The sequence below is a fragment of the Spea bombifrons genome, chromosome 1, assembly GCF_027358695.1.
Source record: "Spea bombifrons isolate aSpeBom1 chromosome 1, aSpeBom1.2.pri, whole genome shotgun sequence".
In the NCBI taxonomy this organism is placed as follows: domain Eukaryota; kingdom Metazoa; phylum Chordata; class Amphibia; order Anura; family Pelobatidae; genus Spea; species Spea bombifrons.
Genome location: NC_071087.1, coordinates 83066031 through 83170152, shown reverse-complemented (window position 1 = coordinate 83170152; position 104122 = coordinate 83066031). Strand labels below are relative to the sequence as shown.

General features: G+C 40.2%; 4 protein-coding genes and 1 long non-coding RNA gene across 7 annotated transcripts; 4 read left to right on the top strand and 1 right to left on the bottom strand.

Annotated features, from left to right (window-relative positions):
* Nucleotides 1-22190: 22190 nt before the first annotated feature.
* Nucleotides 22191-66694, top strand: HOMER3 (homer scaffold protein 3). Of its 3 annotated transcripts, none has more exons than XM_053465732.1 (10): nucleotides 22192-22476; nucleotides 30190-30372; nucleotides 34754-34910; nucleotides 34986-35117; nucleotides 38919-39026; nucleotides 42567-42688; nucleotides 48160-48316; nucleotides 50701-50808; nucleotides 52049-52129; nucleotides 65941-66694. In XM_053465732.1, exons 2-10 carry the CDS (start codon nucleotides 30350-30352, stop codon nucleotides 66127-66129), a joined length of 1077 nt encoding a protein of 358 aa, XP_053321707.1. In that variant the 5' UTR covers nucleotides 22192-22476; nucleotides 30190-30349; the 3' UTR covers nucleotides 66130-66694. The 3 variants fall into 3 exon arrangements, with proteins under 3 accessions (XP_053321709.1, XP_053321707.1, XP_053321708.1); XM_053465733.1 differs by lacking the exon at nucleotides 22192-22476 and adding an exon at nucleotides 24449-24521; XM_053465734.1 differs by lacking the exon at nucleotides 30190-30372 and having other exon boundaries at nucleotides 22191-22476.
* A 710-nt stretch (nucleotides 66695-67404) lies between these two features.
* Nucleotides 67405-68893, top strand: LOC128473990 (uncharacterized). The gene is made up of 2 exons (XR_008346307.1): nucleotides 67405-67814; nucleotides 68098-68893. It is a non-coding gene; the product is annotated as an uncharacterized LOC128473990 (long non-coding RNA).
* Nucleotides 68894-70175: 1282 nt separating this feature from the next.
* On the bottom strand, nucleotides 70176-81536 carry DDX49 (DEAD-box helicase 49). The gene is made up of 13 exons (XM_053456216.1): nucleotides 81386-81536; nucleotides 79936-80059; nucleotides 77916-78001; nucleotides 77677-77798; nucleotides 76978-77165; nucleotides 76611-76751; nucleotides 76323-76398; nucleotides 76049-76125; nucleotides 75538-75635; nucleotides 74686-74760; nucleotides 74330-74418; nucleotides 74139-74210; nucleotides 70176-71079 (listed from the first exon to the last, which is right to left on the bottom strand). Exons 1-13 carry the CDS (start codon nucleotides 81498-81500, stop codon nucleotides 70903-70905), a joined length of 1440 nt encoding a protein of 479 aa, XP_053312191.1. The 5' UTR covers nucleotides 81501-81536; the 3' UTR covers nucleotides 70176-70902.
* Nucleotides 81537-81654: 118 nt separating this feature from the next.
* COPE (COPI coat complex subunit epsilon) lies at nucleotides 81655-86139 on the top strand. Its single transcript, XM_053456205.1, has 10 exons — nucleotides 81655-81799; nucleotides 81922-81984; nucleotides 82102-82202; nucleotides 82621-82773; nucleotides 83390-83443; nucleotides 83760-83841; nucleotides 84322-84477; nucleotides 84627-84695; nucleotides 85357-85431; nucleotides 85778-86139. Exons 1-10 carry the CDS (start codon nucleotides 81701-81703, stop codon nucleotides 85823-85825), a joined length of 900 nt encoding a protein of 299 aa, XP_053312180.1. The 5' UTR covers nucleotides 81655-81700; the 3' UTR covers nucleotides 85826-86139.
* Nucleotides 86140-90872: 4733 nt separating this feature from the next.
* Nucleotides 90873-103671, top strand: CERS1 (ceramide synthase 1). Its single transcript, XM_053456191.1, has 7 exons — nucleotides 90873-91680; nucleotides 98463-98622; nucleotides 100081-100261; nucleotides 100717-100878; nucleotides 101236-101383; nucleotides 103124-103269; nucleotides 103481-103671. The coding sequence occupies exons 1-7, from the start codon at nucleotides 91426-91428 to the stop codon at nucleotides 103524-103526; spliced, it is 1098 nt and encodes a 365-aa protein (XP_053312166.1). The 5' UTR covers nucleotides 90873-91425; the 3' UTR covers nucleotides 103527-103671.
* The last annotated feature ends 451 nt before the right edge of the window (nucleotides 103672-104122 follow it).

Here is a 104122-nt window from a genome sequence, read left to right as displayed (position 1 = left end):
GTCAAAACCTCCATTTGTCTAAATAAGCATAGGGATTTGGGATAGTGCGCAGGTAACTATTTTTTGGTGTTTGGTCTATGTATTTTGGGCTTATGAATACTATAGTCGTTGCTGCTGCCCAAGAGTGATGGGATTTTGAGCGCAGGGCTTTCTTCTGTGTGCTTTGTATTTCAATTTTGTATCTCACAGCCTTGTTACACTTGCTGCTGCCCACCCCATGTGGTCCCTATTAAGGGCTAATAAATGTGTAGGGGTTTGGAGAAGACCCCTTTCTGTCTCATTAGAGATTTTTACCTGCAGCTCACAGCAGTGAGGTGAATTGTTCAGTGTAGGACTCGCCTAAGAGATTTGTCATGACGTGGCAGGCGAGCTTCCACTTTAAATGGCCATTGGAGTGAAACTAAAAACCTTCATTTGTCTAAATAAGCATAGGGATTTGGGATAGTGTGCAGGTAACTATTTTTTGGTGTTCTATGTATTTTGGGCTGATGAATACTATAGCCGTTGCTGCCGCCCAAGAGTGATGGGAGTTTGAGAACAGGGATTTCCTCCAGTTTAATCATAGTCACAACCTGCAGGAAGAAGAAGGGTTAACTTGGATACAAAAGTTGTAAGAGGAAGGGGGTGCAGCCTAACAAACAGAGAGCCATGAGGAGGAGGAAAGCCAGTACAGGTAGGCCAAAACCCTGACACTTCTCCATTCACACATGGTTTCTCCATTTGGGCTTTATTTTTGTTAATTAAGTCATGACACAGTGTAATATGTCATGTGTTGTTGTTCATCTGAGGTTGTATTTACCTATTTTTTAGACCTACTAAGAAGCAGGTCCTGAAATGTAAAACCATAGAATTCAAAGAGTGTACTTCCTTTTTAACACAACTGTAGACTGTAATCTATGTGTGATCTATAAATCTTTAGATATGCTAGCACAGTACTTACAGCTATTTCCATATTGCAGTCTGCAAACACTTACCACCTGTGTTGGTATTTTTAGATTGCTACAATAATTTCACAGGAAATAAAATCTATCATACATCATAGCATGAGTAATTCATTAATGAAATTAATCACACTAAGAGTTTTCAATAATTATCCTGAATTTGAACACATCTATATAACACATCATTCCACCCTTTGCATATTAAAAAACATCTTTGTATTCTTACATTTTAGTTCCTTTAGTATGTTTAATACAATCAAGCTCTCTAGATTTCACTCTGAGGCTCAGAATTAGCAGGTTACCACCTAACATTCAGTATGTTTAATTTTCTGGGCATTGAGTGGCATTTGTCCTCTCCCCTTTTAATATAATTAGCATACCTGGGAACTTCTCCGCTCCGGCTACCCAGAGCCTTCCCTTGCGGGACGCGGGCAGGACCGCACACTGACGTCGGGGGGAAACACCCCCGTTTAAAGGAAAAGATGGGCGGAGAGCAGGGCATGTAAAGGCCCGGAGAGTTCCCAGGTATGATGATTAGGGACTTGCCTCATGTCTGTGTCCAGCAAACCATATCCCTTTATTTACTATGGTGACTAGAAGAGGGACTAGCCCTGGAAAAGTCCTGGATATACTTTATGAAATAGCCAAGTACTGCTGCCATTACCTGTTCAGACAGCCCCAGAAATATAGGCAGATAGGCTGCATGACAAGGTTAAGTAGGGCGAAGCAGGGTTGGAGGTGGTATGTCAAGCAGGAAGAAAGGGCAATTGCTACTTTAAGGGATAGGAGTTCTGTAAAGTTTAAAAGTTGTTAGGAAGGCAGCTGTTCCATGTGGAACCTAATTGATAATTAGGTTTAATGAATTATGAGTATGTACAAGGTAAAATTGCACTGTACATATTTCATTATATATAGGTTTTAATAAATTTGATGCAAGAGGTCTCCCAGAGGGTATTGGAGACCTCTGCTCTCGCAAACAGCAGAAACGAAGGTGTTTGAATGTGGCTTATGTGTATGATAAAGAATAAAATTATGTATATGGTGTAAAGCATACCACCCAAGTACCATGCTTTGAGCAGAACAGTACCAATTGTTTGCACTGCCCTGCTGAGCTGCACCACTGTCCACTTTTTGATCATGGGTCAATTGGGGAGATCAGAGGATCTTTTTTGACCATTCCACTGAGCTGCGAAATCACAACTCCCATGTGACTACTCAGCGACAAATTAAAGCAGATCACCTCAATATGACATCATACATTGTCAAATATTGAAAAGTGGTTTTAGAACCTTAGCTATGAATGGAATGTTCCTGTTGACTAGACCATTCCATTAGTTGTTATGGCGATAATCTGCCCTGTCTTGTCTGTGGAGCTGCTATGCATAATTCTTCACTTTTGCCTGTATATTTCCTTCTGTGTGACAACCAGTTTCTTGTTATTTGGGGTATAGCCACTAGCAGCCACACAAGCTACATAATCCTCATGGGCTTCCATTAATTAAACTTGCAGCAATTAAGACTTTGCCTGGTGCTTTCATTGTTTTGGCCAGCTGAGGGCAGCATTGCTGCAGTTATTCATTGTTTCTACATTCCTTCCAGGTCAGCAGAGGAGCAAACTGTCATTGCTGAATGATTCTATAATAAAGCTTGTCAACATTGAAACTCTCATATATCGTATTTGCTCGATTGTAAGAGGACCCTGATTACAAGATGATCCCCCAAAATTTGAATATTCATTTAGAAAAAAAGAAACAAAGGAAAAAAAGTTTTAGTAAATATTAATACACATGTAAACTATTTTTTCATATTTAATAAAAACTATGATTGAGAAAAATGCATTTGTTTGCCAACCTGCCCCCCTAGTTATGCACATCTGCCCCACGGCTTGCCACTCTGCCCCCAGATATGCCTTATACCCTTATATGCCACTCTGCCCCCAGATATCCCTTTTACCCCCTAAATGCCACTCTGCCTCCCTGATATGCTACTCTACCCCCAGATATGCCTTATACACCCTATTTGCCACTCTGCCCCCCAGATATGCCTTATACCCCCTATTTACCACTGCCCCCCTGATATGCCTTATAACTCCCTATATGCCCCCCCCCCCCGCTACTTACCATTGCGTCCCTAGACTTGTCCCCCATGCTTTAGACTCCCTGGTGTCTAGTGGGGGCAGCTGTCTTATGCCTCGTCTTATATTCAAGCAAATACGGTATTTCTTTTCTGCAATAGGACTTCCATAGGCATTTGTGTTAAAGATCTGTTAAAGGTTGCATGTATTCATTGTGGGATTAAGGAGCTTTGGGCACTGGAGCAGTTATAATCAAGGGTGACTTTAGTTTTCCTGATATGAACTGAAAAAACAAAGTAGCTAGTTGCGCCTGGAGTACAGCTATTCTTAATTCCCTTTCTGGGGTTATCCTTAAAACAAGTAGTTGAGGAGTCAACTCATAAGAAGGACATATTAAGAGGCCAAACATAAGGAGGCCAAACATAAGGAGGCCAAACGTTCAATTTTCTAATAGATTTTTTTTATTTATTAATTTTTTTTGGCTGTCCCTTGTTTTCAATCCCCAATCACTAGATAGACATTTAAACATTTGATGTCAATACCTCACAGAGCGCTTATAACAATGCTGCCGTACAAAAATACCAGACCTGAGAACAACCCAAATTCGCATCTTCCCTCGAGTCTTAAAAATTCTACCATAACTAGTAGGGCTGTACTATTAACTAGGCTTGCCAGTCCTAAACTATGCCTCACTTAGGGGTGAACGCAGCTGGGTGATGGCATGCTGGGTCACCACATTTACGAAGCGAAATGCACTGGGAGCGCATAAACACCGACGCAGCACGGTTTGCAGAAAGACTGGGACACTGAAAAAAAAAAAAAAAAAAAAGTAGTAAAATGCTTACTATTAATATTTTAAAGTGACTGTTTTCATTGTTAAGCATCTGTTCTCCTCTCTCAGCTAGCATTAGTTTCCTATGCGAGTGCATTAGTGAGACTTGCAAAGTTTGTATTTTAGGTATAAATTACAAATGTTTTCCCTTGCTCATCGGAGGATGGACTGTAAGCCTTGGATGAATAGGGATGGATCATAAGAAACAGACTTGAGGGAAATAATATTCCTTACAAAAATGTTTTCTCTTAATGCCTTCAGATTTTCAGTAAGTGCCAAGACTTCCTACACAACAGATGAAATCCTGGGAACACAACACAATCATATAAAACCTGCGCATAGTTTATGACTCTTAAAAAGAAAATTATAAAATACCATGAATTGCAAAAAAAAGCTTACTTTTTATATCAGCACTTTGCTAGAACAGCAGCAACACATGCTAAAATTTCCTTTAGACATCAATAATTCATGTCAAAGTGAAAATGCTGTGCACTGCTTTGCCGCCAACATTGCGTCCTGAGGTCTGATGCATAAATTAACTCCTTTAAGACAAGGACTCTTAAACCACAAGACTAGTTGCGTTTTAAGCATTTTCAATGTTTTTGGTAAAATCCTGTATTGCACACACACAGGTTATATGTTATTTAAGTGACATATAATCTTGAAGGTGGGTGAACCAGCCGGTGTTGCTGCATGAGCTCAGCTGGGGGCCTAGCCAGATCCAAGCTGTTTTCGCCCTCAACACTATGCACACTTCCAAGGGCCAGAACCCTAAATTAGTGAAGGCACGTCAGCTCTGCTCCTCTAGCCTAGTTGTGCTGCTGCAATCTAGCAGTTTTAGTCTAGCTTCATCCAACCGTGATATATGTATAGTTCTAGCTTTGTTTTACTCATTAAATGTATGTATTGTAAAAAGAGCTGCATTGTTGGCGCTATATATATATAAAAAAGTTAAATGTGTGTGTATATATATAATATATATATATATATACACACATACATACCTCATTATTTGGTATAAAATGTAAGTGTATGTAGGATGGTGCAGGTTTTGCTAGTACCTGGAAAAAAAAAAGCCAAAACATGAAAACATTTGATCTGCTATATGATATGCATAGGGTTTCTTGCATCAAGCTGTACATTCTTCATGTTGTTGTAACGGATATATGAACCAACACAAAATATCAAAACACTTAAGCACACAACTTTATTTGGATAAACAGACCGTGGTCTTTTATTTAGCTTACATTGTATCAACCAAACAGAATTACTATAAATATACCAATACTTAATTTTGTTAACATATTACAAAACACAAAATACTTAAAATACTTACAGGCCATCTGCTCACACACCCGCACTCTCGGATCCCAAACTCACACTAACTCACCTCACGCACCCTACACTCACAGATACCATACTAAAACGCCCACACTCATATCTCAAAGAGGAAAGAGCGGATGTTCAAGAGTGAAAGAGTCAGGACACGCAGGGTTACCCAGCCACTACTGGGAGCTGTAGTTAGATGTGTAGTGTGGCTGGTGTGAAACAGTGACTTATATTGTTGCTAATCCATGAATCCCATATTGCCTCAAATTGCTCAAACTTATCCCGTAGCTTGTTTTTCAACTTTTTCAGTTACCAGAACAAGTAAAGCTTCTATACCTCTCATCTATATGACGTACAGCAAATGTGCAGCCTTTTCTACAAATGTTACTTGATTAACCAAAAATAAGAACTTTCAGGGACACAGGCAGTGACTCTCTATCAAACATTTAAGCCGTATTTTTCAAGTAAGTTATTTATTCCTGTAATCAAGTAAGTTATTTATTCCTGTAATGTAAGGAGGAGAAATGTTAGAACAAGCGGTCATAATCCTCTAGATTGTAAACTCGTCTGAGCAGGGCCCTCCTCACCTGTTGTCTCTGTTAGTCAATTTGTTATGTTACATTCTACCTGTTATGTCCTGTCTACCCATTGTACAGCGCTACGGAATTTGATGGCGCTATATAAAACAATAAATAATAATAATCAAAAACTTTAAGGCTTAGATGTAATGTAACACAGTTGTAGTTTACTGAGAGGGTGGTAGATAAGTCAAACAGCCTCTTAGCAGAAGTAGTAGAGCCTAATAAAATGAACCCAGAGAATGGTTGTAGGCAATTTATTGATTCCAGACTTGAGAAGTTTCCTCTTGCAAACGGAAAAAGCAGAACAACAATAACAGTCTAGGTTGTGACCGCTGCTAATACAACCCTCTAACACAAGATAATTTTGACATTCACCAACACATAGAATGTTTTAACATGAAATAAGTAAGATCATGTTCCTGAGAGCTGCAGAGAATAAAAATATATCCATAGTAAAGACCATAAACCATTTGTTTAATAACAAAGTAAGACAAATTTCCAGTTTTAATAACTGTAGTTTTGCCAAAGTGTAGGGAGGATGGATCGTGGCTCATTGTTAACAAGGGTGACACCACCTTCAATTTTGCTTCTCCTGTCACACCTAGATGCGTGCTTTATGGTGAACATGTACAGGATAAAAAGTACAAATTTTTAAAGCCATAAAAAAATAGCTCCACAAAAATATCATAATCTCCAGGGACTTTGCTTCATACTGTAAGGTGAATGTTGATATTATGATCATATGCTGTTCTTTGTAGTAAGCTTGTCACATGTCTGATTAAAAATTTTGGAAGATCTTTTTTTCATACAGATCTATCGATTTTCAAGGTCAGGGTAGATCTTTAGAGATGTTTCTGAATTGTGTACATCAAAATAATCACAAGCAGCATCAAAAGGTTTTCTCTGTAGAGTAGCCATGAGTACAAAGAATTATTACTCTGAAAAGAATTCTCTCAAAGTAAATTTTTTTACCTCCTCATTCCCCTGAGCACAGAGACAGAGCAGTAAGACAGAGGCCCTTGCGCTTGCACCACAGGACTTAAGTGAGAAAGAGAACAGCTAGTAGAGATCAAAGGAAGAAATAGAAAGGGGGATAAGAAAAAGGAGGAGAGATAAACAGAAAGGGGAGAAAAGTGAGAAAGAGAATGTGAGAGAGAAAAAGGAAAAGGGTGGGGATAAACAGAACAAGTAGATAAAGGGTAGAGATAATGAGAAAGATATAGAGGAGAAATTATAAGAAAGGGCAGAGAGAGCGTTTTGCAAGTGTTAGAGCAAGTATGTCTTAGGGCAAGCAAGTGCGCAGATATAAGGGCAAGTATAATACAGGATGTTTAGGTGCAATGGCAAGTGTGAATGTAGTTTTGTATGTATGTGTTTATGGGCAGGGGTGTTTGCATATGGGCGGGTGTTTGTAAGGGTAGAGTATATTTGTGTATTTTAAGTATTTCCATAACTCTTACTGTTTTGGGCCTAAAAGGTATAGCATGAATAAAAGGCGCAAGTGAGCCAGATTGAGAGAAGCCCTAAGAGGAGACATGAGACTCTGAGAGGAGACACTGCTGGTGTAAACTGGGTGCTAAATGATTCCTGTGGCTGCAATCTGGGCACATCATGTGTCTGTGTGCTGGGGAAAATCCTGTGGTGCAATCTGTCTATCTATCTATCTATCTATCTATCTATCTATCTATCTATCTATCTATCTATCTATCTATCTATCCATCTATCTATCATCTATCTATCATCTATCTATCTGCCCTAACATTATGACCAGCAGCCTAATATTGTGTAGTCTCCCCTTTTGCCACCAAAACAGCACATGTTGTGCTGAAGTCCATGCAAAATTCCCTCCAATATGCATTTTTTTTCATGGAAATAGAGCTTGGCTGATCATTTAATATGTAGTTTCAACATTAATACAGCCTTACACACTTCATTATTATGCTAGGTAAGTGTATTATATTGAAATGCTATTGGATAAGACTTGGAGCGCCACATGGTAATAACCTAATGTAGTGCTGTTTTAACCCCTTACATGTACGGGCTCAAAATGCATTGTTTTCAATGGGTTTAGGGACCGGCCATTGTCCTTAAGGAGGTAAACCCTTGGCAGGGGCTGCTTTAAAGCACATCTGCTAAATGTTTTTTTTTTTTTTTTTTTTAAATAAACCAACATAACAATATCTGCATTTTAAAATGTGTAATGTTTCGTATTAGAAACCCACCTAGTGTGTATACCACACCTTACACTGCTTCATTATTACTGCCCATTGACCTACCTCTTCCCTATTGTTAGTTTACTAACTTTTGTTTGTTGGTCCAGGCAAGATTTTAAGGTTTGGTATGGAGGAGATGAAGGAACCCAGGAGAGCATGGTGATTAGACTAATGCTATTTGTCCCACATTCAGACACATGTCTCAGATCCCACAAGATTAACCTTTAACCTTTGACGGCTGGGAGTTGGGACACATTTTCCTAATTTTTGTTGTTTTCTTAGATTTAGGTGGCAAACCTACAAACAGCCTATTAGCTTAATTTTTCATGACAGATTAGGGTATTCCTAAATGCCTGTTTTTTCATAAACCGTGCATCACATGATATAATGGGAATATATACTCCAAACCAAACAGTAAAAAAAGTTTATATTGTTATATTTTTGGAAAACCTCCAACCATGCTTGTGGTTGTGCATACATGCAGGTTGCACAAGAAGCCGGTGTAGTTGAAGGTGTACAACGTATTGCAGGGTGAGCCACTCATGAAATGTGGTCAGACACCTAATTATAAGCAATCGAGAGATAAAATACACATTTAAATTCATACTCTTTCTGCACCTCTTTTGGAGGTATGCCCTCGCTTTTGTGGATTATGGCTCACATAACCCTCATCAAATTTTTTTTTTCGATTACTGTCTTACAAAATTTAGCAAGCGCAGCAACTATATTTTATTACTAGCAAAAAGACCATAAACTTGTCTATTTCTGGTATGTGGAATGTTCACCTAAAATGTTTATTTAATGTGATTATGCATACATAAAATTCTCTATGGGTCTGCTTGATTCATTACTGTGTAATGTGTTTTGCAGGATATTTATAGCAATAAATGACTTGGCCTTCTGGTCTCCCACATGAACAAACAACTAGTCACATTTTATGGCAGACTTTCAGTCCACAGATAGGTAAACAGCAATAGCTTGTGTATCACACCATCAGGGGATATTAGCGCTATTTATCTGGGCAAAGGCTGAACCTGGATCCAAAAAGCATTTCAGCACTAGTGGCGTGTGTATGTGCGTGTGATTCGGGGGGTAGAGGATGGTACAATAATCAAGAACTCCAAATTTTCTTATGTCTGTCATATCATCCATTTTCCAGAACATATATACACTTCACATGATCATACCTGGGAACTTCTGGGCTCCGGCTACCCAGAGCCTTCCCTTGCGGGACGAGGCCAGGACTGCATGCCGATGTCGGCGGGCGTAAAAAAAAGGAAAGCTTGCAGTACTGGCCCAGAATATATTATCTACTTTCTTTAAAAAGGTATAGTGGGGGGGGGGGGATTTTCTGTTCTTGGGAATTCATTATCCCTTCAATGATGGCAAACTGTCCAGGCCCTTAGTTTCATCAGTCCACAAAACATTTTCCCAGTATTGTGGAGTGTCAAGGTGCCCTTTGGAAAACCTCAGATGGACAGCTATATTAAATTGGAGAGCAGCGGCTTCCTCTATGATGTCCTGCTAGAGACTCCATATTTGTGCATTGTTTTGCATATGGTAGTCACATGAACAGAGATGCTATCCAGTCCCAATGACTGCTTTGAGCCTTTAGCTGGTGTTACTCTAGGGTTTTTTTTTTTTACCTCATTGAGCATTCTGCATTGTCTCACCTTGGCTGAGCTGATTACTTTAACTGTCAGGGTCCATCCAGGCTGCGGAGCTGCATATCTCTGCTTTTCCCTGCCTTGCCTCAGTTCCCATGTTTTGCTGTGATCCATTCCTGGATTTCCGTATGCTCTGTTCTGTAGCTCTGATTCCTGGATTCTAGTTCTGCTCTTTGCTTCAGCTCTGTTTCCTTTAAAAGGTGTGTCCCACCCATTTGTTCTGTTTGTCTCAGTCTGCACTCTAAAGGTATGTCCTTCTCAGTTCTGTGTTTGGATGCAGGGCTTAGCATTAGGACCCACCGTCATTGCAGTACTTTGGCGTAGTGGTGGGCTAAACATACTATGGCCATATGATGTGACTGAATCTCCAATTGTTATCACATAGTCCTAGGCTAGTTCCTGTATTCATGGTTGTCTGTCTCTTATGTACCTTTGCCCTTCTTCCCTGAATCATCTGAGGATTTCAGTTCCTCTCTCCTCTCCCCATATCCCACTTAAGCTGTCCTGTCCTTGCTGAAAGGAGAAGCGTCCGAGGATTCCGGCTCCTCACTCCTTCCCCTGTGTTCCTTGCCTCGTTCCCTTTCCTTTGTTGTGCCCTGTATTATGTATATCTTGTCTGGTTATGCTCCTTCCTCTGTCACCCTTGTTTGCTTATGTTTCTGCTATATACTCTGCTTAGCTTCCCTACTCCCATCCTGCAGCATTGTGCACATGATTCCAGTGCTATGTCTCATGCCTGCTCCAGGGTGCCTGCAGGATATCTCCAAGTTCTGCTCTGTTCTGCCATCATCTGCTGCTATGTCAGGGCGCTGGTATGTGGCTGCCCCCTGGGAGAGTGCTGTCGCCCTGCACCAGGCCCTGTCCAACTCCGCTCCTGCGCAATACCTCCTGAACTCCATCTTTGGGCACCCTGGGTCATTAGTCGTCTGTATGGATCCAGTTCGTGACAGTAACACTTTCCAGCTTTGTGTAAATGGACAATTCTTGATTGACTTCTGAGATTTCTTTTTTTATGAGGCATGATTCACATCAGTGGATGCTTCTTGAGAACACACCTCCAATACTGTTTCATTCATTAGACTCCAGGTTTGCTAACTTCTGACTCCAATGAGCTTTTGTTGAAGTGATCAGCCTAGGGGTTTGCATACTTTTTCTTACCCACACTGTGAATGTTTGAATGATGTTATTGGTTAAAACAGATTACATTTGTTCATTATTAAATTATAGAATTATATATGCATCTGCTCAGTGTATGGCTATACAATTGTTTGAGCACTATTGGTTTCAGAAGATAGGTTGAATCATTTATGGAATTAACGGGTTACCCATTAAGGACAATGCATTGTGAGCCCATCTGACTTTGTTGTGAAGGGGTTAATGTCCGTACATAAGATTTGAAGTATGTGAAGAGTTGTGGATATAAATTATGTGGAATAGGTGTGCAGTTTGGGCTCAGGCTCTAAATCTTGTATCACTTTATAAAACCCCTGCCTCTGAAGTAAGATTTTTATCAACCAAACAGGTTGGACAAGCAAAAAGTAATATATGGATTTAGAGCCCCATTGTTAATCCACCACTGCTAGTGCCAATACTTGACTGTTAACAAATCAATCCCAGTTTCCCAGTGTCTTTTGTAAAACCAGAATTAAATGTTTCCTTTCATTGATGTTCATCCCTAAACACTAGGACAAAATACCAATTTGCATGATGGCAGCAATTACATACAGCACATCAAAGAATAACCATTTTTATTTTAATACTTACGTTTACAAAAATAAACATGATTAAAATTGACTACATAGGTATTGGGGATAATCTTGAACGTGAAGTTTTCCTATTTTTGCGTCATTCAGTGGAAACACTGGTATTATGGTATTATTTTTCCAAGCTACAATTACTTGTGGCTCAGAGTCAGTTTTGAAGGTTGGGAGTTGTATACATATTTGCTGATTTAACATTTGCTGAAACACATTCTGTTTCTTGAGAATTTACCGAAATCACATGTTTAAACACTTGATATTTTTGAAATGTCAGAGTCGCAGCTTGTTTTCCAAAGGCTAGCATGACCTGGATTTTTTTCCCATATGTACACCGTGTAATTGGTAGCCCTCTGACATTTGCAAAGTTATCAATTATATTTTTATAGTCTTAAAAGAGCTTACGGGGCAGTACTTTGGGCAATGTTGAAAATCCCAAAACATTTTAGGGTATGACATACCATATGATGAAAAGTATGTGTGAACACCCCTCCTAATTATTGCGTTTAGGTGTTTCACACCCATTGCTAATAGGTGTATAAACGCACGTAGGCATGTCATCTTCATAGACAAACATTGGCAGTAGAATGGGCCATACTGAAGAGCTCCTTGACATTAAACATGGTACTGTCATAGGATGCAACCTCACTTAATTAGATGTCTGCTCTGCTAGATCTGCCCTGTTGTACTGCTATTAATGTGAAGTGGAAGCTTAACAGCTTAGCCACTAAGCAGTAGACCACACACACTCACAAAGCAGCTGACACAGAGTGCTGAAGCGTATAGCAGTTAAAAAACACCTGTCTTCTGTAGCATCACCCACTACAGAGTTCTAAACCGCATCTGGAAGCAACATCAGCACAGGCACTGAAAGCACCTATCCACAAGCCGAAGATGCCAAGTGTCTGCTGAAGTGGTGCACACCACCACTGGAGCATTGGAAATGTGTTGTATGGAATGATGAATCATGCTTCACTATGGTTTCACAGTGAACAGTAATGTTAATTAAACCTCATACAAAGACATTGTAGACATTGAATGCTTCCCATTTTGCGGCACCAGTTTGGGGAAGGCCCTTTCTAGTTCCTGTTGGTGTGGAGGAACTCAAGTGGCCTGCAGAGAGCACTGACCTTAACCCCACTCAGCACCTTTGGGATGAATTGAACTGTTGTTTGCGTGCCAGGCCATCTCATCCAACATCAGAGCCTGACCTCACAAATGCTTTTTTTGACTGAATGGGATCAAGATCTCACAGACAGTATACAAAATCTTGTGGAAAGCCTTCCAAGAAGAGTGAAGGCTGTCAGACACAAAGAGGCTGTCAGACTCTTTATATAGCCTCTACTGTAAGTTGTATTTTTTTTAAAAAAACAGATTCATAGATCTCTTTAGCTACAACCAGGAACATATGTCTGTTAGATGCACCCATAGCAACGCCTCTTGTGGTTATATGGAATCCATGGGAACAATACCCACATGGGATAGAAGTCCTCCTTCGTAATCAGTAGGTGATATCTGCCTCCAGTTGAGACGGGACCACAACAGGTCCGTAAGCAAAAGAGATAAAATAGTATTCCTAGACATTCTGAGCAATAGGATTAAAATGAGTCTAGTTTAATCCTATCCTTTCAACTGCATTTCCCCAACTTAAATCACAGTGACTCAATAAGTCTTGACAATGATGTCAACCACCATTAAACTGTTTTCACAAATTCGATTTCCGTTATTACATTTGTCATTAAAATAACATATGGTTTATTAATCACCCAGCTGTCATACATAATGTTTAGACGTCTACAAACAGATATGATTTTGGTAACCAGAAGATACACCTGAGTGGAAATGGCAAGATCATTCAAAACTGATTTCTTTGTATCCAAACTCTTAACTTCAGAGCATGACTTCCAGAAGGTTGTGGGGAGGGGTCAAAGGAATGACCCCTGGGCTGCTCAAATGTAAAAGGTTTGGGACACTAGAGTAGTCTAGGGTAACAGGGACTTTAGGCTGCATATACATGAGACAGGGTATGTCAAATGATTATTGTTTTGTGTTTTTTGTGTGCAATCCCTTTCCATAAACATTTGGGCAGAGAGGGATAGTGCACACGTTGTGGTTTCCATCTGCTAAATGCTTTTTGAGATGCTTCAATACTGGGCCACTTGACAGAACGTAATATTTCCTGCATTTAACTGCTAATGTGGTAATTTGACTTTGAAGATGACAGACACACCATTTTTTATGCATACTTATCCAGTTTGGTTAGGTATTTATGGCTGGCCCTACCATATTGGTAAAACAATGCACTGAGTTGGTGGAAGGGCACTACCAGCTGATTGTCTCCTGTGTTAGAAAGTAAGGGCATTTGGTAGGGAGTTAGACATTGTGACATGCTTACACAATAATTAGAGAGAAAGCCCTGCGAGGATTATGGTTTATAAGGGCCAAATTGAAGGGAAACCTGAAAATGTCCAGTAGCTTTGGAGGATTTTCATAGATTCTGAGCTCTCACTTCACATAAAAATAATAACACTAACAAATTAATTCATAATTCACAACAATCCACAGCCAAAGCACACATCACTTCACAGCTATGTTTTTGGCTGCTCTGCACTATAACTGGATAGCAAATTCAGCTTGGTAATTGAAAACACATTTCTGGATCTTGTGACAAGGCAAAGGGCCAGATCTCATTCTTATATTTCACTCCTCCACCCCACATGGAACTCCCAGTAGTCGTTGTCAAAGTCTGAGATCCTGAATTACATTATCCCTAGCATGGATACTATATTATATAATATAGGGCTTTGGTTGGTCACCTTAGACATTAGGTTTTATACACTAAAGTGGGTGTTTGCATTAGAATTCAGCCAAATTCCAGTTTTTATTTTCTGTTGTGAAGGAGTGGCCCCAGTGAGCTTCTCCCAAGGACAGATCTGGCCCTGCATAAACAAAGTAGAACCAAGATCCTCCTGCTGGAGAAGCTCAACAGGATTGTCCCTCAACTGTGTTATGTACCACCCGACTATGCATTTAGTGTCAAGGTTGTCAATTTTGTCAATTTAAACTTTGCACCAATGAATTATGTGCGACGCAAAGACAGTTGAAGCACCAACCACTAGGTAGGGTTCTTAAATTAGCTGGATGATCACGCCAACGTTCCGTAAAATGCATATTGGAGTCCAATCAATATGTGGTAAATACACCAAAAGGCAATTTATATGTGTTGGTAAAAAGAGCAAAAGTAGCTAGACTACTAATGATTGGTGAAAATGGGTTTATATACGTATATACCAAAAGCTTTATTTAAGCCCTTCGCTACATGTATTTTTTTTAGCTGATCTCATGAGGACTTTTTGTAAAAAAAACCCCATTTCTTAGAATGTGATATACACAAAAAATGCTTTTTTAAAACAGTTCTTACATAAAGCATATCCCTGCTTGTTTACAGCCTAACAAATGTGAGTCTGTTTGTTCCCTTTCTAACATATTCAGTCAGACCACTGCTTGTTTTGAACATTTTGCGGTGCTTTTGTATAGTGCCAGAACTTTTTTTTCCTCCAGAGAATCACACATCTAAGATTAGAAAATATTGTTAACTACCCTAATTAATTTTAACGAACAAGGGCAGGTGAAACTGTTTCATCATGCAGTGTCTAAAAACAGGGTGACCTAATTGCCCTTACTGGGGATAAGTGTGCTGCATAAGTGTATTAACCCTATTCTACAATGGAAAAGTGGTTTAAATGAGAACAATATTTGTCATTTAAGAATCGATATTGAAATAAAATTTATAGAATGATTTATTAGAAGAGATTAAAAAAATACACACGGAAGCTTCCTAATGTAGAAACCATACATACTTACCAAAATCTGGTTTCTAACACCAAAATATTTGAGAGTGTGTCATATCTAATGTGGTTGTCACCACATCAAAAAGATAGCAGTGTAACGTCACAGGACATTTTATTGAGGGAACTGTCTTTATTATATTTCAGATATTCTGCATCCAGAGCTCTGGATTCAACTAATTGTAATGGAAGGCTAAGCCAATGTGCGTAAACACAAAATTAAGCTTTTACATGATAATTTCATTTATTGAAGGTAAAGCGTTAATCAAAACCTATATCACCCATGTAAAAAAGTAATTGCCTCCCTAAACCCAATAACTGGTTGTGCCACCCTTGGAGGCAACAACTGCAATCAAGTGTTTTCGATAACCGTCAATGCAGTGCAGGAATTTTGGCGCACTTCTGGCAGAATTGTTTTAGTTCAAGATTGCAGGATTTTTGAGCATTAACTACACAGCACCTCAATCGTCAGGACTTTCACTACGGCACTCCAAAACCTTAAGTTTGCTTCTTTAGAGCCATTCAGCAGTGGACTTACTTGTGTGCTTTGGATTATTGTCCTGCTATATAACCCAACTGCGCTTGAGCTTTAGGTCAAAAAGATCCAGGTGGCAGAATTCATGGTTCCATCAACTATGGCAAGTCATCGTACTACCACCACAATGTTCTTATACACAAAGTACTTACCGCATCCTCTGCTTCCCTCTTGTACGTTGCTTGTGGCCTGTAGCACCCTCACTGTGCTGTGTGCACCACTTCTTGGTGCGCAGTATCGGAGGATGATTGCTGTCATTGAAGCCTCTGTGCCCTGGGCTCCCGGGGGCCAGCCACCTCCCTACAGACTATGGACCCTGGCCATAGAAGGTGTTCTGTTTTTGGGGAGGTGGGTACAAGTGGTCCTTTGGGACTACTTATTATCCCTGATACAAAGTACCAGTTTCCCCAATTACCAGAGACTCTCAAGACTGTGAAGCTTGGATACAGATTTGGGGAACCTGCATTTTGGGAGGGGTGGGCCGAGTGCAACTACTGAGCAGTGTGCAAAGGAAGGCCTGATGGAGAACTATGTGTGGTTTGTGTGACTATTGTATGTAAATTACTCCCTTTGTAATGTTTCAATACTGGTATGTTTTCAATAAAATTCAGTCCTGTTTTCACCTCAACATTAGTGCTGTCTGATGCTTGGGGTGGGCTGCTGTAATAACTCACTTTCCTCCTCAGGACAGTACTAGGGTGACCACATGTCCCGGATTGCCCGGGACAGTCCCGCAATGGGACTTTAAGTGTCGGGTCCCGGACAGCCTCAAACGCCGTCCATTTTGACGCAGAGGAGATAGAGGGACGCCAAGCAGTCGCTCAAGAATAAGTTTCCACAACCGTTCGGCGCCCCTCACTCTACTTCGCAAGGCTTCTAGCTGAGTCGCCGCAGCAGAGCAGCAAGACAGAGGCTTCGCGCTCCCACTGCAGGACTTCTGCAAGGTAAGTGAACTTCAAAGGGGGTAGATGGTAGATAGCGAGACGAGAGGGAGGGAGATTGGGTAGATAGTGAGAAGGGAGGGAGAGGGGGTAGATAGTGAGAGGGGGTAGATAGTGAGTAGGGAGGGAGAGGGGGTAGATAGTAAGAAGGGGGTAGATATTGAGAAGGGGCAGAGGGAGTAAATAGTGAGAAGGCGGGGTGGTAAGAATATTGAAATAAAGAGTGAGAATGAGTGAGAATGAATTAATGAATGTGTGGATGAATTGTGTGAATGAGAAAATGAAAGAATGTGTGCATGAATTGTGTGAATGAGTGAGAGAATGAATTAATGTGTGGATAAATTGTCTGAATGAGTGAGAGTATGAATCAATGAATTTGTGAGAATGCATTAATGAATATGTGTAAATGATTTGTGTGAGTGAATAAATGATTGTGTGAATGAATTATGTGAATGAAAGTGTCAATTTGTGAGCGACTGTAAAAGTGTGTGTATCATAGATGTACAGTAAAACTGATTTGTGGAAAGGCAATGTGACAGGCCTCGGGTACCCCGGCTGGGTACACCCGTCAGTTCTTTGTTACTTCCTCCCAGAACCGCAAGGGTTAACCGCTCCCAGCGCTAGACTATACTAGCGAGGAAGGGATCATGAACTGGCTCGGTATCCTCAATGTAATAGCACCGTAGCTCGCCGAGGCGTAGCTGAAAACAGTGCTGTAGTTGTCCTGAAAAGGACAATGAGTGACAGGGAGCCCCTGAAGCATTAGACGAGACTAATGTCCAGGGAAGTAACACACACTTTATTGGGGAAACACACGGGCTTATATACAGGTTAGGTAAGAAAAACACCATAAATCATGTCCATATATTTGGGTGCTGGTCAGGTTCTATGTGGGCAATCTGGATGCCAGGGCTGGCTTTTGGGTGTGCGACCTGTGATCTATGCCTGTAATTTAGCGGTTTTTATCTATACCTTTAATGCTGAGTTTTTATGTGATTTCCACTTGATCTATACCTGCAAAGCTGGGTTTGTGTGTTCTGTTGATCTTTACCTGCGATGCTATGTTTTCATACATCATTATTGTATAAAAATATACAGTACTGTACAAAAGTTTTAGTCAGGTGTGAAAAAATGCTGTAAAGTAAAAATGGCTTAAAAAATAGACATGTTAATAGTTTATTTTTATCATTGAACAAAATGCTGATTGAACAGAAAAAAAAGTTGGGGATTTGGTCAGAATTAATTGTCTTCTCAATTCTAAAAAGTACAGGCAGATACTTATCCATCATACATTCCATCAGGGAGGCATCTGACAACAACTCCAAACATACAGCCAAAGTCATTAAGAGTTATCTGCAGCGCAAAGAAGAACAAGGAGTCCTGGAAGTGATGGTATGGCCCTCAGAGACCCCCGATCTCAACATCATCTGTCTGTTTGAGATTACATGAAAAGAGAGAAGCAACGGAGAACTGTGGTTAGTTCCCCAGGATGTTTGGAACAACCTCCCTGCTGAGCTTCTTAAATAACTATGTGCCAGTGTACCTAGAAAACGTGATGCTATTTTGAAGGCAAAGGAAGGTCACACCAAATACTCATTTGATTTTCTTTTTTACTTCTGTTCACTCATTTTGCATTTTGTTAAATGATAAAAAAAACATCCTCACTCTATCATCCCACATCAATCCATCATACTATCACTCTTACACTGTATCACACCTCACTGTATCCACCCTGCCTCCCTATCCTGGTAACCAATATACACACTAGCACACACTTACTCTCACACTAACACACTCTTTCTAATACACACACATGCACATTCACAAACTTACACTTACGCAAACACATTTACAAATATACACTTAGACATCCATACACAGTCACACTAATGCACACTCTTGAACATACTTTTACATACTCACCCCAAAATATCCTCACTCTATCATCACACCTCTCTCACACACCTCTATCTGTCACACGTATCACTGCCTTATGTTTTCTGGGGTCTGTTCTTTATAGCTGGTTTCACACTGTGCTAGAAGCCACAATATTATTGCAGGCCGCATCACGTTATGTAAACCCATTGCACTCCTGGATTTGCCAGTGGGCCGGTCTTGTTTGAAGAATTTTGGACTTGCCTGGGGGGACAATTGCTGTCTGGGCCAGCCAGTTCATGAGCATGCGTGTGTTGGTTCCCTCCTGGATGGGCTAAGGTGGGCACATGGGGTGATCTACACCCAAGTGTCTAGATACACAAAAGATGCACAACATAGCAAGATTTTGAAAATGTGCAGGTTTATTTTTAAGTCTACAATATCTCAAGAGGATTAGTTACAAATAACTAGAAAAATAAAAACAAATATCCAAAACCTAGCTCAATCTGAGCACTATGTCCTTACCAATCCACAATACTAAACTATCAAAAACTTTGGGATTTTACCCGGGGCCAGTCTTAGCACTAGGCACCAGGACAGTCCCCGTATAAATGTATTTATAAGGTGAAATGGAAATATGTAAAAACATCTAAAATTGGGGGAGGGGTAGTATTATTGTCTAGGATGCCATTTAGTCTGGGACTGGCCCTGATTTTGCACTTTCCCTTGCCAGCTTAAACCCTTTACTAACAGCAGGTATGATAGTATTGTTCCATCTTTCTAGAAGTCTTGGTTTAGAACTTTCTTTTGCATTGTGTTCTGACCTTGTCTCATGTTTCTGCTTATGTTCTTGATACCCTGGCCTTTTGGCTACCCCCAGTCCTTGACTACATCTTGGACCCTCCTTTAGAGTTATTAGACTTATCACTTTGTCCACAGGTTAACAGGGCAAGTGTTGGCTCTCATCCCCGGTAATGAAGAATTGTCTATGTGTGGTCCTGAACAGTTTCCTACTGTTGAGACCCTCATCTTGCCTGATACTGAAAGAGGAAACTATGTATTTGACTGTTAACAGACACAGCCTCTGTGGAGGTTTAAAGATAATGTAGAAGAGCTCCAGCTGCGCATATTATCTATGACATGATTCATAAGCTGAAAAGTGGACCTTAAAGCAACACACCTAGCTCCTACCAATATATCTGTGTCCAATATACAGAGAAAGTTGCTATTCTGGGACTTTTTAATCTGCTTACCCGTATTGTTACTACCCCTATTGTTCATGAAGTACAACGATTGTCCACTTAACTCCATCAACATCTTCATAGTTAGGCTCATTAATACGGTATAGAACAAGTAAAAAACATAATGATGCTTCCCTTAGAGGGAAAAATCTGGCTTTGGCAAGGTCAGTTATAAATTTAGATATCCATCTTTGGGAGTGATTTATTAAACATATGGCTTAGAATTTGTAATGTTTAAAATGAGAAATGATCCGTCCCTCGCATGCTACACCATCTTTACTTTCAATTCACAAGGACTAGCTGTGTAAATGTATATAAAGATGTATGAAACAGATAACAAATTGTTATTTCTTTGGGTGCTAGCCAAAATCTGATGGTATCTTCACCGTCTGCCAGCTTTCATGGCCGGAATCCACACAGTAAGTATGTGCTTATTCTGTGAAGTAATCCCTTTTTATTCAATTAAATAAATTATTTCTAGTGTGGATTTTTTTTCCAAATATTTATATTAAAGGAACAGTCCTTTTTATTTTTTGACATTACTATTCAACTTAAGTAAACGATCAAGTTACCCCATGCCCTGCGCAATGTAGTGCTAAATATGTTTTCCATCTCAGCTGACAGGTTCTTGATTGTTACATGCGTGTTGACGTGTATGTGAACATGGGGAAGGTTTTAAAATGAGCTTCCTATATTCTCTCATATTAAATGATCATAGCCTTTACTTATCCTCCCTTTCTGTTAGGTTTATTCAGCGAAACAATGAAATAAGCAATAATATTCAACTGTGAGTTGCAGTTGAGTTCATCTCATCATCTTCACTATGCTTTAAATTGGGTCTGGCTTGGGGTGTTTCTCCTGCAAGCATGAAGTGTACAAAAGTTGGTGGATCTAAGGCAGGGCCGGTGCCACATATAGGCAAAGTAGGTATCCGTTGGGTCAATTGATGGGAGGCTGACAGGCTGCACTCGCGAGCTGCAGTCATTCAGTAAGTGTGGACGCGGCTCACGGTAACTATGGGGAGGAGTGGGTGTGGTAAAAGGGGAGGGGTTTATGGGGGTGGAGCCTAGGGTGGCAAAAATCCTTGTACCGGCCCTGATCTTAGGGCTAGGTAACAGCATGTTTTATAGTGGGAATTTCAATTATAAATCAAGAGGCACCAAGGAATTGATCAACTACACACTTAAAGAAAAGTCATTGACCTGTGTCCATTACAAGAGATATGTACACATAGCAACAGCATGTGTCTACTTCCAGACGTAAAGGTTTCCCTATGGCTCTTATAGAACATCTATACTGGACATATGCATTTAATGCACTGTTGCCTTACATGGCGCAAAGATGTCTTTGGTCTAGTGGCTCATAGGGCCTCTCAGGCCTCCATTATATAAAACGTATAAGGCACAGGTGTTGAATTTCAGGCCTTGAGGGCCAAAAACCGACCAGGATTTGCTTGGACATAAGCGATATAATCATTTTCATTAAGCTGCCAGTACCCGTGCTGGAATATCCAGAAAACGTGTTTCGGTTATGGCTCCCAATGCCCAGAATTTGACACCCCTGGATAGGTTTTAGGATACGAGAAGTTAGTGAGACCCTCGTGTGCCAATCAACCAGACACCTTTAAGACAACAATTCAATGAGGATGTAACTATAATGGTACACCACAGCTGCAGAATCTAAATAAAAACTGGTAATCCAACATGCTTCTGCTAAGGGTCCAGGGCAACGTATCCATACATTAAATTGTGCAGTGCTTCTAACACACGCCACCCAGATGTGCCTTAAAAAAAAGCCCCTTCCACAAGCCCCCATACCATGTGAATTATTCATTAACCACCTAGCTCACTCGCCAAGACGTGCCGATTTAACGTAAAGTACACTCAGCATGATATATTACTTGCCATTAATTAGTACAGCAAAGAGATATTGTGATTAGCAAGGGATTAAAATTCCCATAACAACTTTTTTTTTTTGATTTAGAGGAAAAAAAAAAAAATGCCATTAACACAATTTCAGCAAAGCTAAAGTAAGGTGTTTTTTTTTTCAAATTTAAAGTCACACATAAGCCATCAGCAGAGGGAGACATCGAGTGCCTGGAAGTAAAGTGAGGGAGAGGAGAAAAAAAGGGAGAAAATGGAATGGGATGGGGCAGCTGGAAAGGAAAAGAAAGAGATCAGCACAGAACAAAGGCAGAAGGGCAACTAGAGTCAGAGTGAAGAGCACAGCAAAGGGCATCCGGGACCCCTTGCTAAGGATTCTGGGAGTTTGGCACACACAGGGTTAGCAGAAGCCTGATTGAAGGACAGAAGAGGATATCTCAATTGCTTGTGTTGTTGTTGTTTTTAGCGCTGATAAGATGCGCTGTGCGAGAAAGTGATTGAAAGTTCCACTTCAGCGGGAGGGTGAAGCCGAACCGGGTGCGCGTGTCTGCTGTGTCGGGAGCGGTGAGCCCTTTGTGTCTGGAAAAGAGATAAAGGGGATTTAAAAGTGGGGGTGGGCTGGGGATATAACGGGACCGGGAAGCGGCACATTCACAGGAAATTTGGAGAGCATCCGGCTCCTGAAAAGAGTGAGGGAAGAAGAGGATAAGTGTCAGAGACGGAAGGAGGGACACAGACAGGCATGGAAACACCGTGTGGGTGAGTGATTGTGTCTCACTGAAGTAATAACGGAAGCAGACCTTCATATACACGTTACTGACACAGTACAGAGGCTGTATACTGAATATATGGTGTATATATCTATATATAATATACTGCTATCTATCTATATATCTATATACACATGTATATATGCATGCACATTGATATTATATAAGGTGTAATATGTATGTTACATTGGTATATGTAGTAACTTTGTAAATGGATGATAATCCCCAATATAGCAGTAATTTCAGAACAGTATTTATTTTGAATTTTATAATATATTATTTCATTATATAATCATATCCATATATTACATTGTAAGCATTTTATAATTATACGTGTCCTAAGCATTTGGTATATATATATATATATATATATATATATATATATATATATGTATACATACATATACACTACATATATACATGTACTATATGTGTGTGTATATATATATAAATATGTATACACATATAGTACATGTATATGTGTGAATTTGTATACGTGTGCGTGTGAATTATTGATATCACTCAGAATAGGTTTCAGAAAAGGGGGTGACTGAAAGTTGGATCTGTTTCTCTGCGTGTGTCTTCCTAATGGTTGTAGAAACGAGTTTTTTAAAGATTCAAACACTGCACGCCAAACGAAAATATATTTGCGCAGAAACGTAACAAGGAAATGCACAGAGTTATAGGCAGAGATAGATAATATACAGATTGTAGCATTTAATGTATTGAGATATCCCTATATGCAAAATAGACGGTATCCTAGTAACATACAACAATCATTTGCCATGTTTTATGTATACCACTGCATATACACAGATTCCTACATTCTGTTATTTAATCATACGTATACAGGGATAATCTGGGCTTTTACATGCGCGATAAATCGATCACGTTCCAGGTACAGCTGCTAGTATGCTCAGCCAGCATTTGGTGATGGAACACACTGGCTGAAGACCACAGGATTTGTAGTTGAACAGTAGTTTAAGAGTTACCTGTTGGCCACACCTGGTGCTGTATCCTGCTACATGTATGTAACAACATGAATATGAGTACACATATAGATGTACATATAAAGGACTTGTGGTTGTGGCACTCCTGTCAAAAGAGGCCTCTTTCTACAGAGAAGCAAAAGAAAGCCAGCATTTGTGATCAAAAGCCGATCTCTAAGATGAGTGCCAAGCCTTTTTGTATTGATTCCATTGTGCAGCACATTGGAGGACCCTCTAACAGCAAACCCACTCTCAAGACACTTGAGACTGATTTGAAAGACATACGCATGCATGGATAGCCGTGGATAATTCCATTTTCTTAGAATTGTGTTGCATGGCTAAGTGTTCCCAGATGCCTTTGCATCATATGCTGTTGCCAAGTAGTTGAGCAAGTGTCTCAGAATCCTTCTAAACCTCCAAGCACAGTAAGAATTTCTTTTTTTGTATATAATTGATACGGCGCCTTGTACGGAAACATATAATTTGGAATGCAGAGTTCTCTCTTCACATCAACATGGGGGTTATTATAATTTTTACTGTTTCCCCGTCTCTGAAAAGCTTCCTTGCAGGCACTTAAGGAGCCACGTGAATCTGTTTTAACATTAAAGCTTTCAGTACAGTGCAAGAGAGAACTGTATGTTAGGGAACAGAACTCTGAAGCTTCAGGCTACGTTACAAAGGGTACTGATTTTCAGCATGCTGCTAACTGTGGCATCATAATTATTAATGCAATTAATTAATCTGCGCATAGCTTTATCTTAAATTGCAAAAAAAGTATGCACAACCAAAAGGAAAATGAGTGAGTGTGTGAAAATGTGTTGCAACCATTTGCATTGATGAGACCTAAATTAGAGCATGTATTGTATTTCATGAGTTTTAGATAATAATGGAAGAAACTTTGGGGCTCTAAGCTGGCATACAGTTGAACTGGACTTTTTTTTTTTTTACCTAGTTGGGTTGAACGCCATGCGCAATGACTTGAACAAGGACTGGTTTATGGTTTAAGTGTTCAGAAATGCCCAAGAGGGAAGTGTCACTGCTTTTGGTAGAACTACAATTTCCTATAGTTTGTGTTTTTGGCTTTCACTCTGTTATTGGTTTGGTTTCAGATTAAGTGTCTATTTTCCTTTAGTGAAGCTGATTGTAGTGGCAAAATGTGGCACAACTAGCGTAATAGTTAATTTCCTTTTCCTAAAGTCCTTGTAGGTCAAATCCTCAGTGATGTGTTAATGTTTTGTATTTCCCTTACTCAAGTTCATGCAACTCCTTTAACTGATCACTTACTTGAGACCTTTTCCACTCCAGCGGTTTATGTGACTTTCCCCATCCAGCCAAGTTGTTAATTTAATTTCCAACCCACCCAATCATTCATGTAATGTTTAATCTTCCGTCTCCAGACCAAAATGAAGCCTGAAATTGCTTAACCCCAGCTATCTATAGTATTTGCTTTCTTCCATCTTCCTGCCTTTCCTTTCTATTCCCCTTTACTCCCATCAATTACCCGCTTCACTCCTTGCCCTATTGAACATATAAAGACAGAGACTCTCCTCTTATGTCCCCTTCACAAAATACAGTGACCTGGCAATGGCATATAGTTTACCTTTAGATGGACATTGCAGCAGGTAGACACAGGTAGATGGTATTGGAGGCAGCATTGGGAGTTTTCATGGAGATTAAGGAGAAGAATGTCCTATCACTCCTGTGAAGGGCTATGATGTGTAACGTGTGATGCTTGAAGAGCGTCTGCCCTTTAAATGGGGGATGATGGAAACAGCAGGAGCCCTGGAAAAATGACTTATGTTGACCTAGCCCTTTGAACCAAGGTCCTTACACTCAACTTTATTTAGCCCGGGTCCTAATAATCTGCTGCAGAGCCAATCTTGACAAAAGAGCAGCTGTAGATTAATATAAGTGGGGGACTCATTAAATTGAAGTTGAGTAATTATCCTAATCCTGAGAAAAGTAAATTAAGATGGCTGCTCCCATTGAACACGCATAAAGTGGATTTGTAATGGATATAAGCTTTTTTTATTTATTGGGAAACTGTATTCTGCAAAATGTTGGGTCTGGAAAAAAGTGAAAGGTCTTCTTCAGTCTTCCTTCTAAATATACCATACAAATGATATTCCTTAATTGTGAAAAAGTAAATCCAAAATCAAAAAAGACTTGCTTGAGGTTCAAAGAGGAGGGGGCTACCACTGCAAATGTCTACCACTTTAAACATGCCTTGAATGTTGTGCACAGAGATCACGTATATGTATTTATAGGTCCTCTCATGTGACCTCATGTCACTTACAACTGCATTCCTTTGGTATCAGAATACCCTTGCCTGACACTTGTAAAATGATGCTGTCAATATCCTTGGCAGGAAGATACCCTAGGAGCCCGCACTGTGCATGACAAGTCAGATTAATAGTGAGCATAACAGCACAGGGTCCCATGTAAATCCTGCCAGCGAAGCTGTGCAACCTACTGTCAATGAGATTAAACCCGGGCTAAAAATATATTCATGAACCAGCAGTACTATACGATTTCACTAGATCCTGAAGAGAGCCTTCATATTTTGTGTACCTTTTTGGGTATTTGATTCACATAGTCTACTCTATCCCATTTAAGTCTAAATTTGTTTACTTTTTTTTTAGTAGAGAGCATGGCCTGGCAAAAGCCAGGATCTATAGGTCAGTGAATAAAGTTTGGTGGAGGATGGGTTATAGTCTGGTCCTGTTTGTCTGGGTTTGGGCTAGGTCTCTTTGTTCCAGTGAAGGATATTGTACAGCATACAATTACATTTTAGACAATTGTTTCCAACTTTGCTTAGGGAAGTTTGAGGAAGGTCCTTTCCTGTTCCCGTGTGACTGTGCCCATGTGCCCAAAGCAAAGTCCATAAAGACATGGTTTAATGAGTTTAGTGTGGAGAAGCTTGAGTGCCCTCCATAGAGCTTATCCCTTTTCAAGATGTCAACCTAAATTTACTGATACAATGCATATACATTTTTACATTTCTTCTTAAATGTTATTTGGTTTTACAAAGGTAATTGTTTTATCAAATTCCAACCTTCGAAATGTGATTGGGGGAGATATATGCTAATAAATTCTACTTTTAAAGCAGTCGATGTCCCCACGGTGAATATGGTCATATAATGGTATTTTTATTATTGCTGATTAGGTTTTCACCAAAAGTGGCTTTACTAGGAGAGCAGTACTGCGGATGTAAATGAACATTCAGATTTGGTAGCGTGATAATCAAAGTACGGTATATTTTAGAAAAATAATGGAGACCGAAGTCAAAAGTTATTGTTTGACAGGACTGTTTGTTTAAATAATGTCATTTTTATGTGTAACCTTGTTGTATAGCACAGCTGTAATAGCATGACTAGAGACACGTAGGTGATATTCAAAAAAATGTGGTGAGATGTGGTACTAAGTAGAAGAAGTCATTGCTAATGACATTCAATGAGAAATGTTATTCATATGTTTAAAGGAAAAGTGAACCAAGCAAAATATTTATTCTGAATCAAACCGGATTAGAAAATAACAAAGGGGTCTATTCAATGTAAGGAGGTTTGAGAGGAGAGTTGAGTTTCCGCTCTTTCTCAGGGGTAGGCAAAGTGTCTGTAGAAGGACACCATTGTCCGTGGCAACGTTTGTGAAGGCCCCCAGAACATCATTAAATTGTCCACCACAGGCCCCAGTAAATGACCACCATGAGCAATGTTGATACCTATAAGCTTCTGCTGCAGGAAAAGCTTGGCTGGCCATGTATAGTTAAATCTGTGCGTCTTCTCCAAAGTTTCCGCACCCATTGAATTATTCATTATACAGGGTCAGCTCAGTACGTCTTGCAGGGGAAACCTGCTGGTTTTGGCCCTTCATAATGAATAATGAAATGAGATCATTAAAACCACAGTTTTGCTTGCAACACTCCCTTTAGTAAAAAGACCACATAGTGAAAGAGGCACAGTAAAAGAAAACAGCGTTTGGTATGACAGCCGCAAGATAAACACCACCTGACTTAAGTGAGAGCTTAGCTATCACGCTTGTGAGTTGAGATGATGTGTGCTAAAGTACATTAATGTACACGCGTATGCTTTATAACTACAATAAAAATCAAAAGCATGCCCTCCAGTGTTCTAGGTTTAAGGTGTGCTAAGTTTAACAACTAAAGCTTTTCTTTAACCTCCCTAATTATCTGTCTCATTTACATTGTGGGAAGCACATAATTGGTAGAGAATAATAGGGACATATGGTAGGATGATGACATTCCTTTCCAGCAGAGATGGTAACAATATATAAAAAGATAATTAAAAAGAATGTTTCTAAAAGGATGAATCCTGAGTTAAAGAAAAAAAAATGTTGAGGACCAAAGTGGCCCACAGGCATATAGATACGTGTATGCTAAGTTTGTAAACTGATTATTATTGTACATGGAAATGTCCTCAGTAAAGGAGCTGAAAAAAATACAGGATGGAGATTCCGCACAAAAAGATTGTACTGCAAAATGTGGTTTCATCTCAAGAGTTTACAAACCTCTCATCTGTGACATGGCACCACTCTCCAGTAGACAGTCAGGCATGAGGGAGTGTGAGTGCAGCAGCCACTCATCTAAAGTGACAGGATACGTGTCAGTAGAAGCAAATCGGTATTCATCTGGCACATTCTCCCACTATTATGTAAATGTTTAGAACCGATACCCTGTGTTTCTTGTGTGTTTTTTAATATATATATACAGAGACAAGTACTGTACAAGGTATCTCTCCAGTGAGAAGAGCCTCTACTGTGTCTGCCTTTTCTAATACATTTCTGAACTGTTACTTTTTAACGGGCCAACATACAAGATCTAATGTCACATACGCTGTCTCAGCTTACGGATGTCATTGCATGTAAAGAAGAGACGTCTGAGGCCCCCGAAAATGTATTTGACTTCATCTTTTTCTATGTTGGTCCCAATAAATGGATTCACTTTTAGCTGAAGACTCTATCTTCTCCTGGACCCATTAGACACATTCTGTAACAACTTGAAAAACGGACCATTACATATACAGTATATCAACACTTTTGCAGTTATTGCTAGATATTGTAGACAATTTCAGATGATGGTCTGTTTTAAATTGATCGCAACTTACCTGTATTCTCAGAGTTCTGTGCAACACAATGATGTGTTTAAAGTTGCTGTTCCACTTAAATTGCATAAAAACAACACAGAATAGTTTAAGAAACCTTTCCAGTTTGTATATGAACAACCTGTCAGTGACTGCTTTTTGTCTCAAATTATGTGTTTCCAACATCAGTACTAGGAATAGTACTTCATCACACAGTGGTATAGATCTTGCTTCTACACATGTTTAGCTGGGATATTGGTCGTATTTTGTGCCCACTGTTCAGGTTTGCTGGGAAATGAAGCCCGGTTGCATCAGCACCTCCTGTGACCCTTGTTGTTCTGTCATGAGGAAGATCTGGTAGGCAAGATAATATGTTAATGTCACTGTGGTCCGAGGAAGTATATATGAAGAAAGTGTAGAGGAATCCTCAGTCCTTTTTTCAGTATTTTATTCAGGAATAAACTGGGAGCTGAATGGGGTCAATTACTTAGCTAGATGTACTTAGAAACAAGGAGGGAGAGACGAGTAGCTCTACATCACAGAGAATTATACCACAGACGAGCAGCCATGCAGAGAGATATGGGGGGGGTTAAGGGAGGGTGGACTGAAGTTGGGAGGGATTGAGCTTCCAAATTTAACATTCAACCCTGCGCTGTCAAATTATCAGGCTCTGACTTGCTTGACAGCGCTTTGCTGGTTTTGATGGATCAGGGATATGACTCCCGGGATAGAATTATCACTTTTTCACTGCCAAAACACAGCAGAGTCTTCAGTGTTAATTCTCGTCTCTGGCTGTGAAGAAGATATCTTTGAATGAACGTGGCAACTCCAGAAGGGTTTAAGAGACTAAGTTAAAGAGAATATTGCCATCTCTGCCTTGGATAATGCTAGTACAGTTTATTGTAGGGAAACACATCCATCTATCTGAGATCAGCAGGAGAACAGCGAAGCGTTAGAGTTAGCAGTCAGCATGGGAATTCCGCTGCATTAATAATGGATGAAGAGATGTTTGGATAAATTCACGCAGGGCTGCAATTATTGCTCACTGCTCCTTAACAGTCCTCTCGTAGTCAACATGTGCATAGGCTCCATGCAATTAGTGAGCACGTCTAGTAATGTCAAAGGCAGCTGAATCCCAATGACTCTGCTGTAAGGTAAAAAAAAAAAAAACTGAAATCTTGCAAGACTATATATAGATAATCCTTTTTCAGCCTTGCACTCTAAAACGATATGTCTTTTATTAGATATTTCTGTCTTTTACTTAAATATGTTGTTTTCCAGAGGTCAGTTCTTTGTGAGTCAAAGTCACGGGTCTTTAGACATTAGAGAAGAAGTCGTGTGTTTTTTCACTTGCCTGCATGCCCAATATAAGCAGGTCTTTCTAAAACCTCACAATGCTCTTGTTCACGTGTGAGGCTATTTGAAGACCTTTCTGTTTTTCTATGCATGCATATTCAGACATTTCCAGACCTTTTTCTTATTGGGATTCACAAACCTCACTGGTTGTTTTCTCATGTATTTAACATTTTCTGAACACCAGATGAATCTTTTGTGTTGTCATTGGGGAATTGTTTTTCTTATATCAGAGGCAAATGTTGTTTCCTATCTCTTCAGGAAATGAAGTATTTGAGCTCAGACCATTACAAACATTGTCTTGTGGAGACCAAAGAAAGACCTTTGTAACATATGATCTGCCCACACCTGGCAAGGAAGCGGTGACAGAAAGCTTTGTTTTCTTCTGTGTCTTTGTTCCTCCACAATCTTTTCTTCACCAATGTCTTCTTCTGCTACTAACAGGTATGATTTCTTTCCTGTAGTTATTTTGAGTAAGTTCCATAATAGCGTAACACTGATTAACACTCCTACTACAGCTGGCCTAGTTTACAAATATGGCATGTTTATACTAACTCTGCATGAACATGAATCCATTTACCATTTTTCCACGACCTGCTTACCACCCTGAGATTTACTGTAGAATGGAACAAGTCTTTGTCGGAGGTTCCACCACAGAAGCCAACCAACTTTTGAAGGCTGATGGCTTTACTTAGAACATAACCAATCCTATATAAGAGTCATGGGTTTTAATAAGTTATTTGAGTGTGTAACATAAAACTCCACATCTTCCATAGCTTCCTCTAGACCCAAAAGTGTCACCTCCTGTTGATCAGGGTGCTCGGTACCCTGTTACTTGAATGTCAGGGGGTAAAAGTATAAAGTTTCAGTCACTTGGTGTTGGGGTGCAGATTTGAACGCTACTGTTTTCTTACTACTTTCTGCTGCCTATTCAGTGTTTTAATATTGTCATTCATGTTACATTTATTGCATGTAAGGAGAAGACCTTATTTCATGTACACTGTATTTCCTTGCTTCCTTTACGCCATGCTGTGACTGTCTCTGTGGATCCTGGTTGAACAGTACATGGCAAAAGAAAAAATGACAGCATTTTTAATATTAAAAAAGAGATGATCCTCCAGCCTTCGTTTGCCCGATATGGTCTTTCTGTGATGAGTAGTGATGAGTAGTCCCTAACCCCAACGTGTTTAGCAAACTGTATAACATCCTAATGACATGAAGGGGATGCTGCTGGATTAATTAATGAACCCAGCAGCAAGGGAGGGAAGCACTTGGAGGTATGTGATTAAGCTGACAGGAAGCAGCAACGTGATACTTAATTAAACAGCATTTCTCACATCTCGAATTACTAGTAGAAAGGGACAGTGAAACACATGGAGGTTGGTTTTCGAAACACAATTGCTGCTGGGCTCAGCAATGGACCATAAGTAGCAATAATCAGCACATTTTGCCACATGGACACAAAACGTCAAATGGTGCAAAAAAAAAGAAGAAATTAAGCTCAGAGGATGTTTATGATTTTTTTTCTGTTTTTATTTATATTTTGCCAGAACTAATAAAGCCTGGATTTTTTATTGCAATGTTTTATGCCAGATTAATGCTACCGTGCTAGAAACTGTGCTCAATGGAAGTCATCTCTGTGTCCACCGTTTCACATAAGATTTCCCAGGTATTTCCAATGAGAGCTGGTTAAGCAGTCACAACTTTTAAGTTCTTTCATTGAACCCTGCTAACACGTTTGTGAATCATGCTGAGGTGCCACCATTCAAGGAGGTGAGGGGCTTAGCAAAGTAATGTAGGCTATTTATATATATATGTAGTCACCTCCCCATTTCAGCCAATGGAATGCCCCTGCTGACAGGACCTTTCTAGAGGTTGCACATTTCAAACTTTGCACCATAATCTAATATAGAATGTGGGTAAATCCCTCAAATCTTGTACTAAATCCATTTGGAGAAAAAAGTATATTGCACAAGTGTTTAGATCTTTTTATAGGATTAGACCCCACAGTCTGTGGAGAAGGAACCTGTTTTATAACGTCTTGTCCAATGTTTTTCAGAGAAATCATTTTCTTTGCTTGTAATCAAAGCTTCCTCCTTTGGCGTTACAAACTGTTTGCACCATAGAATATAATGAGATGAAAAAGATCATCCTCGCATTCCTGATTTACCGTGTTTCCCCGAAAGTAAGACAGTGTCTTACTTTCTTTTTATCCCTAAAAGCCCCACTATGTCTTACTTTCGGGGTATGTCTTATATTGGGAAAAAATTGTCGAATTTTTTGTTTTAACCATAACACACATATACCAATCCACACACATATACACCAATCCACACACACATATACACCAATCCACACACACATATACACCAATCCACACACACATATACACCAATCCACACACACATATACACCAATCCACACACACATATACACCAATCCACACACACATATACACCAATCCACACACACATATACACCAATCCACACACACATACACCAATCCACTCTCACTTAATGCTTTCCTACCTTTCCTTTCTTCTTTCAGCTTCTTTTCCTCCTCTTCGCTCCTCTTCTTCAGTTCTTGTCTCCTTCCGGGTCAGAGGGCACGGACAGCGGTGGGCGCGGCTTCAGTGTTGTGCGCCGGGATCTGACAAGAAACCCCGGCGCACAACAGCTGTTGCCGCGCAGATCACAAGGGAGCGGTATCGGAGGTCATTAACAGACCTCCGGCTCCCTTGAGTGATTTTAAGCCGGGTTGAACCCGGCTTAAAATCACTCAAGGGAGCCGGAGGTCTGTTAAAGACCTCCGATACCGCTCCCTTGCGAGCCTGCTCCTCCAGCGGCGGACATTACTGTCCGTCTCTGGAGGGGTGCCGGGTGCCGCAGGTTGGCACCCCCTGGAGTGTGGCGCCCTGTGCGGTCGCACACCCCAAAGGTCGGCCCTGCTCTAAGGGGCCGGCCTTAGGGGTCTGCGGCCGCACAGGGTTTAAATAAAAACATCGGGGGTTTTTTTCAACTTTATTTAACATCCTCCATGTTAAATAAAGTTAAAAAAACTTTATTTAACATCCCCCGTGTTTCCCCCGAAAGTAAGACATATGTCTTACTTTCGGGTTACGGCTTATATTAGCTGACCCCTCTGAAACTCCCGATACGTCTTACAATCGGGGGTGTCTTACTATCGGGGAAACACGGTAGTAGACCTCTATGGAAATCTTCCTCTCACAGGTCCTTCTGATCTCTGCTGGATGTGAAGCTGAGGAAACATGCCACATTATTTTATTATTGTTAGTGTTATTATTTTTACATGATATCTAGAGTGCATTAACGGATTTCTTAGTGCTATTATGAATGGAGAGTACAAAATGAACAATATACAAAATTAAGAATAATGTGAACACACATAAGACATACTGGTAGGTAACAAAAAGAGGGATCTGCTCTTGCAAGCTTACAGTCTATTAGATATTTTCTCACCTCCATGCCCTATGTAACTGTTCAAGGTGTAATACAATGTAAATCTAAATAGAGAGGAAGCAAGTACAAGAATGTATACGTATACTTGTACATGAGTACACATATAAGATATATATTGGTGAGGAAGCCAAGAAGTAAAATTCTTGGTATGATTAACGAGTTGTCTGTGTAAGTCTTACTTGGATATTCCCCAAGACTCAATTAAGAGAAGCTCTGGTTTTGGTCAGATTAATCAGCTGTCATTTCATCTGGGTCACACAGCGCGGAGAATTAAGATCCAACTCTCCCTCCACAGCCTCCTCCCCAAGAAAAAATGAAACAGATTTTTAATTAAGAAATGGGCCATTAGAAGATACAGTACACGTGTTTAATGATAGAAAATGTAATCCATTTCTTATTAGATTCTTGGATTTTAAGTAATGACCATATTGAAATACATTTCCTAAAAAAACAAACATAAAAATCCTGGATTTAGTTAACAGTATCGTAGTTTGCATATGTTAACAATTATTTCCATGCTGTGGACTGTTAATGGGGAAAAATTCTGTTTTTGATGCTGCGATGCTTGATGACATGGTTTGTGAATATATCTGGGAATCTAGAAGCTGTGATTTATGGGGAATAGGTTAACACTGTCATTAAAGCAATACACAGGGTGAGTTTCTAGCACATAACGCAGCAAATGTATCAACATTCAGGCATTTTGCACTGGTGAAATACAGTATTATTAGCTCTACTGTAATTGGAACTCTCTTATCTTGGGCTTGGTTTTATAAATGGAAAGCTTCGACATCCTAAATCATTAGCTAAATTTTGGGTCAGCAAGAAGGTAACAGCTCCTCTCCCATAGTACATAGATAGCAAACCTCTAAACTGCCACATCTTTCACAAGACGGTCTGTTTTCGGACACTGTCTTGATCTACATAACTGACACACTGTCCGTTTATGTGGGCAGTGAGGAGCATGGCCCCGCTTGGGGAGTACTAATCTCCCCTGACCGACCCGCCATGATGCAAAATCAATAGGGTTATGTGCCGGTGCTGACTTACTTGTGTAAAGCCAATGCAAATTGGGATTTGAGTCCAATGATTCCGTCATTGGAAAGTGATGTTGGTACATTAAAGTAAAAATAACCTTTCACCATTTTTTTTTGCATAAATGCATTCTTTTTCTTTTTAAATAATTTAACAAAATAGATGGGTACTCTCTTCTATATTTGTTATTTTCGTAATAAAGCTACCTGGTAAAATACATGTAAAGTGAGTTTTTTTTATATAAAACAAATGTGCATCCTTCTATCTGTTTTTGTATTCAGTCCTAACCAGGGAATTTTCTTTTCCATAGAGAGCAGCCCATTTTTAGCACGCGTGCTCACGTTTTTCAAATAGACCCTGTCACCAAGAAGAACTGGATTCCCGCCAGCAAGCATGCTGCTACCGTCTCATATTTCTACGATGCCACAAGAAATGTATATCGGATCATCAGTGTTGGGGGCACCAAGGTGAGGGATCGTGAAATGTGTCCAACAAGGAGGTACAAGAATGTGTCGTCAACATGAAATATCCTATTTCCTCAGGCCATCATAAACAGCACGATTACCCCAAACATGACGTTCACCAAGACATCCCAGAAGTTCGGACAATGGGCTGACAGTCGCGCCAATACAGTCTATGGACTGGGCTTTGCATCTGAACAGAACTTGTCTCAGGTATGTGTGGCTTTTAAGGCTCCTGAAACTGCAGGTGTTTTGAGTTGCTGTAGGCTCTGATTTTTATACCCTCTCTGTCATGTAGAGGTAACAAACAGAACTGTATGTTCCACTGAATGCCATGAAATATAGTGTCCGACAGCTTGCAAAACAGCATTTGTTCTTTACAAATATTGTACACTCACTGGCAGTGAGTATATCATGAGCCAAGAGATGTGCTCCACAAAAACTAGCAAAGGTGGTGAAAGGGCAAATGCAAGGTAGGCATAACATAAATTCTGGTATAATATGCATTCAAGTACATATGATGGCTGGGGTGTCCCTATAAGCACTATTAAATCATTGTACATATGCAGTGATTTATTTGAAATTATTTGATCCCCTGCTGATTTTGTACGTTTGGTTTGCCCACTGACAAAGATATGATCAGTCTGTAATTTTAATGGTAGGTTTATTTGAACAGCGACAGACAGAATAGCAACCAAAAAATCCGGTAATGCATTTCAAAAGTAATAAATTGATTTGCATTTTACTACGTATTTAATTCTCTATCAATCAGCAAGATGTCTGTCTCCCAGCTGTCTTTTATACAGGTAATGCGCTGAGATTGGGAGCACTCTCTTAAAGGGAGTTCTCCTAATCTCAGCTTGTTACCTGTATAAAAGACACCTGTCCACAGAAGCAATCAATCAGATACCAAACTCTGCACCATGGTCAAGACCAAAAAGCTATCCAAGGATGTGAGGGACAAGATTGTAGCCCTACACAAGGCTGGAATGGGCTACAAAACCATCGCCAACAGTTTGGTGAGAAGGTGACAACAGTTGGTGCGATTATTCGCAAATGGAAGAAACACAAAGTAACTGTCCCTTGGTCTGGGGCTCCATGCAAGATCTCCCCTCGTGGAGTTTCAATGATCATGAGAACGGTGAGAAATCAGCCCAGAACTACACGGGAGGATCCGGTCAATGATCTCAAGGCAGCTGGGACCATAGTTGCCAAGAAAACAATTGGTAACACACTACGCCATGAAAGACTGAAATCCTGCAGCGCCTGCAAGGTCCCCCTGCTCAATAAAGCACATGTACAGGCCCGTCTGAAGTTTGCCAATGAACATCTGAATGATTCAGAGGAGAACTGGATGAAAGTGTTGTGGTCAGAAGAGACCAAAATCGAGCTATTTGGCAACAACTCAACTCACCGTGTTTGGAGGAGGAGGAATGCTGCCTATGACCCCAAGAACACCATCCCCACCGTCAAACATGGAGGTGGAAACATTATGCTTTGGGGTGTTTTTCTGCTAAGGGGACAGGACAACTTCACCGCATCAAAGGGACGATGGATGGGTCCATGTACCGTCATATCTTGGGTGAGAACCTCCTTCCCTCAGCCGGGGCATTGAAAATGGGTCGTGGATGGGTATTCCAGCATGAGACAATGACCCAAAATACACAGCCAAGGCAACAAAGGAGTGGCTCAAGTAGAAGCACACTAAAGTCCTGGAGTTGCCTAGCCAGTCTCCAGACCTTAATCCCATAGCAAACATGGAGGTGGAAACATTATGCTTTGGGGTGTTTTTCTGCTAAGGGGACAGGACAACTTCACCGCATCAAAGGGACGATGGATGGGTCCATGTACCGTCATATCTTGGGTGAGAACCTCCTTCCCTCAGCCAGGGCATTGAAAATGGGTCGTGGATGGGTATTCCAGCATGTGACAATGACCCAAAATACACAGCCAAGGCAACAAAGGAGTGGCTCAAGTAGAAGCACACTAAGGTCCTGGAGTTGCCTAGCCAGTCTCCAGACCTTAATCCCATAGCAAATCTGTGGAGGGATCTAAAGGTTTGAGTTGCCAAACATCAGCCTCAAAACCCTAATGACTTGGAGAGGATCTGCAAAGAGAAGTGGGACAAAATCCCTCCTTAGAGGGAAACCTGGTGGCCAAGTACACGAAACGTCTGACCTATGTGATTTTGCCACCAAGTACTAAGTCATGTTTTGCAAAGGGGTCAAATCAAGTTATAACTTATTTGAAATGCGTTATTCTGGATTTTTTGGGTTGTTATTCTGTCTCTCACTGTTCAAATAAACCTACCATTAAAATTATAGACTCAACATGTCTTTGTCAGTGGGCAAAAATGTTTCCTTCACTGTAAATTTCCAGAAAACCATATGTTCCTAATTTCTGAAAATGCATTAAAAATCAAAGAGAAGAAACACAAAGTTTATTCTTTATACTATGCAACACTTATATATTTCACCATAATACCCCTTAAAATCTTAAGAGTAAACAAAAACAGGTAAACAAGTTTGATACACTTTACTGGTATAGAGACAGTTAAAGCATGTATTTAATGCATATTATTTCTTCACATCTGTGTGTGTGTGTATATATACAAACACACACACACACACACACACACACATCCTTATTATGCAATTTCAAGGAAGTATATAGATTTGCAAGATAGTGTCTACCATACATTGTAGATTGATGTTGTGGGAGAGAGTGTTCACACACAATGTTCTCTCTGCCAGCAAAGTAATGTGTCTGTGTCACAGAGGTGTTAAGCAGAATAAATACAAATGCTCCATGATCTGTGAATTGGCTTGCAGGAAGCCGAGACCAAACCGTTTGTGCTTCTAAGGGATACCTGTCATTTAAAATATGCTTTGACAGTTTGCTTACACGTCCTAAAATATTAGTGGCAGTAGTTTTCTAATTTGTGGGCCAGGGTCCAGCATTTGATTAAATTGAAGGATCAGACATCTGTGAGCATGGTGATTTGTTCCAGATCAGTCAACAGATTTGCAGGGATGCACAATAACAAGTGGGGGATTAAACCCAATATTAAAATGACTTGTGCTGGATGCGTCCAAATGCCCATGAAATAATACAATGGTAAGGACCGCATCTAACGTTTGTAGGCATATATGCACAGGGATTCTTCTGTTTAAGGTTTCTGCCCTAGGATCAGCAGGATCTAGCCTCGACAGTGGTGACTTATTGAATGATACAGGTGCAAAATGGTAAAAGTTTTACAGTCGCCATAGTAACCAGTGGAATGTTTCTGCCGACTGCTCCACACCTCCACGCCGGTTCAAAGCACAAATTGCTTGTACAAAAATCGCAATTGAAATGTTTACATTTTTTGGGCACTTCATTCCTCATATGGACTTTAATTAATGAATATGATGATTGAGTCGTACTTTTATTATTAAAATTTGTATCCATAATACATAGAAGGATTCATAAGAATCATTTCACTACATCTTGAGTGATCACCCCTCCTGAACAAGGTATATGTATTTTTTTGTTTGACTTTAGTATGCATTCATATATGGTGAGGCAGCCTGCAAGGGATGCGTGATATAGCCCAACAACAGAAGCATAGCTTGAATAATATTCAAACAGACCCTGTAATAACTAACTTGAATGTGCTATGCCATTTTGACATGGTGATACAGACAGAGGCAAATGATGTGTAGATCTCTGATCACTAGAGGTTGTAAACTAGAATGAGAAATAGAAAAAGCAAAACAAAATTAAAATGCTTCCCCTTTTAACGTACTCTTAGAATTACCATAATTAATTCTCGGATTGACACTTAAGAATTAACACACACAGCAGGGTTTTACCATGTGACTAACTCTTTCTGTGATAATGATCAGAAATCTTATTTTTCCCAAATTTTTCTACAATCATTTCTCTACCATGTGCTGGTGACAAAAATAATATTGAGATGTTGCTTTATACTATTTTATGCTAAAAGAAGCTTTTTTATGCAATCCCTTGCAGTTTGCAGAGAAGTTCCAGGAGCTGAGGGAAGCTGCTCGACTGGCAAGGGAGAGATCCCAAGATAAGACTGAGCTGACCAGCCCGGCCTTCAATCTCACATCCCAGCAGGTAGAACAGCTTTCACCAATCACGTGATAGAATCACTGCTCTGGCAAAACAGTCTGCAGTCAGAGGAGCAGAGTCCTAAGATCTCTGCTTTACTTGTTCATTAGTGCTATCATTAACAGTACTTCTTTATCATCCTCTTGTTAGCCTCTTTGTATTTCCAACCTCCTACCCTCTCCTTTGTTCTTGCTCGGTTTCTCATCTTCCGCACACCCCTATTAATTAAATCGTTTGCTGCCTCTCACACTTTTTAGTTCACAGTTTTTTTTTTATGTTATCGGCTGTCACATGACTAAATTTCTTCCACCTTCCCTCGCCTCTCTCCTTCTCGTTTCATTTTATCTTACCCATCCCCTGAATTATACCTTCCGTCAGCTTGGTTCGAACGTCACAAAAACTGTTCCTCTATATATCTCACTCTTTCTCCTTTTCTCTTCCTTTTCATGCCTCCTCACATCTGAAATTGACAAAGAGGGTCACCTTTATTTTAAGTGCGGCTAGAGGAACATATAATATTCATATATATATGGGGAGCTAAAAAGGACAAAGGGGTTTGGGACCCAAAGAGAGACTATCCCCCCTAAATTAGTACTCTTGGGAGGCTCTTGTGTCCCTTTTTTTCTTGTGGGAATCTGTTGTCATCCAGATTTTCCAATGCCCAGCTAAACTGCTGACACATTAAGGTGAGAGACTCTGGCAGTATTTAATCCTGGCACTAGGGTATTTTACACTCTGCCAGTCGCTGCAGCCTGCTGGATTAGCCTGTGCATCGCAGGGCATTAAACAGATGGGACAAAAGCTCTGTGTTTGTTTTAAACAAGCTGTTATGTGATTATTTCATTGGAACTACGGGGGAGGCAAAATTAACACAAAGATTAGGGTTTGCACAGAATTGATTAACCCATTTGAAGCGGGGGATCTCCATCAAGCCCTTATTTAATTTTGGAGACTGTCTACCTCCACAGATCACTAGATCCCTTACGCCCTTAATTGCTGTGTAATTCAAGCCTCCTTGGCTTCTTTTGCCAACGACAGATTGCAGTGTCAAATGGAAGTTTGTTCAACTTTATTATTGAAGAGAGGATAGTATGATTATGGAGAACAAATGTCCACTACAGGGATGCAGATGTTACTTCTGTTATTAATATTCATAAGGTGCCAACATATTCTGGAACCATGTGCCAGGAGGATACAAAACCTACCGAAATCAATGACAAGTACCTATAGGTGATACTGGAATTCTGTGCTTCATACCTGTGGTGAAGATTATAGGCTTTTAGGCCCACGACCTTTGTCACGACCTCTGTTTTCCAAGTGTCTGCATTATTCATATGTTAATCCTTTGTGTATCTGAACATTTCACAGCTGGTTGACCATATGGACACTGTAACTGTGGACAGTTGCGCATTATAGCCCATAATTAGGCATTTTTAGAAATGTCCCTGGTTAAAGGAGCTATTTGGTAATCCCATTGTGATGGCCTTGAGAAACATGTTGGGGCTATATTATAAATAAGCAATGATCAAAGACGCATGAAGTGATGTCACCGTGTGAGCATTAAATGTTGTCCTGTGCCATGGTCAACAACTTGGGTGACCTGTGTCTTTATTCCACTGCCAAGAAGAAAATTGTGTATTTCGATGGAAATTGTTTATTTTTGACTTTGCTGTCAAAAGCAAGTTAAATGCTGTCAGCTTCTTAGTCTGTGTTACCTTCAATATGTACCTGTCATGCCTAATTAAAAGAAAAAAGGGTGTTATGCATGTTTCTACTCGCTCAGGAGAACACCATGATTTATCTTCCATGTTGTACGTTGGCTCCTTAAATACTTCATTCAACACTTAGGTATACATGAAGTCAAATCATATGCAAGACCTTGACATTTTAACCTTCAAGTACTTGTTGGGTTAAAACTATCATATTGTCAGCCTTGAAGATGAAGATGTACTTAATGAAAAATAGGTCAAATAGACATAATTGCACAGCTCAAGATATTCTAAACATCTAGCCATTCCTTGCATAACAGAAAGCGTATTTGCACTCCAGTTATTTTTATTCAGGTTAATGTATACTATAATTATTAATTCAATTAAAGAACTGATGTTTGGGGATAACATCACCAGAAGTACACTTAGCTCAAGTCTTCAGTGTCCAGCCCTTGGAGTTTTGAGCTGTACATAGGGTCTCTAGTAGACAAATGTATTTAGAGTGTATCCTCTCAGTGTTATACAGATCACTATACTCATTATAAATGTGAACCATTAACATGCTGTTTTCTATAGCACTAGATATTTGAGCAGTATAGCAGCAGGCACCATGTGTTTCCACCAAGGGAGCCAGTGAACCTTAAGACAGCCTTAAAGGCTCATATGATAAGCAAATTAAAGTACTCTATCTTATACACAGTGGATAACAGATGCTAGAGATTGTCCATGCTATCTCACAGAATTGCCTCAGTGTTTTTAGTATTCAGGTTTTATTAATCATCCCCATTATAGCTAAAAATAATCATTTGTCTTTCTTTGTCCCATTTGTGGGGATGTAATATCTACAGAGCTAAATTAGAACCTGCAGGCTCAAAGTTCCAGAGAAGCATCCGCTCTGCTAGGAATCTTGGGTACACGTATGGCTTGTTCTGTTCTAAGACAATGTCACTGTAAAGAATTTGGCTTCAAGTTGAAGGGCTGTAGAGAGCAGAGGTGCAGAAGAAGGCATCTAATCTTCTATATACAATATTTTTTTTTTTTTTTTCAAGTCTCGTTTATTCATAGCGATACACAAAATATTTGTCACAATGAAGTAATAACATGTAGCCAAAGGAGGTAACATCGGCACGTCCAAGTAGGTGGACCAAGAGTAATACATGAAAGTCAGCAAAACAGATGACAAATCAATGTTGGATCGTGAGTACAGAGCAGCAATCGGTACTTCATTAGTGAGGAGAACAACGAGACATAAACAATCATAGAGAACAACAATACAAGGTGACTAAACTGTTTCCCCTCCTATATACAATATTTTAAGTACATAGACTAATCAATTTCTCTCAACCTGACCCATTAATTTATCTGCTTTATGTCTTCATCTCAGCTACCAGGGACCATGTGATAGTCTTTATTTACCTGCTCTGCATGTGCAAGCCAATATGTATTACAGAGGGGGTTAAGTAAGGCTAAGTTCACAGCAAATGTCCTAACTCTTTCACATGCTTTTGCAACATATGTATCTAGGTGTCCTTCAATTACCATTATTATATGTTTATTTAAGGTCTTTTACCTTCTAGAGAGATTTGAGAGTAGGGAATATTGTCTGGGTCTTATTTTCTAAGCAGCATATTCTATTGGTGTGCTCAGAAAAGAACATTTCTAACTTTCACTGTCACAGGTTGAGCATACTTTCACTATTCGGCGACTACTAGGGAGTTTGTTTGAAAATGTAGGTCATATGACCAATTCGGTTAGATATTAGATACCAAAGACCTCTTTGAAGTATAGAAAGGTAAAATCAAATTTTTATTGACATAACTCCATAATATCTCCCCAGGTAGTACCCTCTCCAATCATCAGTGCCAATGGACCAGGTGATGACAAGCTGTTCAGGAGCCAGAGTGCAGAGATGGAACTCAGTACAGAAAGAGAACGTGTGAAGAAGATGCTTTCTGAAGGGTATATAGACACATAATATATATAATCCATAATTGTTTTACACACACTACTGGATGCTTCTTTGATTTGTACAAATTGTGGGTTTTTTAAAAAAACAACACTTTATGCAATCTAGCCGGTATTTTAGGATAAGTGGTGTATCAAGGAGTGTCAAAGAAGATTAAATGCTTATGCCCTTTTTAAATAATGATGAAACAAAATGCTTTGAAGACAAAAGACAGTACCAATGTTGAATAGTGACTTTTAGTCAGAGTAGCTTTAACATTTAATCAAGTTTTGAAGTTTTAATGAAATGCCTCAGAAATGATGTTTTTTTTTTTTTCTTTTCTTCAAATCAGGGCTAGACGTAACCATTGACGATAAAATGTATGCAGGGAGTTTCAGTATACTTGCCAGTATCCTAAAATCAGTGGGAAAACAAAATTACTTGCATGTAGCACCAGGGGACAGACCTCTGTATTAGAAGACCCAAAATACATTGGACCAGAGTAACTCTGTTTACCATGGTGAATAATGAAGTGAGAAATGGACCTACACAAAGACAGGGCCCTACACGAATGATGCCTTGAAGATGCATGTGAAAGTGTGAAAGCTTTCCTTTTGAGTATCACACCTCACCTCAGCACAGAGATTGGGGACATTAAGAGTGTAGAATTAAATAAAGTGTCACATTTCATTCCATATCAAGGCTCTCTTTAGTATGTGCTGCTGGACATATATTGGTCTAAATGATACCCTGAAGGCTAGTGGTGGTAGTGTGACCAGTTTATCAGACTCTGTGATATACCTTAACACCTGGTTATTGGCTACAAACTATTGTATCTGTGGATGACCTGTTTGTTGACGGCACCACAGACCCTTGTCTAGCAGATTATGTCCAGACCTAATCTAAATGAGCCAGGATTGTAGGTCCCGTAGGGATTAGCAAACTATTTATGGCATGCTTTGACACTGGAATTTTGCATGTAACTACTTGTTTGTATTACTACATGTGCATGTACCTACTTGTCTGTATTGCTATGTGTGGATTAGAAGGACCTTGGTTTACACTGTAGAACTTTTGAAGGAATTCCCACAGGTTTTAAATTCATCACTTATTTTTGTCACCACAGATGTTTCGTATTAAGTCATTTGCCATATGGGCCTGTAATATTAAGACATGCTACCTAGACAAGTAATTCAATCTTGCTAATATTATTTCTTACTATGAGTAAAGTGTTTTGCATTGACAGTGTTATACTGTACATTGCCATGGCTTGTCACCACCAAGGCATGGCTGGTACAAAGGATGTCCGAAATGTTTACGCTTGGAGAGCAAAAGAAGAAGTGTTGATTGAATTTTGACTATGCACAAAGCAATGTTCAATGATACCAAAATATATGATACATTTTTATATGCTCAAATGTATGTGGATACCTGACCTTCGCACCTATGCTAATTGCATATCCCATTCCAAAACCATGGGCATTAATATGGTTTCCCCTCTTTCCCTCAAAACCTTTTCTTGTTCCGGCATCAATGTGCTCCTGTGCACAAAGCAAGGTCCATAAAGACATGGCTTGATGAGTTTAGTGTGGAGGAACTTGAATGGCCTCCATAGAGCCCTGACCTTAACCCAATTGAACCTTTGGGTATTCATGCCTTCTTGTCCAACATCAGTGTCTGTCCTCACAAATTCTCTTTTGACTAAATGGGCACAAATTCCCACAGACACACTCCAAAATACTGGGTAAAGAAAAACACCTTATGATTCAATAGCTTGTAGAACCACCTTTAGCAACTATAACTTGATCAGTCTCTCACATTGTTGTGGAGGAATTTTGGCCCACTCTTCTTTATAATGTTGCCTTAGTTGACTGAGGTTTACGGGCATTTGTTTATGCAAACTTCTTAAGGCCCCGCCACAGAATTTCAATCGGGTTGAGGTTTGGACTTTAACTGGACCATTGCAACACCTTGATTCTTTTCTTTTTCAGTCATTCTGTAGATTTGCTGGTGTGCTTGGGATCATTGTTCTGTAGCATGACCCAGTTTCGGCCTGGATTTTTTTGTCGGACAGGTGGCCTCATGTTTGACTCCGTGGTATACTTTGGTATACAGTGGAATAAATGGTCGACTCATTGAGTACAATGTTCCTGGGTCCTGTGGCTGCAAAACAAGCCCAAATCATCACCCCCCTACCACCGTGCTTGACAGTTGGTATGGGGTGTTTGTGCTGATATGCTTTGTTTGGTTTTCCCCAAACATTCCACTTTCGTCTCATCTGTCCAAAGGACATTTTTCTAGAAGTCTTGTGGTTTGTTGAGATGCAACTTTGCAAACCCAAACTGTGCTGCCATGTTCTTTTTAGAGAGAAGAGGCTTTCTCTTGGCAACCTGTAAGAAATAATTGTTATACTTTTATTCTACACACTTTAGGCCTGAATACAACTTAAGTGCTAGGTACGTATGTTATCAGTTATGTGATGTAGCTTAGAGGGTCTTCTGTGGAATGCTGGTGTATCCTATGACTGCTCCAATAGGATTCCTTAAATTCATATAATGCCCACATATAATAAGAACTTATACCCTAACTGAGAGAAAAGGGGTATAAATACTCATGGCTCCAAGGGCAAGGTCTCTTTCTCCTTCATCTCACCAAGAATACTGAGCCTACAGTACCTACAAACACCATCTAATCATCAATCAGTACTGTCTGTATATTATGTTGTTACTGAATAAATCTACTTAAGAAGACTTAGAAGCTGTGGTCTTGATTGCTGTTTGGCCACTGGGAAAGTTTAGATATTTAAGACAAAGAATATCTAACACAACCCTTCCAAACAGTTCAGACTTTTTCTAATTGTACTTTCAGGAACTTTAGCATTTAACATGCTAACTGAGACCTGTATTGTCTGAGATGCACCTTGGGGTGAATTAGCTGGGATGCCCACTCCTGGGGAAGATTGTCAACTGTCTTGAATAATCTTTCTCACTTTAGAAAGATGGACTTTAAATTGTTTGAGAATGGCCTTACAACCCTTCCCAGATTGATGGGCAGCTTTTGTTTGCTGATATTTTTCCTCCTTGGCATTTATAGAGGTGGTCACACTTGGTGATCAATTAATCAAGGGCATTTGATTAGCAGCACCAGCCTGCTACTTACCACCTTAATTCATATGGAAGCAGTAAGGGTGTACTTAGTTCTTCACACATGGCTTCTCAACTTTGGCTTTATTTTTGTTGTATAGATCATGACATGGTGTAATATGGCATGTGTTGTTTATCTGAGGTTGTATTTTACCAATTTTTTTCCCCCAACTAAGGAACAGATGATTGTTATTATGTCCTGATTTATAAAACTATATAATTCAAAGAAGGTGTACTATTCTTTTTTATACGACCTTAGGTGTGATGGTCAGGTGTCAACCTTTGATATGTTTCATTGATTTATGACTTAGATATGATAATCTAAGCATGTCCATAACAATTAAAACTTTACCAGTCTGTCCACCATTTAGACAAACAAATATGAAGGGATGTATCGATGAAAGGATATATTCTTTCTAATGTACTCTTTAGACTTATATGATAATGCCTTTAAACAATCCAATGCTTTTTGGAGAAGGTTCATACTTTTAAAGCTGAATCCTGGAAATTAGTGAGGGATATAGGATGTCTGTGATGTTTGAATTCCGGGTCCTGGAAGTCTAGAATGCAAACATTTAAGTGGCCAATTTGGTATAGCTACATTTTGAATACCTACAACTAAAATACCTTAACTATTTTAAAATGTTAATGCCATGCTCAGATAAAAATGGGTGACAAGTTCATTCTTTCTCCCAGAAATTAGAACATATAAAAACTTCAAGAAATGTATCTATTAAATATGCATACTATATAATCTTCTTGAAATTAAATCCCATGTGAATCTATTCATTTGACTGCATATAATCACAAAAAAGAGCTTAAAACTAAGACAGTTCATATGATATTGCCTAAAATGTGTCAGCCTAACCCAGATTTGTAGCTAAATTCGACCTCCTCCCATCTGCCACAAGCCAATTAAAATATCCAATAATTACAAAGCATGCTAAAGTACATTTTGATTTTCCCTTATCTTGAGATGCTCAGGGAATTTCCATCCTTGGAGATTAACTATCCGTTCTGCCACATGTATACTTATGCCATGTACAGCCAATAGCAAAGAGTTAAACATGGGCCCCATATGCAACTCTCAGGGGTCTGAAGCTATAGATTATATATATAAAGCACAGTAATGTGTAACCCCTTGTCTGCTGGTTTTGCTTTTTGCTAGAACATTTCAATGGGGAGCATAATATAATGAAACCTCAGAAAATCACGTGCATTTATACACAGACAATCCCCTTAAATCTTTCCCATTCAGTTACAGGGAAACAATTACTTTGTCGCACTGGACCTAGCATGCAAATAATACAATATCTTTAATTCAGGGCAATAACAAAACAAGACAGTGAACCTGTATTATTTTAGAGTCTTCCTGAATGACTAATAAATGAATATTTGATATTAAACTCCTTCTCATTCAATTCTAAACAGTCCTCTTGGATAAATTACTCTGTTGGTTCACTGGCAACCATATACCTAAATTTTACAGATGGATTTCATACTTAAGAAAACAATATAAAATTACCTATTTATGAATTATTATCAATTTGCTTGTATTACTATTTCTGATTGGTGAATAAGAGGGACATAAGGTGGTAGCAAGTCACATAATACAAGTCTCCTTCTGAATCCTGTTGTTTTAATAAAACAAGGCAATTCTGGATTATATAGAACATTTCTTATTTGCTTTTTTTGTTAAAAAAATAAATAAATTAAATTACTTGTTTTATCTGTAGCTGTTTTTGCTAGGATCTACTGGGTGTACTTGCATGCAGACCCCTGGGGGCTAGTGGAGATTATTGATATAACCTTGTAATTTAGATTGTGCAATATCGTTCCTCTTAGCTTCTTTCTCTATATGAGCTAAAGAGTCCCCTCTGCCTTGGAGAATGTAATAATCCTGGTAGCTACAGGTTAATGCGCAGGCACTATTATTTTCAAAGAGCCAAAAACAGTTAGACTAACAAAAAAACAACCCTAAGCAAAACCCCCAAATTTGCCAGAGCCCTCTGTCTCCAAGCACTGCTCATTAAGCATGTTTGAAAATAAGATTTATGTGTTGTGTTATGTGTACTCCTTGTTTCCCTCCTTATTACTATATGCAAGTATCTGATAAAATACTTCCCATGTACATTTCTTGTAACAGGTTGTGTTGAATTTTGTCTATTCTAAGTAACGGAGAAAGGTATATTTTTCTCTAAAAATAATGCATGCCTCTCAGTAGCATACGGTATATATGCTACATAGCTCAGTTCTAAAAACCAGCCTATTATGTCTCCATTGACCCTTTCATGCAGGAGTGGGCTTAATCATGCATTGTTGTACTACTGTTGTCCATGCAGCTCTGTGTGTGAGGTTCAGTGGGAAGCAGAATTCTTCAGTCTCCAGGACAATAACAACAAACTGGTGGCAGCTCTCCGAGAAGCAAATGCTAATGTTGAGAAATGGAAGAAGCAGCTGGCAGGGTACCAAGAGGAAGCAGAACGGCTACGGCAACGGGTATGGAAAAGATGCATGATGAAGGCATCTAGCAGAGTCCCTCGTCTTTATTATTTCCACATGGCGCTGGGGTGCTTACAAGTTATATTATACAAACATGGGCAAGTCTCATTACAGACCATATACTTTGTGAAGGCCCCTTGTGCTTCAGTGTATGTAATGTTATTTGTGTTCCTTTCTTTTTTGAATGTGCCAGTTATGTGGCTTTTTTGCCATATTGTCAATTAGTCATTTGGTATCTTGTATTGGTTAGATTTTTTTTGTACCACGATATTAAGAGACCATTTAAACTTTTTTTGTGTTATATTAAAAAGAGCATTTGATGTCACTTACCATTTTTTACCAGTTCTGTATGTTTTTAGTATTTGGTTTAATTGAGAATATTGAGGATTCTCAAGCATGAACCAGTCCATACTTTACTATTGTAAGTATTTGCCCTCAATAGGTCTTTAATGAGTGCCTGTTTATATATATATATATATATATATATATATATATATATATATATATATATATATATATATATATATATATATAATACTCCGTAGCTCTCCAGTCATACTTATAACCCTATGTCTGAACTCGTTGGGTTTCATCAAGATGCTCAGGAAATCCGAACCACTCCATTTTTCCTTCCGTTTCAAGTCTGCTGGATTTAACCACTTGGCATCTCTCCTTCCTGCCTCCTATAAAGGTGTCCGGGGGCTACCATAAACAGTTCCCTGATTTTTGAAACTTACTAGAGGGTGTATTTTTGTGTCTTGCCCACAACAATATTCTATTTACACAAAACACTTGGCAAAATCTATCCTAGATCATCAATGTCCAATCACCTTTGTACCAGTACAGTTATTGGAAATAGAGAAATGCTATTTTTCTCCTTTGCTCCACTTTCCATTGAATTGCTTTCCTATGGCATTATCCTGCTTTAATCTTACAAAGTCCACTTATATTTTAGGTTTCTCTGTCCTCACCGGGGCTGCTCATTTTGTATTCGCTATTAGTTTTTGCAAAACTGGTTTCTGACCCTTAATTCAAAGGCATGCAGTGTTCCAGCAAGCACTACCTTAATGAGTGTGATATAATGGAGTGGGGGTAAAACATCTCTTGTGTTAACAGCAGTATCCCTGGAACATTTAGTCTTAAATCTGACTTGTAATTATTATACCTCGGAACTACCTGAGATACCCAGGAACTTAAAAGAACATAACGCTCCGGCCTTCTTCTCACAAATAACTTCCTGTTAAACTCTTTTTAACATTTCATTTTTTTTAAACAAAGAACACATTTAAGTTGTTATGTTTAAAACAAATTACTGTTATTTTGTCGAGTGGGCTGCAATTCCAAGACAGTTAGTGTGGGTTAACAGGATAAAGAGTGTGTGCTTTGTGAAAGTGGACATTCTTCAAACAGACTGACAGATGTAATAAAAGAAAAAAAAGAAACGGCTAATCTTGATTGAGTCAAAGCTGCTGTAAAGCCTTCTTTTTAATTTCACCTGAACTCTTTAAATATGAGTGGCAACATGATTTTCAGAGTCGTATATTGATGTGTGAAATTGAATGAATATTTCAAATTTAGTGTTTATTACTGTCATTGTTCTTTCTGATATTACTCTCACCCCATTCATCATAAATCTCATTTTAAATATATATTATTTCAACTTCTGCCTGCCTCAAACAATTTTGGATTTCCTACAAAAAATTGAGCATTTTTTGGATTTAAAGAAGAAGATATCAAAATTACATTTTAATTAAACATTTAAGAATTTGGGGAATAAAAATGTAAAGTTCAAGGGCACAACATAGACCATTTTCATTGACTCTAATTGTAGTGCATGCATTCTTTTAGTTAGTTATTTTAGTTATTAAACTTCTAACCCTGGAAGCGTCTGCTGTAAGCAGGAAGCATACTTAAGTACATAGGCTCAGCAGCACCCCTTTTGACTTGAAAGGGGGTTCAGCTCCCCCTGAAATCAATGGGATAATGCTGTTACTGAGTTCCACACACATACAATTTTTTGTCTGTTAAAATCTTACTACCAGCTCATATGTGTACCTATGCCAGAATATGAGTAACGCCTTCAAATCCCTGGTCTAACCTGTCGCCACTGAGCAGCTAAGTATAATGGAATTGCTTTAAAGACTGTATGTGGTGCTCTTGAGATTTGGGGAAAAATAGGCCCTTCAATAGCTGTTGGATTGTACGGTAATTCATATAATTTCTAACTCAACCCAAAAGTTATTCGAAATGCTTTTTTAAAATCAATTTCTGGCTTTCTAGAACAGCATTTCTTGTACATTCCAAGATTTTCTTGGCTGCATTGTGTTTGTACCTCTGTCAGTATGATCCTCATGGTTGTCTCTGTCCCCTTTTTTCTGAAGGTTACTGAGTTGGAATCTCAGGTGACCCCAAACACTACAGCAGAGCAGCAAGATGAACTCTCTGAGAGATTACATGGGCTTGAGCTGCTTCTTAAGAGCAAGGAAGAGGTGAGATGCATTCAAGTCTGGAGATTGAGTTCTAATTATGTGTGGCTAAGAGGGTCCATAATAATACCTTGTTTTGTTTGGGAGATATTACAGTTCTCCACCTAATGTATCGGTTTGTCTTAGTCTGTCAATTCTCGTCTGGATATACGGTATGTATTGTATAAAGTGCTGCGTAAATTGTTGGCCCTATATAAATAAAAGATAATAATAATAATAATACAATTGGTGTCTGCAAGTTGCTTGATGATGTTTAGACCACATTTTCTCCTGAATTTGAGCTAGGACTTGGTGAGGTGTAGTGTTAATACCAGACCACAACACCAAAAGAATGTTCTTATTGACCAAGTTGTCTGTCTGAAGGGAAAGCTGTGGTTGAGGTAAGGGGGTGAGTGAGGAAAGGAGGGAGAGGGGAAGGGTAGGAGTATGCATGCATGACTATATGTATGTCACTATATTGGATGTACATTAGTATGTACATTAGTATGTTTGTAAGTGAGGATGGATGTATGTGTGTGTCTGCATAAATGTGTATGTATAAGTGTGTGAGCATTTGACAAGTCGATGTTGGAGAGGCTGGCTCTACTGTGTTTTCAGCTCCCTGGGACGGTCAGGGGAGATCAGAGGATCTCTTAAACTGCCCCATGCTCCCCACTGCCCACAAAAGATGGATAGTAGGGCAGCTACTTGGTAACCGTACCTATAAACCAGGACCATCCCGCAATATCCAGGATTGTTAAGAGATATAATATGTTTACTTAAAACAGGCTGCTAAAAAAAGGCCATATATTTCAACCTGTCTGCCATAATAACCCTAAGCCTTTTTCCAATTTTGGACACATGCAGCCATTTTGATTTTTTTTATAACACAGCTCTGTGTACAGCTGACATTGTCTTCTGCCAAACCCAGTGACTGCCAAAAGCTCAGAGTTACGATTGGACAGACCTGCTCTAATATAGTACCCTTTACATGCTCCGCTGAGAGACCGTTCCACCTGTTTCACATTACACCATTGACAAGCCCTGCGTCTACATACTTTGTAGGCTTTAAATGCCCGGGATATATTTATCACATTACCATTGCTTTTGACAAATCATACTTCTGTTGATTTGTGTGGAATCCTAAAATGATAGGTCACATATACATTATAGGTCGCATTATAATACATGCTATATGGTTTCAAAAGATCAAAACGACCTAGCATAGTAAAAAAGTTTTATTTATGTTTCATTTTGTCTACAGGAAATTCTCGTGCTCAAAGGACAGAGGCCAGACCTTGTGGAGCTGGAGAGTGAGAGAGATGAACTGCTAAAAAGACTAGAGGTAGTTGGCTTATACACTCTGTTATGTTTCACCCCAGTCCGGTTTATTATTTCCCTTCCATTTATGTTAGCTAACAAAACAAATTACAGATGAAGTTTTGTGCCATCCTTATAGCTATGGAATAGAATTTCTAATGAAAGAAATCCCCACTCCTCTTATACGCATCACAAAACTGAATGGAACCACCTATGAAACCAGATCAACCTGTAGTGAATGCATAAAGAACATATTTGACTCTAGCTGTCTGCAGTTTATATAGTGTATGAGACTGGACTTTTTTTTTTAGGGTGCCTTGGATTGTTTTACTGAAGGTTTGGAAATGGGTGGTAAAAACTAATGTAAATATTAGAACAGAATAATGAGCATCTGATGCTCACTCAGGAACCCAACTCCCAAGTTGTTCAAATGCCGTCGACCACTTGGAGGATAGGTTACGTGTATACCTTCATGGAAACTTTGGTCCACATGAGAAAGTCAAGTATAATAGAAGTAAATGAAATCATGCACAGTCTGTAGTGTTAAAATAAGATCTGATTGTTGTTTCTAATGGTCAAAAGTTAACCTGTTTGCTCCAGATATGATGAGAGCTCAAATTATGGATGAGATTAAATAGTAATGGGATTAGGAACTCAACACTGCTAATGCAGCATGTCTCATTTTTTCACTGGCTTTGCTATAGATCCATAATAGTACTGTGCTGCCAGTACCAGGCAAGGTGGATGAGACCATATAAATGTGTGTGGTTGAATATCTCTTGGGCCCTGCTTCGCCTATTACCTCTAATGCAGTGATCCCTCAGGGTGGGATCAGTTGGGAGATTCATAAAAACCTAGGCTGTTGGTGTATCTTCAGGACTTGGTTGGACACTAGCTGATGGGAGGACAGCTTCAGTCATTGCGAGACATGGATTTCAGTCATGTCATGGAGCAGGCAAAGATGAAACATGAAAACTGGGGACTAACACCAGAAAAAAGTTTGATGATCATCTATAAATGCTTTTATATTTAAATTCACTAACATTAATCTGTTATATACAAAATAGCTTGCACAGGTTAGGAGAAATATAAACTGGTGAATTTTTCCAAACAATAATATGTTGCGATCACGTACATTCTCGTGAAGTTCTTGCAGGCAAGGCATTGTAACAGGTCAAAAGAACATTGATAAACTTTGATAGATATTTACCATATATATAGATATATATAGATATATAATAACAAACTACTACAAGGAAGTGAAACAAGTAACTCTTGAGTGGTGTGTCTGCTATGTCTGCAGGGGTAAAGCAACATATGCACCTGCTAAATTTAAAAATAGTTAATACTCCCTTCAAAATGTTTTCATAGTGTTTTAAAATTCTTATTTAATTATATCTCTGAACTGTTACCAACAAAAAGTTTCCCAGGAGCTACTTGTAATACAGACCAGCCAGATCAGTAATGAAGTTGAGTTTATATTTATGGGATAACTATGATAGCAGTTAGTGACATACTAAAAAGACAGATAGATAAGAGATATACCAAGTAATTTGAATGAGCAAAGTCTAATGATTAATAAATACTAAATAATAGGTAAGTAACTGTTCCACCCAGTTTCCATTCCTATTAATGCCGTACCCAGCAGATCATATGAAAGACCACCGTGAAAGGTCCTCCAAAACACTAATGGTATACAGAACAGACTTTGCTTACTGCTGGTTTTGATTGAATATAAACCTATTTTATTCTGGTAACTATAGCAACTAATTGTGAATATTTCAAAGTTAGATATTTCAATATAGTGTCGGACAGGCCCTTGTGGAGGAGCAAACCGTTCATATTATCTATGTCAAAAGTTTCCGTTCAAAGATAACCTGAGGGGAAAATTGTACAATTGTTAAGTGTGAATCAACAAACCATATGTAAAATTTGAATTACTTTCAGAGTAAAGGTACCTATTTGTACCTTGTCATTATTGTTTACATGTTATTGGTGATTTTTCTTCTGAAGTCACTGTAGTGTTGTTATTGTCAATAGCACTGGCCTGACATGGGGTCCAATTTGTCAATTTTAAAAGCAATGGCAAAATGATGCTGAAAAGTCTCACTTTTTGGTGAATAAGTCATTTCATACTGTCCATCTTAAAATCAGTTTAGGATTATGATGTGCCTTCTTTATCCCATGCTTAAACACTATATTACTAAAATTATATGGACAATTGATAATCACACCTATATAAGCTAATTGGACATCTCATTTTAAAACATGGGCATTATTATGGAGTTGACCCCCCCTCCCCCGGCAGGTCTAACAGCCTCCATCCTTCTGAGGAGGCTTTCCACAAAATTTGTATGTGTAGAATTTGTCAAAAAGAGCATTTGTGAGGTCAGGCCCTGATGTTGAACAAGAAGGCCTGGCTCACATTCAGTGTTCCAATTCATCCCAGAGGTGCTCATTAAGGTCAGGGCTCTGTGGAAGCCACTCAAGTTCCTCCACACCAAACTCATCAAACCATATATTTATGGACTTTGCTGTAGCATTATCATTCACTGAAACTAAGAGGCCTAGCCCAAAGCCAAAAAAGCCCCTTGTTCACAAAACATTACAGTAGGCACTATGCGTTTTTGGTAGGTAATGTTCTCCTGGCATCAACCAAACCCAGATTTTTCCATCAGATTTGCAGATGGTGAAATATTCATCACTCGAGAGAAGACATTTGCACTTACAGTGAACAAGGGCAGATCCAGCGGGCAGAGATTTTGTGGCAAAAGGGACATCCTATGACAGTGCTGAATTTAAAGTCACTGAGCGCCAGTCTACTGCCAGTGTTGTCTATGGAGATATCATGTCCGTGTGACTGAAACCCCTAAACTCAATAATGGGAGGGGGTGTCCAGATACTTTTGGTCGTATAGTGTATATACACACAGTTATATACAGTTATATATACACAGTTGTTCAGTCCAGTCCATATTGAGATTGGCCGGTGACCTAAGGTTTCACAAGGATACGCAGTGTTGGGTAAAAATATTATGAGGGCTTTCCTATAGTTTGTCACCTCATCATCAGATAGCATCTTACTTTTTTTTTTCATTCTTGTTATCTCTGTTATCATCCCTTAACGCTGCCTGTAGCTTTGCCTTGTAGCACATATATTATGACCAGGAATCAGTAGTGTGGACTGTATTTATTTCCAGAAATATAGTATCCCTGCCTAACTAATACATAAACTGTAGTGGAAGGCCTATATAATTTTCCCCCTGAGGGTACCTTAGTGTGTATATTCTAGGTACAAGTGTGTGCTCTGTACATACATATTTATCTGTCTCTGTCTGCTAGGGCATTGATGTGTAACTGTGATTTGTGTCTCCTGTTTGCTCTGGATTCTTACTGCAAGTGTGCTTGTGGTTTCCATGGAAATCCTTTGCCCCAATGCTTTGTTGAAGGATAAAGAAAAATCTCCCTGTTATTTCTGTATATCTAGTGAAAAAGTCAAAGAGTGGAGGGGGAGCAGACACTGCATGAGACCAGCTGGATCTTCTGCGTGATTACTATGAGCGAGGATATCATATTATCTCGCCCTGTGCACAGCACAGTATGGTATTCCCTGAGAAACTATAGATCTCTTGGAAGCTAAAAAGAAAAAGTCAACCTTTGTCCATAACTTTGTGCATGGAGAAGGTCATCTCTCCTGTAGTTAAACCTACCTTTAATATAGGCATCTTATTCTCTGAGTTCTGAGCTCTGATATAATAACAATTTATTTGTATAGGATAACATAGGAAATAATTATATGAGCATCAAAATATTTAAATACAGAACACTTCTGACTACGGCTGGAAGAGAGTTTCAGAAAGATGGTACTCTGCGCATGAAAGCTCCAGAAGGATTCTGGGTGCTGTAAGCTCTGCGAGGACTCTACAGTTCTCTCTCTCTTTATGCAGATGCATCTTGTCATGTTATAAAACATTTACAGAGAAGCACACTAGAGGTCTGTTCTGCTGTTGCGCTCTCACATTTTAACCATATCCCACACTTCTCAGCTTCCATGTTTATATCTTTAGGAACATATCGCCGTGCATGTGTGAATTTAGCCAGTAAGCATGTAGTATTACACAATAATATAATAAATCTTTGTTTACTATGTAATGGGTTGGTTAAGATGTGTTTAACATTACGTACTGAGTGTTATGATATCACTGTCCATATTATGGAATTACATTATTTAATGTAATAGGTACATAACACCCTGTGCTCGCTCACGATTTTGGAATTGTACCTGCGCAGATCCCGCTATCATGATACTGGTTAGGACATCTGGCAGTTGAGACTGCTTAACCAAATTGAACCGATGCTAACAATGATTTTGAATAAGCATGTTGGGTATTCTTCCTTAATACGTACGCATCCAAGATTAAACTAAAGTCTGAGAGTTACCACTTATGGGAAAATGTAATAAATAAACGCAGTGTATAGTAACGAAGAGTATGTTACTGGTCGTAGCAGAAATATACAAGACTTTTACCAGCTATATCTTTCCACTGAAGAGATCTTTTTATAAGGAGTGTTTTTGATTTGGTTTAAAATGCTATTTTTTTCTGCACGTCTCAGATGCATTTCCTCTTTGGTGTTGAACACAGTAAAGCAGATATGTTGACCTTGATCATTTCTTTATGGCTGTGACTTAACAAGCATATGCTGAAAACCCAGTTTGTCACGGCTAATATGATTAATAAACAAACAGTTTGTTAGCGTGAAGAACACCGATGACCTCAGCGTGTGCACACATCTTAGCTGCAGAAACTGCTACCAGATAAATAATGCCTCATATTTGTAATGTATGGTCCTTAAAGGAAAATTAAACAAAACCATTTGTTCAGGATACAGTAATATCCTGCAAAATAGATTTTAGATTCTCCCTTGGTTGGATATAGCAGAATATTTTGGATATAGATTTAATTACGATGTCTGTTCTATGTCTCCTTAAGTCTTTGTGCGAGTTCAGTACTGGGTATAAGTGAACAGCAAACCTTGTAATGTAGCATTGGTTAGTTGCATATAAGGATTTCTTGGTTGGTTTGTATAAGTTTTACTTCTGCTATAAGTGGTGTAGTTACCTTAGCGACCAGCAGGATGTTCTGATATCTGCCAGAATTGCTTTTTTGTGTATAAACCAGATATTGTAGTTTGGCATGAATAAAGGTCTTGATCTACTTAGTCAAAGAAATAATTGCACATTCCAATAACAGGGCTGCACAATTCCAGTCCTTGAGGCCAGGAGTTCTGTGTGTCCTTGCCTGAAAACAAGTAGCTTAACCCCTTTGTGACAGTGGCTCAAAAAATATTGAGAATTGAGTAAAAAATTTATAAAAATATTTTACTCATCTACAAAAGCTAATGAAAAAAAAACTGATAAATAGATTCTACTTTTTGTCCTGAGTTTAGGAATAACAAATGTTTTTATGGTTTTTGTTTTTTTTGTTGTAGGGTAGGCAAGTACAAGTATCATATTGCCATCTTTGAAGCCAATTAATTTAATTCACCCCCATCAAGCCATATATTTTTGAAAACTAGACACCCCCTGGGTGTTTGGGAGGTAAAAGCCCACATGTGGGACATTGGCAATTCACTTTTTCAACTTGGAATTTTGACATGTGTTCATTCTGCCCACATGTCCTATTTGGGACATCTTTGAAGACAGTCATCTTTGAAGCTCTGGGAAACCTCCCCAGACAACACACAAAGGTCCAGGCAGATATTGCCTCACTTGGCTCTTCCAGGCCTCTCCTTGCCCTGGGTGCAAAGGGGAATTTCCTCTTCCTACCACAGTCTCTCTGAATGTCAGGCTCCAGGGGGCTTTAATGCCCGGCACCTGTGCCTGATGCAGGCCACATAGAAATCCTGGACTGCATCCTGCAGACCTCTAGCCTCTTGTGAAAACCGGCATGGATTTTACACTGAAAGGGTGAATGGAGCATTGGCCCACCCTACTCTCCAGTTGCTCCACCCCAGGGACCCAAATGCATGACTTGTATAGCACCTGCACCCAAATGCCAAACAAATCATCTCCCTGGGGTTTACAGCATCACAATACGTAATGCTGAATTTAGTTACAAAAGAAGTAAACTCAGCAAAGTAGGTAGATCAGAACCTTTAAGCATTGTAATGATTAGTGAATGAAATTGTCAAAGCTTCCCTTATACATTCAAATGAGGGGTGGGGGGAAGTAGACTCTCACACTAGCCTCACTTTTGATAGGTACTGACCACTGCAGACCAGGAACACCCCCAAGAGCTGCGGTTTTGGAGACGCCCTGATCCAGGGCATTACAATTTTGCCCCTGTCAAAGTCACTCAGCTCTTAACGCGTGCCCATTTTTCCTGCTTCTAACACATCAACTTTGAGAATGAAATGTTTACTTGCTGCCTAATATATTCCACCCACTGACAGGTGCCATGATAACAAGATTATCAGTGTTATTCACTTGACATGTCACTGGTCAAGCTACGGCTGTTGCATGCAATGTTGGGGTTAATTCATAATCACTGTTACTCAGCATGCACTATGAAACTGAATTTAATTCCAGTATGATATCACAGATAACTTAAAACAGAAAATATGTATGACTAGGACTTTTTGGACACAGATGTAGTGTGTGGGGGCGATCAAGTTTTACATCAACAATGTATTATACATTGCATGCGTGGGAAGAAGGTGAATGGGTCCCTCTATCATGTGCGGTTAAGAGAGGGCCTTGTTACTCAATAAAATATTTATTTAAAAAAAGAGAGGACCTTGTTTTGTATCGTGTGTGGGGAGATCAGTTTGCCCTGCATAACGTGTGGGGACAGAAAGCCTGGTTCAGCCTAATCATGCAAATGTGTGTTTGTGGATGTGCATTGTGGTGTGGACAATGGGCATGATGCAGCAGTTGTACATCCTGCACATTAAGACATGCTACAGAAGTCCTTTTCACCTTCTGTAAAAAGAAAAAAAAAAGTTAATGGAAATATATTATGGTTGGGACAGAGGTTGAGAAGTTAAAAAGCAAAAATGTATAATGTCTAGGGCTACAACTAACGATTATTTTCATAATTAACGATTAGTCGGCTGATTATTTTTTCGATTAATCAGATAAAAAAATAAATGTACATTTTTCATTTATTTAAAATAACTGGATGTTAAAAACATACAGCAGAATAAAAAAAATATGCCACTCTGCCCTCCACAGATATGCCTTAAATCCCCTAAATGCCTTAAACCCCCCTGATATGCCACTGTGCCCTCTGATATGCCTTTTACCCCAGTATGCCTTATACCCCCTATGCCACTCTGCCCGCCCAAGATATGCCTTATACCCCCAGATATGCCCCTCTCCCCCCCAGATATGCCCCTCTCCCCCCCAGATATGCCTTATACCCCCTATATGCCATAGTGCCATCTGATATGCCTTATACCCCCTATATGCCACTCTGCCTCCCCAGATATGCTTTATACCCCAGATATGCCACTGTGCCCTCCCAAATATGCCACTGTGCCCTCCCAAATATGCCTTATACCCCCTATATGCCACTCTGCACCCCCTCCCCCCGAGACTTGGCACCATAGTCCTTTGTGTCGAGTCAGGGTAGCTGGTGGAGGTCTGCGCGATGCACTTAGACAAACCTCTGCTGCTGGCCGGCACTTTCACCGGAGCTCCTATGGTGGAGCACCGGAAGGTCATGTCACGCTGGTGCTACCCTTCATAATGCTTCGTGAATACAGTGAGTCGACATATTATACTCTCTGCAAATATCGTACTAGAGCTGTTAAGGACAGTAATGCAAATCTGTCAAGGTTGGGCATTGTCTTTTATCAGTTATTGTTGGGCTATAGTCCCATCACACGTAGCTAGCTTGATTGTGTAGGATGTAGTGTAACCAATGCTATATATATATATATATATATATATATATATAAATATTTTTATAGGATTTCCTGGGCTAATGTAACCATACTATTAATCTATTAAGTACTTCCATTAAGTACTTCAGATACACTCGCAGGTAAACGCATGTACTTGAAATTGAGCAACTACTATTTTTGGATTCCATTAAGTGGTTGACTATTTGCAAAGTGCATGTTAAATTGTTTACATGGGGAGAGTACTTTTTAGCTAGAAAATATATTTTTTTAAAATAATAATTTTATACTTATACTTTATAATGATTGCTTGACAATTCACGCTTCCCAATGCCATACAACTGTTGAAGCTTTACCTTAAGAAATATACCGTATTTGCTCGATTATAAGACGACCCTGATTATAAGACGACCCCCCAAAATCAAAATATTAATTTAGGAAAAAAACAAAAAGCCTGAATATAAGACCACCCTATAGGAAAAGTTTTACTAGTAAATATTAATTCATGTAAACTATTTTTTCATATTTAATAAAAGCTATGATTGAGAAAAATATATACCGTATTGGCTCGAATATAGGCCGCACTTTTTCCCTCCACTTTAAGTCTTTAAAGTGGGGGTGTGGCCTATATTCGGGGTCTGGCGCCGGGCAGGCAGCGGGGTTAGGATACAGATCCCCCGCAGCGGTGCAGGGGACCTGTATCCTACTATCCGATACGCTCAGACAGCCTCCCCTGCCAGCACTTCCCACGGGGGGGGTGCCGGCACGGGAGGTTGTCTAAGCGCGTCGTCCGGACGGTCAGCGCCTGCGGCGATGCAGGTAAACAGCCTCTGGGTTGTTTACCCGCATCGCCGCAGCCGGTGACCATCCGCACGATGCGTTTTACCTCTGCCCCCAAGACTTACCGGAGCAGACTCCCGGGTGTCTTGCAGGGCCGGCGGGGGACATCTACGCAATACGCGTATACAACTTCCGGTTGCATACGCGTATTGCGTAGATGCCCCCCGCCGGCCCCGCAAGACACCCGGGAGTCTGCTCCGGTAAGTCGGGGGGGGGGCAGAGTGGCAGCATATCTCGGGGGGGGGGAAGGACAGTGGCAGCATATCTCGGGGGGGGGGGACAGTGGCAGCATGTCTTGGGGGGACAGTGGCAGCATATCTCGGGGGGGGAGGACAGTGGCAGCATATCTCGGGGGGGAGACAGAGTGGCAGCATGTTTTTTTGGTGCTTTTTTTAAAGAAAAAAACTTTTTCTTTAAAAAAGCACCAAACTTTTAGGGTGCGGCCTATACACGGGGGCGGCCTATATCCGAGCCAATACGGTATTTTTGTATTTCCTTTTATTTGCCAACCTGCCCCCCCCAGTTATGCACATCTACCCCCAGACTTGCCACTCTGCCCCCAGAAATGCCTTATACCCCCCTATTTGCCACTCTGTCCCATGATGTGCCTTTTAACCCTCTATATGCCACTCTGCCTCCAGAAATGTCTTATACCCTCCCAAATGCCACTGTGCCCCATGATATGCCTTTTAACCCCCTATATGCCCCTCTGCCCCATGATATGCCTTATACTCCTATATGCCACTCTGGCATATAGGGGGTTAAAAGGCATATCATGGGGATGAGTGGCATATAGGGGGTTAAAATGCATTTCTGGAGGGATATATATATATATATAACTGCTAACAGCAATCACACTCCTCTCAAGTTAAGGCAGCCAGTACATGCTGGAACCTGGGGATGATAGTAGTGGGATTACAGCCTCCCTATGCCATGCTACCACCACCAACCCCCTTACACATCCATGCTATCACACACACACACTCATTCACAAACATTTAAATACTCATTCATTCCATTAATCACACATACTTCACACATTAATCACAAAAACCCTCCCCCACCCCCTTACCTGAACTGCAGATCTCTCACTCGAAGACTTCTGCAGGGGCCCGGCTGTGCGAGCAACTTCTCTGGCCCCGCCCCCAGAGGAAGGAGGGGGGAGGCAGAGTTATGTGAGGACTGTGCTAGCTTCCTGTTCTGCTGCTAGATGACACTGCTCGCGATCAAAGCCCGGTAAGCAGCATGGCCCCAGCAGAATTTTTTTTGAGGTCTTATTAGAAGACGTCCTCGATTATAAGACGAGTGGTATTTTTCAGAGCATTTGCTCTGGAAAAAACCTCGTCTTATAATCGAGCAAATACGGTACTATATGACTAAAAGTATGTGGACAACCTTCTTAATTATTTAGTTTGGGTGTTTCAGCCACAATTATTGCTTACCGGTGTGTAAATTCAAGCACACAAGCAGCAATCTCCATAAATAAACATTGGCAGTAGAAGAGCTCAGTGCAGGGCCGGACTGGCCCACCGGGATACCGGGAAATTTCCCGGTGGGCCGGCAGGTCCGTGGGCTGGGACCAGGGGCGGGCTGGGACCTGAGCGGCCGCTGGGTGCTGATGCGGCCAGCCGGCCAGCGCTACTGTAATACTTTTTTCTTAATTTAATATGGCAAGCTGGTCCGGCTTGCCATATTAAATTTTAAAAATGTATTACAGTATCGCCGGCAGGCCGGCATCGGCACCCAGCAGCCGTGTGCGATGGCCGCTTAGCGATGGGAGCAGCGTGAGGGGTGAAAGCTCCGCCCCCTCGCACTGACCTTTCACCCCTCACGCTGCTCCCATCACTATGCGGCCGTCAGATTGCTGGGAATGTAATCTGAACGGCCGATGCGTGCTGATGCCGCCGGCCGGCTCTGCTTTAATACTTTTTTTTTTTACTTTATATGGCAAGCCGATCCTGCTTACCATATAAATAAAAAAAAAGTGTTAAAGTAGCTCCGGCCGGGGGCATCAGCACGCACCGGCCGTTTAGATTACATTCCCAGCAGCCTGATGGCTGCATAGTGATGGGAGCAGCGTGAGGTGGAAGCTCCGCCCCTCGCACTTAGACTGCTGCAGCACCGGATGTCAGGTCAGTGACATCCTGTCAGGAGAGAGAGAGAAGAGAACAGTGTGACGGAAGTCAAGAGAAGTAGAAGGTGAGTAAAGTAATGTATTTTTTTTGTACAAAATGTATAATATTTTTTTGAATGAAATCGGCATGTGTGTGTATGTAAGTGTGTCCCCCTAAATGCTACTCTGCCTCCAGAAATGCCTTTTACCCCCTATATGCCACTCTGTCCCATGACATGCCTTTTAACCCCCTATATGCCAGAGTGGCATATATGGGTATAAGGCATTTCTGGATGCAGAGTGACATATAGGGGATTAAAAGGCATATGATGGGACAGAGTGGCATATAGGGGAACATAAGGCTTTTTTGGAGGCAGAGTGCCCCATGATATGCCTTTTAACCCCCTTTATGCCACTCTGCCTCCAGAAATGCCTTATACCCATATATGCCACTCTGTCCCATGATATGCCTTCTAACCCCCTATATGCCACTCTGCCATATAGGGGGTTAAAAGGCATATCATGGGACAGAGTGGCATATAGGGGTATAAGGCATTTCTGGATGCAGAGTGACATAGGAGGTCAAAAGGCATATCTGGAGGTATAGTGGCAAAAAGGGGGTTAAAGGCATATCACGGGGCAGAGGGGCATATAGGAGGGTTGAGGCATATCAGGGAGGCAGAGTGGCATATGGGGGTTAAAAGGCATATCATGGGACAGAGTGGCATATAGGGGGGCATAAGGCTTTTCTGGAGGCAGAGTGCCCCATGATATGCCTTTTAACCCCCTTTATGCCACTCTGCCTCCAGAAATGCCTTATACCCCCCTATATGCCACTCTGTCCCATGATATGCCTTTTAACCCCCTATATGGCAGAGTGGCATATAGGAGGTTAGAAGGCATATCATGAGACAGAGTGGCATATAGGGGTATAAGGCATTTCTGGATGCAGAGTGACATAGAGGAGGTCAAAAGGCATATCTGGAGGTATAGTGGCAAAAGGGGGGTTAAAAGGCATATCACGGGGCAGAGTGGCATATAGGAGGGTATAAAGCATATCGGAGAGGCAGAGTGGCATATAGGAGGGCATAAGGCTTTTCTGGAGGCAGAGTGCCCCATGATATGCCTTTTAACCCCCTTTATGCCACTCTGCCTCCAGGAATGCCTTATACCCCCTATATGCCGCTCTGTCCCATGATATGCCTTTTGACCCCTATATGGCAGAGTGGCATACAGGGGGTTAAAAGGCATATCATGGGACAGAGTGGCATATAGGGGGTATAAGGCATTTCTGGAGGCAGAGTGGCATATAGGGGGTTAGAAGGCATATCAGGGGGGCAGAGTGGCAAGCCTGGGGGCAGATGTGCATAACTCGGGGGTAGGTTGGCAAATAAAAGGAAAAAAAAAACATGTCTCAATCATAGCTTATATTAAATATGAAAAAAATATTCTACATGAATTAATAAAGAAACAAAAGTTTCTTACCAGAATATTGTGAAGAATAATGTGATCACTGTTTTGTTCCACTGAACTTTTTCATCTTAAATGTTCGCAGTAGTAAATGTTTTGATCCCATTATGTGTAATGTATTTAATTTATTAGGGCCTTTTAACACTTTTGCTTTCTGGCATTTTAATACAAATAATGAGATAAAAAGAATGGCGAATAGTGTGAGTCGGGTGTGTATAAGGGGTGCGTGTGGTTAAAGAGCGCGACCGTGAGATAAACTATATGGGGCTGGTCTCCAAATTTTTCCAGGGCTGCTTTTCAGTCCCAGTCCGGCCCTGGCTCAGTGACTTCAAACATGGAACTGTCATAGGTTTCCACCTGTGCCACAAGTCAGTTTATGAAATGTGTGCCCTGCCCCAGTACATTGGAAGCGCTATTAGAACTAGGAGTAACAACAGCTCAGCCAAGAAGCGGTACACCACACATACACACACTTGTGGAGAGGGACTGCTGAGTGCTCACTACATAGTCCCAAACTGCTGGAAACAGCATCAGCAGCAGAAACACTTTGTGTCGGGAGCTTCATGAGATGGGTTTCCATGGCCGAGCAGCTGCACATAAGCCGAAGATCGCTATGGACATTGTCAAGAATCCATTGTCCAATGTGCACCGCCACTGGACTCTGGGCCAGTGAAAATGTCTTCTCGGGCTTCGCTATGTGATGGAAGAATCTGGGTTTGGCGGATACCAGGAGACTGCTACCTACTGGTCTGCATAGTGTAGAGTTTGGCGAAGGAGAGATAATGATCTGGAGCAGTTTTCAAGGTTTGGGCTAGGACCCTTAGTCCTAGTAAGGGGTAATGTTATTTCTCCAGCATACAAAGACATTTTAGACAATTGTATGTTTGCACCTGTGAAAAAAAAAAAGCAAGGTCCATAAAGACGTGGTTTGATGAGTTTGATATTGAGGAAGTCAAGTGGCCTGCACATAGCTCTGACCTTAACCCCACTGAACACCTTTGGGATGAAATGGAACGCCAATTGCGAGCCAGGCCTTTTCATCCAACATCAGTGCCTGGCCTCACAAACGCTCTCTGGTGGAATTGCCATAAATTCCCACAAAAATATTACAAAATCTTGTATTAACCTTTTCCAGAAGAATGGAGACAGTTATAGCTGCAAGTCAATACTAATGGAATGGCAAGAAATTGGTGAACCATGGTCTCTCTTTTTCTGTTATGATGTTCATTGTATAATTTTGGATATATACTTTTTCTACATCATATTTTTATATATATGGGATCAAGTTTCCGAATCAAAGATATTTTTTTATATTATACGTTTATTTGATTACTTCTGTTTTCATGGAGTGCCTTTTTCTGATTAACTTTAAAGGTTAACTTTGAATGAGAATGTTCTAAAATTAGTCAGAGATAAGATCTGCTGTTAAATGTTTTGCACTGGAAGGTGGGGTGGCTTTCTTTCATGTGAGTATCCATGCTACATTAACTTTACTTTGTATGTTGACAGGAACTGGAAGCAAGAAATCAGGAATTAGAGAAGGAAGTTCATAAGGCGGAAGAGCAACTCAAAGAATCACAAGAGGAAAGAGGCCGGGTACGAGAAGAGATCAACAGAGCAGGGGATGAACTGGATATAAAAATCTGCCAACTGAACGAGCTACGTCTGGGACTCTCCCAGCTCCTTGAGAGTAACTGAGAGAGCCACAAAGTTTGGGCGCTGAGAACTATTGATTGTTGTTCTAGGTTGTTAGATTTTTGGGGGTGACTAAAAGACTGTTTATTAGTTGTCATGGAAAATGATGGGGTTATTGGGGACTATAACAAAAGGGGTGACACTTAAATGTGTTTACTGGCTCTGTGTCCATAAATAATGTTAGTCTTCTAGTCCAGCTGTAGACTTAGCAAAGTCAGGTATACCCCCACTTCAGAGACCTGCACTGCTCTTCTAAGCCATCTTTCCACTGCAGACATAGTCGGAAATAGATTTTATTTTCTGTGATTTGTAGTGATTTACAACCAGGAGCAAAAGCCATTTACTAAAACCAAATGATATATCTGGATTTTGCAGCAGAGGTGAGCAATGGTACTGTTCTCTAGCTTTGTCTGTGTTTCCTACCCAGGTTACAGAGGTGAGCTTTGTATAACCACTATATACTCCCACATTGTAGACTAACAGCTAAAATTGTGGAGCCATATACTCAATTATGACATAATGCAACCAACACTGTAAATGCCTTAATAAATAAAAATGTACTGAGGAAGTCCTGGAGACACATCACCAATCTGCAAAATGTGAAATTTCAGGAATACCTATATTAGCGTCTGTCTCTTATTGGCCCGTCTTTTCAATAAGACTGTCTAAAGTAACATTCGATCCCCCACTAACATTTCACATCCGTATAAGAATTCTTGTCATGATCATGAAGGGATGTCATTTATGCAGTCTATATCACAAGGAATATCCTGATTTAAATGTTCCATATTACTCTTTAAATTAAGATTGAGATGGATTCCTTCCCGTCTACAATATTCAAGCCGAATGCCCCGCTTTCCACCCTAACTGTGGTTTACCAAGTCATCTTTCAAGAAGGGTGTTTTGTTACTTGTGGCTGTAATTTACTTGGTAATTCCAAATGTAGGTAGGACCATGGAACCTAACAGTGAATATGTGTACTTAAGTATCATGTACTTCAGTTTGTGAGAAGAACAATTGTGCCCAAACTGAAGATGTGCTCCTTGGAAGGGCAGTCAGGAATTTATCAGTTGCTGTATAAGTTCACATGAGCCATTCTAAAGAAGTCCTCCACGTCTATATGAAACAAAGAAATAACAACAGGGTTTATCACACATATTTCCTCAGAAGGTACTTTCCCTTTTAAACTACTTCTAGTGGGTCCATAGATTTGGACTCCGTATCTCAGGAATGGAAAATGACCTATGGGATATTGCGAATCAATGGAGATAAGAAATGGGTTATGTCAAGGTGTTTTTGAGATTTGGTAACTAGTTGGAATCTATCATGTTTTGCTTTTTTGTTCAAATCACAGCAGGATCACTTAAGATCAAAGGAAACACCAAAGCTGTTTTGTCCATGTTTTACTGGGCACCTGTCAACTATTTGAGCCACATAGAAGCAACACACACAGGGCTGTTATTTTGGGGCCCAGTATTATTTTAGGGCATGTGTCCTATTCTGTCAAGGCCCATCATGTTAATCCCCAAAGGGCCCTCCATGTCAAAAAGAAAAAAAAACACCCCAGTTCCCCAGGGGCCTTCATGTTAAAGAAGTACAGCTCACTTTGGCTTATAGAAGGGTTTTGCTTTAAGCCCCTACCAATGGGTTTTAAGATGCTAGTGTGGGCTTTTGCAGGTATATTGCCTGTACCCCCTAGATAGCAGCCTCTGGTTTTCTCTTTACACAGAGATGCTTTCTTATGATAGACACAAAGGGTTTATTCACTATAGCAGGACTATAAAGTTGCAGTTTCATCTCTCTGACTTCACCCCCAGTGAGTTCTGCTTTGTGCATACCCCATATTTAAATCAGCGACATTGCTTGAAAGTGACCTTAGTGATTGAGCAATACATATACAGGGCCAGCTCAGCCCTGTTGGCAGAGAATTTTGCTAGTGATGGCCCATTACAGTTACAGTAGACAGGCCAGTTTTCAGGAAAGTTGTGGTTTCATATGAATTCTGCCCTGTCTACTTTCATTTTAGCAAATAACCCCCATGCAGGTTAAAGCATTCTGATCACGACTTGTCTGTTAAGGTGGTCTTCATGTCTTTTCCAGAGAAGGTACACACATTCAGAGAAATCATTCCCATGAATCTTAAGTATATCTTAAAACTGCAGCACAATTAAGGTGTAGTGTGTTGTGGTTTGAAGGCATACAGTTTGGAACGATTTAATGCTAGATAACATGTAGTATGTACATTATGGTTGCATATGGATGTCGTTACATCTGCTGTTCAGGTACAATCTACACAGAAGGAAATTGGTTAATACACCGTCGAAGAGTTCGTGTTTCAGGGGAAAACGTTTTCCTTATGTTTAACGAAATTCGTATGTCGAAATTAGTCCAACATTTTCATTTCGAATCCCGTTTTGTCCGTCTGGGTTGCCATGGAAACAAGAAATAAACGTGTATAAGTTGTTGAATTAAAATGGCAAGATTCTCCTCACCTTAGTGTAGTTAAAAAGGCGGCAACGGCCACGAACGAACGAAGATTTTCATATTGCGCGCATTTGTTGTTCGTTATTAGGACAAATGGACAAAATGATAACATTTCGTCACGAAACCTAGTTTTTTTTCTTTTATAAAAGCACACATATAATTTGGTACGTCCCTTATTTATCTTTCAGAACATGAACATGGAAAGTTGGTAAAACGCTTAAAGCTGTTTAAAACTTTTTGAAAGACTTTTTCAATTTTAATAAAGTTTTGCAGCTTTGTTAAATTCATGTGTCTGACTCTTGTTTATCAATTTCTAAATTTTGAGTCTTTTGTGAGCTTGTCTGATGCACAGCCGATTCACATCACCTACATCACTTTAACCCCTTCGACAGTTGATATGCCAGAGACGTCCCGTTGGCGACAATTGACGTGCCTGGCATGTCATGACTTTAAACAGGTGTAGAAAGCGATCTACAATCACTTTCTTCACCTAAACGGTGTTGCTGTAATGCCTTGATGTCAAGGCATTCAGCAACACTGAGATCTGCAGCAGGGGCCCCGTGTGGCCCCTCCCCAGAAATCAACATCTGCCGTATATTGTATGGCAACGGCTGCCTGATTTAAAAGAGCTTAGGAGGCGAAAATGGTGTCGCTGAACTGCCTCGATAGCGAGTCGCTGCTGCGGAAAGCGGTCACAAGAGCCAATATGAGAGATTTTGCCTTTCGCAAGATGGCGGCGTCCTTTAAAAAAAAAAGACTCAGAGAACTGGTACTGCATTCAACCATGCAAGTTTATCAAATATAGGAAAGGGGGATCATGCTGTAACAAAAATGCTGGTAAAAATATTTTGGTTATGAAAACCCTCAGGACTGAAAGGGTTAAAAAAAATTCTTGGGTTTGTTTCAATTTGTCGACTCGTAAAAGTTAACAAGGAAATTGGGAAAAGGGAAATCTTTTTCTTTGTCTATCCCTTAGCAACACAGGTGAGATAATCTCTCATCTGAGGTAGGACTAAAAGAGACCTCCCCTCCATATCCAGTGTATTAACAAAGACAAAAAAAAATGTACTGCCAAGTGATAGACTAGAAAATGTAATTCCCTGTATATATTCAGTTTTCATGTCAATCTTGGCAGCACAGGTGCAGCAAAGAGGAAGCGTCTAGTCTGGAAGAGTCTGCACAAGTTCTCTGGCAGAAGGGGAAAGGCCTGCTGGCTGACTGGAGCCTACCTGCTCCGGACCCGACCCTGAAGATCAGGGACCTAGGAAGAAGGCGACAGCTTACTCCAGAGCCTGAAATGTAAGAGAGATTGCCTGAAGCAAAACGCTTCCCCCAGGAAGGGTATGTCAGACGGCAAAGATGTCTCCCAGGTAGGGCAGGAAGAACACCGTGTATGCGGGAGGGGAGCTATCTTTTTATAGTTCTGCTCTAGCGCAGATGGGAGGAGACTATCGTCACCTGTGCTGCCAGCAACGTTCTGATTACTTCTCCTTCCAGCTTGCGATCCAAGTAAACACATATATATATTTTAAATACACATCCGTTTTCCCTGGCACAAAACACACTTGTGTTAATAAACCTCTGTGTACTGGATGCTCATGCACAAATATCAAATACATGATCAAGAATTTAGGAACAATCTCATCAACACTTATTTTTACATTTCTATAGATGCGAAGTGTAACGTAATGAAGCATCCTTGCATGGTGCGCCACCTAAAATTATGTAGAGCTTAGGTCTCCTGTGTCTGTAGAAGTTTATATGCTACCAATGAAGATCCGTTTCTTTTACTTATTTTATTAAGTTTTGCTTCATTCATGACCCTTCAGGGACTTCATTCACACAAAAGAAAATTACATTATGCTCATATAATGCATATATAATGCACATATTTAGAAAAAAAAAACACTCTCTCAAGATGAATAGAGGCCGCATTCTACTTTGTGTACATCATCAGTGACATTTAGGTTAATTGATTTGGCAGCTCCACAAAACAGCCCCATCAGGAGCCAAATCATGGCCTAGGTATGGTTGTTCCGTAACCCAATTTATGGCGCTAAGAAACTATAGGTCTGTTCCTTTTGATTGCAATGGTTCAGGAAGAAAGACTTAAACAGCTGCATAAAAAGCCAAACAAATGAGCCGGTGGCATTGGAAGGGGCTCATCTTTGGTTCCTGATCTCCAACAGAGAAGCCAGGCATTTTACAAGTCTAGGTGAGACAGCCTACGTCCTTTTGGCTTCTACCCTCTGGCACAGTCATTCTTGGACCAATGCCTCCATGTAAGGCAGGTCACTGTTGAACTTTAGCTGCCTTCTTTTCTTGTCTCAGAAATTTTTTCTTGAGTTTCCTGCGTATCTGGGCATCTCGCTTCTTCTGCATAGTTTCCTGGATATGCTCTTTGAATTTCTTTTTTTGCTTCTTAATTTTCTCCAGCTCTGCTTTCCTTTTTGCCTCTAAGTCTGGGTCCTTGGATAAAACAGAATTATTAGTACACTTAAGCAACATCAGCTGAAACAATTTCCTAAATGTAGAACCCTGCAATGATATTTTGATCATCATGTCCAGCAAGGTCAAGACTAAACACTAGGGCTGCAACTAACAATTATGAAAATAATCAATTAGTTGGGCGAATTAGTTTCCAACCTGTCTCCCAGCAGTTATGCCCCTAGGCTTGCCACTCTGGCCCCTGATATGCCGTATACCCTCCATATGCCTACTGCCCCCTAGTGATGGGCAGTTCGGATCATTAAAGTGAATCGGATCATTTCGACTCGTTCACTGAAATGATCCGATTCATGATCCGAATCTTCGGATCACTCAGTGTGACTCACAGGAGTTACTGTTTTCCAGTAACTCCGTGCAGGCACACTAACGATTGCCCCCCCCTTTCATTACTCAATGAATCCTCCCCCCTGCCTACTCCAGTGATGTCAATGAAGGCAGAGAGTCGTTCAAAGAGTCAGATCTTACAGGGATCCGGATCACTGTAAGATCCGGATCTTTGAACGACTCTCTGCCTTCATTGGGATTCGAATCAGTCAGATAATATCACCATACTGTTATAAATAATACATTAATAATCACTGCCCCCAGGATTTACATTCCCCTTTACCTGCAACTGCCCCTTAAGCTAACTTTATTAAATTAATTAAATAAACCCTCTCCATTAAATTAACCCTAAACACCCCATCAACCATGACTGCCCCTAAAATTAACCCTTAACACCCCATCAACCATGACTGCCCCTAAAATTAACCCTTAACACCCCATTAAGCATAACTGCCCCCAAATTAACCCTAAACACCCCTTTAAGCATAACTGCCCCACAATTAACCCGAAACACCCCATTAAGCATAACTGCCCCCAAATTAACCCTAAACACCTCATTAAGCATAACTGCCCCTAAATTAACACGAAAGACCCCATTAAGCATAACTGCCCCTAAACTAACCCTAAACACCCCGTTAAGCATAACTGCCCCCAAATTAACCCTAAACACCCCATTAAGCCTAACTGCCCCTAAATTAACCCTAAACATCCCATTAACTACAACTGCCCCTAAAATAACCCTAAACACCCCATTAAACATAACTGCCCCTAAATTAACACTTAAGACCCCATCAACCATACCAATTTATTAGGTAATTTATCTGGAGTACATGCAATTAATTTAGGGGCAGTTATGGTTAATGGAGTATTTAGGGTTAATTTCAGGGGCCGTTATGGTTAATGGAGTCTTTAGGGTTAATTTCAGGGGCCGTTATGGTTAATGGGATCTTTACGGTTAATTTCAGGGGCAGTTATGGTTGATGGGGTATAAGGGTTAATTTTATGCTGATGACTGAGGGTTAATTTAATTAATTTAATTAATTAATAAAGTTAACTGTAGGTGCAGTTATAGGTAAAGGGGGGCAAACTCAGGGGAATCTAAATCCTGGGGGCAGTGTGAACATTATTAATGTATTTATTTATAAAAGTATGGTATCAGTAATATTCTCTGAATGATTCGAATCTCTGTAAGATTCGAATCATTTGACTCTTCGAACGACTCCCTGACTCTATGAGTGATCGTTCCTCTGTGAATTAATGAGCTGTAACCTGACCCCAGAGTCTGTGTCTGAGTGCTCTGCAGATGACTCACAGCTCTAGGATCAGGTTACAGCTGCATGATTCACGGACTGAACCGCTACAAATGAATCGTTCAGTCTACTGAACCGATTCATCCGGATCACTAAAAAGAATCGGATCAAATGAACGATTCGTTCATGATCCGGACATCACTACTGCCCCCAGATATTCCACTTCACCCCCCCCAGATATGCCTTATAACCACCAGATATGCCTTATATGCCCCTCTAATATGTTTTATAACTCCAGATGTCACAGTGCCCCCAGATACGCCTTATACTTCCAAATATGCCACTATGCCTCATACCACCAGATATGCCACTCTGTGCCCCCCCTGATATGCTACTCTGACCCCACCCCAAGACTCCCTGGTGCCTAGTGGGTGAACATCTGCGCGATGCACGTAGATAAACCTCTGCTGCCTGCACTTTCGCCGGCGCTTCTATGACTGAGCACCAGAAGGTCATGCGACGCAGGTGCTCTGTCATAGAAGCCCCAGAGGAAGTGCTGGCAGTTGTAGAAGATGTCTGCGCGTATCGCACAGATGCTCACTGGCTGCCAGAACGAAAGATCCAGATCCCCTGCAGCACTACGGGGGAATGTTCCTCTCTAGTAGCCCGCATGACGTGACCTTCCGGTGCTCCATCATAGAAACCCAGCGGAAGTGCCGGCAGCAGACAGACATCCACTGGCTGCTAGAGAAAGGATCCAGGTCCCCTGCAGCATTGCGGGGGATCTGGATCTTAGTGTTACAGTCAGACCTCTATTTGAGTTCGGATTACAAAACAAGGGGGATTTTTCCGAGCAAAAAAAAGCCCTCATCTTATATTCGATAAAATCGATTCAGCTAATCGATAACATTCATTTTGGATTTTATCTATTAGTTGTTGCAGCCCTACAAAACACATATACGATACACAAAATATACAGTCAAGAGGAGTTCGTATGTTTACAAATAAAAGGTGCAAAAATAATTATATGCATTTTAGTGTCACATTTTCAAACACTATATACATACAATAGCTTAGACGCAGACAATCTCTGGTACTTGCCCTAAATTATATAGCCTGATATTATTGTGTTACTACTAGAAAGAAATGGGGGGAAAAAGGGTGTGTGACTAATCTACAGCATACTCTACAGCAGAGGGAACTGTGTTTAAATGTGATAAGAAAAGCTTTCCTAAACTGTTGTGCAGTTACATGCATGAAACTTTCGTTGAAATGAGGAAAGATGGTCACCAATCATTTGTCTTAAAGACCATTCCACCATTGACAAAGAATTTATTCCACGTGGACCTCACCCCAAAAGTTACACACGCTACGGATGCATAACATTAACTATTAGTATAAGATGGAACAGTATATCGGTGAAACAGGGACATTAGTGCATCTCACCTTCCCTTCTAGAATAAGTTGCTTCCTCTTGTTTATCTCCTTCTTCTCATCAAAGTCTGTGCATTCCAGTTTCTGGAGCCAAAAAACCACACAATGCATCATTGTCACAGAAGATGATTAATCCAACAGTCATTCACGGTAAGTGGCTGGGCACCCCCCCCCAAAAAAAAAAAAAACAGAAATCTACTTACAATTTCACATTCTCGACGGGTCACATTGACGTGGGTGAGAATTTTCAGCACTTCGCTCTCCTTCACTGGGTACTCTTGTAGTTTCATATCTGGGAAGGACAAAAAATCCTTCATCCAGTCCTTACTATTCAAAACAAAATCCATAAACTGCCTAGGGCTATGCCATCCAAAAAAGGAAGGTTAGCCTAAATTATTAAATAACGAGCTAATTACACACTCAATTTAAAGACAAAGCACTCAGATAAGGTTACACTTCAGGAAACCTCTTCAAGTGCCGGAAAAATGTGGTAAGATTCCGATCCATCATAGTTTCACATAGAATTATACACATAGCTTCCATAGATTTATTTACTCACTGATCTGTTCCTCGACTGCATTCACCAGATGAATGTCATACTGGGTGACCATTGTTATGGCCAATCCGTTCCGTCCTGAGAGAAATAATAATAAAACAAAACCATGACACATAAGGCATACAGAAGGTCTGCTCTATACAAAACACAGTATTACTGTTTCACTTCCCTCAGAACTACGGGCTAGATTGCAAGCTCTCAAGAGCAGAGACCTCTTCTCCATTTGTACTATTTTTTTTATTGTGTGTGATTTCAATTATTCCATTGATTTTAGCATCTACTGTAGATGGATATATGCACTCCCTTTTTTATGTGTTGCGATAAAATATCCTCATTCAACCTCTTGAAATGGTTCATTAGAGAAGAGATGATGTGGGGGACGTGCAGCTGATGTTCTATGTATAACAAACACTGATCTTAAGGAGGCATTGTTCACCACAAGGCAAATCCTCCTCTATCATTCTTATTTGTTCCAGTTATCAGTCTTATTTGTTCTATTTTTCATTCTTTCAACACATTACTTATAACTGCCCTCCACACAAAGGAGGGGGCACACTACAGCAGTTTTAGTAAGCACTATGGCAATCTAAATTTAGTAATAGCTGCAAAATGCACCAGTTAGCATCTGCTTCTACATACATAAAAATGCCCACTGCAACATAGGTTTAGACAGTCCTCGTCTCAGATCACTTGTGGAACCTAATACGATTAACGCGGATGTCCTGTAATCTTCCATTCCAGGGAGATTTTACAGTAAGATTCTTACAACAGTATAGCTTTCATATAATTTAATATAACAATGTATTTTCTTTAAAATCCCGATTAAATACATTTCCCAATAAAGCAGAATCCTACCAGCTCTTGCTGTGCGGCCCACGCGATGGATGTAAATTTTAGGCAGGCCAGGAGTGTTGTGGTTAATCACAACTTGAACTGTAGGAATATCTAGCCCCCTAGAAAAGGAGAACACAAACAGCAATGGAGCAATTATTTAAAGATGCAAATGTTATGAGAAGACACTGAGCAGAAACATAAGTCAGTTATTCAATCAAAAAGTGATGGGCCAACCAAGTGCTTGGTGCTGGTCTACATAGACAAAGTACTAGGTAAGTCCCTGCAGTTGTTAAATATACACAATTAAGCAGATATTTATCCTCGGCAGTTTAAATATATTGTTTCCAGGTAGGCCTGGGGTGTTCTGACTGAGTGCAAAAGTGTAACGCTGTAGTATCCTGAAAACCAGTTTATACTAAGGGACTGCAGTATGCACGCCTGCTCCACAGAGTTTAAATTATCCTTTGTGTTAAGTGAACTCTAAGGGTATACACACGCACACTATACAATAATTTGTGCCTTTCTTGCATACCTGGCGGCAACATCAGTTGCAATGAGAATCTTGAAGATACTTGATTTAAACTTAGCAAGTGCAGCAAATCTTTGCTTCTGGAAGAAGAGAAGACAGCACGTTCATCAGAAGTCAATCGTCCATAGGTGCAAAGCCGAGAATGTTGTATGCATGTCTTATTTATTAAGCAGGGAAATAGTATAGATCAGGTGCAAATTTATAGGTGCGTGGTTATAAAGGGATTATGTGCAAACAGTGTAGAGTTGCAACAAGAGCTAATTTCTAGAGCATTTACCTGTTTCATCATGGAGTGCAAAGCCACAGACGGGAAGTTGAACTCACGCAGCATCATGTTGAGAATCTGACAGTTTCTGCAAGATTATAAGAGTTTGGGTCATATAGGAACAGTCAACCACTCAAGTGCATCATTACTTTACATTTATTTATAAAGCACCAGAAGATTCCTTAGCTCTGTTCCAATCAGTGGGATCATTTAAAGTCAGACAGAATAACAAACTGGCACTAAAGGAGAAGAGGGCTCTGCTCTTGCGAGCCTACAATCACACTCCTCGTATGCACTCACTTGCAGGTGTTGGTAAAGATCATAATTGACCAATCTTCATGTTCATCCTGGAACTTCTGGATGAGATGCACCAAATAGGCATCCTTCACTTTTTCAGGTACCAGAACGTATCTCTGTTCTAATTGCTCTACAGTCCGCACCCTTTAGAAAGAAAAATAATTTAAATCGGTTATCATACATTTATTTGAAGGTGGAAACTAGTTAACATTGACAGTGACGTTGACAGTGTCCCATTTCACAATGCAAGAAAATGCGGTTCAATTAATTTCTAAATGTTAAATGTTGATATATTTGTTGAAACAAGTAGGTGTCATATGCATTATTTTCAAGTGAATATTTTATTTGATGCGTAAAGTCTGCTCCTTACTCTGAAGTGGATTCCCAAAAGAAGGGCTTGTTCATTGCAATTGATTTCAGCTCCTGTAAAGTGTCTGTCAAAGTCGCACTAAAGAGCAGGGTTTGTCGCTGTGCAGGAATAGCTCCCAGGATCACCTGAAGGTCTTTAGTAAAGTCTGTGCAGCCCTGCTCCAAGAGCCGGTCAGCTTCGTCTAGAACCTGGAAGAAGAGCGTAAAACAATGGATATTTTAAAAACATTATACCTTCAAACACTAGGGAGATCATGGTATCATGGATTTAACCCAATTAAAGAAGTTCAGCAAGTACTTAGATCTGCCACTAGATGGCAGTACTTGTCCAATACATACAGTATCACTACACTGCGTTGGGTGACAACATTCCGCAGGGTGATCTGTTTACATCATGTGATTTTCACTTCCTGATGATTGCAACATTTCTGGAAAACCACGCAGAAACTGGTGGTATCACCCAGCTTCCACAAGCATCTGTTTCGATGCGTTAAGAGGGGCTGTGTGAACATGTACTTTACGGACAGGAAAAATGGAAATCTTTGTGAAAAGGTACTAGCTTCTAAAACTGGCGTAATCCAATAACTATGTGAAAAGTAATCTGTAATACAGTAACCAAGGCAACAATGGCACTGCTGCTACAGTCTGATCAGTCACAAGCAGTAAAACCCATTGGCATACTCACTGACCACAGACTTACCAAAAAACGTATCTTCTTAATGCTGAACGTGTTTGAACTCCGGATGTGATCTGCCAGACGACCAGGAGTTGCAATAACAACATGCGGTTTTCTGGACAATTCCAAAGCTTGCGCTACCATGTCTGTGTGGATAGAAAATTCACTTCAATTCAATTAATTCACTTCATCAGAATACAGATTTCATAACAAGGACTTTGCAATACACTCTACATACAACAGACAGTACATATAATACATACCCATTCCTCCAACTATTATACAATCCTTCAAACCCAGTGGCTTCCCCAACACACGGAACTGTTCTGCAATCTGATATGCTAGCTCCCTGTAGGGTGAAAAATGCACATCAGAAACTATGAAAATTATTATTCACACACACAAAATGATATATGCTATACAATATAAAAATATGTTTATATTGCCGATCAATATATAGTTAGAGCTTCAAGCACAAAGTACTCATTTTTCCCCATGTTACAGTATCAGCCATCTAATCAAATATATATACATATACACAAACACGTTGTCGTTCAAACATTTGGGGTCACTTAGCTGTTTTCATTATTATTATTTATTGTTTTATAAAGCGCCATCAAATTCTGTCGTGCTGTACAATGGGTAGACAGGACATAACAAGTAGTATGTAACATAACAAGTTGACTTAGAGACAACAGGTGAGGAGGGCCCTGCTCAAACCAGCTTACAATCTAGAGGGAGATTGTTTTCCATGAAAACAAGAAATGTCCTTGGTTTCAATGGAACATCATTGCAGAAGGATTTTCTAATGATCAATTACCCCTTTTAAATACTGTATTTATGATCCATTTGATGTTACTTAATGGATAAATGATATATATATATACCGTATTGGCTCGGATATAGGCCGCCCCCGTATATAGGCCGCACCCTAAAAGTTTGGTGCTTTTTTAAAGAAAAAGTTTTTTTTCTTTAAAAAAGCACCAAAAAAAACATGCTGCCACTCTGTCCCCCCCCCCCCCGAGATATGCTGCCGCTGTCCTCCCTCCCCGAGATACGCTGCCGCTGTCCTCCCTCCCCGCGATACGCTGCCGCTGTCCTCCCTCCCCGCGATACGCTGCCGCTGTCCTCCCTCCCCGCGATACGCTGCCGCTGTCCTCCCTCCCCGCGATACGCTGCCGCTGTCCTCCCTCCCCGCGATACGCTGCCGCTGTCCTCCCTCCCCGCGATACGCTGCCGCTGTCCTCCCTCCCCGCGATACGCTGCCGCTGTCCTCCCTCCCCGCGATACGCTGCCGCTGTCCTCCCTCCCCGCGATACGCTGCCGCTGTCCTCCCTCCCCGCGATACGCTGCCGCTGTCCCCCCTCCACGCGATACGCTGCCGCTGTCCCCCCTCCACGCGATACGCTGCCGCTGTCCTCCCTCCCCGCGATACGCTGCCGCTGTCCTCCTCTGCCCCCCCCTCCTCGACTTACCGGAGCAGACTCCCGGGTGTCTTGCGGGGCCGGCGAGGGACATCTACGCAATACGCGTATGCAACTTCCGGTACCGGAAGTTGCATGCGCGTATTGCGTAAATGTCTCCCGCCGGCCCCGCAAGACACCCGGGAGTCTGCTCCGGTAAGTCGGGGGTGGGCAGAGGTAAAACGCTTAGATAACCTCCCGTGCCGGCACCCCCCCCCCGTGGGAAGTGCTGGCAGGGGAGGCTGTCTGCGTATCGGGGAGAAGGATACAGGTCCCCTGCACCGCTGCGGGGGATCTGTATCTTAACCACTGCATGTCCCGGGCGTCGGGCGCTAGAGCGAATATAGGCCGCACCCCCACTTTAAAAACTTAAAGTGGGGGAAAAAAGTGCGGCCTATATTCGAGCCAATACGGTATATATATAGATATCTATATATATCTATATCTATATATATATATATATATATATATATATATATATATATATATATATAGAGCTTGTTGCCAACATGATTGATAAAAAAGGGCTACTGTCCAAAACCAATCATAAACAATGTAGGCAATACACTATGACACTAATGTTGTTATGTTTGCCTTTGGTGTGATATTTTCACCGTAAGCGTTAGTGGTAGTGAACATCATCTATGGATTACATAGCAAGGAGCTCTTAGAGAGAGCTTGGCCACTAAAATGCAATCTCACCAATTCCCTGCCACCACTACTTTAAATTAAACATGGTTTATAAACCAATTACAAAAAATGAAAAACACAAAAAACAAAACAAGCAGGTTGAATAACTTTTTAGTAGCCAAATAGTTACCTGGTCGGCGTGATCACCAAGCAGAATATTCCAAAAGGATCCTCAGAGAGTTTTTGCAGAATAGGCAACACAAATGCAGCTGTCTTCCCACTGCCAGTTTTGGCACAGCCCATGCAGTCCCGGCCTACAGGGGAAAAACATAATTTAAATATGGTACTTGTGTGCTGTGCGGGCGCCACACACACATACATATACATATATATATATATATATATATATATATATATATATACATATATATATATATATATATATATATATATATATATATATAAATAAATACATCCCCATTGAGGGTCCTGGAACCAGGGTCGGCCCAAGACAAAATGCCACCTGGGGCGAATTTTAAAATGCCGCCCCCCCCCTTATCTACCCTTCCTCTCCCTCCGTCCCTGCCGCCCCCCCACCTATTATCTACCCTTACCACCCCCCTTGTACTTACCTTTCAGCAGTCCTGCGGTGAGTCTCCCTGTTCGGTCTCGGTGCCGGCTTGTAATGCTGAGCGCCGGAAATGAGGTAATCTTCCGGCACTCAGCATTACAAGCCGGCACCGAGACCAAACAGGGAGACTCACCGCAGAGGAGAGAGAGAGGGGCGCCGAGCGGGTACTGACAGCTTGGTAAGCGAAAACCACTCGGTGCCCCTTTCTCTCTCTTTTGCTTTAAATTTTTTTTTTTTTTTAAAAGGGCTTGGGGCAGCAAAGTGCCGTCCCTTCAAAAGTGCCGCCTGGAGTGGTTGCCCCACTCGGCTCCATTGTCGGGCGGACCCTGTCTGGAACGTGGACAATTTTGTGAAATGCAGGTTTTAAACAGCGGACAGCCGATTTAAATCAGCATTAAATTCTAAATTAAATTCCCAAAACCAAAAAGTATACCGGGTTTCCATGCCATAGCCTCACCTTCATAACGCTAAGATGACTGCATGAAGATTGTCGCCATGTACATCGATCATTAACCACAATGTATGAAAAAAGCTCATCTGGTTTTTACTTAAGAAAGTGTGGCATGATGAATTCAATCACAAAAGCAGTAAGAAAAAAAAAATCTACCCAAACAAGTAATCACACTAAAACTGAGGAAAGCAATGGAACCCTTTGGTATACACCAAGAGCGAGCTTCTAATAACTACATTTTGCTTATTTTAACCCGTAAGCGCCATTATAGCGTTTTTACAAGTAGGTAAATAAACCTGTCCTAAAAATGAACTTTCGGAAAGCCTCAGTCTAGACTGTACGCTTGTCTGAGCAGGGCCCTCCTCACCTGTTGTCTCTGTAAGTCAAATTGTTATATTATATACTACTTGTTATGTCCTGTCTACCCATTGTACAGCGCTGCGGAATATGATGGCGCTATACAACACAAATATTATTACTATTTTTATTAGTGACGTGCAGCCCAGTGACTAGATCCCCGTTACACACGGCTTTTACCCTCCCTCTTTTATTTCTCACCGTCCATTATGGCCGGAATACAGTTCTCCTGGACAGGGCTGGGTTTGCATATTCCCAGCTGCTTGCACTGTTCAATTAGCCAAGAAGAAAGTCCGAGTTTCTCAAAACCCTCCATCCCAATTCCAATACACGTGAAGCGAACTGACAGAACTTCCGGCGCATAACTCTGGCGTTAGAGTCAGCTGTACGTCCAAACGTCGCAGCGCTTCAAAACTACATTTCCCGAAAAGCTGTACGACGAGAAGCGGAAAGGGAAGTGTCAGAGAAGCGGAAGTGGACTGTCCAGACCGGGTGACGTGTCCGGTATAGACAGAGATGGCCGCTCAGGGGGAAGTGGACGAGTTGTTTGATGTGAAAAACTCTTTTTATATTGGAAGCTACCAGCAGAGTATAAATGAGGCTCAAAGAGTGAAGGTGAGAATGAACACCCATTTAATGTATTACAACCGTGGTTTACGTTTAATTAAAGCTGCGCAGGGTTTTTATTGTTACCCCCACCATTAATACCGACCCAACTCCTAAATTGTTTCTTGCAGCCATCAAGTCCAGAGAAGGAGGTGGAAAGGGATGTATTCCTGTTCAGAGCATATATCGCACAGGTTAGTTATACTAAGCCCAGGCATACACTGTATGAGTCCTTTTCACATTATGTTATATAATAGGCCAGTTTAATAATTAACAGAATCTAAAATTCGTTGTTTTGTCCCCCTTTGCAGAAAAAATACGGCGTTGTCCTGGATGAAATCCGCCCCAATGCCAACTCAGAGTTGCAGGCTGTCCGAATGTTTGCAGACTATCTCTCCAGTGAAAGTCGCAGGTTTGTGTTTTCCTTCCCTTTTACCTACACAATTACAAGTATCCTCATTCATTTTTTTTGTATACAATGACAATTGTGTAACTGATATCTGGAAAGCACACCTAGATCTGTTATGTGTTTTACTTGTCTGATATCTTAATATAGCATCACCGACAACTTGTATGGTATGTTGTGTTTTTCCCATTTGAGCTGATGTGGAATATGTCTGCAGTTTGTAGTTTGTATTGTGAATATTTTTTTGTCAGTTGTGCTGGTAATGGATTCCAGGCTTGTCTTGCAGGCTATATATATATATATATATATATATATATATATATATATATATATATATATATATATATATATAATGCACACATGTGTGAAGATCATGGGAGAACAGACCCCTTGACGCTTATTACCTGTTGTATGTCTTCTATAGGGATGCCATCGTTTCTGAGCTGGACAAAAAAATGGCTAAGAGTGTCGATGTTACCAACACAACCTTCCTGCTCATGGCAGCTTCAATCTACTTTCATGATGGTAACACTGATGCTGCTCTGCGAGCACTCCATCAGGGAGACAGCTTAGAGTGGTAGGTTAAGCATCTTCTATCTTATCGCTACCTAGGGAAGCTTAGGCATTTAAAGTTGGGTACTTCTTCTCTTTTGCTAATATTGTTTTAAAAAATTAACAGTGTTGTAGTGTATAGTATTCTTATATTTTAGCCCAAGTTAAATGTCAGATACTTGCAACAAAGAAAAAATGTACTTGGTATCTTTATTTTTAAACCTTGAACAAACTGTGTAATTGTACAATTTCCTTTAAAGTGTGTGGCTCTTTAATGTGTCCGTGTAAGCAATCCAGTCATTACTCTTGAGGTGCGGTGTCGCAATTTTGCTTTGCTGACACCCCCCCTTACACAACTATGGCACAAAGAGCAACATTTGTCCCAATAGGGATTTTGTATAAAAAAAGTTTTTGATGCAAATTGCTCTTGTTTCCATGGTAACCAATGGAATCTTGCTGTGTTTGTAAGAGTCTACAAGTTTGCACCAGAATCACTTTTTTTATACATAACACCAATTGAATGCAAAATGTTTAGTGTAGTAGATGTTCATATACATGGCTCTCTTGGTAAAAGCCAGGCTGTTTTGTGTCCACATTCTAAAGTGACATTTTATGTAATTTTGTGTTTTGTTTATTTGCAGCATGGCCACAAAAATCCAAATACTGCTGAAACTTGATAGACTTGATTTGGCCAGGTAAAACTACTTTGTATATTCCATTCATATTAGTTCTTCAAGGTTTTAAGTTGGACGTTAGTGGTGATTTAGACACAAATCTCTTATCTTGAAAACAAACATGATTTTCCTCTGTTCCATGAGCTCAGGATGTTGGAAGTCAGTTTATATACATCTTTGGGAATATATAGTAACTGTATTCTGGGGAGTTCTAGATTATACCGGGCCAGGAACATGAATCTGAGAAATGCTGTGTATTCTAGTGCAAAGGGCAGAGAATGAAGTTGTTCTTGTAGTTCAGCCCTTCATAGCCTGTTCGTTTCCATCCCAACATTAGGAAGGAATTGAAGAAGATGGTGGATGTGGATGAAGATGCAACATTAACGCAGCTGGCAACAGCCTGGGTCAACATTGCTATTGTAAGAGCTAGAGGAACGGTTTTCTTATTTCTTAAAATTACTTAACATGTTTTAGGCATCTGTAATTTTTACAACATTAATAGCACTATGCTATATCACAAACTGTAGTGGTAATATTAACGCTAATTATTAATGTACCAAGACAGCGCAGGTGCTTATCATAGGGCATTTGGGTTTTCCTGTTATCTTCATGATGGTGTTGCCTTTCCAAACCATTCAACTGCTCTAAGAGAGTGACATTATTGTGTCTTCTGTAAAGTAACTTATGGGTTAAAGCCTTTTCTTTGGCAGTAAGGAACCTTTGCGCTGCTGCTTCTCAAATAACTGAGATCCAGTCCCAAATGTATCAAGATAATCTGGTAATGCATACATTTTTAATAGACTCAGATGCTGCTAGATGTCGCCTGCGCTTTTAAAAGTATTGTATGTCTTCTACCCTTTGTGTCAATGTGACTTTTTTTTTTTGTTTCTCTCAATTAGGGTGGAGACAAACTTCAAGATGCTTTCTACATATTCCAAGAGATGTCTGACAAGTACTCTTCCACGCTGCTGCTGCTGAATGGGCAGGCGACATGTTATATGGGTCAGGGAAAGTGGGAGGATGCAGAAGGAGTCCTGCAGGAAGCATTGGACAAGGTATGGCTATGTGTCCAGGGTGGGTTCTTTGTATCCCAAACATTTTTGGTTCTGTTTCACATTTAAACATAAAAACAAGTATTTTGATTATATATACTTATTTTATATATAATCTGATATGCATCCTTTCTTCTCCCCCCCCCATGCAGGACAGCAGCCACCCAGAAACATTAATTAACTTCATCGTCCTTACTCAGCACATTGGTAAACCTCCAGAGGTAAGTTAAACTATATTGGGGTATACTGAGAGGGTATATGTGTTATATGGGCAGAAATAGCCAATCCACGTGAAACGGAGGGGCCCTGTTATGAATGAGTGTGTTTTAAAATGTTACGGTTAAAGACTGTGATTCCCATACCATATTCTTTTTGTTGACAAATAGAATTTAATGGGCTTGACTTTCGCCCAAGATCTCTCCCGCCAGACCCGCTACAGAAAGATATTGGCAATCTCTATCTAGAGCACAAGGAGTGCTGCTACTTGGGAGATACATTGTCAATTTTCTGAGCTGGCGTTTTAAGGATTAGGAATCTACTTTGCTGAATTTAACACTCCTTTTACTAAATGTAGCTTTAGAAACATCATTAATAGTACATAAAAATTCTGAATGAACGTATTATTGGAGCAGAGCCCTTGTCATCTTTTTGTTAGTCCAAATTGTTAGTGATGCACGGCTGCCAGCGGGTTTTGTGGCATCTGGGTATTTTGTAATTTTTTTTATAGTAAATCCTGTAGGCAGTAACGTCAGGTAGCTGACCTACAACTATGGGTAGTTATGAGATGTTTAAAGATATAATTGGTGATCGAATAAGGGTTTCCGATTGGGTGGGTGAAATTGGTTTATATTTAAAGATTAACATAACTGCTTTTTAATCTAGGTCACCAATCGCTATTTGTCTCAGCTCAAGGACGGACACAGAAATCATCCTTTTATAAAGGAATTTCACGCAAAGGTACTGAGCGCACACTTCATTAATCTTATACATTGGGATATCAAATGTATCGTGTTCTAGAATGGATTTGTATTACGGGGTTGGTACGTACGGTCAAGAATGAAGGAGAACTATATCCCTGTTCCAAGGAGAGATTTTTTTTAAAGTAATAAAATATATTGCAGAGAAAAATAGGAACAAAGAGAGGTGTTATTAGGGTATACTAAATGACACAACATTGGTCAAATTAGTTATTTGGCCTGATGATGTTATACAGAATATTACGATTTAAAACCAAGTTGTTTTGTTTTAATTTTTTTAAGATAAATTTTGCCCATGCATTTGACCTTCGTATTTTTTCTTTCAGGAGAATGAATTTGACCGGCTTGTCCTGCAGTATGCCCCAAGCGTTTGAAGTTAACCAACATTTTGTATATAACCTCTTGTCACTGTTTTCTGTTATACAAAGTCTGTATATTGCAGATTCAAAAGTTTCCTATAAATATCTTTGATTGCAAAATATGACATCAAGCAGTGGAGTAGCAAAGCTAACTCCTATCTGGCATGGGGTTTGTAACTGTTATATTCTGCACTGACTCAGCTTTGAACATTGGAGTCTGAGATTAGTAGATCTGTAAAGTGGGAGCAATACAGGTAGTCCCCTGTCAAAATGGTTCTGTTGGTTTTCTCTGTCAACATTCCCTATAAACGTATTTTTATTTCTCCGTCTCTTTGTTGTAATTAATGTTCTTGATGTGAGAAAGTAAATGTGGGCATCTTGGGCAGTTAGTAGCCTGAGATCCCAAAGTTATAGCATCTCGTGTGGAAATATTTGGCATATGCATAATCGGGTGTTTGAGATGGGGGCATGTTTTATAATCAAAAGCCATTGTCAGGAGGAATAAGGGGTTAGATTGGAGGATGGCAAAATCCCACTTACTGCATCAAAAGCCTCTCCATTAAGGCTTCAGGTATAACTGTTACTGACATAACACCAATGGTTCTGGCAAGAATCCAGATAATAGAACTGGAAAGGGGTGCCAATCATTTGAATTTTTTATATTATATTTTATATGTTTTCTTCAGGTCCACATATAGTAACATGGTTTATACAAATCTGGAAAAAAATACCTTTATTGGCTAACTGACATGATGGATTGCAAGCTTTCATGATCTTGGTCTCTTCAATATGCCTGAAGAATAGACCTAGATGGTCTCAAAAGCTTGCAATCTATTATACGTCAGCCAATAAAGGTATCATCTTTACCAAATTAGCTTTCTCTCTTTCTATGGCACAGTACAATTTTAAACCTTTATCATGATGGTGTCTAGCATAACTGAACACAAGATACCGTATTTCCTTTAGTTGTTGTAGGTTATTTATATGCAGTATATGGCTGCTCAGCATTTATTTAGCGTAGTCAGGCTTTTTACAGGCTCAATCTCCCTCAAGTGACTTGGTGCAAGTATTGAACATGTCCAATTCTGCACATTACTTTATTTACATGTTATTGCTTATTAAACATCGTTGATATAGTTAGAATACTGGCTAAGAATATGGGAAAAGAATGCAAGGTTTCAGTTCAGCACTGGATTGCAGGCTCGGGCAGAGCAAGGCTCGAGCACATGCTGGATCATTTAAATTACATCAAGAAGCAGCTACCGGGTAAATAACCAAGCAATGTTTGACAATGAATGCTGCTTGGTATGCAGAAGGACATGCAAACAGTTTTTATAAAGCCTGAAAACAACGGGCGTGAGCGCATATGCATCTCTATAATTTATTAAAATTATACATTGTTACAATGGAGCATTTTGGTGCAGAACAGCAGATATAGCATCAACTGCTTTCCGAACTTAAAGGAGATCTGTAACTATTATCTTCAATACTCAGTCTTACTCCTTTATACAGTACAGCATACAGGTTTAATTTAAAGGACACGAAAGCTAAGATTTGTGTGTCAATTAGCAGGGCCAGAATAATCTGATCTAATCGTTCTTTTCACCTACCCTAAAAAAAAAAAGTCTGCCAGATAACAACAATCAGCAACGTGGCAATTAAGTACCGATAGCTAGAAAATAACACTTTCATATATTGTACATGTATTACTATTATAAAAAAACAACATTGCTTAAGTTTAATTTAGTGTGCTGAACTATAAAATGTAGCATTTGGGGAAAATAACTTCTGCTTTTAAGTGTTTAAAGAGACACTCCAGCCATCATATGCGGTTTAATGCATATGATAGCCGAGGAGTCCCTTTTACAAATCCATGGTGGGATCCTCAAGATTGTAAGCTTGCAAGCAAGGGGTCTCTCTGCCTATATGTATTGTATTAAGAGCTGTGTAAAATGTTGGCGCTATAAATAAAAGATAATAATTCTGCAGATTCTAGTGTCAAAAGCCCTTACACAAGCCACATGTTGCAAACCTAGCAAAAACCTTATGTGTAACAATACTCTGGCTTCACCTGCTGCATTTCTGACGTCCCTCTGGCTGTTACTGCTCCTTAGTAGCTAAAGTCCACAGTCAAGGCTGCGCTGGTAAGGGGCAAAATTCTTCAAACAGGGCTGGTTTTATTTGGACTGGCCCACTCGTGGAGGCGGGAGCATAATTGAGGTTATGCAAAGCAATGTCATGTGACCCTGCATAATATGTGAGCTCAATCATAAAGGTATCCCAATAAGGTAAGTCACGGAGCTGGCTAGTCCGACCAACTACCTCCGCTGACTTGTGCTTGCTTAGCCTGGGACACACACTCTTTCCCCGGTTCCCCAGTCCGAGACTCAGTGTAGGGTATAAACCAAAACGAAGACTGATTTTTACAAGATTAAAGTAAAACAATGGCGGTCACTCCCTGGTTGCAGATCCTGGCTGTCTGCTGGAGATAATCCCCTCAGCAATTGATGGGATGATGTACTGCTGGGGGTAGCCACATAAGTTTTAACAAAGTCAGGGCCCATAGTCGGTAGGGAGGAGGCTGGCTGTCAGGCCAGATGGGTGAAAGTATGTGTGATACAAATGAGGTGTGATAATTGTGATGCGAGGAAGTTGTGATGTTTGATGAGCATCTATTATGGTCGCTATGTGTGTTCCAGTGTGTATATTAGTTATGGGGGGGGGCAAGAGGGCCACTCCTGCCTCCTAGGCCAGAAATCTGCCAAAAAAAAATAAAACCTTGACACTCCACAGCGCTACTGAGAAAATGTTTAGTGGACTGATGAAACTAAGGTTGAATTGTTTGGGAAGAACACACTGCACTACAAATGGTGTAAAAAGGGCACCTCATACCAACATGAAAATATCCCAATGGTGAAATATGGTAGAGGGAGCATCATTCTTTAGGACTGCGTTCCTGCCTTGGGGCCTGTACAGCTTTCCATCACTTCTCAACAAATCCCTAAGTTTATCATGGTATCATAGAGGATAATGTCAGGGTGGCATTCCACCTGCTGAAGGTTGGTGGAAGTTGTATAATGCAGAAGAATGACCATACACATTAAAGCAATTCTACTACAGAATGGTTTAAAAACCATTAGGGATGCTGTGGAATGACCTCAAGAGATCTGTTCACACCAGACATCAGAGTTTTAAGCAACAATGGTCTAAAGTTCCTCCTGATCCGCAGCTACTGGAAGCTGGAAGGTTATTCCTGAAAAAGGAGGTTCAACCAGTCATTAAATCCAAGGGTTCACTTACTTTCCCTACCAGTACTGTGAATGTTTAATGGGTGTGTTCAATAAAGACAAGAAAGCTTATCATTGTTTGTGTGTTATTAGCTTAAGCACATTGTGTTTGTCTATTCTTGTTACTTAGATGTAGATCAGATCACATTTTATGAACAATTAATGCAGAACAACTGGTAATCCCAATGGGTTCACTTACATTTCTTGTCACCATATGTATTTATTTAAATAAAACAGAATGGATGGCTTCTCAGATGGAACCCATGTTCTGCTGCTGCCACTCTCTCTCCCCTTTCTCCCCATATTTCTTCCCATTATTTCCTCCTTCTCTCTGTCTCTCCCCTCTCTCTCCTCATTATCACTCCTGTATGTCTTTATCTCTCCATTGTCTTACTGTCTCTCCCCTTGATCTCCAGCTCAGCAGCAATAGCCAACACACTTGGTGAAGGATCAGTGCAACGGAGGTCTATAGGAACAGACCTTGCATTCCTTTTCTTTTGGGCCGGTCAGTTGGCAACCTGGATGTGTGCCTTGCGTGCCCGTTGTGGTACATGTGCCATAGGTTTGCCATCGCTGCAATAGGGTGACTAGATATCTCTGGGGTCTTTTTACTAAAGGTTTGCAGGAGTTTTAACTCACTCATGTCACTATTCAGTATGAAGGGCCAACACTGCAGGTTCCTTCAGCAAGAAAGGCTAAGCTGGCCCTCTATAATGCATAATTTAATAAGCGAGAAGACTTTGCAGCAATGTCACTGATTTAACTATGCATTATACAGTGCCAACCAAGCTCTTACTGAAGCACATAATTAATAGTGAAGTGACACAACTCTCCTGGAAACTCTGTTAGCTCCCTCTTTAGTGAATAGACCCCTCTGATTCTAGACAACATCTGTCCCATTGTTACTATTTTTCCTCCTAGACCATGTATTCTTAACTGCTCTCAAAGGTATATTTTACAAGAATATTTGGCCTGCTGCTTAAAATACGGTAAGAAGTATTTAGCACATCTCATGTAATTTTAAAATAGTTCACCACCCAATTAATTTAATTTAATAATTCTGTATGTGACATATTGGTTAGCAATACGGAAAATTACATAGAATTATTATATATTTATATATATATATATAAATGTTATATATATATATATATATATATATATAATATATATTTTTATGTAAGAATATAATTATAAGAATTATATTTATAAGATTTCTTATAAGATAAGAATATAATTATAAGATTTCATTCAGATATATATTTTCAGGTTTTATAGATCAGGTTTTGATTTTGATATGTATGGGTGCTGTGTGCCATGATGTCTTACACACATCCAGACATAGATCTTCCACCTCCTAGCATGTCAAAGAGATCATGACACAACACTCGCCAGACACATGCTATCCACATACATCAAGTCACATGTATGTGTCACAGACAGGATATATACTGTCATTAATCACTGCAATCCTAGAACACTGATGCCAATATAGATGTACCTTACTGGCTGAATGCACAGTTACAGCCTGCCAGCTACCTTTAATAAACCTAATACCATTAGATGATCACCCTCTCCTGCTCGACCTTCTACACAGTGGTCCATTTAAAAAGACTGTCTATTCGATCTGCCGTCCCAATTGCTCTGCCCAGTCTCTCCTCCAGCAAGCATTGGCCACTTAATGGCTCTCTCCTCCCCCTCCATTCAAACGTGCTCTGAATGTATATGCAGGGTGGTCCCTCATTCCGCGGACTGTCTGTGACTGTCCCCTCTCCCGGGTGCTGCCCCCTCCTCCCAAGTGCACAGTGCCCCTGCCATGCCTGCGTTTTGCTGCTACTCACATTTCTTACATAGGATCTGATTGCTATCTGTAGTGAGAGCAGACAGCAGGCTGTCCAGGACTTAGCCTCCCTCCCCAACAGGGGAAGAAGATTCACTGCACCATTCTTACTCATCATCAGAGGAAAACAGAAGAGCCCCCAAGGCTCCCGAAACGCTCCTACCCCACATAGACCTGTCTGGATCTCCTGGATCTCCCACTCCACGTAATCCTGCATCATTTCTTCCCCATAACCCACGAGAGAGGAGGACACCACCAGGGAGGGGCATCTCAGACCTCTGCATCAATCACTAATGGGGTCAGAAGGACCAAGTCTGAGAAGCACAGATACTGACATGTATTCTGTTTCTTAAACCCCGCAATACATTTGGCATAATTGTTCTGCCAGGCTTTTCATGGACAGGTAATATCTTGTAAACCCTTCTGCATATTCAGATCCCTTTTTGGCCAAACACACAAAGCCAAAGACTTGAGAAGGAGCTTCTGCTATGTCGGACATGGAGGTAGAAAAGAAGGTCCAAAGTGTTTCAATTGTCCCTACTTTTGGTTACATGGATCTTTTGCTGCAGGGTGGGGGCAGATTTCTTGATGCAGTGCAAGAATGCAAAGACTGTGGTTTGAAGTTATCCTGGGACACGCTGCAGGCACATGCCAACGTCTCCTGGGCAGAAGTCTTGTGTCTCCTGCTGTGTGCCCTGGCATGGACTTTATTTCGAAGGGCAACCACCACATGGATCTTCCAGGTCAGTGCTGCAGGAGAGAGAGCTGGGGAGTGGTGTAAGACAACTTATATGGTGCACTATGGATACAATGATCTCACACACACATGAGGCCAGTTTCCATAAATTACTTTTGATAAGAAGGACTCAAAATATATCTCCCCCTTCCCCGAAATCAGTATTTTCCAACCACCATGCTATGGATGGCATGTTATCCTGCTTTTAGGTGAATTAGTAGTAACAATAACTTTAGCACACAACATTAATGGAACCATAACTTAGTTGCACTTGACATATGACAAATTTACAAAGTTGCTAATGTGGACATTATTTAACTTTTGTAAGGCTGGAGTCTCTGATTGCAGGAATTGCTCTGTGGCAAGGCAACAAGGGCCTAATCATCTCAGTGCCTGAAATTTCACCTATACATCAGCTTGCAGTTTGGCTTGCATGAAGTATAGATGGAGGCCCATAGATTGCAAGTGCCAATTTAAACAAATCATAGCCATTCTTCCAGATATATTGGTCCGGGCTATATATCTCAAAGTTATTCAGATGTTTACTGCGCGCTCCCTTCCGAAGCCGAGATTTAAGGACAAAGACTTCACACATTATGGTAATAAATATTCAACAGTACTAAGGGGTCAAATTGTCCGGGGTTTTTTTTCCAGGGCACAAAGATTTCACATCTTGCTGACCACGGCATGTAAAATGCTTCATTGCAGTATGTGGAATGTATAATGAAGTAACTGATTCCCTTTTGTGAATTTATTCATCCTACATACTACAGGCCACGCTCTGTAAATCAAGCACGGTCAGCAGCAAACGAAATGCATGTGTCTTGGAAAAAATGGCCCATGTGGTTACTCTAGAGAGGACATGTAACTCAACGTACATAGCCACCTCTAGAACCCTACATCACGCCTCCTACATATACACCAATAAAAGGGCAAGTTTGTTCAAATATATATGTATGCTGATTCTTTATTGTAAATAAACACATCTTGACTCATACGATTCATACAGTACAGTATGCAGTACCGTGCAGACTATGATATGCTAAATAAATACGTATAGGCATCTTCACTTGTTCGGCAGTTAGATCTACCTGCAATCAGTGCAATTCTGTCATTTAACTGCAGCTACTTTTCAAAGTAGTTTACACATATTATTTTTTGACCCCCACTGCAATTATGTGTCTTAAATCTGTTCTGCCCTTTAAAATGGTTGTCTTCTCCAGCAAAAAAAAAGAAAAATCAGTGGAGGAGGGGAATGTATTTTGGAGCAGGGTGGAAAGTGAATAGTTGCAGCTGCAGAATAGTTGCTAGGAGCAACAACAGCATCCTTTTGTGTCTCCATGGCAACAACATTTCATTCATTTGTACCAACTGTATTTGTTGGGTTGGTTCAATGTAATTAGATGCAAGCAAATAGCAACACAAACATACGGAACATGAACAAATGCTTAGTGCCTTCTCATCCCACCTTCACCAGTACTTTTATGACTTTCAGCATGTTTCTGCATGTTATCTTTTGAGCACCTTTTGAATACGGCAAGCTTGGCAGTACAAATCGCCGATAAGAGTCTGCACCTGGATTACTATGATGCTATAGGCATCATCAGTTTAATAAACTGCAGCCCCCCCCCCCCCAGGAAAGTGCTCTCAATGTACCCGTGCGCACAAGGGTCTCGATAGACTTCCCATCTACAGTGTTCCCTGTGCCAGCACTGGAGTCGGCTGGAGTTACGTATATCATGCGACGCCATGTACTCGGCCAAAAGCATTTACCGCAGGGAAAATTGCAGGGGAGCAGTTAAAAGAGCAAATGCATATGGGATTCTGCAAAATGCAAACTTTGCAAGGATACACCGCAGAAATGTAAAGGGACCATTTGATGGGTGGTGTGTATCTTTGACAAAACTGGAAACACAATATCATACTTAGCAGAGCTGCAACGTGAGCTACGGTTTGGTAAGAATAAATTATCGACCAGTGCTATAGAATTCTGCTAACGTTTACGGGATATATATATATATATATATATATCATAAGCTGCACAGAGTAACGCAAAGTGGAGAGCTGGAAACTGGTACCACCTCACATATAGTACACATACATAACAATACTTTGTTTGATCCAAAGACTGGGGAATTTACATCTGAATGCTCCGGGACAGTGTCCATTTGTACTGGCTTTAAGGTGCTTTTCCATAAAACATTAATTGTACAAGTAAAATATTCAAGTGAACCTTCAAATTACCAGATCTGTACATTGTATTCTTTCCTATGAAGGATTATTACATAAAAACAAACTTCTCCAAATTCGAGTTTTTATGCTTGTAAACACCAAATAAAACTATGTGGATGTTTGCAATATTAAAGTAAACAATATATGTGAATTAAACCCACCTTGCGTGTATTCCATAGGAACAGCCATCTTAACTTCCATGTTTATTTCTCCACGTTGCATGTTTTATGTTAGAGACACTTTAGCCCTCATGTGCAATGTAATGCATATGAAATCTGTGTCCCCTTTAAGTGATTGCTTTCATTAGAATCCCCCCAATGCCTTTCCCTCATTCCCATGCCGTAGCTCATTGACATATAGGAGATGTGATTGACCAAACATCTCCTGCTCCTCACCGCTAGCCAGCTCCAGTGCTGACTCACGCCAGAGTTTCAGGGGGCCTAATGAGACCCCCACCACCTTTTTGCCCAGAAACCATTTCAGTGGAAGTGCTTTCCTGCCACCGATTTACTGCTTCAAGTAAACTAGAGCAAAACACGGCCTGCGTAGAGGCCCTAAAGATAAATGCTTTTCAATCCCCCCTCATGGGTAACAATATAGTGGGTATACAGTAATGCAGGTTAACATTGACAGAAATTTGTTTTAATTTTATTTTGCTCCAATAAACTTTTTTTTTCTGCAGACCTGGAGGCTACCATTGTTGCCAGTCATGATATTTTGTGTGGCTTTCCCTACTCATACACCACACTGAGCTGATTCTTCATGTCCTGCCTCCATATACTTTAGGTAGTCAGTCTCAGGCTGGGTGATTAACCACAAGGTGATATGATAAATAGTCAGAGTGTTTGTCTAGTAGATTCGGCTAAGATAACAGAGCTAGAACACATGGCTATTGGCTAATATGCAGCTGACTGAGAACATCAAATGCTAACACGAGAAAGCAGTATATAGAAAAATTACATGCGATTGGCTGCAGCTACTTCTATTGGTTTCATAGTTTCTTTTCTGACCTACACTGACCAGCTCTCATAATCTCAATGGTGTCACATAGCTATATTTTGAATGGGATAAAGTGATAATAGATAGAGATGCATCTGGCGAGGCTGGTTTGGTAAAAAGGGTTAACTCAGCCACATGATGATGTATTCCTGGAACACAGCCTTATAAATGAAGAAGCTGATAGCAGAGACTATTGTGAAATACAATTTGATCTGTTCAAATAGTTTTGCTCTATTTTAATTAAGGCACGATAACTTAAAGCTTGATAGCAAAACAAAGCTACCATCTTAAAGCCCCTTGTAACACAGGACGTACATCCTCCAGAACATGCTTTGTAAAACAGAGGACGTAATAATACATAATATGGTTTTTGCACTAGCAAGGCAGTTTGGGCATTATTTGAAATTCTATTATATTTAAAAATGTATCCAGACCCTCCTGAAACATCTGATGAGCTACCCCTGCAGGTTGATCACAGGTACTGCGATCAGCAATGCAGGGCAGTGGGCATCAAAGTGAAAAGAGGGAGAAAGTTTCATGCTTGTTTCTGTTGAACACTCAAACCTTTCCCAGAAACAGTTCTTTCATCATTTAAACTTTGATTATGGGAAAATCTTGTCACGTAACTGCAAAAGCTTGTTAAAGGTCTCTTTGTAGTTATTTTAACCTTCATAATTTGGCTATTGTTTATTACAGTGATTATTGTGCAAACTAAATGTTTTTGCTCAAGGGGAACAGCACTTTTAATATGTCCTTCCACATGGATCAAATAAAGCTTCTTAAATGTACAGTATTTGCTTGTAATGACCTTTACTAATTTAACCAGAAGAGTAAAGTTATTGCTTGGTACATTGTCCTGCTGAGGAAGGACAGACAGATGCCAAACGTTAGGGCTTATGTTGGAGTCTAGCCTAGCTTTTAGATTAGGGTCTGGTGTGACAAATCAGCAAATTAGTCTGGTATTCTGACCAAGTGGAATGGGATTGTATATAAACCTAAACCAGTCTATTAACTTGACTTCACCACTAGCAATGTGGACTAAGTTGTGGACAGCACGTGGGAGCCGGGATTGAGGTCTCTGCTGCAGCAGCACAAACCTCAGTCGATTTCACAGCTCAGTGGGCCGCTCCGGAAAGATCAGAAGGTCTTCTCAGCCAGCCCATAATTCCCATTACACACTAAAGCAGGGCGGTGGGGATGCTCGGCGGTAGAGTGTCCACAAAGTCAGAACTGTAACATGGAAAGCGGGACCCTTGGGAGGTATGGTTATATATATTTCACAATCCAATTACATTAAGTTATAAAAATATGAGAGTCTACCCAAGTTGTCGCAAAGTGGACTGCAGATAAGTAAGGCTTATACTCACAAGGTTAGCTAAATACTGCTTGAATGGCAGTGAAGCAAATATAGTTTTGTTACCTGACACCTGATAAAATGCATGATTGCTCATAAGCTTTTCAGAGAGGCAGTAGTGACTGTCACAGCCTGATAGATTGTAAGAACAAGAGTGTGGTGATTATGGGAGTGGAAGCCTTGGGCAAGAGACATCCCTCTCAACTTCTACCACCGGAGAATTGGGATGCCGGGGAGCGGAGCTTGAGAGGTAGCGTGTCATTAAAACTAACAGTGCTAATGTGCATGTGAGCAATTCTGTGCCCCATGGCAGGATAGCGTGGCAAGACCGGGACTGTCTCGCGTCAAGTGGGACAGTTGGGAGGCATGGGAAGGGGAGGAAGCAGCTAAGGATGTTCTCACAAGCAAAATGATAAATAACTAGCAAGAGGGCATATGGAGAGAGACGCAAAATAAGCCTCTTGAAACTGACGTACATGAACAAGGATAACAAGTGGGATAGAGGCAGGAAGCAGACAGGATGCACTGGCCTAACAGGACACAAGTCCATAAACTGGTGTGCTTCATGACTAAAGAGGCCAGGGTTCACACACAATGGGAATACAAGAGATCTGTTGTTCCCACATAGCAAACTACAGAGGCCGATTGCATGAGAGAAAGACCCGGATAAGAACGCATATAGCTTATTAAGGATGCTGAAGATTTCCGTCTTTTTCGTTATCATTAGAAAGTGTATGATAAAGTACAAATTATTTTTCTATGGAACTTTGAATTCTCACAATGATGCCACATTATGCCATGTGAGGATATATAGTATATATGTCCTTTAAATATTTATACATATAAGTAAAAACATTATTATGTTGCACTGTTCCATAAAATAAAGTGGCTGGTACCGGGGCTAGAAAAGGGATGACTAGATTGCCCTGGCACTTTAACCCCTTCACTACCAGGTTTTTCTAGTACCCTCTGTGGTTTGCCATTTTTACCATATGTGGGTTTAATTAAGATTCCCCTTTTCCGTGTTTGATGAATCTATGCAAATTATACATCCTTTTTTTTCAGAAAACATATGGCTTTCATTCGAAACCATAGAAACATGAAAAAAATAATTGTGAGTGCTAGTTTGTAAAAATAAAACTATAAAAAAAAATTTAAACTAACTCAGTTTATGTTTGGCAACTACCCTGACGTGCCTACGTGCCCCACATACATATTTTTTATGTTCTAGAAGGCCACTTTCTTCATTGCTAGGGTAATGAAGAAGATGAGATTACACACACAGGTGTATATATATTTATACACTGATTCCCATACGCACACCGTCACATACACATGAAATCCATTTTATATATTATATATATATATATCTCACATACACCCTGATTCACATGATTCACATATACTATTATATATTAATTATTAAGAAGCCTTGGAAACCATGTTGATTTCAGATTTAGTAATATACATACACTCATTACAGACATGAGCAGATATAGAATGTTAACCCGTCTATTACCAGGCATGAGTAGATTCAGAGAATTAACTCCTCTATTACCAGACATTACACACACAGTCACACAAACAGACAAACACAGTCATACACAAACACTGTGACAAACTGACAAACACACACACACACAGTGTCAAACACATATACCTGGTACTGGCTTCAGCTTATTATGAGCTTATCCTGATTGCCTGAGAGTTCAGAAGCCTCTCCTGATAGGCTGAGACCTCCTTCACTCAGACTCCTCATTCGGGGACAAGGCATTGTCCTGGATTGAGGATGCCTGGGACTTAAAGTGACCATGTGATCACCCTAGTGTGTGTAACCTCATGGGCTTCATGGTGTGTCCCTGAATGGCAGAAATAAAATTGGTCACCCTAGCAGTACTTTGTTTTGATCTAATTAGGCATGGAATCAGCTAATGTTGGGCTGTTATTAAGCAATGCTCTTGCTAAACATTTCCATTTATCTAAAGGTCAGTGATAGTTTTGTAGGTTTGTGCACTGAAAGTGAGTATCACATAAGAGTGCAAGAGGCATTGCACTCATGGCCATATACCTTCTTGTATGCAAGTCTGACAGATCCACCATTAAACTAAAAATGACCAGAAATGGTTGCCCCGACATTAACCTACTTTGCTTGCAGTGTTAGTAGGTAAAGACAATGGCATGATTAAGTGTTTTTGTGCTGACAGCCTTTTGCTACCTGGTGTCAACTGCAGCCGAAAGAGGCCGAGAAATTTCCTGAGAGTGCCTGGAAGCTTCTCTTCTACTCAACATCCTGGTCATACAGTGTCTACCTCTTGTTCTTCACGGAGTACAACTTCTTTCAAGACCCCTCTTCCGCTTTCTATGGTATGTCTACCTTGCTGTTTTTATACAGCAAGACTACTTTACATCAATATATGTTGCAACCATCAAACCTAATCCCAAATTACAGAATAGCCTGTGTTGCTCTGATCAATAAAGGGACACTCCAGCCATCATATACACTTAGTCACTTATATTTGCATTGTAGCTGAGAGGTTCCTTTAAATTTACATGGTGTCCTCGTTGCAACGGCATAGAGGGATTTTGCAGAATCCCCCCATATACATTGGACCCTTTGTTCACCCTTCAGCTACTTTCCATGCAGGAGATGTATTTGGCCAAACACATCTCCTTCCACAAGATATACATGCTCCCAGTCAGCTACAGCGCTGGCTCCGCAAACATTTTAACCCCTTAAGGACAATGGGCGGTCCCTAAACCCATTGGAAACAATGCATTTTGAGCCCGTACATGTACGGGCTTTGTCATTAAGGGGTTAACTATTTAGTTACCGGCATAAATAAGACATCTAAGACTGAATCTGAAATACCTTGAAAATCAGTGATTTAGCATAGCGTTTTCACAGCATAGCGTGGAAACAGAATTATGCCCATGTAAACTCCACACGTAAAAATGAACTGTTCTTTTAAGGCATAGAGATATGACAATTACTGTATTTGCCTGATTATAAGGCGACCCCCCCAAATTTGAATATTAATTTTGGAAAAGTGTTTTTCTAGTAAATATTAATTCAGATGTAAGCTATTTTTCATATTTAATAAAAACTTTGATTGAGAAAAATTATTTGTTTTTATTTCCTTTTATTTGCCAACCTACCCCCCAGTTATGCACATCTGTCCCCCAAATATGCCTTATACCCCCCTATATGCCACTCTGCCTCCCTGATAAGCATTTTAACCTCCTATATGCCACTCTGCCCCCCCAGATCTGCCTTATACCTGCCTATATGCCACTCTGCCTCCCTGATATGCCTTTTAATCCCCTATATGCCACTCTGCCCCCCAGACATGCCTTATACCTACCTATGCCTCACTGATATGCCACTCTGCCCCATATATGCCTTATATCCCCTATATGCCACTCTGCCTCCCTGATGTGCCTTTTAAACCCCCCGGAAGGTCACGTTACGCCGGTGCTCAGTCATAGAAGCCCCGGTGGAAGTCCCGGCAGCAGCGGGGGTTGTCTGTGTGCATTACGCACACATCTGGATCTTAGTCTTATAGTGAGACCTCTATTTGAGGTCTGATTATAAGACGGCCTCAAATATAAGGCATGGGGTATTTTTCAGAGCATTTGCAAAAGAAGATATTTCTTAAGTGTTTCTGTGTTTGAAAAAAAATGTGGGTCTCCTTAATATGTTACAGCATTCTTTAATTTCATCTTTATTTAGGAGGTCAGAGATATTCTTTCATTGTTTACTTGTCGCTACTTAATGCATACCTCTTTATGTATGTTAAAATTATTTCTCTGATCTCTTTTCAGATTGGAAGCCAGGAGGAGCTGTCCCTAGAAATATTGCTTTAGCGTATCTCATTCAAGGCAGTTTTTATGCTCACTCCACGTATGCCACCTTATACATGGATGCATGGAGGAAGGACTCAATTGTCATGATTTTGCATCACCTAGTCACATTCACACTTATTACTTTCTCATATGCGTTCCGGTAAGGGAAAACATCTGTGCAGATGCTTTAAAGCATGGCTATGAAAAATGCCCCCAGATGTTGAACCATAACTCCCAATGTGATCAGTTAACCTTGACTCAGCTCAGAATCATGGCTCTTGCAGTTTAACCTAATGTTACTCTGTCCTGCAGTACAACACTCGTACATTAAATATAAACACCCAGAACTGTCTGTACAGTATATTTTGTATGTGTGTTGTATATATAGTATGCAATAAATGAAGTGTCTATTCTTTAAGTACTACTGTAATGTTTGATGAGAATCACTCCAGAACAGTGCAGATGCATGAGTACTGTACCAGTACTTCCATAAAGAGAAAAACGTAGCAGGCCCATTTTAGAGTACTGAAGAACACCAGAGCATGACAAGGAGAAGGTGAAAAAGAAAAGCTTACAGGCTTATGTTAACATAATGTATGGTATTTCTCCTTATAGGTACCATAACATTGGAATATTAGTTCTCTTCCTTCATGATGTTAACGACATCCAATTAGAATTCACCAAAATCAACGTCTACTTCAAGACCAGAGGCGAAAAATACCACAGAACGAATGACATCATTTCAGATATTGGTTGTGTTACATTCAGTTTTAGTTGGTAAGTAGACCTTCCCACCATCATGGTTATGGGCATTCATGATTTTTGTGCATATTCATTAAATGTTATATTTTTATACATTTTTTATATTTTATATGTTTGGTAAAAGACAGTTTACAAGTATAAGTCCAATTTTTTTTAAAAAAACCTTTGAAAATCTTATTCTATTTTGTTACAATAACATAGTGGGTGTAAAGTGGTGGATGATATCTCACCTTCTAAATTAATTAGGACTAATGTTATGTCACCATAACATGAGTTTTCATAATATCTCCTGAATGTATAGAACATACAAATCATTGTAGATTTTGGAAAGGGGCAGGTCAATGCAACTTTTTACGAATGCTTTATTTTTAGGTTCTGGTTCCGACTCTACTGGTTTCCCCAGAAGGTTCTCTTTGCCACTTGTTATTCAAGTCTTGAGTCCAATCCTAACATCCCGTTTTATTTCTTCTTCAATATTTTGCTATTTGTATTGACATTGATGAACATTTACTGGTTTCTGGTGAGTACCTGTACAAAGTTCCTTATAGATTGTAATTAACTTGTCTTTTTTGCGTTAAGTACACCTTCCAAACAGCTAATGTCATCTGAGAAGATTCTTAAATCCATTAAGGTTGGAGCTTGTCCAGATATTCTGCAGTTAGGACACCACCTACTACATCTACACCTACTAAACCTGGAACTGTATTAACTCCTTTTTAAACTGTACACCAGGACGTCATCTTGTAGATAAGGAGAATGTGAAGCTATGCTTACCACCAGTGGTCCATGCAGCTTGTATTTTAACCCATAAGAAAGTAGTAGGAATTTGGCGTAAAGTTCTAAAAGGGGCTCAAGATTTGGCCCATTTATGACAGCAGCCTAGCTGTGATTTTGTTTTGTTGAAAAAGATCCATGTTTCGCTTTTATTTATGGTTTCCTGTTTTCCTTGAGAGAAAACAGCCTGCAAAGTGTTAGATCTTTGTAATGCGAGACACAATTGAAAGATTTTAACACACTTCTGACACACTTTTAACATATATAGTATTGACTCCTTACCAATTCCTTCATGCCAGTGGCGTCACAACCCGGGTGCGGGGGGTGCGGACCACACCCGGTTGACACCTCACAGGGAGTTGACACCACACCAGGCAGGGAACGCTTCCTCCGGGTCGCGGGAGGGGGGTCTTGACACGCCTCGCTACCCTCCCATTTTTTCCTTCAAATGGGGTTGTTTCCGGCTTCCGTCACCGGGAACGCCCCCAACATCAGTGGGAACTCCCCCGAGGTCCGTGGGACCGCCCACTGACATCAGCAGGAACTCCCCCGACGTCAGCAGGACCGCCCACCAACATCAGCGGGACCGCACCGGGTGACACCAACGCTAGTGACGCCACTGCTTCATGCTAAAGATTTACAAATAGTACACTGAAATATTATTTTAAATCAGTTATTTTAAGGTGGTTTTTATTTTATTCATCAATAAATAAGTGCTAAAAAATCCCCAGTTTAAGGGACAAAATAAGGTGCCCTGACAAAGACACTGTTACCTTACTTTTGGGTCACATCTGTGAAGCATTAGAGTTACTGTCAAAAAACTAAACTCAAAAATGAAGACCAAAGAGCATTCCACACAATGAACGGCTAAGGTAATTAAAAGAAAGAATAGATTAGGGAAAAAGTAAAAAAAAAAATATATATATATTATCAAGTGTTAGGACATCCCAGTGAGCACAGCTGGATCTGGCAGTTGAAGCTGCATCATACAACTCATGCAATGGGGTTTAAACAAGAAAGAAATAGTGCCACAAAAAGTAACTTCTGACAGCACATCTTGAGTGCTGCAAGAATCAGTACAAAATACATGGAAATCCTGCATCAGTCCACTAAAAACTGAATCTCGGGAGAAAATCCAGCAGGATATTGATATTGATGCTTTATACAAGGCTAACATAACATTGGAGTAACTCCAGAAAGAAAACCTGAATGTGCTAGAGTGGCCTCAGTAGAAGTCATGATCTCAATGTAGCACTATTCGAAAATCTCACTCCACGAGCCACTTTTAAGCAATCCGGACAGTAAAAATGTTAAAGATGTTAGTGCAGCACTAACAAATATTATGTGTGGGTTGAATTAAGTAAGCAAGGCATTTGATTTGTCTTGCCTACATTGAGAAGGAGTTGTAGTATTTGTGGCAGGGACCCTTGTGTTATTTGTTAAAAAGACAAAGATTTAATATGCCTTTTTTTGTAAATTTTTGCAGTTCATCATACTTTTTGTTGGAAAGGTGCTGACGGGGCAAGTTCAGGACGTGAATGACGTCAGGGAATACGATATTGATAATGATCAGAAAGTGGGTGTCAGAGCTAATTGCAAGTCTTTGCGGCACAAGAATACATTGAGCAATGGGTAAGTTATATAGCATGTAAATCAGTCACCCTGCAAACTAAAATAATTTAACTTCTACTTATTCTGAAAATTGCAATATATACATGGCAAAAAGTCCCTCCACCTTACAGGGCTTAATGTGACTCCTTTCAGAAGCAATAATGTACATATAAAAGTAACATGTATTTAAGTAACATTGTGTGACAGAGCGCTGTGTATTCTTCTTTTCCAGGCAATCTTTGTCAAATGGATTTGTGAAGAAGAAGAAGAGAACATAATCTTTGGTGCACACAGAGGTCCCTTCACCAAGATCTTCATTCAAGAATGCCCTTTTTCTCACAACAGCCTAAAGTCTGAGTCATAGCAATGCATAGACCATATTCATTTCTTTATGAAATGACTGTGCATTAATGACCCTTAAATCATCATGGCATCCTTGAACCTCTCTGTATGTATGTATATATACAGTGAAGGAAAAAAATATTTGATCCCCTGCTTATTTTGTATTTTTGAGAAGGCCTGGTTCACCCCAAAGGTGTTCAATGCAGTTGAGTTCAGTCAAGTTCTTCCACACCAAAGTCATCCAACCATGTCTTTATGGACCTAGCTTTGTGCACTGGGGCACAGTGATGCTAGAATAAAAAAGGGCCTTCCCACTAAGTTGGAAGCATAGCATTGTTCAAAATATCTTGGTATGCTCCCCATACTTTTGCCTATATAATGTGTATGTATATATATATATATATGCTTTCAAATATAAACATGTTAATATTTAATTTTTATCATCTAACAAATTGAAAGTGAGTGAACAAAAGAAAAATTAAATCAATATTTGGTGTGACCACTCTTTGCCTTGAAAACATTTTTTCTATGT

Excerpts from the sequence above, each read along its gene's own strand:
- HOMER3 (XM_053465732.1), top strand. The coding sequence starts at position 30,350 with ATGTCTTCTTCTGCTACTAACAG. Across the intron at positions 35,118-38,918 it reads CTGAACAGAACTTGTCTCAG|TTTGCAGAGAAGTTCCAGGA; the intron begins GTATGTGTGGCT and ends AATCCCTTGCAG. Across the intron at positions 52,130-65,940 it reads AACTGCTAAAAAGACTAGAG|GAACTGGAAGCAAGAAATCA; the intron begins GTAGTTGGCTTA and ends GTATGTTGACAG.
- DDX49 (XM_053456216.1), bottom strand. The coding sequence starts at position 81,500 with ATGGAGGGTTTTGAGAAACTCGGACTTTCTTCTTGGCTAATTGAACAG. Across the intron at positions 74,761-75,537 it reads GGGCCGCACAGCAAGAGCTG|GACGGAACGGATTGGCCATA; the intron begins GTAGGATTCTGC and ends TATTTCTCTCAG. Across the intron at positions 74,211-74,329 it reads CCCGTCGAGAATGTGAAATT|AAACTGGAATGCACAGACTT; the intron begins GTAAGTAGATTT and ends TTTTGGCTCCAG.
- COPE (XM_053456205.1), top strand. The coding sequence starts at position 81,701 with ATGGCCGCTCAGGGGGAAGTGGACGAGTTGTTTGATGTGAAAAACTCT. Across the intron at positions 81,985-82,101 it reads TCAGAGCATATATCGCACAG|AAAAAATACGGCGTTGTCCT; the intron begins GTTAGTTATACT and ends CCCCCTTTGCAG. Across the intron at positions 82,774-83,389 it reads CAGGGAGACAGCTTAGAGTG|CATGGCCACAAAAATCCAAA; the intron begins GTAGGTTAAGCA and ends GTTTATTTGCAG.
- CERS1 (XM_053456191.1), top strand. The coding sequence starts at position 91,426 with ATGTCGGACATGGAGGTAGAAAAGAAGGTCCAAAGTGTTTCAATTGTC. Across the intron at positions 100,262-100,716 it reads ACTTTCTCATATGCGTTCCG|GTACCATAACATTGGAATAT; the intron begins GTAAGGGAAAAC and ends TTCTCCTTATAG. Across the intron at positions 101,384-103,123 it reads TGAACATTTACTGGTTTCTG|TTCATCATACTTTTTGTTGG; the intron begins GTGAGTACCTGT and ends AAATTTTTGCAG.